The sequence below is a fragment of the Epinephelus lanceolatus genome, chromosome 4, assembly GCF_041903045.1.
Source record: "Epinephelus lanceolatus isolate andai-2023 chromosome 4, ASM4190304v1, whole genome shotgun sequence".
NCBI lineage: Eukaryota > Metazoa > Chordata > Actinopteri > Perciformes > Serranidae > Epinephelus > Epinephelus lanceolatus.
In genome coordinates, this window is record NC_135737.1 from 43,310,188 (window position 1) to 43,454,366 (window position 144,179).

Here is a 144,179-nt window from a genome sequence, read left to right on the forward strand (position 1 = left end):
TGTAAAGAATGAGCTGCACCAAATCGTCAAAAAAAAAGTCCAGATTACTGCATTTTACATCCCCAATATTCATGGCAGCATCACTCTGGACTCTGTACCAGAGTGTACAACCTTTTAAGGTCAGATATGTGTGAAATCTGAAACTTTCTATATATAACTCAAACTATGCTTATGACAATATCTTCAGATATTTGTGAGAGAGTCTGTGAAACAATGTGCTAACACTTTAGGAACATGAAGACCTTGTAATGTACGAACTGTGCACGGCCCCGGGCGCTGGAACCAATAGCTGGGTCTTCCTTTTATGTTGGGATTCCTTAGGACTTGGGAATCCACACAGTATTTTCATCTACACCACACATGTGAACTCTGCCAAACTACATTAAGAGTGTGAGTGTGTTGCATGTGTTCATGTGAGAGGGAGAGAACAAGCATCTGGATCCACTCCAGTGTTATCAACAAATTGCTGATCAAAGCTAGATGATCAAACGGTGACGCTTATGTCACATAGGAATGTGTTATTGGGTTGGATGCTCTCTGCAGACATGGTAGATGAAGCATATTAGAGAGAAGCTTATGTACACAGTGGCAAAGCTCAACACCAAATAGATCTTATGGAGATTTGACGTATTGCAGCTCCATGCAGCACTCATTATTCAAAGACTCAGGGATTTGTGGTCAGGTATTATAGAAGCCACAAAGACAACTTCTAAAGCATCAGGGAACATGAGAGCAAATGGTTCTGGCTCTAAAGAGAGAGGGAACAGTTGGGGATCCAAATCATGCAGACCAATTTTGTGACCACAACAGGACTCAGATTTCATGGGATGGCAAAGCTGCAGAAGCACTTGGAATTATTCTCTTACATGAGTCAGTTGACAAACCACTGATTGGGCTGCTTCTGTGAAAGCTGGCACAATCCAGTTTCTGACACATTTGAAACAAGCAGGGTCAGACGTCAGTTTATCAGCTCTAATGCTGTGATATTAGACATATGCAAACATCGGGTGGATTGTTATAGTTACAGGATTGTCTCTTTATCCAGAGGCATTGTGTTTTCCAGTTGTCCGTCCATCCATCCCTATGTCCTATTCCCATGAACACAATATCTCAAGAACACCTTAAGGGAATTTCTTCAAATTTGGCACAAACGTCCACTTGGACTGAAGAAATTGGTTAGAATTTGGTAGTCATAGGTCAAAGATCAAGGTCAGTGTGACCTCAAAAACAAGTTTTTGGCCATAACTCAAGAATTCTTCTGCTAATTATGGCAAAATTTCGCATAAATGTGTAACAGGATAAAATTAAGAATTGATGACATTTTGAATCCAAAAGGTCAAAGGTCAACTTCACTGTGGCATCATAATGTCTGGCATAAAACCCTTCTCTGGCAATTACTCAGCATCATATCTCAGGTACAGAAGGGGAGACATTTGGTGAGATACTGAATTGGTGACTTTAATCTTGGGTGTCCAACCTGAAACTGTGCTGATTGTATAGAACTTCTGTGTGTGAAGCATCCATGTTTTCAAAGACAAGGATGTCAGCTGTGAGAGAAACTTGACTGATGCACAGAGGCATACACCTCTGCCATAATCGATGGCAGTGGTTTATAGCCAGAGGTCCTTGAGGGACTTCCAGGGGTCTCCAGAAAAATGGGTTATAGTTAATTTCCATAATTTAATTCACTATCTAAGGAGCCCAATATGAGGAAGAGGCATATGAGTGACTATTGTGATCATAGGTTTTACTTTGTCCAGGGTTATCTCCTCAACTATGGCTAACAATTGACCTATGGCTAAGCCACGCCCCCCTCCACTCACTCGGACAAACTATCAACATTCAGTGAGCAGCGCTATGGCAGGTGTCACAGTACACGGCATTTCGCAGGAGGCAATTAATGATTTTTGGGGACATAACAATCAGATGTCATTGAGAAGTAACCAAAAGGGCCTAAACTACGCATTGGAGGGATATATTCATCATTTTATTGTTGAGAAGGTCGATGAAAAGCTTAAATTACAAGCCAAAATTTACAGGTCACAGTGTACGCTTGTGAACCGCATCTTGTTGCCGTCGCCATCAAAGACAACAAGTTAAAGTGCCACTGAAGTTAAGATTTTTGGCTCAGAATATGAGAAAAGGATAACGGCCTTTTTACCATCTTTACCAAGAGTGTCTCTCCGTTAGTTTGGTGCTACAGTATTTACACTGAATCATTCAGCATAACGTTTGCCAACCTTTGTTATCTCTGCCATTACAGATAAGTTAATGAAGCTAAGCTCCAGAAGTTAACGTTAGCTTAACTAGAGCCCTTTGGACAACAGCTAACAATGATGTACGATCACCAAAGTACAAAACTAGAACAAAATAGGCTAATGAACTCCCAGCAAACAAGGTGACATGATGAACAACGCAGCTAGGAGCTAACGTTAGGCTAACTTTAGCTAACGTTAGCTAGAGATGTTAAAGATAACTTTATATTTCTTTCCAGCAAAGTGACAATATGTTGCCTCAAACACGATGTTGACTTACCTTAGAACAGATGTAGACATCATTGTTAATCTTATTCATGTTGAGTTGATGTTGTGGTCTAACGTTACCACACAACTTTATCCAAAGGAGACACTTTTCTCGGTTGAGATGTGGTTTAAAGTGTAAAAAATACACCTGGTCGCCCAGCCTCTCAGGATACCTTGTGTCAGAGTTGCATGTACCCCATGCACACCGTGTGACCATTTTTAAACTTCAAATCTCAGAAAAAGCTCATAAAACCCAACAAAACTGACTTTCTGTAATGCATTTGAATGAACGTCCAGGCAGAGAATGTCCCAGTGTATGGGAATGGCTATACGCACTGTGATTGGCTCATCGCGTTTGAAGGTGGGGCTTAGCCATAGGTCAATTCTGGTCATATCTAACAAACCAGATTTTACAGATGGAGGTTCCTGAAGTTAAATCTTATCACATGGAGGTCCATGATCTTAATTTAGCGGTCTTTGACAGGATGAAGGTTGAAAACCACTGATCTATTGGATGTGATGCCAGAACATACTATTGGGCGTTCTGAACCTGAAAACCTTGAAGAGTCTTGACAGGTAATTGCTTTAGCTGCTTTAACTACAGTATGTTTGCATATAGTAACACGCCTTTCAAAAGACTGAATGGAATATTTGCATCAAACACTGTTTTCTCATCAATACCGTGTCAACTTATTGACACACATATTGTTATATGCAATGTGTCTTTTCAAAATACACTTCCGTTTTCACAGGAAATTTAACGTTTGCATACAGTCTCTTTCAAAATTAACATACTACGTCGGTATGACACATGATAAGGTTTGGGCAACAAAAACACATGATTAGGTTTAGCAGGGAGCATTGATAAATGTCAAAAGAGCTCCAGCAACACTTGTGGTCTGGAAAACAACTTTATTGGCCGACGTGTTTCGGCTTGTGGCCTTCATCAGATGACCCTGATGAAGGCCACAAGCCTGATGAAGGCCATCAAGAAACATGTTTCTTGATGACCCTGATGAAGGCCACAAGCCGAAACGCGTTGGTCAGTAAACTTGTTTTCCAGACCACAAGTCTTGCTGGAGCTCTTTTGACATTTTCCAGTGTTTCCACACTCTCCATGCACCTTGTGAATCGGTGAAGTTGTGCCAGAAACCACTTTCTACTTTAAGGGAACACTGATGAAAGTGAAAGTCTGTAATTGTTGGACCCATCCACCACCCCTACGCTGACCTTTTGCCCCCTTAACTCATGTTGTTGTCTGGCCATGTTTCCCCCTGACGCCATCAAGCACCGTTACACACTGATAGCATCCGGCCACGTGTCATGCTGATGTGAAAGGATGGCTTTTTTCTTCGGTGCCTGACACGGAAGTCACTGCCCAAGAACCAATATTCAAAGATGAAGCAAAGCTGTGCATCTGTTTGCAGTCTGAATACAAATCCATCAACATCCAGCTATTCAGTACTCAGACTGACAAATTAATGTGCACAAATCCATGATTTTAGTCTTAGAGGTGACAGAGGGCGAAAAGGAAGGAGTAAGCTGTGTTCAGGTAAATGACATGGAGATCTGTGTGTGGTTTGCCTCCTGACTGACAGTAATGACAAATAAAGCCTTGTGGTAGTTCGGGCAGGGCACTTAAGTCATTTTGTAGTCACACGGTCCACACAGCCTCCAATCATAACTGTCCGCCATCTGTCCCTTCCATTGGGCGGTCTGTATAAACATCTGTCGCTCATTCAGTCTGCACACAACAACGCTGAGCTCTGCATTCTCACTGCTACGCTGCTGCCTGCCTTCAGAAATGTAACCTCCTCTTGTATTAGCATTTAGCTTTTGAATGTTCAGTAAATGTTGTTTATCTCAGGCTCTGCCATGGAGGATTGTGAGCTCAGATTTTTTCCAGAGAATCACATGAGCACAGCTGCCAAACTGAAATGCGTATAGCGGCAATAAATGGTTGGAACCTTGATGTCAGTGTCCTGACTGAACTCCATTTAGAATAAAAAGGAAAGTCAAACAAGTTGATCTGTAATCGTAGCCTATGCAAGAGTAGCAGAATTTAAATAAACTCAAATTTCCAAACTAGTGTGTGTCATCATCTTTCTGCAAAAGTTAACAATAACCTCAGGCAGCACAAAGCTTCATATAGACTCTTCTTCTCCTCCCTTTTAGCAACTTTGGATGAGCTCCATTCTTTAGGACCTGCAGTGATTTTTTTCCCCTACAAGATGTTTCACACTAGCTGGAGATGTAGTCTGGGCAGCGCTAAAGGATGAAGTCATGGCTGTCAACATGAAACTCCCCTCACTCCCTCCAGCCCCTCGTACAAAGCTCAGCACACAGCTGTCTGCTCTCTGAACTGTAATTGACAATGAGAGGAGGTCACTCCAGCTTCATTTTTTCACTCGCTCTGTCAGGTTGTCAATAAGCCCGCTGTCCGGTATTAATGTGTAAACCTAAATGCAACATCCCCACAGAGGCCTGGCATACAGTTACCCAATCCTTTTTGAATATGGTGGTGGTGTGTGTGTATGTGTAAGAATGGTGCACGTGAATGCATGTCTGTCTTCACGTGTGTGGGAAATCTCAGGTTACCCGTCATCATTCCACCGCATTCTGCAATACATCACTGTCAAAGCAAATGTAGCCTCGTTCCAAAGAGTTTAGTCTGACAGGACCCACTTGAACATGATAGCATGGTCTTGTGTACAGCGCCTCTCAGACGTTCACGCTAAAAGCTGCACTGTTGTAAAAAAAAATGGAGGACATGACTCATACATTTCTATATAGATAACATTATCCATATAAACAGACTTACACTAATGCAGCGTGCAGCTACAGCCAAGAATAACTAATATGGTTTAGATGAGCAGCTGCTGCACATTGTCACAACTCAAACAAACTTGCGTACAGAAATTTGTAATAGATGAGGCTTTTTCAGTTGGCTCGCCCTGTCATCACTTTCACAGTGAACCTGATTCTCTCCAAGGATCCAACTCAGGGCTTGTTGTCCTGACAATGGATCTTTGTCTTCTGATACTTTACTAACAACAATCCCTGTTACAGTCCGTCTCCAGAGGCCTCGTCATAATGTTGTGGGTGTCAACACACAGCCTGACTCTTAAGCTGCTATGGACAATCATAAACTTGTATTCAGAGGAGGTCCTTTAGGATAAAAATTAACCCGAGTCCTAAGTTAACACTTCATCTGACAGCCAAAGTTATTAACGTGTTGTGGAAATACATGTCTGCTTTGTTATGGTTGTGCAATCCAAGAACATTATTTACTAATGAAGATGTAATTGAAGCCTGGCAGTGATTTTATGGCTTCTCTGGGGGCCTCTTTGGGTTATGGAGGTCAACAATCATCCTTGACCCATGAGCTGTCCTGCACGATTGTGATAAATCACCACTGAAACACATTTAGAAATGTTTATAGTGGAAGAAATCCAAACCCTACCATCTGCATAAGGGAGCGTACACATACCTCGTCTTTTACCACCTGGAAAACGTGAGGTCAAGCTACTCTTGTGCCTGCTCTGTGCAGACTTTCAGGAGGGTGGAGGCAGGTTGCATCTGAGGTTGCTAAGTAACCATAACAAGCAGCGCATCATCACCTACTTACGTGAAATCCTGAGTGCAGAGCTGATCTTCTTCCAGGCATAGTGTCTTAGGTGTGTAGACCTAAAATATTGGGACAGCTGTAAAGCTCTGGGTAGCTCTGCTCTAAAATGATAAACTTCTCCTCCTTATTTATCACAGACTAATAATTACAGAAGAGGGGAGATCTATCTTACGGCTGTGATTGGTCCTTGTCACGTGTAACTTGGTCTCCTTCCGAAGTCGTAGAATACCGGCGCTTGGTAAGTGACTTCTGGTGTCAGACACCAATGATAAAAGCTATCCTTTCACGTAAGCATGATATGCGCCAGTCACCGTACCGCGGCATCAGGGACAAACACAGCGGGACAACAACCAAAGTTAAGTTGGTGGAAGTCTGGGTAGGGCAGGCAGAAGGGCTGGTGGATGGGTCCAGTAACCACCGACCTTCACCCAGGAGGCCGGTGTTCGCTTCCCATAAGACTGTAAAGCCAAACCCTGTTCTCTTTCCTAAACCCAACCATGTGTGTATGTCGGTTAAACTTAACCACATGTGTTTGTTGTTGAAGTAAAAAAAAAAAAAGTCAATTAGTAGTGTTGCCTCAGTGCCGTGCCCTTATTTTGAAAGAGACTGTATGTAAACATTAAATTTCCTGTGAAAACAGAAGTATATTTTGAAAGAAGACAATGCATGTAACAGGCTGAAGTTGACGCGGCGTCCCAGAACGTCAACAACCAACTCACCCAGGGTACCTTGCACAACATATCTTAACATGGAAAGTCCATGACCATGCTGCTATGTTCCAAAAGCTGAACTCTACAGAAACAGCCATCATGCTCTGAAAAGTCGGTGCTTACTAACGCTTGCACGTCACAACGGTGTCACAATGGCATTTAAACACGCCTGCTGCATGTCTAGAAAAGAAAATGGATTTGAGGGCTAAAAAAGCACTCCATGTTTACGGTCCCTTTGGCAGCTCTGTCTCCAATCAATTCCATTTATATGTAGCTAATGTGTAACTGCAAATACATGTTGAACGAAATATATATAATATATTTGCCAAGTCGCTAAACATTTATTCATAATGTATTTACAAAATTGAAAGTGGCATTACAGTTTTTCCCCCTCTAGTGTCCACTCTATTGAATAAGATATCCACTTGTAGCAACTAAAGCATGATTAAATTTTTTCTGGTTATGTTTTTGGTGTTAAAAACCATGTTTCAAATCTATATCTAAGGTGATACCACATTCACAATTCATTCCTGTGCTCACTCGGCACATAATGCAAAAACGCTTCCAAGCAGCAACGTCCTGGGCTGAAATATGAAGCCAACACGGAAGTGCCAGAAACTGCAGTTCCTATAATGGCCACTTGAGGCTGGCTCTGGAAGTCAGTCAATCCCCATACTGTAGACTCCCATGTTAAATGCAACTTTAAAGCAGAAATAAACCTGTTTACAGCCTGGTACAAAAACACTTTTGGTCTCTATAGGTAATTTTTCTAACCTGGAAATCCAGATGCTCCGCCCCCAGCAAATTCGAATTTGCACTGCATGGGAATCTGGCCCCGACAAGCAGAGCCCGTTGAATCGCAAATCGGACCAATCAGATCAGTCTATCTGACAGAAGAGGGCTCTGGGCGGGTGTAACATGATGGCGACAGCGCTGCACCATAGGAGTCGAAAAGTAAACAGCCAAGATGGCAGCTGCCGAATGACCATGTCCATTTAATTTAGCTTTGGAAGAAACGCTAAGCCAACTACACTTATCTTTTTCCTTTGTTGCCGTTTTGCCGACGGGATACGGCAAAAGCATGATATATCAGTTAGCCCCACTGGTCGGCAAACAAATGGGGCTTAGTGCAATGAATACGTCACCTTGTTTTTTGCTCTGATTGGCTATCGTGCTATCCAATTACGTGCGGCAGAATTTAATATGCCTCAGTTAGTGCCGCCCCTTGGGTAGGAAGGGTGTATCGGTGAGGGCCTGACTCAAAATCTTTCTAGATTTGAGTCTGGATTTTCCCCTTCATGACAACTGTACAGTAGATGAATGTTTAGACAACTCACACATTTACATTTTATCTAAGATAGTTGTAGAGCGCACACACAAACACACACACACTGACTTATATTTACTTTTGTTAAAAAGTCAAAAATCTGGCCAAAACTTGTGAAAAAAATCAGGGTAACATGACTACAGAATATAAAAGAGCAAATAAAAGGCTGAACCTGCTAAGGACAAAGTTACTGTATATGGTTTGAGTTTGGATCCCGCTCAGTTACTATCCCACTTGAGCTAGGCGGTCCAGTGTTTGGCATGAGACTGCTTTGAAGACGTCAGTGATTAATGGTCTGTGTGAAAGTCTTCTGCTGGGCTGGTTACATCACTCTCTGTTTCTCCCTCTCTCTCCAATATGACACCTGATACCTTGTCAAACCGAAAAGATCATGTCACCGGCATCAAGGTCTAGTGTTTCATATGTTTTAGTACGGTGGTCTTTGATCCAGTGTTGTCACATTGAAAACAGACTCCGTGGACAGCATGAGAACACCCGTCATAAAAAGAGCCTTTTACTGCGTGTGCGTATGCAGGCTTGACTGTATGTTTTCCTCACTCCACTCCACTGTGCTTTTAAAGTGCTACGGCACACACACACTCACACACACACAGAAACACATAGCAGTTTTATGGTATGAGCATGGCTATGCCGTGTGTGCATGGTCCAGAAAAAATGAAAGCATTATGCAATGCAACTCAACCCTGTGATTTAGATAGAGGTGCTCTGCTGAGAAATCAAAACCAGTGATTCATACACAAAAAAATACAGCTGTTGGAGGAGCAGAGAAAAGGAAGTCACTATAAATGTGATTGATACCAAACATAACAGTTCCTAAATCAATGGCCAGGGTTTAGCTGCAGATGATTGTTTGAACTGGAGATAAGCAAAGGTTCAGACCTGGTTTGTCAAAACAAAACACATCTGTTGAGTTATCCTGATAGACGGACCCAGGGGTGGACTAAGACAAAAACTTGGCCTTGGCATTTTGGACCAGCCCACCACAATCGATCACACACAAATATAAGTCATATGTATATAACTATATGATACAAAGATGTTGGTATCTTTCAACATTTGAGGAGACACATATGAAAGAGGGGTTTTTGGGTGCTTCTTGAGTGTCAAGCCCTTTATTTCCTGCATTCTTTCACTTCTTGTTTGGAGGATTTTCACCCATTCTTCCTGCAAAAGGCTTCTAGCTCTGTGAGATTCTTGGGTCGTTTTCATGCTCTGCTCTTTGAGCTCTATCCACACATGTTAATGATGTTTAGGTCGGGGGACTGTGAGGGTATCGACAAAACCTTCAGCTGGCTCCTCTTGAGGTCGTCCACTGTGGATTTGGAGGTGTGTTTAGGATCATTGTCCTGTTGTAGAAGCCGTCCTCTCTTCATCTGCAGCTTTTATACAGATGCTGTGATGTCTGGAATTTAACTGAATCCATTCTTCCCTCTACCTGTGAAATGTTCCCCGTGCCACTGGCTGCAACACAAGCCCAAAGCATCATCCATCCACCCCCGTGTTTAACAGTTTGTTCTCCAAACATACCTTTGCTCATTGTGTCCAGAAAGTCCTGTTTTACCTTCATCAGTCCACAGGACTTGTTTCCAAAAAGCATCAGGCTTGTTCAGATGTTCCTTTGCAAACTCCTGAGGCTGAATTTTGTGGTGAGGGCACAGGAAAGATTTTCCTCTGATGACTCTTCCATGAAGCTCATATTTGTCCAGGTGTGTCTGCACAGTAGAACAGTGCACCACCACTCCAGAGTCTGAGAAATCTTCCTGCAGGTCTTTTGCAGTCAAACGAGGGTTTTGATTTGCCTTTCTAACAATCCTACGAGCAGCTCTCTCAGAGAGTTTTCAGCTTGACCTCCACAGTTCCTGTTAACTGCCATTTCTTAACAACATGATGAACTGAGGAAACAGCTCCCTGAAAACACTTTGCTATCTTCTTCTAGTCTTCATCAGGTCTTTTAGTTTTCAGAGTGCTAGGCAGCTGTTTAGAGGAGCCCATGGCTGCTGTTTGTTGGGTCAAGCTTTCAGGAGTCAGAGTCTTTATAAAGCTTTGAAATTAGCATCACCTGGCCTTTCCTAACGATGACTGTGAACAAGCCAGAGCCCTAACAAGTTCATTAAGGTCTGAGACCCTGGGAAAAGTTGTCTGAGAGCTCAAATCTCTTGGGGTGCCCAAACTTTTACATGGTGCTCCTTTCATTTTTTTCCATTCTAAAATTGTACAAAACAAAAATTCATACAGAAATCTTGTTTAAAAGGTTGAAGGACGTAATGGTGAAATCCACATTCAAAGAGCACATTGGGCAACCTGGCTGCACACGGGGCACAACGACCATACCAGGTCAATAATAGTTCACTTCCAAAACTACATCGTGAAGCAAAAAGTGCTTAAAGCTGCCTGGACAAAGAGGGGGATTCAGGTGATTGGCTGAAGGATATATTTCGGGATGTTTAAGGAGCAGGCAAAATATAGATTTGGGAAAGAAATATCACGTTGCACATGATTTTTTCCTGCACAACTGAAATTGTTTAAGAAGAACAGAAAAATCAAGGTGTCTGACAACCCCTAAGTCACGGCAGAGGGACTACGTGAGTACACGAAAACACAAGCTGTAGCAAACAAACGTTTATGACAGTTACACGTTTTGTTCGGCAAAATAATCTTCACAAATGAACACCACTTGTATCATTTTTTAAGTGGAAATGTAATCGCCAGAAGCAGGGCGTAAAATTAACACCCGCCAATGGCAGATAAAAAATGAGTTTGGCGTGTAAAAAAAAAAAACACACACCCGCCAGTGGCTGATGGAAAATTTTGAATTGCATGTGGGTTTTTTATGTGCTTTGACCATTTCTGCCAGCTGTGTCCAGGGACGGTTTTTGCCATGGGCAATGTGGGCGACTGCCCGAGGGATGGTTTGCCCAGGGCATAAAACTAGCCAGGACCGCCTCTGGCTGTGTCAGACTATTTTGACCCTCACGGCTTATTGTACATGTGCCGGGAACGCATGACGTCATCTACCGAAACTTGTTTCCCGGGCATTCTATGGTAACATCTGAGCAAGATGTGGCGACACATTTCTGCCGTGAAGCCACCGCCAGAAAAGAGGAAAAACGAAGATGAACATGTTGGACTTGGACAAGAAGAACAGACAGTTAAATGGAGTACAAATGTTGCATGGCATTTTATTGAAAAACGGAAACTAGACGAGGCTGGCTAGTCGCGGTCATGGCTGACCTACGACCCGCACACCAACACAATGAGCTGCAGCCTTTGCCGCAAGCACGCCAAAGAAACACAGAGGACAGGGTTGGATTTTCCTAAAGTTGGATTTTCATACTAAAAACGTAAGGTAATTATTTTTCGTCAAATAAGGCACAATTTTTTTTATTTGGCTGATGAAAGATATGTTTGGCCGGTAAATTTTTGGAGGTCACTAGCCAATAGCAGATGAGGTAAAATGTTAATTTTACGCCCTGGCCAGAAGTAAAAAGCTAATTATTGGGCTATAAACAAAGTACACCACAGTCGCATGACTTAACGTTGCCACCACAACAAGGCTGTAAAGCCATGTTCCATGTGATGACGTTCTGTAGTCTCATTTAGCCACTTGGTAGCAACCACCTATTTAACGACATGTAAAGCTTAAAATTTCACGAGTAGGGTATTTACTGACGTAATCTATGTTACAAAGCAAAACGTGAATGTCTCATAAGCTTGTGTTAACCACAGACCTTATTTCAGGCATCAAACCAAAAACCCATTCAAAAAACCCACTGACCTCAAGATGAGGGAACAAGGAGTGCTAAAATGCTAACCCATTTCCAGGTTTTATGACTAATACTGAGGCACTGGATGAGAGGCCTGCTTTTGTCTACCTCTTTTTCAAAATCAATAATTTTGAGGGCTCAACCTGCCACCGTATAAATCATTATAAACTGTGTATGTGCTGTGTGAGAACACAAAACTTGACAGACGTAGCGAGTCCATGGGGCAGGACTTGTCAGATATTGTTAAAGTGTGCTTAACAGAAGGCAAGCGAATACATTTCATTACTTTATTTCTGCCAGTGTTTTTCCGTGTGTGTGTTAGACGTCCTCCAGATTGCTTCTCCTCCGCCTGACCGACTTGCTTTGAGACCGTCCTCTGAAACGCTGCCTCCCTTCAGAGAGGCTCATCAGCGCGGGCCGAGGCGAACTGCTCTAGTGTAAACTTGTTAAGCAAACACAGCGTGTTGTGATGAAAACCATGCTGTCTCACTCCATGCCTTTACAGGATAACACCAGTCAGCGTTATCACAGTTGAAGAACAGCTCCCACTCTGCGTCTTTCTTCCTTTCTTCTCACTCAGTCTTTGGCTAATTTCTCCTACTTTGCTCCTGAGACACGTTTCCCTCCTTGATGCCATTAAACTAAGTCCAGCTCACAGTTTGAACATGCTATGGCTATAAGCCAGAGCAGAGCAGAGGCCGCTCTGCGGGATCAAAACCTATTGGCATCTTCAGCGGATTCCTGCCATCCACCAGTTTCATCTCCTTCAGATAACAAGAGGCATTTTTGCTGTGTGAGACCAAGCAAGCGTTTAAAATGTGGAGTCTCTGCGGGGCAAGTGAATCACTCATTGTTGGCGTCTTCAGCCCCAGAGGTGCTGCTCTCACTTTTTCAGTAACCTGACCTTTGCTCACCAACTGGGAGTCAGTGCAGCATCTCTGCTTAAACAACAATCTGTGCAGCAGCCACATGAAGAAAAGTGTCTTACACACAGGATTCACAACATGTTAAAAGTCTTAACACATTTGTGAAAGTATTATTGCATGCATTAAAACTATAAAACTCAGAGGACTGGACTGTAAAGAGCAGTTTTTTTTTTGTAGCATGCTGCTTTTCATTACAGCCAGGATGATTGCTGAAACATTAGGAGAGCAGTTAAGTAAGCCCGGCCCTTATTTTGCAAAGTCTCCATGGCAACTTAAATCTATGTAGGCGCTGGAAATACCCCAATTTAGTCCTCATTACGTTTTTTTTTTCTTTGTGGGGAGCAAAGAGGAGGAAGAAGTGAGAGGGAAGGATACAGAGGGACTAATGTCTCTTGAGGTTATCATAAGGGTTGAACAGAGTGCACAGGAGTTAAGCTGACACTCCTGACAATTGTATTGTATACATGTTTGTAAGACTGACTGAAGTGTGTGTGTGTGTTCATTGTAGTTCAGCAATCATACACAGCCCTTCACCTTTCTATATTTCCACTTTGTCAGGTTTATGGACAAGCTAAAGATGTGTTTTAAATATATTTCCGAGTACACTTAAAAATGACACTGAAAATATTTTATGTCTTGGACATACTCTGTCAGAACCTTAACTCACTATACATTTACAAGAAAATTTTATTTGTGTTATTGTGTCAGTCCGACTAAAATCAGACTTTTAAAATACATGTAAACATGTTAGTCCGACTGAAAAAGTACAAGATCGGATTTCTTAAAGTTACTACTACTAACACACCCAGATAATGTGACTGGGAGTTGAATTCCTCCTGCATATACAGTCAATCAGACCCAAACTGGCCCAGGCGCTCTCCACATGCTCTACAGTGTCCGCCCTGGGCTTTGACCTAGACGTCGAATAGCACAAAATGTGTAACAGATGAAGAATTCTTGGATGGACGAGGAGACACAGTTCATGCTGTGTCAGCTTAAAGGGTTAAATATCAAACAGCACATACAAAGTACACAGAGCTGTAAAGTTGTCAACCATGGTACCAGTTTGCTGCTAGCTAACCGTAGCTAACTTGTGTGTTGCTTGTTTGGTCTGTGACGTAATAGGTCAACCAGAAAAAGGTCTGATACTAACAAGCAGAAAAGGGGCATGTTGCCACCTATCGGAAACACTTCAGTCAATACATCAGACCGGTTATCGCGTCATCACTGAGGCATCGTGGGAGTTTTGGGGAAAACAACCGCCATTTTTAAACCCCCGACCGATACCGGTATTCAAGATTAGATTAGATTGGATTTTTTTTAGATTGGAAGATAAGATTTGATTAGATTTAGGTAGATAGGTATAGATAGGAATGTCCACTAATTATTTAGATAGTTTACCAGAACCTGAGCGTTCACATTATTTAGAGAAACAGACGTTTCTCTGGGTCGCTTTCCTCTCTGTTTCTGCGTAACATTAGTTCTTGTCACACTACAGGCTTGTTTAACGGCACTCCTAAAACGACCAGAGAGGGTCTGCCTTCGGTGAGAAAATATCATGGGGATGTAATCAGGATGAATCTTGTCATTCACATGGAACCCTGAAATCATGATATCAAAGTTAGTTCTGTTAGCTATAAGGTTAGCACTAGCTAAAGTGTTAGCCTACTTAGGAATTCGGTAGCTAATAAACACGGGTATAGTTAGTAGTTATAATTGTAGCTTTGGCTTTTTCTTTTCTTACAGTATTAATCTAGCCTTAGCAATTGTTAAATCAAACATCGCATTAGCTAGCTAGCTAATTATCTTACCTGATAGGAAATGTTCTCCACAGACATAGACATGTAGAGATGGAGGGTCCCACAGCTTCCCATTTTCCTCTCTTTTTATGGCTTGGAGCCATAAAAGCCTTCTCTCGGGGTGTTTTTTCAGACATGGAAGGGGTGAAAAACAAAGCTCTGGGTTTTTCATTTTATTGTTAGTGCAACCAACTACACAACAACTCTGCTGACGCTAAACTCAATCCAATCCTAACTATTCGGATTTAAAAATGGCTGTTGTTTCCCCCAAAAACTCCCATGGTGCCTCAGTGATGATGCGTAACCAGTCTGAAGTATAAATCGATTCCCCTCCTGTGCTTGTATACTGGGACAAGGACAGTAGGCCAGTTGAACGGCCTAGTCGAGCTGTAACTGTAGCACGACTTACCTGTGCATACAAAGGTACTGATTGTGTGGTTTATGCTGTCTTGATGAAAGATGAATCCTCCAGTGCATCACAGGGCAGGAGTTTGTCAAGGATTTCTTTATATTTCAGCCTATTCACATTTCCATTAACCCTAGCTAATCTTTTAGGTTCCTGTCATCATTCCACCATTATGATTTACCCAAATTTGGAATGAAAATGGCCAATGCGATTGAAAATTCATTCTTATGTAAGGGGCTGGAATATTCTGTTTCTAATTCCGAATGAAAGACGTATACAGCGCGCTAGTCTCGCCAGACAATCAGAGATCTCCGCCTTCTGATAGTCTGGGGACACTCCTTTCTAAAGTGTGTTTACCACACCGGAGAAAACGGCCGGCAACAAAGCAACGCCTCTTGCATTTTTGAAAAGGACACGCCCTCCTGCAAATGTGCGCTCCCCCTTTTCTCGTCCGCAAGGAAACAAACACACAGACAGCTTGAAAATGGATGCCGAGAGATTTAACTCCGTTTTATCAAACATGTGCTCAGTCCACAAGATTGTGGAAATGAAGGACTTACAGCGACATTGTTTAAAACCTTTAACGCAGTCGGACTATGTTTACGAGCACAAGAATTCAGCGAGCCATCAAAGGACCGCCCTGCGGATTTACTATTGGTTCTGCAATGTAGGGAGTTTTTTAAACTCTGAAATTGTATCCGTCCATCTAAACACAAAATCAGGGAGAAAGACATCAGTCTTTAGTTAAGCAAAGCGTCTAAAGACTGACTTGTGAGTCTAACAGCGCGCATAGCAACATGCTGAGATAGAGCAGTTGAACTTGTTGCACTAACCAGTTTCCATTCGCCACAGCACGGTCATCTATCTCCCTTCTTCAGCCTTCTTCCTCCCTTCTCCTCCTCAACAGACGAAGCATTAGCAGAACAAGGTTGCTGTCTTACTGCTGCTTCAAGAATATAAGCAAAACAAGCCCGAAAAAGGCACTAAGAACGGCGTCGTCAAGCATCTTGTTATCCGGAACGAGGACTACAGTGTTTTCTTTCAGTAAACGTAAACACGTAACATCCGCCCGGCCCCCTATCCAATCAGAAACCTTCCCTGCCCCAAACCTTGCACGGACCCGAATAAAGGCGATTGAACTGATCTCCCGTGTAAACTCTCATTCAGAATGAATATTTCCCATGTAAACTACCTGGAAAAACTTTAATTCAGATTTATTTCATTCCTAATGAGAAGCCATCATGTAATCGTAGCCATTGTCAGTTCTCCAGAACCCTTCATTAGGTTTGTTCTCTACAATATCTGAGCATGGAAACTATAGTCAGTAGGGGCGGGAATAACAGACTAACTCATGATCCGATTCCATTGTGATATGTTGCCCATGATAACGATCGTATCACGATAAATCAATTCTTGATACATTGTGAGAGTCAAATTATTCCTAAAAAGGGCTTAGCAGAATTTGCGCGGGTATCTCCTCTGCTGTCCTTTCTTTATTGTGCGTTTCCGCAAACAGATATGTTACATTTGCACATTTCATATGTATCATATCAACATTTCTGAAGTGACGTAGTTCGGATTACATGCATATGAGCTGACTTTGTCATTGGTAGGAGGAGGGGATGGTGGACATGGCTGCCGAGCTGCAGACCACTGAAGACAACTGTTTGAGACCAAAAAAACAACAAAACTGGTTGTGTTGAGCGCAGTTGTGCCAACAAAAGGTAGGTAGGTATTTTATTCCCAAACATGATCTTTTCCAAACTAACCCAGTGGTCTTTGTGCCTAAACATAACCCATGTTAACTCTCTCAGTCAGTACGTTTACATGGACAGTTTAATTCCACTTTTAATCAGAATGAAAGGCCATTCCGATTAAAAGTGGTCATGTAAACGGTCATTCCGATTGAAAATTAAATCCGATTAAAGAAGGTGGTTTATTCCGTTTGTCATTCCGAATGAAATAATTTTGTGTGCATGTATACACTCATTCCTCTTTAAGTTCATTCCGGTCGTTTCCTTGCCCTTCTGGCGCGATGACGTGTATAGCGCGCATAGCGACGGGCTGCATAGCAACATGCTGAGATAGAGCAGTCGGACTCGTTGCACTCACCAGTTTCCATTCGCCACAGCACGGTCTTCTATCTCCCTTCTTCGACCTTCTTCCTCCCTTCTCCTCCTCAACAGATGAAGCATTAGCAGAACAAGGTTGTTGTCGTACTGCTGCTTCAAGAATATAAGCAAAACAAGCCTGAAAAAGGCACTAAGAACGGCACCGTCAAGCATCTTGGTATCCGGAGCGAGGACTACAGTGTTTTCTTCCGGTAAACGTAAACACGTAACATTCGCCCCGCCCCCTATCCAATCAGAAACCTTCCCTGCCCAAAGCCTTGCGCAGACCTGAATAAAGGCGATTGAACTGATCTCCCGCGTAAACCCTCATTTGGAATGAATATTTCCCATGTAAACTACCTGGAAACACTTTAATTCCGAATGATTTCATTCAGATTTATTTCATTCCGAGAGAGAAGCCATCATAACCGTAGCCAGTGACAGCTTACCAGCTCCGAACCAGAGTTGGGAACACGCTGGCTTATTTACATAAATAATTTCAGCTTGGCTCATAGTTGGTGACTAGCTGCGAGCAGTCACTCTGCAGAAGGCAAGATGGCGAGGCGTTCGGGTGGCGTTCACTAACAGTGGCTTTATTGCAGTCTTCACCACAGAACAATAAACATGGCCTTGTCAAGAGGCTGGGGAGGAGTCCTGAGCTTATCTAGACACATAATTCTACTGCTACCATCACTATTTGCTGCATGCCTCTTCACCATGACACCCATGAGAGAACTGCTTCCCTTCACCCACAAGGCCACCGCCCTTAAAGGGGAAAAGGGTGAACTGGTATCACCACACATTAAACACAGTGCTGCTGAAATGTAAAGAAATGCAAAGTATCTATATCTTTGCTACATAATAACGTGCAAATGTTAAATATCTGTGGTCTGCAGAAACGCACAATGCCAACATTTGTTTTGGCGATTGGGTTGGTTGCGCATGTACTTTAGTTTCACAGCACAGTTCTTGCATATCATGTAGTCTTCATCAATTTTGTTTGTCCCATCTGTCTTATAAAAGCTGAAGTTGGCAGACTCTTGTCTTGAAAGATGATGATGCCTCTCTCATTTGTCCCATTAACCCACCCACCCCCCCGGTGTCCGCACTGTCCGCCATTTCCCCTCTGCGAGTTTCTTCCTCTACTTCCTCCTTTTCCTTTTTGTATGATTGTACTTGAAGCAGTCTGCCTTCCTTGACACTAATCTGTGAGCTGAACTGTAGATGGTAAAGGTCTTAGAGGATCTGGGTTAAGGTGATTCTTTGGTTGTGGTGAAGTCCATTAGATGGGTCTGGACATTACAGGGAGTTAACAGGCCATTATTTGTTGTTTTGAACATCAAAAACCAAGTGTGACAGAAGTTTCAGAGGCATATCTCAAACTACGTTCATATAAATCGAAGCCATCTGCGCTGAGAGAAAATGTCTTTTTGTGATTTGGGTGAACTGACCCTTTAAGGCAGTGTCGCACACTAATATGCACAGTGGACAGAATTTGAAAGTATAACTGTAATAAGTCGTAATTAAAACCACACCCTGTTGAAATCACATATCATGCTGTGGTCTGAGTTTATTTTACAGTATCTCATCTCCAGTTGAAGACCATCAATCCTTCACTTTAAAACAGGATTGGTACGGGGACATGACACCGGCAATAAATTCTTGCGGATGAAGTCTTCACTGTTAACCCCACATTCGCAGCCCTGATCCAGATTTATTGATTCAAACCACAGCCGCTCCTCCTCCAGAGGAAGGACTCCTGTGTGACCTGAGCCAAGTTTTAGATATGACGACACAGGCGTCAGTGAAATGAGCTAAAGCTGTTTGTGTTGACTTTGAAGGCCCAGCTGCAGGCCCTGCTGTATCCTGTACGGCTCTAATAAACAAAGAGGTAAATCACAGCAATATATGTCATCACTTCAGGTGGAACATCAAACTCATTTAATCTTCTGAAATACATGAGTGTGCAACTACAAAATGACTGAGAGCTAATTCCAGTCACCATTAGCTGTGAGACCTTGGACCACATTTACATTTGATACATCTAAACTTGTCTGTGATCCTACAAATAGAGGATGTTATGAGGAAGATAACACATAAAACAAGCTGATTGGTTGAGCCCCAGAAGGAACATAGTCTTGTGCTCAAGTAAGTAGCCCAGAGAAGTTTGCGTCAGCCTTTACAACCAGGTCCCACTCTGAAGTCATTGAATAGGGACACTTAGTGAGTGACTTCTGGCGTCAGACACAGACGAAAAAAGCTGTCCTTTCACGTCAGCATGACAAGCAGCTGGTCACTGTTATTGTTTAACCATGCCCGGCAGCGTCAGGTGGAAACATGGCAGGACAACAACGAAAGTTAAAGGCATGAAAGTCCGAGTAGGGAAGCTGGGAGGGGTGGCGCATGGGTTCAACAACCACCGACTTGCACCTGGGAGCCCGGTTCCCACTTGAATGTAAAAGCAGTGTTTCCCATACATTGTTTTATCCGTGGCGGTGCGCCACGAATAAATTATCTCCGCCACATATAGATTTTTCTGCTTTTGGCACTATCTGTTTGACCTCGCTGATAAACACATTATAATGGGACTCACTGTCTGTGAATGTAGCTTGTCGTTAGACTTCCGGTGCAATAGGTGGTCGGAACAACTCTAACTCATCATGTTATATTAGCCTGTGTCTGTATTAACATAGCTGGAAGCTCAACATGTGACATTAACTCACACTGTTAGTAGTGTTAACTGCAGCGCGAGTCCCATAGCAGCTCGCCCCCGTTAATCAATTACAGCGGCTACACCGGCAACGGGAACGGCGCGACAACCTTCTATTTTACACGGCTCTTCTATTTTTGTCGCACTACGCTCCCCTATGCGACCCTCCAGCAGATAAAAACTACATGAAATAGTGTGCTAAACGAGCACAACGTGTTTTTAAATGAATAAACCATTATCAGAGGTGATATGTGATGATTTTTTTTTTCATGCATTTACCCATGTTTATCCGTGACATTGTATAAATGTCCGTGGTGGACATTTGAAAGTGAGTAGATGACAAACAGTACAGTAAACTTGTAGATAACTCAAATATATGTAACTTAGGTGGCAAATGCTATAACATTTCATGCAACCTACATGCAGCCTCTTGGCTCGGCAAATGGTAAACAACCCCGCAGCCGGTGGAGCTCGTTAGTAGTGAACTGTGACGTTGGATGTTCGCTCCTTCACATAGATGAGTATTGAAAAATATTTTCAATACCCCCTCCACATGTGCAGTCTTTACTTCTCATGAAGAAGTAGTCACTTACAGCGTCTGTCCCCTGTGATAATGGCAGCTGAAGACACACTTCCACTCAAACTGAACTGAGCCATGTCAGCGTAATAATGGCTGCAGCTGGGACAGATCCATGCCTTACAGGTTAAAACGGTGACCATGCACTGTGATGTCAGCCTAGGCACCAGTAAAATGTTGTGTGTCTGTTCCACGTTTTTCTCCTCACTGACTTGGTCAATCCATGTGAAATTTGGCACAGTGGTAGAGGGTCATGGGAGGATGCCAATGAAGCAATATTACATCAATTGGCCAAAGGAGGGCGCTATAGCAACCGATTGAAATTGCAAACTTTGAATGGGCATATCTCATGCCCCGTATGTCGTAGAGACATGAAACTTTGCACAGAGATGCCTCTCCTCATGAGGAACACATTTGCCTCAAGAACCCATAACTTCCGCTTATATAGATTTTCTGCCATTTTGAATTTTTTGAAAAACACTTCAAATGGATCTCTTCCTAGGAAGTTTGAGCGATCTGCATGAAACTGGGTGAACATAATCTAGGGACCAATATCTAAAGTTCCCTCTTGGCAAAAGTTGGAAAACTTACTAAAACTGAGCTTCTATAAGGCAATGAATATTGCGGAGGGTGTGGCTCATCACATAAAGGTGTATAACATCTCAAGGGTTTCACCCATCACCACGCAACTTTGTAGGCATATGACCACACATAATCTGAGGGGACCCCTCCATTATTGACCCCATCAAACAAAATGGGGGCGCTAGAGAGCTCATTTCTTATCTAGGCCTAACCGCCATATGGATTTTTACTAAACTTGGTAGATATGTAGAACAGGATGCCTCAAGGTGACTGGAGAAATTTAACTCTAATTGGCAACTGGGTGGCGCTATAACAACAGAAAAATGCTTCAAAATAGCTAAAATGCGACCGATCGCTGTGGCTCCCCCTGTGGACCAATGTTGTTGTTTCTTTCTAATTTTTTGGTATGACTAAGTCATGGTATGGTATGCTGTACATAATCATGGAAACTGTCAGTGTGTCATTCTGTCAGTCAGTCATTCTGTCTGTCCCACGTTTTTCTACTGACTGACGTGGTCAATCTATGTGAAACTGCACATAGGCACTGAGGACTGGCATAGGTAGAAGGTGACAAAGCTACCAATGGGTGTGGACTAGTAAATAACTATTTAAAGTTTCAGTGTGCCTTCTGCATAATAATGTACAAATGTAGTGCACTGTGGTTTGCAGAAATGTACAATGCGAACATTTTACTGGCGAATGTGTACTGGTTCAAATCGAACTGGGGACTGACTCTCAGCAAATTTTCACCAAAGAGATCATACAGATACTTTAGACTGTATATTATTTAGTGTCTGTTTTGAATGCTTCTTTCCATTTTTGGGCATAATTAAGCTCTGCTCTCACTGCAGGCTTTTCAGTCTCTCTGTTACCTTTTCTTCTTTCCTTAATGTGTTCACTCCACAGCTCAATTTACAGAGCATTTACATTACTTACTTAACTAAATACATCAATAAGACATGTTGCTGACACTGAATCTGAGTCTTAGCAGGTACCTATGGACAGTCTCTGTAACTTAACGTGTATACAGCTCAACATTATGAAAGGACGACCCCCTAAAAGCACCAAACGTCAAACAATTCCCACTCCAAGAATGGAAAAATCTGTCTCCCACTGCCTGTAATGGAATAACTTGAAGAAAAGGGGAGTTGCTAACAGGAGCTGTATAGATCTTCTGTAAAAGAATCATTTGTCACCCTGGGGATCCTTTTAGAGACCTCAGCAGACTGTATGGCCTAAAATGGTGTTCATGAAGAGGCTGTGGTCAAGATCAATTTAGGAATTCAAAGAGAAGTTTGAAGATTAGAAAGCACACAGTTCTCAAATCTCAGTTTGAGTGACTGCATAGTGTTTAGGGATCAAAAGTGAGCAATCAAGAATCAGTTACAGAAAAAAAAACATACAAAGTGGTGTTTAATTGTTTATATATTGTTGTATATCACTGAAGAAATGTGTGCACAAAAATATCACACCCTCCATTCGTTTTTATGCAGTGTCAGGGCATTAATATGACGGTATCCAGACAGTGGCATGGAAAAATTTGGGCACCCCTGGTCAAAAATTCATTTACTGTGAAAGGTAAAGTGATTTGCAGATGAACTGATCTCCAAAATGCATGAAGTTAAAGATAAAACATGCTTTTCAACTTTTTAAGCAAGATTACTGTATTAATTTTTGTTTTGTACAACTTTAGAGTGAAAAAAATGAAAGGAGCATCATGTAAAAGTTTGGGCACCCCAAGAGATTTGAGCTCTCAGACAACTTTTCCCAGGGTCTCAGACCTTAATGAACTTGTTAGGGCTCTGGCTTGTTCACAGTCATCGTTAGGAAAGGCTAGGTGATGCTAATTTCAAAGCTTTATAAAGACTGACTCCTGAAAGCTTGACCCAACAATCAGCAGCCATGGGCTCCTCTAAACAGCTGCCTAGCACTCTGAAAACTAAAAGACCTGATGAAGACTAGAAGAAGATAGCAAAGTGTTTTCAGGGAGCTGTTTCCTCAGTTCATCATGTTGTTAAGAAATGGCGGTTAACAGGAACTGTGGAGGTCAAGCTGAAAACTCTCTGAGAGAGCTGCTCGTAGGATTGTTAGAAAGGCAAATCAAAACCCTTGTTTGACTGCAAAAGACCTGCAGGAAGATTTCTCAGACTCTGGAGTGGTGGTGCACTGTTCTACTGTGCAGACACACCTGGACAAATATGAGCTTCATGGAAGAGTCATCAGAGGAAAACCTTTCCTGTGTCCTCACCACAAAATTCAGCCTCAGGAGTTTGCAAAGGAACATGTGAACAAGCCTGATGCTTTTTGGAAACAAGTCCTGTGGATTGATGAAGGTAAAACAGAACTTTCTGGACACAATGAGCAAAGGTATGTTTGGAGAACAAACTGTTAAACACGGAGGTGGATGGATGATGCTTTGGGCTTGTGTTGCAGCCAGTGGCACGGGGAACATTTCACAGGTAGAGGGAAGAATGGATTCAGTTAAATTCCAGACATCACAGCATCTGTATAAAAGCTGCAGATGAAGAGAGGATGGCTTCTACAACAGGACAATGATCCTAAACACACCTCCAAATCCACAATGGATGACCTCAAGAGGAGCCAGCTGAAGGTTTTGCCATGGCCCTCACAGTCCCCCGACCTAAACATCATTAATATGTGTGGATAGAGCTCAAAGAGCAGAGCATGAAGATGACCCAAGAATCTCACAGAGCTAGAAGTGAAAGACTCTGAGCTGGATACAGAAAGTGTTTAGAAGCTGTGATACTTGCCAAAGGGGGCGCTACTAAGTGCTGACCATGCAGGGTGCCCAAACTTTTGCTTCAGGTCCTTTTCCTTTTTTGTAATTTTGAAACTTTAAAAGATTGAAACTTAAATGTAATCTTGCTTAAAAATCTTTAACTTCATGCCTTTTGGAGATCAGTTCATCTCGTACTTGTTAAACTATTTACAGCAAACAAAATTTTGACCAACTTTTGCTGCCACTGTATACTACACAAAACCAATTTAATGGTGAAAGTGAATAACAACAAAATAAGGCAAGAAATTGATAAAATGACATTCTATTGTACAGGAAGTCACTGTAGTTGTTGCCATAGTGCACTAAGACATATCGAAGGACCACTTTATCCCCTGATCACATCATATATACTTTAACATGTTGGAAAAGAACATTTAGCAAAATATCTCTTCAGCGTTACATCAAAAGCAACAGGGTGCAAACAAACATCCAATTTTCTTGTTGTGCACTGGGAAAATTAGTCTCATGGTATGTGGGTAGGACTATAAGTAGAGTCTGAATCTATCACGTCCTATTGTATATTGCATACTTTGGTGAAAGGTAGTTAATTTCAGTTATCTCTTGAATTCAGTATATCCCCCTGACAAAGAGCCTCTGTTAAACAAGCGGTGGTCTTGATGTATTTCCAGACCCCTTAGTAAATGATCCACACAGCCAGTTGTTTACAGCCCTCCACTTGCATTTAATTCTGCAACGCTGGTCATTTTGACTTTGCGGTTCACTCAATGTAAAGAAAGGCCAACTTAAAGCCTCAGCGGTTCCCATGGACTGGGAAACATTAACCCTTCATGCTCATTAGCCACATGAGCGGGGTCTGAATAGGTGGACAGGCCTCTAGTTGGAGAAGAGGCGGGGGGAAGTAAATCAAAATCCACTCAGCTCTTGGCGGAGGCTGTGTCAACTGCTGTGTTGTTGTGTGAAGCAGATAATGTGATTTCCGGACAAGAGTGCTCTTCACACCTCTCTGCAGCAGCAGCAGCAGCCCACTGTGAGGTAAAACTCTTTAAGATGAACTCCAAGAAGCTGATTTTCTAAATACACTGGACCAAAGCTCACATTCAATAGAGCCTTGATCCATTCAGGATGCAGCAGGCACAGTCCAGGTCCATTAAACCAACTAAAGACTCAAACACTGATGACGCAGGAAGACCCTGCAGGTCTATACCTCTTTACTCTCTTAAAGATGAAATGAGTGGAGGAGCTGTGTAGGTCAGTGGAACAGAATCGTAATGGCTGACTTGAGTGAGATGATCTAATTTCCAGACATGTTCAAATCAAACGTTATGATGGAGTGTCACACAAGAAGTCACTCCTCATGCCTAAGGAGTCGAGATCACAGAAGAAATCCTTTAACCTACTTGGTCACTGTGTGAATCATGACTCCATGAACCTCCCCCACCCTGCCACACCCATCATTAAAAGCACGTTACTTTGCCAAGCTTTGTCAGAACTCTTGGAACTTTCTTTAAAGTTTAGCTGACATTGCAGAGTTTACAGAAATATCAGCATGTCAGGAACAGGCCTGGAATTTCTTAATTTTAGGCACAAGGCCACTTGGCCTGCAGCAGGGGGAATTTTTTTGAGGGCCCTTGCACTTGTACAGCACCTTTTTTAGTCCTCTGACCACTCAAAGTGCTTTTCACAACTTGTCACATTCACCCATAGATTTATACACTGGAGGCCAAGGCTACTATACAAAGCAGAGTCCTGAATGGGTCCATTTTTGAAAACCTGCACCTGCCCATGCACTTAAAGGTGCGGACACACCAAACTGACATCAAAGAACTAGCGGCGACAAAAGCCAACTGTTGCGTCGTCTACGTCGCCTCACGTCGCCCTGTGTCAGCTGCATTTGAACACACTACACGGACTACATCCGACGGCCAAGTAGCACATACGTTCTGCGCCTGCGTGAGAGAGAGCGGAGTGAGAGAGTGGTACATCCTGACAGCTGAGGTGTTACCTATCTGTGCAGCCGAGCACCGCAGCACCTCCACGGACTATTACATGCAGACGGTCCCGGTGTTTCCTCCGCAGGCTCCACTTCACTCAGCTGCCCGATAAACCTGCTGCTTCTTCCCACTTTAACCTGAATAACAAACCAGGGCTCGGTGCTCCGGTTGGATCCAAACGGAGAGCAGGGGCTAGCTGGGAAGCTAGCGGAGGCTAACTGGCTGTGCTTCCCTCCGTCATGCTGCGCTAGCCGCTCCCAACTAGCCCCGGCTCACCGTTTGGATTCAAACGGGGAGCCGGAGCTAGCTCAGAGACTAGTGGAGGCTAACTGGCTGTGCTTCTCTCCGGTCATGCTCCCAGCTAGCTCCGGTTTGTTATTCAGGTTAAAGTGGGAAGAAGCAGCGGGTCTCAGGCAGCTGAGTGAAGTGGAGCCTGAGGAGGAAGCACTGGTTAGCCCCAGTTTCACTACAGGCAGATTCACTCGCTACAGGGGCGAGGGAATAAAACCTAAACAGCCAATCAGAGTGATTTCTTTCACTGACTAGCACCGCCGCCGATTCAACATGCTCAATTGGCCGAAAAGCTGCCGACGTCGAAGGGCCGACGGTGCGGGAGACACCGCAAAAACCAGGCCGACAGACGCTCACCGACGGCCCGACTTTGGTCGACGGCCGACCGTCAGCTTGGTGTGTCAGGGCCTTAAAGCTTAGTACCAGAACCAACCCATTACCCATTATTACGTCTAAGTCAAAGCCGCACCCTTCAAACTCCCATGACTGGACCCGCACCTGTGATTAAAAACATACAGGCTACAATCACATTAACCTTGAATTACAAAATCCTCTGTGAAAAGTCTCTTTCACTGGCTGTCCTCGATGGCGGGATGGTGAAAACATTCTGTGCGTCCACTGCCAGGTTAGGAAACATTTTAGCATGCTCCTTCCACCATAAAACCTCCAAAGGATCCTCCTTCGGTGTCTTGAACTCGATATAGGCTGGCACCTCATCCTCTGCTGCAAAGATTCATTGCTGGAGTTCTCCACGTCGGTGATGAATGTGACGACGGGGTCAAACGTTCGATTTATGTCCCTGAACTTCAAAATAAAAAAATAAAAAATGGTTTAGGTGTCAAAATATTACACATATACTGCACATCTGTTTCATTTGCTTTATTCTGAAAAATAAAAAACACATTTTTGTTCTCACCTGATGCCCACCTGCGTGTAGGTCAGACGTAGTGTGAACTACACGCAGGTGTGTAGTTTGTAGGTTACCCGGTACAGGACTCTGATACAAGGTGACACCTGCTACTAAGTTAACCATTCACATTCACAATGTGGGGCTCCGATCTCGCCCAAGAATACTTCTGACTGGAGGATTCAAGGATCAAAGTGCCAATCTCCCAATTATTGATGACCGATTCTTTCTTCTGAGTCACAGTTGCCCCAACAAAGGCCACATGCCATCAAGGCCATAAGTTAAAAAAAACTGCAATTTTGGTCTGCCTTGAATAGACAGATCTTTTTCCAAAAGTGTTAATTCAAAACCATAACCATAGAGTTGACAGATCAGAGTGTGTTTAGGGAAAAGTCATAGGGGTTGTTGGGATGACACTGACAAGCAATGTTCTTTGTCATTTAGATATGAAGAGAGAGACTTCACGCCCATCCGAGTTCTTTCCAGCTTGGGTTCACTGATCTCCATCCATCCATCCCCCCTCCCTGCTGGGTCATCCAGTCCGCCCAGCATGCCATAATGTAACTTCATCTCACCACCATCTTCCAGAGGTGCTCCAACAAATCATTTACCCATCACATGAGGCCTGCTCTTTTACTGGGACCCAGGAGTTATAAAATCTAACTTAATTAAATTACTCATATTTACCAACTGAGCCTGTCTGCACTGCTTTATAGCAGAAGACACCAAAGGGACACCAAAAGAAAAAGATCAAACATAGATGAGTCACCACTGTTTAAGAGTGTTTAAATTAAAAACTTCACTTTCCGTGGGTGGAGAAGCAGACATACCGAAACCACAATTTCATTTGTGCAAATGTACACCATGTCAGTGAGTGGAGAGTGGTTTCCTTTCCTGTTACTTTGTGATTGTAGCTGACAAGTGTGTTTTGGATAATTATCCTATGCAGCTTTATGAGACCGCCGTTAGATGACTGGGACATTGTGTTTGATTTTTAGCAAACTGCCCCCACAGACTGCACTGACAGACAGACTAAACTTTCTCCATCAGATATCGTCTATAAAAGCAAAACACACTGGCTCAGTGATTTAAGCTTCTCAGGTGAGATCTCATTGAATTTATAGGATGTGGATACTTGGTTTAGTTCAACAATTAAAGGGCTGAACATGTTAAGTCTGGGTCTCACTTTCACAATCCTTCATGTCCACTTTAATCTCCTTCAAACTCACATGCTGATGATGTGGTTTTTGGACCCAAAAGCAGCACAACAGAGACCAGTTGGTTATGACGTCAATTGTTATTTCTCAGCAGGTACAGAGCAGTGAAGTCTCTCTACAAAGTCCTCAGCAGCTTGGCTGGTTTGGCAGGCCGAGCTGTGCCAAGAGGCGGATGAGGGAGTGGCAGCATTAGCCCAACAACTAATACAGTTCAGGTCAATAACAGACAAAGGCACCATGGAAGAGCAGGCAGGGGACGAAGATGTGGAGGCAGAAGAACCAGGTAAGCACACAGTCCAAGCAGGCGAACCAGTAGAGAACAGGCAGAAGGTAGATCGAGAAACCAGCAGGTAAGTACTCACAGGATGCACACACAGTGGCGAGTGTGGCAACACGGTGAAAATCTCTCAAACGTGGGAAACCACAGGTAAGCTGACTGGAACACTCGCACTGTAGCGTTGTCGTCTGAAGGTAATGCCAAGCAGAACCAAGGACGTGGAAGCAGGTCTCGTGGTCAGGGAAAGAAGGCTAAGACGTTCACCGTGAGTCAGACATGGTGTGGAACTGACGCCATCCAGCAGCGTATTGTACCGCCGTGAAAGGATGACCTTTTTTTGTTGGTATCTGTAACCAAGCGGTGGTATTTGACGACTTCAGAATGAGAACGGGTTGAGAAATAGCAAACCTGGTTGTGATGTAGTGGGTCATCTCTGTTTCCAGCGTATTTTTAGCCAACAAACGTGGGTGTTTTCCAGTAACCTGTTGCGTCTGTTTTTCCACTGGGCATTGTTTTCCCAAAACTGTGTATTTTAGTGCCATGAAAGCGATTGTTTTTCTTGACTAAGACATCACTGCATTTCCTGCCAGGAAGAGCCACAAAAAGCAATTGTTTTTTAATAGACACCACTGTGTTTCCAGCTGGGATTGTGCACCAACACAGGGTATTTGAAGCCAAAACATGATCTTGTTCTAACCATAACTAAGTGGTTTGTGTGCTTAAACCCAACCACACATTAACCACAAACGTAAAGAAGCATTAAGTCAGCAGAAACATACATTGCAAACATTTTTTTTCTGACAGTTGGGTTAGTTGGTAAAACTCTTTTTTTAGTAAGATCAATTTATATTTGTTTTGTTCTTTTCATGAGATTGTTGGCGATAATAATAAAACCATAAAATGTCACCAGTCTTATCCTCAAAGCCACCCCCCAGAATGAAAATAAATACCAAAAAAAAATGGCAAAAAGACCAAAATAGTAGTCATGGAACATGAATTAGTCTCACATAGCCAGACCTATTGAGTGGTGTTACACCCTGAGGTCCCCATGTTTTCCGTGTTTTCAGTTTTTGTCAGTATTTCCTGTTTTATTTTGATACTCAACCTTGTCTCTCGTTTCAGGTACTTAACTTGCTGCCCCTGTGTGTTTCCCTCCTGTGTGATTGCCCGCCCCGCCCTGATTGGTTTCACCCGTCCCTCATTTCCCCTCCTCCCTTGCGTATTTCGGCCTTGTGCTGCCCTTTGTATGTTGCCAGTTCATTCTCAGTTGTTTGAGTGTGTGTTCTTGCCATTTTCCTGAATGTTCTCTGTGGATTTGACCAGATTTTTTGCATTTTTTGACCCTGCTTAAGCCAACTGCCTTTGGGTACCTTTGTTGTGTTTTTTTGGACTGGTTACCTGTGCGGTGACTCCTTTTTTCACTATAAAGACCTTGTGTATTTGAGTCCAGCATCTGAGTCCTTTCCTTGTGGGCTTCAGTCTGTTTAGTGTTGGTGGAAGGTATGGTTGGACCCACCATAATACCGCTCTAAAGGCCCTGACACACCAAGCCGACGGTCGGCCGTCGACCAAAGTCGGGCTGTTGGTGAGCGTCTGTTGGCCTAGTTTTTGTGGTGTGTCCTGCACCGTTGGCCCTTCAGCGTTGGTGGCTTTTCGGCCGATTGAGCGTGTTGAATCAGCGGCGGAACTAGTCAGTGAGAGAGATCACTCTGATTGGCTGTTTAGGTTTTATTTCCTCCCCCCTGTAGCGAGTGAATCTGCCTGTATTGAAACCAGGGCTAACCAGTGCTTCCTCCTCAGGCTCCACTTCACTCAGCTGCCCGACAGATCCGCTGCTTCTTCCCACTTTAACCTGAATAACAAACCAGGGCTAGCTGGGAGCGGCTAGCGGAGCGTTAGACGCAGCATGACCGGAGGGAAGCACAGCCAGTTAGCCTCCGCTAGCTTCCCATGAATCCAAATGTTAAGTGTCCCTGGCCCCCGTCAAAAAAGACACTTGTCTGCTGGCCCATGCCAAGCACCATCAAAAGACACTTGCCATCTGGCCTCTCAAGTAATTTGCACATTACTTACTTACATGGGCCATTGATGAATTGTTTCCACCTTCGTCTGTCTTGGGCCTTCCTCTTTTTGCACATACTGTAGGTGAAAATGTAGTTAGCTAGCTCACATTAGCTTTGGTACTGTTTCATGTCTAATGTTGATCTTTGATGTTATGATGAAGAAGAGATAGACATAGTGGGAGATTATTCATATCTCTGTTGTATCCACCTTATTTTCAAACACGGAAGTAAATAGTGATCAACTTCCGTTTTTTGTGCGTGACTTCTGGTCAGCCGCTTTCCCTCATGCTTTCCCTTACCGGAGCTAACGGTGCAAGCTAATTTTTTTTCAATTTTCAGTTGTTTATGTTAGTCAATCAGTTAGTTAGTTAGTCTGTGTATTTTGTATAAATAACTGTGCCCATGTTTCCGTTATAACGGAAATTTATTCCCTCTAAACGCGAATAAATCGCACGTCAATCATAAACTATGAACCAAAAAAGCACAATCTATCCCGAGTGAGACCAACTGCTTGATCCCCGTCTCCAGTGTACCAGCAGAGAACCTGCAGAACCGAATCAGCGAAAAAACACACTGGGCTACACAGCCTCTCTACCTGAGCAGCTGAAGCTGCGGCTCGCACCCTCGACACACAGACGGTGCTTCTGCATGCCAGCCAAACGTGTGCGCAACTGTGAGAAATAAATATGTGAGGTGTACGCTGCTTTTCTATCTTTTTTTCCCTTTTCTTTCTTTCTTTCTTTCTGTCAGCGACATACACTCGTAACACAGGACGGGTTGTTTTAATTGACTGAGTTGATCATTAAGCCATAGTGATGCACGGATCGGCTCTGATAGCACCTGAATCAGCATGTACGCATCAACCATCCAGCCGTTACAACATAATTGAGCTAGCAAAGCAGGTTTGTGTTGCTATGTGTGGTATTTATTCCGTTTTGGGAAATCACGATGTATAGAAAGCATCAGTGGCTGCAGCTGACAGGGACAGCTAACGTTAACACTAGCAGCAAAGCTAACATCAGGATCGTTATCTGTTAAAAGCCTCCCGTTGTCGGATACGACATGAAACTACTCCAATTAGCTCAATCATGTTGTAACTAAGACATCCGCTGGAGAAAATATTTTTTTCACGGGCCACTTTGTGAGTTTAGTTAGTTATTACAGACACAGCTAACGGCTAACAGCTAACGGTTAGCCCAGCTAATCTACGATAACCATGTTATTAATTACACACAGAGAAAATACTAATGTTTGTTCAGTCATTGTGTTTATAGACTTTACAAACATCAGATTAATCTAAACGGTGATATAATGAAAAATGTGATATATACATATATATAGCTAAACTCAGCAAGGTAAACAACAAGGGGATTCCCATTTACACAGTGGTAAGAGTGCTGGACCGGAAGTGTCGCACAAAAAAACGGAAGCTGGCTGCATTCTGTTTTGCGTCCGGGTTTCCGTGAAAAATAAGGTGGATAGGCTGTCCTTATTTGTTAATTTGCACAAACCTGTGCAGAAAGTAACTTGTACTTTGAGTAATTCATTCACTTTTTACTCTTACTTGAGTAGGTCTCTTAAATGGTAATTCTAATTTTTACTTGAGTCACTTTTTTGTGGGAGTATAATTGGACTTTTTCCATGAGTACAGAGTTTCAGTTCTCTACCCACCACAGGTAGCCAGGCCTCATGGGGTTTTTAAAGTTTTTAACTCACCCTTCAAATCAAAGGATGCATACAAGCTAATGTTACACCACAAAAATCTGTGTGATTATGTGTATAGTGCAAACCATCCTCATCCATCCAAACATATATCAGTGTGGACCTTTCAACCCGCATGTAGGTCAAACCCTTGGGGGGATGGTGTCCAAGTCTGAGAGACGTCTGTCCAACAATGCATCAGGCTTACGGGGGCAGGCGCAGGCCAAGCTGGGTGTGTTATTACAGGACAGCCGGGACAACGGAGCTTGAATCAGCAGAATACCAAAATGGATGAATGAATGTGTTTTCATGTTTGAGTTGAAGAAGAGCTGAGGTATCAAGACTGTCTCATCTCATGTGATGGAAGAGTGCGTGGCACAGCAAAAAAACTGCTGTAACAGATACTGCCTGAGCAAAGGGAGATGTTCAAGAGACAACAGATATCCATCCAGTCAGTCATTGAACCATGTGGGATAGACCTACAGAGGGAAAGTAATATTTTCCTGTTGTCTTAATGTTAAATATCTGGATGATATCAGACAATCATGATTCAGCATATACTTATATTCATATATATACTTTATTTTATACAGCTAGATGAATGTATACATAGTATACAATACAAAAGACAAGTGATAAAAAATAACATTATCTGTACATGATGCGAAAGAAAACAAAACTAACTGTACAATACCATCTTTTAGATGGTGCAGTTGGTCCTCTGAACCAAATCAGACTGGAAATTAAGAGTGAAGTCAATTTTTTGTTGAAGGATGTGTTGACATTGTAGCCATCCACTTAAAGGACAACAGTTATCCATTACTCTGTGATGATTTATGGGTTCCATGTGTTGTTTTCTGAAGAATGATGGAATTGGAAATGTTGAAGGTTTTAATCTCTTAGATGGTGAAATTCTTTTCTCTCAGTGAATTTCTGTCTGAACATTGTAAACATGTAAAATGAGTGAGTCCAGACAGACGCCCTTTCCCTTCAAATCTAAGGGTGTGACACCAAAACTGGACATTTATCAGGTATTTTTAAGACTGCTGATCCCTTTCTATTTACAGCATGTTCTCATTCTCATAGCTTCAGTTACAGCAGCTTGGTCAGTGGCCATCAGTGTCTGATTCTGATGCACAAGGCTCCCTTTAGGGTGTGTATGAGATGCACCGGGCTTTCATCTAACTCCAGTGTAAACCCACCCAAGGAAATGACCAACGCATTCCTATCCCAAGTCGTCACATATCACCATTTTGTCAGTGGACTTTCACGTCTACATATTACATGCTAGGTATCCTCCTGCATCTGCTGTTGACGTTCTGGAATTCTGCAACCGATGCCGCAACATCAACAAAAGCACGTGGTTAGGTTTAGAAATAAACATCATGGTTAAATTCAACATTCATATAGGATGTGAACACCGGCCTCCTGGGTGAAAGTCCAGGATTTGTTGGACCCATCCACCACCTCTCCTGCCCACCCTGTAGGGACTTCGGAGCTCCTTATATGATGTCGATACTGGCAGGGATTCAAACTGATACCGTCCTGTGACAGGTGCCATCCGGCCACGTTATGAACTGATGTCACAGGTCCGCCTATCATACTGCTGTGAAAGGTTCCATCTGGCCATGTTACAAACTGACGCTGCCCGGAAGCGTATCATACTGCCATGAAAGGTGACTTTTGGCGTCAGTGTCTGATGCTGAAATCACTGACAAAGCAGCAGTATTGATAACTTCTGAATGGGAGTGGACTGCAATGACGGAAGAAGGGGTGGTGGACACAGGACTTTTACCCAGGAGACTGCTGTATGTGTCCTGTATGGAACGTTGAGTTTGTTGTTGACATATATCTCTTACATCACATGATTAACTTACTTAAGTTATATAACAGACATACTTATTTTAACCCAAAACATCATGTATTCATTAAATGAAGCCAAGTGGTTTTGTTGCCTAAATCTAAAGTACTTTTGATGACAAAATCTACGTTATTTTGTGAAAATTGAAGTTTACTTCGAAAAGACAGTGTGTGTAACGAACGGGAATTGGCATGCCGTCCATGGGCACCCAAAGCTGGTGTCTGAGGAGTACCTAGAGCATTAAAGTTGAAAGTGTACGGCCACTGACCAAGCTGTTGAGATTAAGAACATGTTGCTATTTAACCACACATATTTCCAGCTGTGTTGAACATGCAGTTTTATCCAGTGGAATGAAAATAATCCCTTTGAAAAACAAAATAAAATGCCAAGATGCAAAGTACAACAATAGGTGTTTGTGTTTTAGGGTGGATTGTCCCTTTAATTTCACCATGGATGTGTTTCCTATTGAAGATATTTCTTATTCTGAAGCAGTTCACTGATGAGAGTAACTGTAACACCTCAGAAAACGATCACACCTAATACATTATGATGGCTGAGGCAGTATAATGATGGGCTGACATATAGCATTGCGTCTGCACATTAAGAGTTAAAAGTGATGGAGCAGCCACGCAGCAGATAGAAGCCTGTGAATGTTGAGGAAATGCCATCAACCACCAGAGCAACAAAGCAAATGTTCACTTTATTTGGCAGAATACTAAAGAACGCTGACGTTACTGCTGTATGCAAGGATTTGATTGGCTGTATCGAAATAAGATCTTTATCTACATAAATGGATACTGAACAAGACTAAATTAATTGAATTAATGCAAAGCTAGGGGGCACCATTGTGAATATTAAAGGGATAATTCTTTCCCCAATGGAACACAGCACAAGTGATTTTCAGAGCCAACTTCTCGTGCACTGTTCATATATATATATAGAGTAAATTAGGAAGTGGCCCATGAGCAGTCCAATTAGGAGGCAGGTCACAAAATGTAGGACTTTCCCTCAGGAGACCAGCGCTCAGAATCGTGTGAACTTTGAGTCATTTTGAGGGACGTCTTCTTCGTGTTTCTTTTCCTAAACTTAACCACTGTAACTTTACCTGCCTAAGCCTAACCTCCTTAACTTTACGTTAAGTATGTAACGTCATTTGTGGGGTCGTAATTCGTAGGATATCATAAGAACCATCACGTGTGCAGAGCAGATATGCATGCTGAAGACAAAATTTAAAAAAAAAAAAAGTTCAATCAGAGAGGTGTCTCTCACAATATTAAGGCTGCTTTGAAGGTTATAATTCTTTGGCAACAGAGAACAAACAGCTGAGTGTTGGCTTGTTTGGTTTAGACACAGCGGACACAGACGCGTTATGATTGCACCATACAAATAGCCTACATTCACTGCATGAAATATGCTTAGCGCTAAACTAGTTTTACTTTAATAAAAAAATATTTTTACTTTTTTTGGTCATGAGTGACATTAAGGAATTCTTTGATACTGATCAAATTCATGAGGAGTGAATCAAGTGTGTTGGATATATTGTTGACTGTTTTTCATTTTGGAAGGATGAATAACTTGTAAAGCTATGATGTGACTCTAACTGGCAGTGGGATTGGCTGCTGGCTTTGATTATTCTACATTAGCCAACAACAGCCAAAAGCACTGACTCAAGAAAAAAATACAATGACAAACTGCATGGATCAATCAGGTCTTGAATGTTGCATGAATGATACAGTACTGTGTGTTCACATTTTGATTAGTTCTTCAGTAACATGAGAAAAATGTCAATTCACAGGTGAGATATTTGCTTCTGATAACTGCACAGTGTGATCGCCGAGGTTGTACGTCAACGAGCTTTATCTGTTTGTCCTGGACTTCCATTTCTTTCTGCCATGCACATTTACTATACCAAGAAATTATGTTTGTGTGCAGATGTGTGTGATCACTGTCTCTGAATCTTCCTCCTCTGTTGCTCTCTGTATATGCTCAGGCATTGTATCATCTTTCCTGGTAGAGGTAGACTAACCACGAGTCAAACCTGAGGCAGATGGTTTGACAGTTTACGTGAAGACAGCTTTTCTTCTTTTCTCTCATCCAAACAGATGTCTGTCTTTTCAAACAATGGATGGAGACCCTCTCTGTCTCCATTGGCTTTCTTCCGTGTAGCAGACGTCCCTTCAGACGTGGTCAGGCTGCATTTGAGAGTATTTTCACCCAACACAGCCATGGGATCATTATCATGCTGATTTGGGTTCTAGTTCATCTCAAATCTTCACCTGACTGACAAAAAGAAGTCCTCGGGCTGTGTCTCTTCTGCTCTAACATGGCTTCAGATTGCAGAGGTCCAGTTCCTGAGGCTTCCTCCTTCCAGAGCAGTGCTCTCTGGGTAGATTCAGACCAGTTTCGGTCATGCAGCGCACTGGCCGCCTTTTAAAGCCCCTTCCGCAGGACTTGGAGCAGTGAGACCAGCCCCCTACATCCCACATGGGACATGGATCCCCACATGCTCTCACCGCTACAGGCCTGTCAGCACTGTCACAGTCCACTGCAGGACGCCCCTCCATACTCTGGCACTGCACCAGTCTCTTCTGCAGACCATTCCCACAAGTCACCGTGCAAGTATCCCAACTTCCTGTCACCCAATGACTGACTGGCCTCTTACCCATCATCTGCTTCTTGGCCTCTACCCTATTACTGTCCGCCAAGACACTATTATGAGCTGAGTGGCTTCTCTCCTCTTTCCGCAGAGTCTTCTCCTCCTTGCTCTCCTTGGAGATGTAGAAGGAGTAGCGCACCCTGGGAGGGGTCATCTTCCCTACTGAGAGCACCTCCACAGTCAGAGGCTCCTGCAGGGGTCTGGTGGCCTGAAGAATCTCCACAGATGTGGAAGTGCCGCTGTAGCGCAGCAAGCTGCCCTTCACCAGCAAGTCACGCTCCACGGCTGACACCACATAGTTGCCGTTGAGCAGGTACTTGCCTTGCCCATTCTTCACCGCTAAGTAGTTTTCATCGCTGACCATTCCTCGGTAGCCACGTTGACGGACGTCAATGTTGGAAGCTCCAATGGGCAGCATCACCACAAAGTTGTAGCCATGACTGAAAAGAGAGTTTGGAGATGTAGAACATTAATGATGCTGAAAGGCCAGTGGTTATTCTTTTAAGAAAATGGATGTTAATGTATTCTCAAACATCATCAGCGTAAAGGATTCCAGAGAGAGTAGATCACAGCTTGTCACTATATGTCGACACCATCTTGTTGAGTCTTTGTACCCATAATAATGTGACCATGTTGAAAGTGATTTGTTGCATCTATAATCACAAGTGGTCTTTGCGCTAGCTCTGACTATTAAGGCCAAATTCTCCTGAGAAGTACATAATGCAACAAGGATTGGGAAATAGCTGTTTGCTTTCTTACCCAGAGTCAAATGAGAACAATTTAATTTATCTACTTGTAATATGTCCAGAACATGTTTAGCCTAGCTTAGCAGAAGGGATGTAAGCAGAGGGAAACATCTAGCCTCCATCAAAAGAGTGCCATCCAAAAACTCTGAAAACTTCTTACTTACATGTTTTAACTCAAAAGCCTGCCACCAATATATTCAGAAGTGATGCTCCAATGTGCAAAGTAGCTCATTTGACTACGATGTTTTGTATTTGTGCGTTTAATACAGAAGATACATTGTGGAAAAACTAGAATTACTGCCTTGCAATTGTATGCCTTCGTGCACCAGTCAAGTTTCTCTTACAGTTCACATCCATATCTGTGAAATCATGGATGCTTCACACACAGAAGATCTATACAATCAGTACAGTTTCAAGGTGGACACCCAAGATGAGGATCACGGATATTTCCATTAATATATTAGAAGTCATTCCCTACTTATGGGACATGCTGCTAAAGTATGACCCCAAACTCTGACCCCAAGTGCCGTCCATCGAGACCTATCTCAAAGCTATTCCTAATGCTTCATTTATAGCTCTGCATTAAGCCTGTGCATACTTGTGGTGCCTGTGTGTGTTTAGGCTTTTTGGGTGCGACAGTTACAATGATACTTGAGATTACTGTGATTGGTCAGCGTTTGTTGCTTGTTTGTTCTTTTACACCCATCTAACAAAGACATCGTCCCCACAGATCTTATACTAACCGCAATCAAAACTTGACATTGACATTAACCTTGACCTATCCCCGCACTTTTAATAAGAGATGCAGTATGTCCTGACGTGCTGCTTACATAGGTTTGGTGAACATTCCTGAGACCTTCTTGCAGCCCTGGTTGTCGCCGCCACACACGCCGCACTTGTCAAACTTCCTGTTGGAGTCCAGCTTGCCGTCACAGCCTGCCTTGATGCATTTTCCTTGAACACATACAGCTGAGGTGTCAGGAGAGCAGGGCGTCCCATCCACAACCTGCAGGGTTTGAAACATAACATTACACCTATCTTCAGGTGGATAGCAGGAACACAGAGAAAAAGACATAAGTGGTTGCAACATATATGGTCTACCATCCTTTGTCAAACTAAACATAAATTTGAAAGTCAAAAGTAAAACCATAGGGAGAGTACAGTGTCCTTTAATGTAAATGAGACGTTGGCTTGTATTGTGGCTACAAGCTTGTTTCTTTTCTGGTTGCATAAATAGTTGCTGACAAGCCACAGCTGTGAAGTGATACTGTCCCTGCATGTTTCCCTTTCTCACCACTCCATCCATCCTGCAGCAGCAGCAGCAGCAGCCGTTCTCTCTGCTGCCAATAACACATCACCTCTCACTGCTTTGCTGCTGACGAAACAAGCAGGTAGTACTTGCATTGCGGATAAGGGTCGAATCATACCAGGCAGTTAGACACAAAACCTTTGTGAACAGAGTGCTGTTCGATATTTCTACCCAAATGTTTCAACTACGCCTCCCATAAGGTTCTGACTCCTGATGAGGTGTTAAATGACAAGGAGTTCAGACTGCATTAGCAAGTGCACAGTTGTTACCCATTTAGCTCAGAATATTAACAGAATTCCCCGATGTCATGTCTGAGCTTTTTAGACGGATCTAAGTGCGGTTGTTTTTCATTCACAGCCTCATAATGAAAGCTGACAGTTTTGCTCTATGTATCGTTTACGGGCTGCGACCACATATGCGCCGCAGCTAACAATTATCAGTCTCAAGTCAGCCTCCAGATGGTTGGGTAATTATGTTTTGCTGCCGGTAATGTGAAAGCAGTCAATATGTCATTTGGCTAGAAGAAGTTTCTCCACTTTTCTAACACATAGCCCACAAGGGTGTCTAATAAATATAATTTATGGTCTTGAACTAATTCCACTTTTTAAGCGATTAGGAAAAGAGAACAGTTCATTAAAACAGATACAGCTGGATGATGTGTTTGCTATGAGGATAAGACGGTTAAATGAACATAGCAAGTTGGCTACGAACCTTTGGAGCGAGCACATAGAAGTACCCGGTCCCATTGGCACGGCAGATGAGCTTGCATTTGTCCTTGGGAGAGATGCCGGAATATTTGGGGACCCAAACCACAGAGGAACCCAGCCTGTTGGTGTTCAGGTTGAGGCCATTGAACGCCTCACACTGCTCCTCACGGAAACTCTTACCTGAGGATGTAAAAACAATCTTAGATTAGATGGACTGTTCGTTAAGTCCTGACCCAGTCGCTATGAATTTTACGCCTTTTGTTCTCACGCAGCATGTGTGCGTTTCACAATAAAAATTGAGTCTGATCTTCTCAGTGAAATTCTTTTAAACAATAGTTCCTAGATTTCAGACAGAGACAGACAACAGCAGCTGTAATTATACTGAATGAAATAACAACATATGTCATGATCCTGGGTTTGTTTTTACTCTGTTATCATATGGACTTTGTTTTGCTTTGTTATGTGTCCCTTGTTTTATGTTGTTCTCTGTTTTATTTTGTAGGTTATCTCCTCATGTGTCATGTCTGGTTTTACTTCCTGTCTTTGTGTGTTTTCCCGCCTGTTTTCTGTCACACCTGTCTCATTAGTCCTTCCCTGTTCCCAGGGTGCGTCTCAAGTCTCTTATTTTTATAGTGCTACTGCTAGCTCCTCGCTTGAACTGGAAGTCGTTCGAGGTCCGCCATCTTCTAGGCTGTCCCAAGTCTCTTATTTGTGCAGCGAGTAGCTAGCGCTAGGAGCTAGCAGCAAGCTTTAAGCAGCTACGAGCTAGGATGGTCGAGAGCTTCCTATCCGGAAGAGTTTTTCAGCTGAACGCCATGACGTATAAATACCCGCCCCCGCGGAGAAACAGTACAAGAGTTAGTACCCTTTACATGCATTCTTTGCAATGAATTGCTGTAATTCATGTACCTACTTCAAAGAGTAATGATATTTCATGTAAGATTGTTATGTTGCAATTAGGTTTATTTCAGTCACAACCCGTTGCGTTGTTCATCGGACTGCCGGTGATGTGCGGCTGCTACATGCAAAAGTGTGTGACCAGAGTCATGACGGCGGGGGGTGGGGGCTACTGTTTTGGTCAGCGAATATAATGAGACTTGGGATGTACCCATAGTAACGCCAGGCGCTGGCTGCTTTACGGAGCAGATCCAGCGGTGCCGCCGTCATCAGGAATGGACGTCGCTTCACATGACGCTTCAGTGGAAAGGACGTCTCATGTCTCTTAAACCGACAATGCTCGTTCATCGCTCCTAGCGCTAGCTCCTCACATTTTTTCCTAGGTGGGAGGGGCTAAACAGCTAGCAAAGTCAGCTAGGTAAGATAACTAGCAGTAATTTAAGAGACTTGGGACGGACCCCCAGAGTCTTCCCTTCACACCTGTTTTGTGTTAGTCTTGTTTGCTCCACCCTAGTGTTCCCCTCCACACCCTTGTTGTTAGCCAATCTCCATTTTTTTATCGGCTGAATTAAAGCTTGCTTTCTATTAAAACCTCAGTCGCCCTGTTAACCTGCATTTGGGTCCTCCTTGAACTGCTACGTGACAATCTGTTGCTGACAGATTTTATCAGCTGTAGCTACTGAGCTCATTAAACCAATATTAACTCCATGGGTTGGTTATCAACACTGCTCCTGCTGACTCATTTGTAAAGGGGTCTCCTGAGCTTACAGACTTGTTTGCATTTTCAAACAGTATGTTTCACTATTAACTGTGTGAGAAAAGGATGCGTTCATCGAACGTATAGCGCATCTCATCTGGGGTAACTTTGGCTGAGTTTCTCAGAATGTTTACTTTCCCAAAACCACCGAAGAGAAGGACACAGGTGTTAAAAAGTAACCTGATATCATCCAGGCAGAAGGTGATTTGTTAATTTTTAACAAGAGTCTGTCAAGTCTTGATTAAAAGATTTGTTTTTGCTGTTGACTGTTCTTTCTCTAGAACATTAGTTTGGAGAAAGGTATTCGCACATCAAACTGTCTCAGATGCAGCTTCATTGGAAAATATCAATGAGTCTTTGAACAGAGTGTTGAACACTCTTGACGAAGGTCCAGGAGGACTGAAACATTAGTGTAAACTAATAAATTGTGCAGCTGAGCAAGAGCAGTGTGCAGGATTCTCTGTTCAAAGACTCTCTAGAACATACCATGTGAAATTACTTTTCTCTGACTCACTTATTTCCCTGACTGTTGTCTCCCATCTCGTCTCTCCTGTGTGTGCGTATCTCACTCGCTTAAGTCTCAGTGCTTATCCGAATGCACAGATTTGATTGGCACAGATTTGATTGGCAGAGTAGCTGGGGTTGCCAGTGGCAGTTAGCCTTGTACATATTCTCACTCACTCATCCCAGCCATTAGTAATTGTTTTCCTATTCTCTTCTGTAATGTCTTCTTTTTTTGCTGGTGGACTATGCGCATAGGTTGCCATTTTTACATATCACACTACTATCACTCATGTTGCTATGATACTATGATAGCAGCCACTCTTTGGATGTGAGGATATTCTCTGTTTGAGTAGGGGAACATAACATTACAGGTTGAGGGTTGACAGGTCAGGAGGGCTTACTAATATTTCATACAAACCACTGTTAATAGTCTAACCTGTCATATTTCTCTGCCATACTACTGACTTGATTTTCAAAAATACAAAAAAAGTGTCCTTTATCAGCTCATTACAAAACACGTCTTTTAGGGTGCTTTTACACCTGCCTTGTTTGGCTTGGTCCAATCAAACTCAAGTTCATTTGCCCCCTCAGTGCGGTTCCTTTGTGCAGGTGTGAACACAGCAATCACACTCAGGTGTGCACAAAAACAACCGGACCGAGACCTTCTTGAAGAGGTGGTCTCAGTCTGGTTACAAACGAACTCTGGTGCGGTTGGTTTGTGGTGAGAACGTGTTCCGACCTCGATCCGAGCCAACTGCAGTCACATGACACATTGTTTGGGTTAAACATGAGTATATTACAGTCCTGGAGGATTATTAATATGTGCCTCCTCCTGTACTGCCTTAATATGCTCATTCAGCGCATCCAATCAAAACATCAAAACCTTGACCTACTGTGCCTAGAGTTACGGATGCCAAGGTGCGATTGGAAAATTGCTGTTTCGGGCAGAGGTTTAGTGAATGATCAGTTAAAGCCCTTAAGGAGTGTCTCCCTGTGTGAATGTACTCAAACAAAGACAGGTGTACCTGTTTCAGGACAAGGGTTGAGGTTACAGGAGCGATATTTGATGCGAAGGCCGTAGCAGTATTTGCCTCCATTCTCAGGAACAGGGTTGTTACAGTCTCTCTTGGCCAGCTGAACTCCTCCACCACAACTTCGGGAGCAGTCTCCAAACGCACCCCACTTCCCCCATCGCCCATCCACCTGGGACAAAAGAAAAACAATGTCACATCAGTCTGTAATAAAAAAGACCACGGAGGAGAAGGCTTTCTTTCCACACTCTGTTACCTTGATGTGCATGGTGCTGTTCTTATTGGAGCAGACTCCTTGGTAGCAGACCTTGCCGTTGCCACAGCTGGTGCCGTCCGCCCAGGGGAAGTGTCGGGTTTGGCAGACCAGCTGGCCACGGGCCTTCCCCGTGCACCACAGCTTGGAGCAGGGCTGCATGTACGGGCAGGGCTTAGAGCCGGGGCCAAAGGCGAGCTCACACTGGCGGTGCAGGCTGTAGCTGGAACCAGGCAGGTTGTCTGAGAGAGACAGCTGCCTTTGAGGCTGGTCCAGCAGACAGTCGCCTACAGAAGCAAACCAACAGCATTACAAACACTGTAGCTGCATTCTCTCATATGGATATTGAAAATGAGATGACTTGATGCAGCCTATTTAAATTACCCATAGGTCACGGTCTAAAGATCATGGCACATGTGCATTTAGGGTATGTCCAACTCCACTTTGCTAGTTAAACAGATCATAATCTGGGCACTGAGTAGAATGCAAGGGGCAAAGAGGTTGTATTTACTCCCTTAATTAATCATAGGTGTGTTTTTGGCAAAACATGACCCCAACCAATCAGTGTCATCTCGCATTCCCTTTAAAAGCCACGCCACCTAGCACACTGCTACTACTGCTACTGCACAATCACCTTCTGCTGCACTGAAAAAGAAATACGCCTCCAGTGCACCTGACCACATCTGATTTTCAGACCTACATGCCCATGGGCTCACAGATCGGTGCAAGTATATTTGCTACTTACACAACGTGGACGCTGGTCGCGAAAAGGACAACTGTGTCGTTCTGGAACTAGCAACAACAGTTGCACTGCGCCATTTGAGGTGTTGGCGGTGTTAGTTAAGGCCGTATAAAGTCAACCTACTATCAATAATTAAGAACATATCAAGGATTAAAGGACTTATGTCTCAGTAGGATTTTGAAAAACTCGCCCATGCATTTATCTTCAGCAGACCTAACTACTGCAACAGTGGGTTTCATTCATGAAATGCACATGAAAAATCTTGGCACTAAAAACCTACACCGGATTCATGAACGCTGCGGAAAACTTGGATTTGATCGTAGGCATGTGTTCATGAATGCCAATCAGTTGTAAATTGACAGCGCACTCCTGCTAGTCAGCGATTAGCGTACATTCCCGCCCATGAATAGCCAATGATCACCATATATAGAGGTGATAATTACTATGGACAGGTGCATCCTGTCGACTTGTGAACATGGAGGAAACAAAGGAAGGGAAACAGAGAAAAAAAACTTGTCCGGCGCTGAGTATGAAGTAATTTTGGTAGCGATGTGTCAGAGACAGGTAAATCAAACGCCTCTTAGATGAGAGGTGAAACGTCTTCAAGAAACTCAAGCAAGTCCAGGTGCCTACGATATAGGCCTCTGCGGACATTTTGGTCCCCAGATTTTGCTGCTCACTGAGCACTCTTGACTTTCACATTACTCTTTGGTACAGGCAGCTGCAGAGGTGATGCAGCAGCACAGACAGGGAAAGGCTTTTAACCATAAGGCTTCAAGATAAAATTATCTTCTCTCTTCTACTTGGAGCTACTACCTGTCTATATGAGACGATGCAGGCACCGGATGATGTTTAGATTGAGCCAATGACTCACGTAGAAAAAACAGCGGTGTTAGCTTTCAGATTGTTAAACTCAGTAAATGCTCATTTGCTTGTTACAGTCAGTGTGGTGGTCTATTACACAGAATCCACTCACAGTCATTTACAGGAGTTTACACACAGACTGAAAAAGACTTGGCATGAAGGAGCTCCCGAGGAGAAAAAGCCAAATGATATATAAATACACTTCTGAATGTTATAGCGAATGTGGATACTGCATGTCATCATCAGCATATGGTATTACACCCCAATAGAAAAGACTTCCTTGGATACACTTGTGGATAATGATTGTTGCTCTCCAGTGTAATTCAGCCATGAAGTGCTTCACATGTGTGCATTTCTTTTGGATGCATTGCAGTCTATTGAAGCTAGTGAGAATCTGGTGTGTGACACTGATACAATGAATTTCTCCCTTTCTGACTCAGACATCTTACATTGTGAAGTGTGTTTAAAAGTGTTGACCCTACTCTGACTTTGCTATTCCAAGGCCAGTTTCATGAGGATTATATGCACAGATTATGAAAAAAAGACACTCAAGAATAAGACCCTGATCACACAGAAAGCATTTTAGCAGCTGGAGGCGGCTTTTTGTAATTGTTCTTAATGAGAATGAAGTGTTTTGCTCGCTGTTTTTGTGTTGCAACACCCCACATCATCTCTTTTTTCAACAACTTTTTTCCCGTTGTCCAATCGGATGATTTGAGATGCGGCTGGCCTTCTGTGGTGGTCACGACAGCAAGTTTACAGTTAGTTAACAGTGGAGGAGAAACTGGTGGTCGCAGCTGCTGGACACCCAGAGCTATACGGCCGGACGATTACGCCTGGAAACGGTCATCGTGGAGGAGAAGCTCCTGGACCAACGGGTGGTACTCCCCATGACCAACCCTCTTTATTAGGGTCACATATACCCACACATGCTGACGGCCTCTCACCCTCAACCAGAGCTACAGACAGTACCCTCTGCCTCAACATTTTGGGAACTAGATACTAATTACTGTCAAATAACTTTGCCTGGCAACAATAAAAATCGAGGCCTCTATAAGAGTACAACATAAATCAAGTATGTGTGATCACTTCCAAGCTGAAATGGAATTTGCAAACGTGACCATGACAAAATAGAGCCAAGGTCTGTTTTTTGTGGGCACAATTAGATTACATCCAGCTGAGAGCATGAGGCCTGGACAGAATTAGTGGTCTATCTGAGTCCAGAGACATATACAGGAAGTGTTTACTAACCATGACCTCTGTCCAGGAACTCGGTAATGATGGCTGCACTGCACACAGACCAGGGCCTGCTCCTGTCGATCTGAATCAGCGTGGGAGACATCATGTGGTTGTCCTTTAGTTTCCCAAATACCTCCTCACATGCCTTCACATTGTCGTGGGGCATGTTGAAGACGTGGCCTGAGGGGGCGAGGGGAGGGTGGGAAAACAGACAGAAGGTCACGGCTTTGTTAGAATAAAGTATTTTCAGCCGCCCATGGTTTAAAACACAATAAGCGGCTAGTGCTGTGCAGATATGTTTCCAGAGTGATAATTATTAACACACAGAGACGGTTTTCACCAGACATCACAACACACATGTATGTATAGGGCCAGCAGACTCCACTTGGGCTGATTTGAAGCTGATGTCATAGCAGACAGGAATGCAGTTATGCATGGGAATATACAGCGTGGCATATGTCCATGTTCTAAACCAGGCCTGACAGGGGAATTTAGTTCCCAAGGAAATAATTCCATTCCCTAAATATATAGTGCTTTCCAAAAAGGAAAAAAAAGACTTAAAAAAACTGTGTTTGAGCATATTCAATCAAGAGACAGGACCATTTTGAGAGGAAATTATGTAATTACTTAACATATATGAGGACAGCGTAAACCAATGCCTCTCATGGGGCCTTAGGAGTTACTTGTGTATCTGGTTTCAAGCCTGAGTCCTGCATCTTTTAAAGCTTTCTCAGTCACTGATTATTGAAAAATGGGTGGAGAAATGTCACCTGCATTATTAATTGGATTTGTCAGACAGTTTTAGGAGTGTGTTAAACTCAGGTTTCGGCCACGCAGTTTAATACCATGCATTGAAATCTATCAAAAAATGTTCAGTTTTCACCTTTCACTGACTGAAACAGGTCATTTAAAGCTGCAGTAAGATTTTTTTGGGCAAAAACTACAACTAAAATAACCATCTAAATCACTGATACTTGAGGAGTAGAGAAAAATGGCGTTGCAGTCAGGGGTGCATTATCATACAATGGACCCCTGGGCAAAGATATGCTAAAGGCCCCCAATCTCTCCTACATTGGAGCAAGATACACACTTTGTAGTTGATTAGCCTCATTTTGTGTCGTTGTGTTGCATCTGTTAGTTGTCATAACACATCTTTTTGTGGTTTTGTGTCTCTTTGTAGTTGTTTTGTTTCTCTTTGAGTTAATTTTGTGTCTTTATTGGTTGTTTCTTGTTCCTTTGTGGTTGTTTTGCCCCTTTTTGTAGTCATTTTGTGTCTCTCTGGAGTTTTTTTTCATCTCTTTGTGGTCATGTTGAATCTCTTCTTGGTGCTAATTTGATTAGCATTTTGCAGGTGCGACCAGGGGGGCCTCGCTTACATTTTCACTAATCCTTCCATGGTTGTAGTAGACTTGCCCTTTTTGTCCAAACTACACCTGACACTCCTCTACCCACAAAAAAAAATAGAAATCAAAACTTCTACCTCCAGTAAAAAATCCGATTTAAGACATTCTGATTTACACAATATCTTTGTCTGCTAGCTGAGAAACAGCATATTCACTTACATAGAACAGCTAATGTAACATCAATCAATATCTGATTTAGCTAGCTATCAGAAAAGACGTTTTAGGAAATACACTTGGTTGGCTCTTCAAGCATAAGATGACAGATTTGATCAGCCTCTGACTGTGGGTTAAGGAAGAAGCTGGAGCTTGGATGTGCGTTAGCCTAGCTTAGCACAAAGAATAATATGGATGAAAGATGAAGCAGCAGATCATCCCTTCCTTCCAGTCTTTATGCTAATCTAGGCTAACATGCCCTGGCTCCAAGTCTACGCAATGCACAAATATGCAAATCAGTGTATTTACCACAAGGTTAAACTATTTTGGTGCCTTTCCATGGCGACTGCACATGAGTGTGTGCTCAAACACAACAAATGTTATACCTCATAACATACACCTAATGTGGATTGGACATTTTAATGAGATATACAAAGCGTCTCCTAAAGGGCAGTGAATGAGGGCTCTGTCCAGAGAAAACTGGATGTGTCAGAGTCATTTCCTTCGCTTCACTCATCCCTCGTCCTTGCTTCTATTCTCCTTTTCACCAATGCATCACAGACTAGCTGGACTGTTAAAGATAAGTGTGCATTTGTTAGTTTAATGTTATCACATGAAATAATTCACGGTGACTGAACTTCAGATTATTCTAACTCTCACTGGCCATTTGGAGCTGCCAGCGTGCACAGTTATGTTGTGCAGCTGTAATTTCGATCATGTCCAGATCTCCACCTCGACCCAGAGACCTCCTGGTTTTGATTGCGCCCATCTAACGAGGGACTGATTTCCAAACAGAACATCAGGTGAGTGCAGTTAAATAGCTGGTAGGGCTGAAACTTAGCAGCGCTCTGGGACCAGGACTGAGAAGCACCACCATATAGATTATCATGAAAGTTGCAAAGCCCTGCGGCCGGGCCGGTTTCTACACTGATTATGCGTCTGTCAAACCTGACTGCAGAATTCCTTTGACATTTTAAGCTGAGGTTATACGCAGCTGTTGCCCTGAGCGTATCTTGTTCTGAAGCCAAATGTGCATTAGCATAAATCTAAAATACGTAATGTGAGTGTTCAGTCCCTGATGATGAACATGTTCCTCTCATCTTACAAATACCAAATATGAACAACTTTCTTACCAAGTTCGTGAGCAGTTGTGAAAGCAGAAGGCAGACCGTCATCTTCAATGACAGAGCAGCTCCTCTTTGGGTCACACATGGTCCCAACGTCAGCCATGCCCAGCGTGTCGCAGGTCGTGGCCCCACAAAGATCCTGGTAACACAGAGACATTCATTTTAACACATTTAATTTTATTCTTATAGAAATGTTGAACAATCAGATAGGACAGGAGCCATGCTCCAAACATGTTTCGTGTGGCCGTGCCTCGAGCTGCAGAAGGAACAGACCATGAAGAGCATTAACACAAAGCACATGGGACTGGTTTGTTTATTGTTGCTCTGTTCTTAAAATAAGATGAAGCAGAGGGTCAGGGGCGATAACCCATCGCACATTTCCTCTTTGTGTTTAGTTAAAGATGTAAGAAGAGAGTTTGGGAGGACAAGATGAGTCCCACCTGCTGCACACAGCCCAAGGTAAAGTAAAACCTTTTCAACTCTTACTACAGGCTTCACATCTTACCACAAACTCTCTCGTTATCTCCTCTTTTCTCTGTGTTGTGCTCCAATGTCTGCTAATTGGCTATGTCTGGATGGGTCAGTCCACAACTGATCTCTAATCTTTAGGTGACGGGACAAGATTTCAGTATTGGAAGTGTATCCGTAGACAAAATGACTGGCGCACAAAAGAGGAAGTCTCGGCCCAGATATCTTATAGCTGCACCGCATCAGCCTGAAGTACGGGTCCTTGCTCCCAGAGGCTTATCATTGTCAGATGACAGCCGATGGGTTCCTAGATCGGTCCACAGCCAACCTTCCCTCCAGTAAACATGCCTGCCAGTTTCCATGTCATGGGATTATCTCTTTAGCCATGCTAGCAGCGTGGCTCTACAGATGTCAGTTCTGCAGTCCACCACGTTGGTCCTGACTGAAATATCTCAACAACTATAACACAGACAGACCTTCAGTTTTCAAGAGACATTCATGATCCCCAGAGAATGAGTCCAAATAACTTTCTTGATCTCTTGACTTTTCTTTTAGCGCCACTACCAGGTTGACATTTTAGTTTTTTAGTGAAATGCTTTGACAACTGTTTTCATTTCATGTTTCCCTCAGAATCAGCTGTAATAACTTTGGGGAATTCTTGTTTAGCGCCATTATCAGGTCAGAATTTTAATTTGTCCAACACTTTGGTTAATTACCTGCAAAAACAATGACTGTAATCCCTGTGTTTTGCCAGTTGGCAAATGCTAGCATGCTAACACGCTAAAATAAAAAAGATTTGAACAAAGTCAACGACTCCAGGATGTTGTGATCACAACAGTTAACACAAATCCGGTCAGTCCCTGTGAATTCTACGCGACCTTGTAATTTTGTCCAATCACTGCAACCTTAACGCAAATTTAACTATTTAAAATGGCTAAACTATAATTTCATTGTAGAGCTGCGCACAGCGTATTGATTCGGCGCAGTGTTGAGTGGCAGCTGGAGGGACTGAATTGTAAACCTTACCTGCTTCCCATTAGTATTTTCATTTTGAGCATGTTAGCATTTAGCTCAAAGCATCACTGTACCTGTGTACATACAGCCTCACCATCTGCTTGGCTGTGGTCTTTCAGTCTTGTTATTCAACACAACAGGAAAAAGTTACAACCTATTTCCCACAGGGAAAAGTCATTATTATTGAAAATGGCCAGGGGACATTGGTTGTCAGGATGATAGATGCCTCTGTCCCGAGGCTGACTTTTATATCTGACCCTTATTGTGTCTCCATATCTCTGGGCAGGAGTTACACTTTTATGTTGTATCAAAAAGACTTCTCTTTGCTTTTGTAGTGTTCAGAGCAAATACAAACACACAGGGGACGGTGAACTTGTTAACCCAGTGTAACAGTGAGGCCCAGCGATGCCAGAAGCACCCTCTGCCAGCCATGTGTATTCCACACCGCTTGCTCTCAGTAACCTATTACAAGATTTTTTCCATCTCAGCAGCTGCACTCATTGTGCCCTACAAGGACAACACCGGACCTGGACTTTCCTACATATAATTGCCCTCAGTGTAAATAAGGGATCTCTCCTCCGGCACTGGGGCGATTCTTAAGTCGTTTTGACCTTGAAGTGTTTTTGTATGTTGCTATGCAGTGAAGAAGAGCTGCCATGTATCAGAAGGCCAGCCAAACTGGACCTAATGGAAAGCAGGCACCAACGAGCAGGCATCAGAGAAAGTTAGTGACTGTGGAGGAAGATTTACTAGTCAGTGGCAACAGCTCTGGGGGCCACATGGGATTATCTGACAGCTGTGACCAGACTGAACGCTTTAGATAGTGTCAGTGTGCACCAGCTTGAATGAAAGAAGAAGTAATTTGGATTCTTATCCAAATGTTCTGATCATTATGAAGGTGCTTGTTTAGGCAGGTATGACCCAGTTCTTATTCTGTAGCAGCACACGGAGGTGAGGTCTTTCATGGAAAGAACTGGCTCAGTTGCTCTTTTCCAATGACTCATTGAACTAAATGAAAGGGACTAGCAGAACTGCGCAGCTGAGAGGCTGCAGCGACACACGCTCATGGATGGATAACTGAACAAGAGTGGCTTCTGTATGAAGTGACAGTTAATATTTGTCTCTCTCAGTCTGGGATTCTGTCTCTGAGAGGGGATGGGGGCTTTACATGTCTGTGCCCTGGGGCCCATTGTCTCATAATGCACAAGTTGTCTATGAGTGCAGCAGTTCTGTCTATTCTTTGCACCATTATTGTGATGCACCATAGCTGCTGCTCCTGCTTACCTGTTTGGTGAACAGTATGGCAGTGTCCCAGTACTCTGCGTGCTTGTCGTTGTGTTTATTCAACTTCTTCTGCCAGGAGCAGAAGTTGCGCAGAGTCAGGGCTGCGTTACTGGAAACCTTAGGTCCCTTGTCAGCTTCATTTATCACCATGAAGCCCACCACCACTATGTTTATGGAGTTGAGAATGCTGGGGTGCTTGTAAAGCCTGGCTGCTACCGACATCAGGGTCAGGAGGTAATGCTTCAGGTCATCCCCGTGAAATTTAGCCATGGATTCATCTGCCACCACCAACACCTCCACAAACCTGGGGATGGAGGCAAACCTCTTGGACCTCCCTAAAGTTTTTAGCACAGTCTCAGTTAAGCCATCAATCTCCAGTTCGCTCATGTGCTTGTATTTCTCCAGGGAAATGTTGTAGTTGGCGTCAGGTGTAACTCCACACCTGCTGGTGAAGTTGCCGCCTGAGTGCGCAGCGCGTCTCCGGCGGCGGATGACATGCGTCCTGTCGAAAGAGTTTCCATATCCAGACGCGACTGCTGCGTCTTCAGTCCTGGTCTGGCTGATGAAATACTCCATGCCGTCATAGGAGAAACTCCCGTGGAGACCTTTACACAGGCTGAGAGCAGCGAAGGAGTCCGGCTCCGCGTTAACGTTACCGGAGTAGAAGCAGTCCCGTAAGTCAGCGGCTGCAGAGTCGTTGGATGCTGAGGAGCCGCTCTCAGGCGGCAAGCTGCCCGGTGCAATAAAACTAGAATCCGGTGTGAGGTGGAGGTAGAATTCCTGTTTGAATGCACTGAGTCTAAAAACTATCTGTCTTTCATTCATCTGCTCCGCGCGCCGGTTCAAATGCTTGTCATGCTTTTGGTGATCCACACGGACAGGTATGCAGAAATCTACCTCCATGCAATATGTCAGTTTGAAATAAAGTAGGAACTTTGTGAAAATAATCAAAGAACTAATGAGTATAGCCATGTTTGTTCCTGCTCAAGAAAGTCCACTTTGTAATTCGGCTTCGGTGCGTTTGCACGCAGTGGAGAAGTTGCGCGCAATGGCACGGAGCGCCGCTTGTGCGTCCTCAGAAAGCTAAGCATCCGCACTGCCTTGCAGCTTCATTCTCATCCTGCACCGTCTCCACTCTGGCCACCAACTTATCTGAGCTGCTGAGCTTTAAAGTCGCGCGTACAACACCGATGCTCGCTGTCAACTGAAATCTGGGTACGGCGCGCAAGAGAGAGCTCATTGGTCATGCGTCTGGGTTTGTGCTGCAGACCGCAGCCACTTGTAACTCTCCAAATATTATTGTTGCTGTACAGCATGTGTGACAGAAGCTGGAGCATCATCCCCCTCCCACCGGCCAGACTCACTACGAAGCGGGCAGACAGGGAGAAAACATACAAGGAACAAAGCCCACACAGAGTGGTTTCATTTGGAGATTTTAGACTTTCATTTTACCCAACGCACCTGCACCATAACATTTAAACTGTACATTAAATGATAGAGCACGATATTTCTAAAAAATCTCACTTTTTTTCCTTTTCCATGCAAGTAAAAATAATAAGTTGAATCGATAAAGCAAACACCAAATTAACCAGAATAGACCCCATCAAGGAGGTTCAACTAACGCCTTTATTTTTCTGCATATCCTCATCATGCATAAGAAAAAGTTTAAAGACAAATGCAAAGTGAAAAGCAGTCTCAGAGCGACACCTGTTTGCACTTGCAGACCGCAGGAGCTTCAGTGCGCCGCAGCGCCTCAACAAGTGTGTTGTACTCTGGCGCCATCTGACGTCTAAAGCGTCAAACTGCACCGCCCAGGATCACTTTCATTGTTTAAAGAGCTGGCATTCTGCTGGCTCACAGTCTTAATAAAGTGATTTACATGGTGCCTGGCAGGACATGTGTTTAGTCTTGTAATACAGCAGATGCCTTTTTAGAAAAGCCCTCTGTAACACCATGAATAAAATGCTTCTATTCGTTTTGGCGCTGTAAAGAAATATCCAGGAATGTGGTTAATAAAAACAAATCTGGACACACTGGGTTCTTTGTTTTAACATTTTGGATAAAAAAAAAATAGGATTATTCGAGTAATTGCTCATTTTCATTGAAGCATGACATCATTAAATACAAATGATTTAAATTGCTCTTTGGGTAAACGAGCTAGAAGCTGTTCAAATAAAGTTTCTATGATGCAGAAACACATGATTCGATGATAATATTCTTCTCATGGCTTTACTAATGTGGTTAAACATTGCTCAGTGTTCAAGGTGGCTGTCAGCTCCAAGCACACACAGTGCCTTTCTGTGTCCAGCGGTGGCCCTTTGTGCAGGGATAAAGCAGATCGTCCATGGGGGCCCGGACTCTGTGGGGGCCTGCCACTCACACACGGCTCCGAAATAACTCGAGTAGCGGACTTCCAGCTATGCGTAGTATAGATGTCCTGCCGCTGCCATATAGCACGCTGGGTTAATAATAGGAACACGGTTGTCAAGCTATTTCAGAAGGGGGGAGTGTCGGCCTATTCTCATTGGATCCGTTTTATCCGTGAGTATCTCGTGAAGTACGAGTGGGAGGAGAATTTCCAGCAACGGAGGATATCAAAAATAAACCCCCTCGTGTCCAGGGAAGAGCAGAAAGTATAAATACCCCCGATATGTCCAGACTGCAGCGGTGCTGGTGAGTGGTACAACAAGACTTAGCTTGGGTAGGGAATTACAAACGACAACTCAGACAGACTGAAATTAAATACCAGACATACTTTGACCAAGAGTGGCTTCACAGCGCTGGGAAAAATCACTTTTAATTTGAAAAGATTTCCATTTCGAGAAGATTCTCCTCCGATTGGAGAAGACGCGCCACTAACCACAGATAAAGGACATACATTGTAATAAATTCTTTAATTTTTTTTTACCACATTTGATGCAGTTTCCATTGCAGAAGATGTGTTCCACTGTGTGTTTGGTCTTTTTACTCCTGTGCGTAATGAACGCGGCACTTCCCACTCCATTTGAATCAGAGGATATTGTACCTGTGCGGATAAATGGAAGACTCAGCGGTCGGTTTTGGAAAAGAAGCGAGGAACTGCCTCGATTTACCCTGAGTGCATTTGGCAAGGACTTGACTCTAAACCTTATACCAGATACCAGCTTTATCGCGCCTTCCTTCACCATACAGCGCATCAAAGCCAGAGATGTTGGCGCTTTACGCAGCGCTTCAGGTGCCCAGCCTGCCGCGGATCTCCAGCAGTTCATGAACCAGACAGAGGAGAGTGAAGGGCAGCTCAGGAGCTGCTTTTACTCGGGGAATGTAGATGATGATCAGAGCTCGGTTGTGGCTGTCAGTTTGTGCTCAGGCATCTTTGGCTCCTTCATCACGGAGGGGAAAGAGTATTTAATTGAGCCCAAACATCGCGGCGGCCTGGGGCCAGACTCTGTCGAGCAGCTGCATGTCATCAAAAGGAGGACATTCACCCAAAGCCACGGTGTTCCCCTACTGTTTGATCACGCGGCGGCGGAGAGCAGAGCGGAGAAGCACAATGGGGAAAGTTTTACGCATGAAGGCAGTGACGCACAGAGGGAACCTCGCCGGAGACGCTTTGTTTCCGCGCCACGGTTCATAGAGACCCTGGTGGTAGCAGACTCAACCATGACCCACTTCTATGGAGATGAAATAAAGGTCAGACACGATTAACTCATTCTTTCCTGCACGCACTGTTGATAGGAACCTAAACAAACCTCAGTTTAATTCCTCAGATTAGACTGTCCCATAAACAAACTGCTGCAGACGTCATCGGTTTTTTCCTATTCTCCATCCTGCTTGCAAGGATTTTATAGCCTAGACATATAGTGGCAGGGATCTGTTTTTCTGTACTACTTCATAAAACATGTTTTGGCAGTGAGGGAGCTTGGGAGGAAATCGATGGGCTCCCTGTTTTCCACAGGCTGAGAAAGAGGTCAGGCAACAGAAATGCAAGCAATGCTGAACCACATTCCTGAAGACTTGGTCACGATTTGGCAGCAGAGCCTCAGCATCATCCAGGGAAGATTCACAGGGCTTACATTATCTATTCTATCCTGTCTTTACTCTTCATTATAAAGGCATTTATTGGACCCTGTCAGGCTGTACAGCATACAAAAAACACTTGAAATCACCCTCTGTCCTTAATATCAGTCCTGTTTCAATCCAGACCGAAACGAAAGACTTATCTAAAACAAAAGTAGGACAATCCATGATCCTGCTACAATCTGAAGCAGCCAAATTCTAGTCTGTTTGTACTTAACAAGCTTCTCAGCCGCCAAACCCTCTTCCTTATCCCACAGTAAGAGTGTATCTAAAGCCCACTAGGCACCAGGGTCAAGTGATCAAAGGTTAGACTGATAAATCGGGTTTATATTGGATCTTCATCACAGATAGGCTTGTTTCACATATCCTTACCCCTGTTCACCATGAGCAGGGGCGTTTTTAGTGATTCAGAAGTCCCGGGCAAAAATCAACATGTGGCTGTGTGGGAGTGGGAGCGTGCACACGTGGAAAAACTTCTTACACAGGAATATCATCACACCCTAGAAAAAGGGGAATTCAACAAGGCTGATGGAAAAGTTTGATATGCGCGTGAAATTAGAAACTGAAGCGTCTAGACCTGCTGTCTATGGAAAGTGCCATGAGATAACGTTTGTTGTGATCTGGCAACCGCTGTATACATAATACTGACTTGACTTGAGAACACATCATGATTTACCAGCTCTCCACTAAAACACAACAGCACTGTGGAAAACCTTGCCCATCCCTGCCTCCCACGACACAAACATGGATAGTGATAACAGAAACTACTTGGAGGCAGTTGTACAGTTAGCGAATCCAACTGAATGCTGAATAACAGTGCTTCTGTTTTCCTGAAAATGGTTGCAAGCTCATGATGCAGATACACGTGAGTTGCAGTTTTAAACTCTGATGACAAAAACATGTATACTAGTTACTTAAACTAAAGTAAAAGCAGCAACGTTTTTTTCTTTGTGATCTTTAAATGGTCTCTCTATGCATCTCAACCAAAGTCATGAAATTGCTTTTTGCATTTGCTAATAAAGCATAAAGCGTATCAGCTGATTATGGCTTAGAGCAAATACATGGTTTTGTCCAGTAAGTAACAAGAAGCTGCAGCGCCAGTGAGACAAAATATATATTTGCAGGCATTTAGAAACACTGTGTGTGTTACCATCACATATACCCCATTCCCACCAAAATTAGTGTGCGTATGCAGGTTTTTAAGCACGGGTACACCCAATAAAAATAGGCGACAGACTCCTTTCCCATTGCCAGTACACAAGAGCAGTGTACACGGTTCTTTAGCCTTTGCCGTGTCATGTTTAATGTAACAGACAGGCAGGAAAACAGGTTAACAAACATTAGAAAGTAGCATGGAGGCCTGTGAAGTTCTTTTTATATATCTCTCACCTATTCAGTCTCTCTTTCGAACTTGGCGCAGACTCATTTGGATCAATGTGGACGGCATTTTGAGATCTCGTTGGTTAACAGGTTAAAATTAGCACGTTCTCCCCGGTGTTGTGTTTCCATCAACGTCACTTAGAGCCAGAGCCGATAAATACCCGTGATTACTTTGTGAATGCAGATTGTAACCCTTCCTATTACATTAAAAAGACAGATGTTAGTGGGTAGTTTTCTGTGCAGTGGGAAAGGGGTTACAGTTTGTCCAGCTCAGAACATATATTGGAAACAACTTGTTGAGAAACTAATATTGGCCGATGAAGTGTTATCCGTTTTTGTTACTCTCAAATATTATTGAATTGGTTGGGCTCTAGTCTGTGTGGGCAGAAACACAAGCATAATATCCATCCTCCACTTTGTCTTTGCACTGTTTAAAACTCTTGAGCAAAGCAGTTAAAGTATTTAAATGTCCTGTCTCTCCTTCTCCACAGCACTACATTCTGACCCTGATGTCGATGGCGGCCCAGCTTTACAAGCACCCCAGCATAAAGAACTCAGTAAACATGGTGGCGGTGAAGATGTTGGTGGTGGAGGACGAGGAGGTTGGCCCGCAGGTGTCCAGCAACGGAGGTGTGGCGTTGAGGAACTTCTGCTCCTGGCAGCAGATCTTCAACCCGCCGAGCCAGAGGCACCCGGAGCACTATGACACTGCCATGCTCTTCACCAGAAAGGTGAGGGCCGAGTACAAAGCTGGTTTAGCTTCTGTGGCAGCTGTAGAATGGATGTTGAGGTCTCTGCAATAAAACATACCATCATCTACATACATGGTTTTAAACAATTGATGAGAGCCAGTTTCCAGAATTTGAGCATGAAAGTAAATTCTTCCTCTAAAGTCTTAACTCAAGGTCCAATTATCATCTTACCAGAGCTCTCCTCTGCTCAGTCTTCTTTAGTGGATGGAGTTTGCTCAGTTGTGACAGAGAGACCCTGGACAATAGACTGAACGAACATTGGAAACAGATTACATAGTTGTCTGTTCACACCTTTCAAAGAGGGGTCAAAGGTCATCGACCAGAGGTCAGTGGACAGTCAGAGAAAGATCAAGAAGTCCATTGGCATTTGATGTCAGAGACCATCGTTGAACAAAGACAGAGGTTACCACCACCTCCCTTCCACATACAACCAAATGTGGGAAGGAGGATCAAACAGAGTGCTAACTGACAACTGAGCAAACTTCATCCTCTGAGGAGGAAGAGCTAATACACAGAATCACAATGTTTGCTTACACTTACTTCTGGAATGAAACCCCCCGCGTCACATACATAAAATTAAACAGCGCTGCGCAAATGCTGCCATAATTGGTTAGTTTTTAGCCACCTATAAAGTCCCAACTTTAAAAAATTAATATCGGTTCAAGTGTACACTTTATGTAGAATATTTTCATGTTATACTTTGTTGTCAGACAGCTCTTTCAGATGAGGAACTGAGGCCATTACGGCAAAGACTCCATTTACAAGAGAGTCATTTTAACGTTATTTCAGAGAACACCGGAAATGCTGGTCTACCGCTGTCTCCATCAGTTAGTGTGTGAGGTAAAGTGGTGAAAATATTCCAAATATTGCGTACACTTAAAATATAGGCAGCTAAAATATGTGTTGCTGAGGCCCCTCAACAGCAGTACATTGTTTTGCATCCATTTCACACATCTCCGCATTAAGAATCAGTTTATTCAGTGAATGGACTTTGGGTTTGAATGTTTATTTAAATTTAAGACAGCAGTGGCCCAAGAATTCATCCTTGGGGAACACCAAATTTCATATCTAAGGAGTGGTATCATGGGTTTCATGGGAAAGTTTTAGCTATAGGAACGGCTGAATGTTCATAATATTTGGTCATAAATTATAAGTTAAAGCTGCACTTTGTTTATTTTTGTGGGTTAAAAGCCTGTGTGTTATATTAAATGTATCGCTCACAATGAACCCACCAACAATTATCACCCAGTTCTGAAGTTCCCATCACTTTTTTTTTTTTTTTTGGTTTTCTGACCTACAGCGTTACGTTTTTGGATCAGTCTTACCGCTTATCAGCAACAAGAAAACCTCAGATAAACTGACTTGTTTGCTGCCTGCCCAGCACCAAATGACCTGCTGATAAAGTTAACGAACAAGTGGTCAACATACGAAACAGTTCGTAGCTTAAAAAGGCAGATTTATAATTGTGTGTTGGCTCGACGGTGGAGTTTCTGCTAAGTGATATCAGGTTTGATTGATACAAAACATCCCTAAAACACTCAATAAACACTGTGACAGTTTCTCCACAAAACAACATGCTAACATTATTAGCACAAGCCTATGGCATTTTACATTGTATAAATTAGCCTAGCAGCTAGCAGACTTTTCCTCTTCTCATATGAAGCCAGGAACAACAGCAACATTTAACAAAGGTAACGTTACAAAATTCAGCTCCATTACAGCTCACAAGGCTCACTGACAAAACAACTGTCTTATACTAAACACGTTTTCCAAACAAATACAATATGCTAATGTTATTAGCACAAGCTTATAACATTTTACATTGTATAAATTAGCCAAGCTGGTTAAAGGATAAATCACACACAAGACTTCAAATGTCATTTTGTGGAGGCTTTGTTGTCTTTACAATTTATTGAAAATAGAAAATAGCCAGATAATATCCAGCCAATAGCCAGGGCGGTTATAATTCTGGGGTGGTGCACGTCAGGCTACGATGTAAGGTACATGTTTATGCAGAGCCTACACCATAGGAATGGCGTTGATTCAACACAGACGTATAAATCTCACTAAAGCATCAGTATCAGACTCACATTCTTCAGGTTGCCAGACGCAGTTAACAAATTTGCCACAAGAACTTAATAAGACCCACAGTATATTAACCACATGTGATTAATGCAGCTGTAAAACTCCAGTATTAGCAGAGAATATCTGGTATCAGGCTTCACGTCTCTCAGTGGTTTCAGAATACACACAGATCATGATAGATTATGATGTGGAGCCTCCCTTCACAGCACGGTTTGGACTGTTTGGTGCAAGAAACAACTCGAATGTTGCGAGTGCTTTACAGGGTATTATTAGAACGGACAGTCCACTTACCCGTGATAGTGTGGTATATTTTGTTCTCCATTCAGAAGGCAGTTACCCAGCGAGGATGAGTCATGAATTAAGCCCTGGTGGAATTCGGTCCCAGGCCAGCTGCGGTACATAGTGTGGTTTCTGAGCAGCAGACTCAACCACACAGCAATTACTTGAAACCAAAGTATCTTACAGTAACACAGGTGCATTTGACGGCCAGTTGTGTTTATAGTAGGGTGTCCCAGCTTAAATAAAAAGCCCCCTGCTTTGTGACAGTTACTGTCATATCTTGCTCCTGAGGCAGCCCAGGAGCACATGTGTGAGAGCAGAGGAAAACATTGAAACAAAGCGAGGTAAAGGAAAGGAAGCCTCTGTGGCCCTCTGGGTAAATGAAGGATGCTGAAAATGGATCGCTGAGATGGAACAGTTGTAATCTTTTCCAAGCAGGGGGAACAGAGAGCAAACAGACTCTGCTTTATGGATGCTTCGACAGGAAATAAGTCCGTAGGGTTGGAGTTGTGATTGGCTGCTGTATTTGGCTGCCTTCGTCCATCTGGTATGTGCATGTTGACAAGGTGTGAGCAGACAACAGTAGATGAGGAACTTCTTTATGATTACATGTCAATAGCTAAGTGCTTTGGTAACAGACTTGCCATTTATCTGCCTACTGAGTGACGCTAGCATGTAAATCTGACCCTGGATCAGGGAAATGATGGATAGAACATATGGGCTTTTGCAGTCCTGTGTTGGATTTGTTGAGGCGGCTTTCGATCGTGGAAACCATCATTCACGCTAACCCAGTTTGTTTGTTTTTCCATTTCAGCGGAGATATGCTTTGAAATGTAGAGGACGGAAGACTCCTCGTGGATGAACTAACTTTAGTACCGCCACAAATCAGCTCTGACATGATTAGGACACTTGAAATGGTCAGCTTGAGTGTGCGGCCGGGGTCTGGGGTTGAAAATGTGCGCCGTGTATCCCGCAGTCAAAGGGCTGCTGCTGGCTGTTGTGAAACTGAAAACTTGCCCTCTGTTAGATGTAGTGGAAACATTTTTGTCATGCATTTCTGTGGTCTTATACTGTATGTGTGTTTGTTCCTCTGTGTGCACTATCTGCACACAGCCTACGCTCTGACCCACACATCTTCCTCTCTGTCTGTGTGTCTGCATACATGAGTGACAGATGCTATTGTGAAACAAGGTGTACAAATGCATGCTGAGCTGCGTTCAAATGGCAGCTCTGAGTCCAGATGTGTTTTGAATCACAGAAGGTTCTGCCTTGTGGTTTTTAGGGGGTGAGGCCAGGCCGTGGATGCGTCCGTCTGTGTCCTACACAGCCAGGCGTCTTCCTGAGCAGGGAAAAGATTTCTGATACACCACATTGTTAATTTTACCAGATCATAGCTCTGGACAGCTGCATGCTGGGATATTTATTTGCTTTGTTTTATGACGGAAACACTGAGCAAGATGTTTTTGATTTGTTTCTTGAAAAGTCGCAGAAAAACAACTGGACACAAATAGAAATGGTGAAGGCTTGCCATGCTAGTGATTAATATCACTCGGGGCTGCCTGTGCGCTTCATATATTTACTTCTTGACAGAATAATGTCAAATGGTCTCTACTTTTTAAAAGAAACAGGCCTTATATAGGTTTAAGACAATGTAAGGAGCCAGTACTGCTCAATACTTCACCGACTGTCCATGAAAAGACCTCAACCTGGACTGATTTAAGTGAAACAGTTGATTGGATCCAATAGAAGTTTGGATTTTCTTCTGTTTCGTGACACTGAAGCTACGACAAGATCAAAAAGCGCCTCATGGTACGCAGCTCTTGCTCTAGCAGCATATGTCCATGTTGGGTGGCGTGTCACTGCTGGTTTTTGGGATGCCGCTGTGGTTCTACTGGCTCTTGCCGCTTATGAATGGTATGCCACTCATGTTCCACTGGCAGATACCACTCCCCACCAGTACATACTGATTATTATTGACATACTGTATACCACTGGTGATTATGATGTGCTGCTGTGTGTGTGAATTGTTGATGGTGTTATACGCAGATTCTTAGTAGTAAGTATGTCTGTAGTGTATTGCTGCTGTTCGAATGGCGCATGCCTTCCCTACTGGAGGAGTGGATTCTTACTGCCGTATGTCATTGCTGTGGCGACAGTACAACTAAAACATAAATGTCGGCTGTGTGCTATTCCAGGACTTCATGGGATTTTTTTGGGATTGTTGCAGCCTGAAATGTCTGATTTCACAGCAGCTTTTCAAAAAAATTGCTTTGCATGTTGCAACTTTTTTAGGTGATTTTTGGCTACAGAATCGTGGGTGCAAGTCAAATCGGCAACTGTATAATACATTGAAAATCAGGGGCAACCTGTCACAGTGGCTGTGACAACATACCACAGTTCCTAGGCCACTTAGTTTGTGAGTTGTCTCGGTTTTGACTCGTGTTTCTGTTCCACAGTACTCACATGAGACAGAGAAAAAGTTTAATGAGAATCCTAAAAAGAAAAACAAAACGGCGGGCCAAGTCAAAAGTACATCTTGTACGGTCCACTACTGACCCACTATCTTTTCTCTATATATTCCCATCTATTAACTGTTATTATACTGTATGTCTTTTATGCACGATGTTCTCTTTTTGTCATGCACACTAAACTGCCTTACAGCACCACACCTGGCGTTAATAACTTGTGCCTGTACTCTAACACAGAAATAAAGTTAATATGAACATAACCTCAGTATAGTCCACGACCATACACCATTCAAAATACATGGAAACTGCTGTGTAAACTTAAACATCATCAGAAACTAAATGATATGTTATATCAACACAGACATTTTCACTAAATATAAATATGTGTTGAGGTGGCTCTCACACTTGTTTCAGTCAGAATCAAGCCATACTGTTTACACTGCACTGATGTTACCACTACCCAGCATATTTAATCTAACTCACTTAAATTCTTTTAGCACATGCAATGTGGATGCAACAGCCTCTGTCATGGTGATTCATCTTGCCTATTGTCCACATGTTTCATCCCTCTGGTTGTGTTTTGCGGTAGAAAAGTGTTTGTCAGTCGATGACTTTCATCTGTGTTCCATCACAGAGTTGTATGTGGTGTAAAACACAGTCCCTCCAGGATGTTGCAGTGTTGCAATCACATCGCAAATTCACAGCAACAGTTCCTGTGAATTCTGCCTGATCTTGCAGTTTTGTCCAGCCACTGTAACTTTACTGCAAATTTGACCATTTGAATGGGTAAAATCTCATTTCACTGTACAGCTGCGTTCAATGTATTGACAAGCTCAGCGTCTTTCTCTCTGTTTATCATGAGGCTACTGCTGCAGGACCTGAGCTCTGTGACTAGAATCACACACACACACACACACACACACACACACACACACACAGTGACAGGGCTAACTGCTAGCATCACAAAGCTAACGTCATACCCAGTGGTCATTGATATGCTCCAAATCTCCAAAAAACATGCATTGCAATTTTTAAGAAAAGCTGCTTTGAAATCAGACATTTCGGGCTGCAACAATCCCAAAACGCAAAATCCTGGTGGAACTGGAAACAGTCTACCCCCACTTTCGTGCAGAACATCAGGGAATCGCCTTCTATGGTCTTTGGTAATTATTTCTGTGGTTAAATGTGAAACATTTGTGTTGCACAAACCTGCATCTTCACAACCAGAAACAAGTTTTGGGTTTGGTTTGGTTTGGTGGGGTCTGCTATGATTGGTGGGACTCACAGGAAACTACAATGATTGGTCAAATTTGGTGTGGTTATTGGACAAAATTGCAAAATAGTGCAGAATTCATGGGGACTGGTTAAATTTGCATTTATTATTGTGATCACAACATCCAGGAAAGGCCAAATGAGTAAAAAGAAGAAAAAAGAGATTTTGATCTCACTGGTTAATATGTAGTGTAACTGTTCAAACTTTGTTCAAGGCTACGGCTAATATATTATAGCAACACATTGCTGACAGGGGAAAATTATTATAATCTGCAGTGATACACCAAAAGTATATATATACGGATATTTGGTGAAACAAAAATGCTTGTAATTCTTGGAATTTCCTGGCATTGAAGTAGTCACAATTATGATTTTGAAGATCCACTATTGTAAACTAACAAACAAAATATCATCATCATCATCATCATCATCATCATGACCTTAGTACTCTGGTTTCATTGTTTCTGTTTTTGTTTGTATTGCAGGACATCTGCGGACAGAAGAGCTGCGACACACTGGGTGTGGCCGACGTCGGGACGATGTGCGATCCCAAAAGAAGCTGCTCAGTTATCGAGGATAACGGCCTGCAAGCTGCCTTCACAGCTGCACACGAGCTGGGTTAGCTCACATTTGTTGTTGTTGATGTGGGCGTAGGATTTATGAAAAGCATGTTTAAAATGTGAGTTCTGTAATGTGTGGCATTTAAGCCTTTTGTCATTGCATCCTCTCCACACTGCAGGTCATGTGCTGAGTATGCCTCATGACGACTCCAAGACCTGCGAGAGGCTGTTTGGAGATCTGGGAGGACATTACCTGATGGCGCCGCTGTTTGTCAGCCTCAACAAGACTGTGCCCTGGTCTCCCTGCAGCGCTCTCTACATCACCGAGTTCTTTGACAACGGACATGGTAGGAAAAACTTCACGTTGTCGCCCCAGCACGTTAAGAATTACACACTGAGTAGATCAGAAGCTACGCTGCTCTGTAGAGACCTTCTGCCAACATGGACGTCTGCCACGACACTGTGGCTCTGTTATTAGGGCCGGTTCAGAGATGAATAAAACATACTGTTATTCCTCTCGTGCTCTAACTATGGCTTTCCTGCTTAAACATGTCACTGCCTTCAAATTATGGGTTGTAGGGAAAGTTTATCTTGCCCTAGATTTCCACATCTTCTCTTTCCACATCCTCCTCTCCTCACTCTCTCCCTCTCTGGTTCTTTCTCTCTTCGTCCCGCCTCCCCCCTCCTCATCTCAGGTTGTGCATCTTGTGTTGTTTGTATCCTTACTAGACCTAACAGTGAACCCACTTTTCCACTGAGTCATACAATGGACTTCTTCCTGTTCCTTACCTTCCTCAGCCAAAAGCAACAGCTGGTGTCAGCAAAATATGTTCTTTATCAGCGTGAAAAAAAAAAAACGCGCGAGGCTGAGAATGTTCATGCCGAACTGCGGACGTCATTGACAACTCCAGGCAGAGAGCTTATTGAATGTAATAAAGAATCATTAGAGGACAATGAATAAATTCTGATTTGGAGTAGCTGTCAAATGTCCAGATTCAGAGCGCTCGGCTGCCTGTAAAAGCGCACAGCGTTAGTTAAATCTAAATGATTCATTTTTATAGTCAGGACACAACTTGCCCTGAATATTTTCCCACTGTTGTCATGCCACACACAAAGAGCAACACATTTACAGTTGTCGCAGCGTCCACAGTCTCCATAAACCACAGTATAATCACTCTCATACAGTGTTGCTTTGTGTTGTAACCACAGGGGACTGCCTGCTGGATGTCCCAGAGAGCACCATTCCGTTACCCAGAGAGCTGCCAGGCACCAAGTACAGCCTGGACCAGCAGTGCCAGCAGATGTTTGGAGAGGAGTTCGTCCATTGCCCCAACTCCTCCGACACGGATACTTGCAGCCAGCTGTGGTGTCAGGAGGATGGGACGCAGCAGTGCTCCACCAAGAACGGCAGCTTGCCCTGGGCTGACGGCACCCCTTGTAACTTCAACAGGACCTGCCTCCACGGAGAGTGCATGCCGACTCAGGAGGTGATGCAGCCACTGGTAAGACTGCTTCTCTATTTATGTGTCACTAAAGCAAGACTCTGTAACTTTTAAAGACAAATTTCCACATTTTTCTCCTTGAGAAGGGAAAAGTTGAATCATTAATAAGTGATGAAACACATGCTTGCTCAACACACTCGGGTTTCACTGCTACAGTTTTAGTTGGTGTGGTGTGACTAGTAGCTTCGGGTGACTCATGTTAGAAAACTCTACTATGTTACTGACATTACTGAGTCATTTTGCTGATTCTGAAACTCTTTTTCTTTTTACATTTGTCATACTATAGTTTAGCATTTAGCATTATCCCGTAAAGCCCTTTTCCATTGCACAAAAAAAAATACCAGCACCCGCCAACATCCAGCTTTTTAATGTACTGGGAAAGATTACAACTGGCATTCAGACTCGGGTCAAATGACTCTGCAGTAGTCACAGGTATTTATCGGCACCAGCCCCCACAAAATGCCGTCCGTCTCCGTCCAAGTAGTGCTTCGACAGTGATTCAAATTAATCTGTAGGAGTGTGAAAGAGAGACTGAATAGGTAAGAGGTATACAAAAAGAACCATCAGCCCATTTTCCACCAACATTTCCAGGAACTTTTATTCCCAGGAATTTATTTACCTGGGTGAAAGAATTCCTGGTAATCTGTGTGGTTTGCGTTTCCACCGCACCTCAAAGTTCCGGAGAATTTATTCAAATCATGCTGATGACGTAGATGATTCAGCGTGTGTCCTGTATTTGGCTCCGCATGCTTATTGGCTGGTTACATGCTGGTATAAGTTTTAAGTTTATTTACTTTATTAATCCCCCTGAGGAGAAATTCAATGTTTTCACTCTTGCTTGTCAATTACACACAGGTCTGAAAGACACACACATGCACAAACAGGACCTATACATGCACAAAGTGGAGAGATGTCAGAGTGAGGGGGCTGCCAATAGAGATAGGAGGTGTGTTTGTCTCAGCCAGCAGCTAAGTTTAAACGTATTTTAAGATGAGTGTCAAACTAAGTTAGTCTACATACAGACAGCTGTCATTTGAGCTTATTAGGAACAATTCTCTATCAGCCGAACTAGCGTGCTGTCCTTGTGTAAGACATAACGTTAGTGTCGGTGGATGAGAGACTGTGGACGGAGCATAATGAATATCGCTGTCTACATGTTTACACGTTCATGCTGCTGAACACATGTATTGATAAACTACTGGCTTCTTACTCGCCAAGGGTTAATGTCACTTATAGTAATGAGTGTAGGTGCTGTCAAACTCGAGTCATTTTCGAGTTATCTTCACTTTGTTTCGACACAAAAGAACTTAAACCGTTAGCGCTTATCAATACTACAGTATAATTTAGCCCCGGGGCTAATTTAGTACCGGGTTTCGGTGCCCATCCTTGAAGGAATAGTGCACCCAAAAATGAAAATTCAGCCATTATCTACTCACCCATATGCTGAGGGAGGCTCAGGTGAAGTTTTAGAGTCCTCACAACACTTGCGGAGATCCAAGGGGAGAGGAGGTAGCAGCACAACTCCACCTAATGGAGGCTGACGGCGCTATCCCTTTAATCAAAACACAAACGATGTGAAGCTTTTAGAAATGAAATAAGCCACAATGATACAAAAGTGCGGAACACTGCAAGTGTGTGTTCCACCAATCAGCGTTTGTCGGCGCACAGCCCGGCCCCTCAAGAATCCCGGGTAATCTGAAAAGTCCTACCCCCTACTAGGTACTTCTTTCAGGGAAAGTTTGGGGTGAGGGAAAGTTTTTTCCCCGGGTAATTTCGGTGGAAACACGGCGAGGTTTTTCAAAATCCTGGGTAAATGATAAAAGTTCCTGCGGTGGAAAAGGGGCAATCAATACTGATTACTATCCTGTTTTCCAGCCTGTCCGCAATGTCAAACATGACACACCCAAAAAAAAATCACACACACAGAAAGGTCATCTGTTGCAGAGTCGTGCACACAGCTCTGGTTATCTGGCAATGGGAAAGGAGTCGATAGCGTATTTATAGCAGGTTTGTGTTTTAAAAAACTTTGGCGTATGTATCAATTGTGGATACAGTGGCTGCCGCTAAGGAAAAGCTACGTAGTCTTGCTTTAGTACTGCACTTATTAATATGTTCATCATGGCATCTTTCTGAGTAAAAGCTATAAATCTTTCATATGATATTTTGACATGCACCAGTCATATAACATCTCATGTTTGCTTTAAACACAGTTTACACACAAACTATGTGCTTTAACAATATGATTGATAACCGGAAAGTGCCTTGCGCTTCCTCCTTGCTTCATGGCGTGGCTCTACTGCAGTCCACTTGAGATGACAAGGAACACTGTGATTGGCTTGTAGACGTCCCATCAAATAAATCTGTGTTTTGGTGGATTCGGACGACATCAGTGGCTGTCAGCTGTCGGGCATTTTTGTAAAGAGCTGACCTCAAAGACCTCGACAGGATGTAATATGACAGTTAACTGTGTACTTCTTGTTGCTCGTTTCATGCTGACGATGTTGCTGAGAATTGCCCGGAGGTTTCGATGAGTCACTTCCTTTGAAGTGAACTGCTCGTCTACTCAGAGTAATCAAGTCGGTAGTTGTAAAACGTTCGTCTCAGCAACTCTGAAACAATCTGTCTCAGCAGATTTCCATCGTTTTTTATTTTCACTGTGAATAATGTATTCCTGAAAATTTCAGAATGATATTTATATCCCCAGTTAACTTCTCATCCATCAGCTGTGCATGCGCGGATTTGCCTGCCGGGGAACTTTTTTTTTTCTTGATCAAAAATATAAGATTTTGAGTGCTGAAGTTTATTCTTAAAACAGTAGTTGAAGATTGGGTGATTCTGATCAAAAGCTCCACAGCAGGTCCTGCATGACCCTGCAGGTGCGGTTGTTCTGTAAACGGCTGTTTTAAAGGTCAAGAATAAACTTCAGATTGAATTTTTCAGCCAACTTGGACATGAAGTCTAATAAAGGCTCAGCAAAAAATGGAAATTTAAACAACTAAAATTCTACAGCAAGTAGGCAAACTCAGTTGAACATAGTGTGATATAACTGAGAGCTCTAGAACAGCTGCCATTGGATGTTTGATTCAGACCTTTTTATAAACAACCCAACACAAAATTTCCATTTGAAATCTGCTGATATAGGAAAAAGCTTCCACGGTATCCTGCAAAGGGAAGTCGGCGATATTACACTTTGTCAGTGTTGCAGCTGTGGGCAGTTTAACGTAGGAATACATGAATGAATCGTACAGGCTACTGTAAAAGTATGGATTACAGCATTGTTGGAATTTGGTGAGTTTAAATCCAGCTGCTTCATCATGCCTGTTTATATTTCCTTAAAGACCATTTATACATCTCAGTGTTTCATTTTAGCTTGGTTGCCTTGATATCTTCTCCTTGTGTTATGATCACACATCTGTTTATGAAGCCAGACGTGCTGGCAGTTGGGACGTTAGTTGGTCCAAACTCATAAAACTTCTGGAAAAGACACTCACGCTAGCAAACACACACACACACACACACACACACTCTCTCAGCCGTGCCGTACAAAGCTGCAGCATGGCAGGTTCCACTAGTGGTGAGTGACACATGTGGCAGGAATGTGGGTAGAGGCAGACAGCGGGCGCGTGCCGAACTTCAACACAGATTTAGCCTGGAGTATCGGCGCGCCAACACACTGTGCGGCCTCAAACCCAGAGGCCCAGACTGCGGTTTAGGCTACACAGCTGAGATTGCCTTTGGCACTGAGCTCTAACCAGCTACTCTGACTGCTCTTTTTCCTCTCTTTTCTCGCTGTGTTTTACCACAGGTGGTTGTGGACGGCGGCTGGAGCTTGTGGGGGCCGTGGCAGCAGTGCTCCAGAACATGTGGAGGTGGGGTGGAGTTCTCCTACAGGGAGTGCACTAACCCTGTGCCTCAGAATGGAGGGAAGTACTGCGAGGGACAGAGGGTCCAGTACCAGTCCTGCAACACGCAGCCCTGCGACAACAACGACGGTGAGAATGAGCGCTGTGCACGTTTAACAAATCAATAAATAAATAATTTGAATTTAAATAAATCAGTTGTCATGCATTCCTGTGCAGAATCTCACCAGTCATTTCAATCAATTTACGTCCTTCCTGTCGACAGCTGGTGCCATATTAATTACTTAATTATCAATAGTTTATCAGGGCTGAAACCCTGTTGTTTTTGCTTTGACTTCATTTTTTTTTGCTACAGAAATGTTTTTGCAATTTCCCTTGAGACGTTGTGTCATAGACACATGAAATTCTCACCAGTGATTGGAAGCTGTGCGCTAATGCAACTCCAGAAATATGACGCCATTTGGCCAGATGGGGGCACTGTAATAAAGGCGCAAAAATTAAATTTTTTAAAGGCCGCGTCTCTCACACCATAAGTCCGACTGACTTGAAATTTGATACACAAATAAAGTGCGGCTCAGTGTGCTCTACTGAAAACAACAGGAACTATCAAGGCTTTACAGAAAATTTTCCGTCATTTTTAATTTTTTGGAAAACACAGTTTTGACATCCTCTCGTATATCATAGGTTCAGTTTGTCCCAAATTTTCTGCGACTCATTATTGGACAAAGCTAATCAAAAACTTTCAAAGGCTTAATGATATCTCGTTGCATTCTGAAGATAATGACCAATGAACTTTATGGCTCCGCACATAAATCAAACTAACTGCACAACTGTTGAGCAAATCATCGCAAAACTTGCAGGATATGTCTAAAGACGAACCAGCAACATATCCTAAAGTTTCATTACCATCGGCTGCTGGGGGGTACCAAAACTGCAAAAAGCAAAGTGGCACAACACAAATCAGACTATAAATCAGAAATTGTTTATCCAATCATTATAAAACTTGCAGTGTGGGTTAAAATCCAGTGTTGAACCAGGTCTGTAAAATACTTTGGAATCGATCAATAGGGGGCGCTACCAGTTCCAAACAACTGCAATGACCTTTTGCAAAAATTCGGCCATAAATCAGTGACACTTTGTCCAAGCTCTCAATCTCCAGACTTGGCGGATATTTTTAACTGAGCCACTGAAGCATGTCCCCAAAAGCTTTCTGCAGTTCAACAATAGGAAGTGACAGTGTTGCCAAAACCAGTGCGGCCCAGCACAGATTTGGACGTAAATGAATGAGCATCTGTTCGATCATCATAAAAGCTGTTGGTTATTTTTAATGCAGGCGTCCTCAACTGTTAAAGCTCTTGATCCTACCCAGCTTTCAAGTTTTAAAGGTCCGTGCTGGCTTGAACCCCGGAATTGCCACTTGCGGTTATATTTGATTCGTTATTTTTTACACTTAAGCACTTTAATACTTGTGTTGAACAAATATATGTTATATTTTTGAGTCTTTATTTTGTACATTTCTTTTTATCAGTCTCATTTTTGTGGTTGTTCTGCTCTGCTCTTTATTGAGCACTAGCTTTTTTTTTTTTAGTACATGTTGCCTTTAGAGTTTGCCACCCTGCATTTTACTGCATGTATTGCAACAAAATAAACCTCCTGAATTTAAATTGAAATGAATTTCATGATAATTACATAATCAAACTGCTCATTTTTTCTATAAAATCATAGGTGGCACTCTGAGGTAATGTTTGGTGTTTTTTTTCCACATTTTATTTATGATTTTTTTTGTTTTTCTTTTATACAATAGGAAAAAACAAAGATGAACAAATAGACATGACAGAGTGTAATAAAATAAAACAAACTCAAGCTCACAGAAACAGTGCACAAATGTACGTCAGTCCATACCATGACTGAAATGTTTTGGTAGGGCAGCTTCATTTAGTGGATTTACTTTAGGGATGATTAGATTTCCAAGAGTTGACCTGCGTGTATTGCTCACTAAGCTTGACTCCATTTTTTTTTACCTTAGGAAAGAGTTTCAGAGAGGAGCAGTGTGAGAAGTACAACAGCCCCAACTACCTGGACTACAACGGTAACATGAAACAGTGGATCCCAAAGTACGCTGGTGTTTCTCCCAGAGACAGATGTAAGCTGTTCTGCAGGGCCAGGGGCAGCAGTGAATTCAAAGTGTTTGAATCCAAGGTACAGTATTATATACACACAGCTCACACACAGCCATTTGCCAACGTATTGCATTCACATTTCAGCTAACATGTCCCATTATTGATCTGATGTTTTCTGATCAAAGTGAATGTTTCTTCAAACTCTGTCAGAAACAGAAGTTTGTGTTATATTTAAATACAGAACACAATTGTACCCCTACATATTTCATCTTTGAGTATCAGAGTTTGTCAGTATTGCAGTGACAAATAATCTTGCATGACAGATTCAATTAATGTTAGCATGGAGAATAACTTGCATTAATTACTGAGTACCACTGAGTTACTTTCATAGGAATGAACGGGGCCCCGCCTCCAATGCTGTATCGACTTCTCTTTATACATCCATGATTACAACACACACAGAGGTGTCTTAATTTTCTGTTGAGGGTGCCATCACTCCACTATATCTCTGTATAGCAAATAGTGATTTGCTGCTTTATCAGTGCTATGAATGTTGCATACAGAACCTTGCAAAAATCCACAAGATGCAGGTAAATGTGCTGCTTCTGATAAAAGAATCTACAAACCTACTTGTTGTGTCCCAGCAGGTGATCGATGGTACGACCTGTGGCCCTGACACCACATCGGTGTGTGTCCAAGGCCAGTGTGTGAAGGCGGGCTGCGACCAGGTGATTGGATCCAACAAGAGAGTGGACAAGTGTGGAGTGTGTGGAGGAAGTGGGCTCACGTGTAGAAAGATCACAGGCTCCTACAACAAAGCAACGTAAGTGCTCCAAAATAATCCCTGACATATGAAAATGATAAAATAGTAACTACTACATGTAGTTCAGAGTCTTTAATATGTATTTATGCATTTCTCGTATTAAATTTGCAGAGTGAATTCAGCTGTAACACACGTCCAGGGGCATAGTTGGCCCTAAATCTGAACATTCTGTAATCTGATGAGGGATTGTAGCATGGAAAATCCTTGCTTCCTTTCACTTATCTCGATGGCTTGGTTTTGAGGCAATGAAAACAGTTATCTTGACCAGACATGGCAAAACACTGGTTCTAGATAATTCTATTTGTACATGATTTGGAAATGCATGACTAAAGAGGTTTCGTTCAGTCAGTGGACTTTCAGTTGGGATGGATATCTCACTTAGACTCACTAATTAACATTTCCAACTTCAGATAAACCTTGCCCAAGGAATCTTTGACATGTAGCCTGCCAAGGGCAGAGGATTAACCAACAACTTCCAGTTGGTAGACGACTGCTCCATGTCCTAAGCCACAGCGGCCCAAACAGATATTTATATTTGTATGTAATATATATGGATATACATGTGTGTTGGGGTATATATGCTTCTTGACCTGAGTTAGATAACAAGATTGATACCCCTTCATAGCTGTCAGTTCAATCGAAGCCCAGTACAGATCTCTAATTCATCTTCAGCTACTTCCAAGGTGCATGAAAAAAGGAAAAATGTCTTAAGAGCTAAAACCTCAGCAACAAACTCCAACGCGTTAAATATAAACCAGCAACCAGCAGCTGTTTTTTGAGCATTTGAGAGAGCTAGGCTAGCTCCCTTCCTCCAATTTACACAACAGACTGACTTCAGAGAGCTAGCGGTGATGAAGGCCCCCTGTTGCATCACCTGACGTCTCTGGGTCTAGGCCAAAAAGTTGCGCATAAACACCCCGCAAAGACTACAGCCGATGGCCAATCAGCACGTATTTTTTGCGCCTGCCTGAGAGGAAATAACTGTCCATACCAGCAGATGGCAGTAGTCTATCATTTTCATTCAAAAAGGGAAGTTGGAAGACCATTTTAATGCTAGTTAGCCAGTTAGCACATTAACAACACAATCCAGTGTTGAACGAACGGAGCATATTTACTGCGCACCAGTGAACAATAACACAAATCATCAGGAGACATTTCTGCTAAAGGCTCAGTGGCTAAAGAAAAATAATCTTACCTTATGTAACAAGTTTATTTTGGTCTGACTCTCGTTTAATTTTGGCTGTTTGTTTACTTTCCTCACTTCCATTTCTCTTCTTGTGCAATGAGCTGAACTGCCAGTCAGAGTGATTTCACTCACCGACACGCTTATTGTCACCGACACTAATTCAGCATGCTGAATTGGCCAAAAAAAAGCCACCGGGGGCGAAAGAGGGGCAGCGGTGCAGGACACACCGCAGCCACAAGGGCCATGGACGCTCACTGACAGCCCAACATTGACCGATGGCCAACCATTGGCTTGATGTGTCGGAGCCTTCACACTTACTTAACTTGTCATCTGACTCCTGGGAAGAGAGCATATAGGCGTACAACATCCAAATTGTTGAACTATGTCATAAAAAAAGTGTGTTATATATCTAAATCCAGTTCTTTGTTTCCTCTTCCAGCTATGGATACAGCGACATTGTCACAATTCCTGTTGGTGCTACCAACATTGACATCAAACAGCGGAGCCACAAAGGAATCAAACATGATGGGAACTACCTGGCTATAAAGAAGGAGGGTGGCGGCTACATACTCAACGGGAACTTCTCTGTATCCACGGTGGAGCAGGACATTCCTGTGCTGGGTGCGGTGCTAAAGTACAGCGGCTCCTCCACCACACTGGAGAGGATCCAGAGCTTCAGGCAGCTGAAGGAGGCCATCACTATACAACTCCTTGCCACTGCGGGAGACGCCAACCCTCCCAAGGTCAAATATACCTTTTTCATCCCTAGAGATGTGACCTTCAACAAATCCAAGGAAAAGAAGGGCTCGTCATTGTCTTTGCATGTGATCCATCCATTCGGTGTGCCTGACTGGGTGCTTGGGGAGTGGTCTGAGTGCTCCAAGAGCTGCGGCTCCGGATGGTCCAGGAGGAACGTTGAATGCCGAGACGACGCGGGCTTCCTCTCCAGCCAGTGCGACAAAGACCTGAAGCCCGTAGACATCAGGCCTTGTGGGGATCTGCCATGCCCCATATGGCAGATGGGACCTTGGTCCGTCTGCTCGCGAACTTGTGGTCAGGGAGAGCGCCGCCGCAGCGTCTTCTGCATAGACTACACTGGGAAGACTGTTGAGCCAGAGAAGTGCGATCCGAAAAAAATCCCAGAGCCAGTCTCCGGAGAATGCCTCAACCAAGAGTGCTTATGAAGAACATGAGTATAGTGAACTTTCCCTTTTTGGTCTGACTGCACTTAGCAAACATGGATGGATTACAGAACGGGCACATTGGGCACAGGCCTAGGGACCCAACAGGGCAGGGGCAGAGACACAATATAACCACCAAGAGACATATAACCACACTGACATTAAATGACTACAAAGAGACACATAACGAATACAAACGAATGCATAACAACTACAAAGAACATCTCTACTTTATTTTTGTGTCTCTGAGATTCTGAGAGTTCTGGTCCAGCTGTAAAAGTAAAAGTTTTTGTGTCTCTTTCAGTCTGGAGGTCTTGCTTCTATGTAGGAGGGGTGGGGGGACCTTTTACATGTCTGTGCCCAGGGGCCCATTGCCTCATAATCCGTCCATGCTACCAACTGGTCACATCAAGTCACATCAGGGGCATTTGCCTGAATATTGTTTGGTCTTCTTTTGTTGACATTTGACAACCACTATAGAGATTTGTAACGGTGGAAATCTACCTCAGAATGTACATGTGATGCTATGTATAGATACGAGATGAAGGTGCTGTGTGTACGTTTTCTCCAGAAAGAGAAGTTCTCGCCCCACTTAAAGCAGAAACTAACTTTTTGGATGAAGTCTGGTATAATCTGCACTGTGTCTTGCTAAGTTAGGTATCATTTAAAGTGGGGCTGGGACAAAGGCATTAAATCTGCTGTCAGACACCAGCACAGTGTAAATATACCTCCTATTGTCCTCCACAGAACTCAGACCCCTATAAAACTCTGATCGAGCCATTTACTGCTTATTGAGGTAGATACATATGATTGGTGCATTGGAATTGTAAAGGGATGGGTCAGATTTTTTGAAGCAGAGTTGTATGGGGTACTTATCTATAGACAGTATGTTATATACAGTAGATGTGAGTCGACATGCCCCCAGTGTGGAGAAGCAGGCTGGTGTCGAACATGGAAACTAGGCCTACTGCTGTGGATGGGAGGAGCAGCAAAACACACTTTAACCACCTTTAAGAGGCGTACCTAAAGAAATCTACCATTTAGAATAACAAAAAAACAAGTGGTTAATAAGGAACTGATGACGAATGACTGAGTTACTATTAGTTCATGGTCAGTTCTTGACGAACTCCCAGTCAAATGTCAAACACAAGCTAATCATCAGTTAATAATTGGTTAATCGTTTTTTGTGTACCTTATTGTTAAGTGTTACCAAAAAAACAACAGGAAAATGACGCCATTATAACGCTTTCCCTTATGCCAGACTCCACTGAGAAAAACATTGATTTAAGATCACTGAACACACGAGCTGCTGGTCTACTGCCGCCTCACACAGTTTTTGTTTTTTTGTTATTCTGTGACTTGGCATTTTAAGAGGTTAGTTTGAAATCACCAAAGTCACAAAATAACACATATTAACAAACTAATCGAAGCAGCTAAATTTACTGTTTTTGTCAATGGAGTCTGGTGGCTTCGACTGATAATGATTTCATTAGGTGGGACTTTTTTAGGTAGCTAAAATGTGTTTTTTTTTGCTACCCCCACCCACAGCGGTACATTGTTTAGCTTCCATGTCAGACTCAAGCCTGCCTCTCCAAACAGGGGGTGTGCCAACTCACATCTACTGTCTGTAGCACACTGACTATCCATGAGTGCCCCATACAGCCCCACTTCAAAAACTATTCCTTTAAGCCTCTGGGAAATGTGTTCCTGTTTGATTGCTTCTCTTTTCTACACAAAATGTGTTGTGATAAATGATTGTGATGAAGCTGTCGTGTTTTTACCTTGAAAATCTGCATTGTTGAACTGAAGGAAAACCCATTCAGTGACGCTAAATCTGACCTTACAGCCTACATCAGAACAGATTGTTTCAATGCTGAACTAGACTTTAGAATTAACAGATGTCGATAAAGTTTGAGTTTACACGGTGTGTAAAATGAATTAGCATAGATAATGACTGGTCCTTCATGACCAGAGAAACAGAGAGAGAATATTCCTCTGCCCTGTAGTTAAATTTAAGCCTTTCCCCAGGTGCTGTTGAGAGGAACAGTGGTACAAACAACCTGAAATGCAACAAATGTTTATTTGGAGGAATTATTACTAACTTAAGTGATAAGCATACTATCTATCATGTATATGAAAAATAACAATTTTATTATTTTCCAGACTTTTATTTGTTAATGCATCATATGCAAATGCTCACAGTTGTTTTCAGACTCTTGTATGTATATTTGATTTCTTCATTCCTGTTGTTAATTTACATTATGTTATAAAACAAAAGAGATGGAGCATTAGGCCGATATCCCTTCAGTGAAGGACCATACTATTTTATTATTACAGCTTCCTTTTTAAGCTATTTATTTTTGTAAAATTTTTACCTTGGACATGTAATTAACATGGCAGATGCTGCTGTCTTTGAGATTTTTGTCTATAAAATGGTCAAATAAACACATTTATGTCAATACATGATTCTCTTTTTCTGTAATTTATCCTCCATGACAGCCAAAAGGAAACTTTGTGTGCGAACCTTGTTCTCTATTTTGCACAAAAGCTTCATTACTTGAGGATCCTTCTGTTCAGACTGGTAGGTACATACCAACGATCGTGGCAGTTTCAGAAGGAGCCATGCTTCAAAACGACCAATAAATTCCAGCGTTCAAGTTTTCCATGTTTTCCAGAGAGCTCTTTCAGACCACTGTGGGCTACTAAACCCCACCAATGAGGGTCAGACTAATGGAATTCTTTTAGGTGGGCAGGCAGCTTTTAAAAGCAGGGCAAGGCAGGTTTCATTGCTGCTTTTACAAACTGAAAGCCCTTAAGATGTTGAGTAAAATCCTCCCACATTGGAATAACTTCTGTGCTCAGACATCTGAAATAAAGACAGCCATATAAAACGTGCTCAGCAGCAGTGGTTAGGGAGGAACCTCCGTTTAACAGGCAGCAGTAGTGACTTAATATCCTACTCTTAATGTCAGTCTTATTCTAGTCACAGCTGACTGAGCTTAGTGGATGTAAAAAACCCAGTGGGTTACAAATGTCAAAAAGAACGTGATATCATATACAGATTTTGGTTTGGTTTGGGTCACCGACAACATTTATTTATAAAATCTAACATATTAGACTAATGTGAGTGTGAATGGTTGTCTGTCACTGTATGTCAGCCCTGTGATAGTCTGGCAACCTGTCCAGGGAGAACCTGCCTCTCGCCCCTCACAAACTAAAACTAGAATTACCACCTTGCAGTTGTATGCCTCAACGAACCCGCCAAGTTGCACTTACATTACATCCATGAAGGTCAACTTCACTCTGACATTATGATGTCAGAGTAGGGTGACCATATTTTGATTTCCAAAAAAGAGGACACTCGGCCGGCCACGACATAGCCTACTTAAATGATACTCGCAGTTTACTCAAAGATGCCTTATAATTTTAATATATTTAAAATTTATATGTATGGATAGAAAATTCAGTTATATTACAAAATAATATCTCTCAAAGACAGAAATTCAGATAGGCCCCAATAGGGACACATACACACACTAGAGTGTGGCGATCCGAGCCCGACGGTACCCGACAGGTCGGGCCGGGTTCGGTCAAAAATGTAGCTATAAATTGTATTCGGTCGGATTCGGTCAGCTTTCAGTGAAAATGTAGTGTAAAAATACATAAAATCCTATTGTCTGTCCTGTTTATTGCTTGGGCACTGTTATTTACGTGACAACACCTGAACATAACACACACAGACACACATTGGCTGTTTGTTTCTACCTCTCTCCTCGCTGGAAGCGTCGGACCTCCCGCCTCCCGCTCCCGTCTCAAACACGGAGGTCTCCCTCTCTGCTGAGCACGCCCGGCTTGTTAAATAGCCTGTAACCGTAACAACTGTGTGACACAAACTCAGTGCTTTGGTCATTAAATAATGTCGGGCTCAGTTCGGGTTCAGACAGAAATATGCAGTCCGTGCCGCATTCTAACACACACACACAAACACACGGAAAACCGGACATTATCATCAGTTTATAAAACCCCCCCCCAGACGCCCCGTACGGGACGTGAAAAGTGGACATGTCCGGGCAAAAGAGGGCGTTTGGTCAGCCTATGTCAGAGCGAAGTTGACTTTCAGCCTTTTGCATATAAAATGTCATCACTTCATCATTTTATCCTATTGGACGTTTGTGTGAAATTTTGTCATAATTAGCGAATGAATGAATGAACGTTTGTGTCACATTTGAGGAAATTCCCTCAAAGCTTTCTTGAGATACCATGAAATTCACAAAATGAGATGGAGACTGACACAAGCTCATGGTGGCCTTTGACCACCAAATTCAAATCAGTTCATCCTTGACTCAAAGTGAATGTTTGTGCCAAATTTGAAGAACACTTCTCTCAAAGTGTTCTTCAGATATCGCTTCCAAAAGAATGGGATGGATGCAAGGTCATAGTGACTTTGACTTCTGACCTTTGACCACCAAAATCTAACTTGTTCACTCTTGAGTCCTAGTGGACATTTGTGCCAAATTTGAAAAAAAATCTTTCAAGGTGTTCTTGAGATATTGTGTTCATGAGAAAGAGACAGATGAGGTCACAACAACCTTGACCTTTGACATACATGTATGACCCCCAAAATCTAATCAGTTCATCCTTGACTCAAAGTGAATGTTTGTGCCAAATTTGAAGAAAACTTCTCTCAAAGTGTTCTCCAGATATCGCTTCCAAAAGAATGGGATGGATGCAAGGTCATAGTGACTTTGACTTTTGACCTTTAACCACCAAAATCTAACTTGTTCATTCTTGAGTCCTAGTGGACATTTGTGCCAAATTTGAACAAATTTCCTCAGTGTTCTTGAGATATCGTGGTCATGGGAATGGGATAGATGGACATAATGCCTCCAGCCACAGCTACTGCACTAAGGCATAAAAAAAAAGTCGACTTAAAACAGCCTGCTTTATTAATTTTTCCCACTTATGGCAGGACTATCATACAGTTTGTAGATTTGCAACAGGTAAGAACTACGCAGGCAGAACTAGTGTGTTCTCATAAAGACGTGATGACATCGCATTACCCCAGTCCTGGCCTCTCTCCACTGGCTTCCTGTGCATTTTAGAATTGATTTAAAGATTTCACTGATCACTTTTAAAGCTCACGTGGGTCTGGCCCCATGCTAAATAACAGGAACGTCGATACCATATGAGCATGTTGGTAACCTAAGATCCTCAGATGGGGCCCTTCTGGTTGTTCCAAAGTCGAGGCTTAAATATAAAGGTGACCGTTCTCTTGCCATCAGGGCCTCTTCCATTTAAGAGCGACCTTCCTGAAGAGATAAGGCTCGCAGGATCGATGACTTCTTAAAACCCCTTTTTATAGACTTGCTTTCATGCGATGTTATCTTTTTATTTTGTTTTATTTACGTTTTAGTTATTTTATTTTGTTGTTTTATTGCTTTTGGTCATTTTATTCTTATTCATTTTTACTCACATTTTGTGTCCTGCCTGTTGCATTTTTTTTGTCCTCCTGTTTTAACTTTATCTGAACTACTTTTGTCTGGCCTATGTTTGGTAGGACTGTTTGGCTTTCTGTTGTTATATTGCTTGCCTGCTTTTGCTTTGCTCGTCAAAGCCCTTTGTAAACTTTGTTTTTAATTGTGCTATATAAATAAAGTTATTATTATTTCATTTCTACAGCAAAAGGATATAGTTATATCACACAAGATACAAGTCAAGAAACGTTAGACAGTTATAGGGTTGCAAACAGTATGAGGTTTTCACGGTACGTTAACTGACCCAGGTCTCACGATATCACAGTATTACAAAATGTATAATATTATCAGTCACAACACCTAAAAGAGTGAATGGAAGGGATATTGTTGGTTGTACAAATACCTATAATCAAAACAACTTGAAACCATTTTGAAAACATTTTGTTAATAGGACGGTTTGATAATCTTCAACTTTATATCATGGTATACTACCTGGAAACCTATCGCTGCAACCCCAGACAATTACAAAAGGGTTTGGGGCAATATGTACACATGTTCTAATGTGTCAGTTAATTGAAATAGGTGTAAATGACTTTTCCCCAATTTGAGAATAGATTAAAACATTTAAGTTTCCTGTATCAAAATATGAGGAACAGTAATTTACAGGCAAACTCTAATTGTGCATGTTATGATTAGACTAACAGGTGTACAGAAGTTCATACACAGTATATAAATGTATGTAAACAGTGGGAATTAGTGAGCAGTGTGTGAGTTGTGCTGTACATGAAGCTAGATGTGACACTTCCTGTTTCTTACTGTACAGTACCGTGAGATGCGCAGTGCATTCTGGGGATACAAATAGAGCGCAGAAAGGACAGCGGGGAGCACAAAGGAATGAAAACAGCACCTCGGAAACTTTCAACCTCAGCCCGCTGTGATGTGAATTCATGTGAGCGCTAATTAAACTGTGACTTTCGGTGGCTGGCAGGCTGACAACTGCCGGAGAGGCGCAGGGAATGTGAGTGGACGGAGTGAAGCGGCAGGGCGCACCGCTGTCTCCGACGCTGCTTTTTGTCAGCTGAGCTGTTCGCATCCCGAGGCCCAGCCGACATCACGGGCCGCATCCCACAAGGTAAAGCCCCTTCTTACAGTCTGACGGATAACGGTGTCCGCCATGTGTGTACTTTAATACGGCTACACTGTTTTATAAGTGGTGTTAAAGGCAAAGGAACCAGCGACCAGTGATGTGTTGTGTCGGCTAGCGCTAGCTTCGTAGCTAACGGTGCTAATGTGCTGCGTCGACGTTTCCAGGGTTATCCACGGTCAAACCGGAAATGAGGCTGACTCTGCTTCAAAATAAAGCGAGTAACTTTAATTAGAATTATTTTCTACTTAACTTTCATCAGTTTCTTTTCAATTTAAGTTACGTTAAACGTAGGGCATAATGTCACCTCAATGTATCAGCACAAGTGTGTTGAATAACATCAGCTAAAAGGCAATTCAGTGTGGGCTTGTCTTTTGTTTTGAAAGTTAAAACCGGATGTACTTTTAATCTCCCGTTTGACTTCACGTATCAGCGTGACTCTTTTAGCTAGTGTTTGCTGAGCTGTGATTGTTGTTGCAAAGATGTTTGTTCAGCATCTTTTTCACCAGACACTTAACCCCCCATGCCTTGTATACATACAGGCTGTCTGCCGTCTGTTTCCACGCTGTCCACCAGCCGTGGCAGCCTGTCTGAGCCCCAGCGCTCTGTGGCCACTGTCCTACGTGATGTAAACAGAGTAAAAGTACCATGTTGATGGCTACGCCTCCTCTGCTCCATCGCCATCATGGTATTTTGTAGTGAACTGGGATAGTGTATAATTGTTGCTTCTGACTCTTAGTTACACAATCATTGATCAATCTGTTGATCTGTGAGTATATAAAACTATTTATAAGTAAGAACAAGTAGCCCAGTGATGTCTTCATATAGTTTATTTTGTCTGACTCAAAGAAGAAAACAAAGGTGCTCAGTTTAGTGAAGTGAAACAAACAAAAACTGAAATGATCCAGTCATCACATACAAGAAGCTAAATAAAATGTTCTTTTTTCCTCATGAATGTCATTATCAAAAAAGTCATTTGATCAATTCAGGCTATTTATTTATCACAGTATAGTATCAAGATACTTTGCTGGGCATTATTCTATCAAAACATGGTCGCCATGTATTGATTTTTAGTACAAGTTCAACTTTTGGTAGCCTACTAGTCTAATAGAAATAATTTAATTTTCAGTCCACTAGATACATTTTGCTGTAATAAAAGTGATTTTAAGTGAGATGAACAAACTGAAAACTTATCTCAGATATACACAAAGTTTTGCTTTGGGGCATAATTTGCAGTTCATAAAAGGCAATATATTGCAATATATGTTAATGCAATACTCAGCATATTGCATGGCATTTAAAATCGCAGTAATATTGTGTCGTGACTTAAATATCCTGATAATAGAAAATGTTATCGTGGGGCCTGTGATAATTTCCACCCCTTATGTACGTTTAAGCCACCACATGGTCTTTAAGATTTGAGATTGTCTTTAAGGAGGAGAAAAAGATAAAGCAAAATGTATTTGTTTCAATTTTTTTAAAGCAAAGTTTTCAGCATGATTGTACAGGGTTCCCACGGTCATGGAAAACCTGGAAAAGTCGTTGAATTTCCCAGTAACATTTGCCAGGCCTGATGAAAAGTCATGGAAAAGTTTTAAGATTTTGTCCAGGAAAATGTGTGGGAACCCTGTATATATAGTTACATATTTTTAAGCCACCAGATGGTCTGTAATATTTATGTTGTTTATGTTTTTACTTTTTTAAAGCAAAGTTTTCAGCATGATTGTACAGGGTTCCCAGGGTCATGGCACACTAGGAATTTCACATTTCCAGGTGTGGAAAATCATTGAAAGTTTTGGAAAAGTCAGCAAATTTTGTTGTTTGTGTAATGACATTGTCGCGGTAATCTTTAATGAATAACCTTCAATGTAATGTAACAAAAGGTAAATTTATTTTCTGTAGCTGTCGATGTAACGTTGCTCTAATATGCGTCTGTTTAATGTTTTAAAATCCTGTATGATTTATCATTTGTTTTCCCCTGCCTTCAGTTTCTCCCTATCAAATATGCCTGCTTGTTGAAATTCTGTTTGAGCAGATTTTAAGTCTGATATATTTGAAAAACTCCAGGCAAGTGGGTCAAGAAAAAAAAAGATTATTATGGGTCCCTGAAAAGTCGTGGAAAAGTTTGGAAATTTGTCCATGAAAATGTCTGGAAACCCTGATGTAAAATACTCGTGTATGTATGAATGTGTCCTCTCTTAAAGATGTAATTCATGCCAGACGTGTTATTTTTTTTTTATAAAAATCAGGTCGTTTTGTTTATTATGCATCATTGCTCTCTCAAGTTCATGTACTCTAAATTCCTCTTTGTCAGGAAGAACTTAATAGAGATCATGTAGCTGAATAACTGTCCGACAGGAGACATTTCAGCCTTTAGAAAACCCCAGGGTGGAATCTAAGCTCTTTTCTCTCAGCCCTGTTTGCTGGTGCAGACTAGGCACTCTCCTGTTGCACCTCCGCAGCCCTGGTCTATAATTCACTTTGTCTTTACTGGGCCAACATAGCCCAAGAGTATTTTCCTGTGGTCTCTGTGTGTGTGTGTGTGTGTGTGTAAAGGGGAGTGCGCTCTCCCTGCAAGAGCCCCTTTACTTGAGCTTTTGTTTGATGGAAAATCTCATGCCTCAGAGAATCCACATGTCTCGCAGACAGCTGCTGAGCATCCTGTAGTGCACTGGCCTCCGCATGGGTCTGGCTCGCATCGCTGCGCATCTGCTTTGATTGTTGTTACATAACTTGGCATTTTGTCCTTCGTGCTCCCTACCCAGCTTTCACCCCCCCTTACCTTGCCTTCCCCTCAAAGAGAACCTTAGTATTTTTCTCTACCTACACCCACTGCCTTCCACAATGCACTTGCCTTATGCGATCCTGTCCCTACCGTGGGACTGGTGTTTTGCAGAGTGCTATTTGACATCTTATTTGTCTTCTTAGTTTTCTAATGGAGTGGTTCAGTGAGAGTCCACTCTCACATCTGTTATTTCACACCTGATTCTTTAACTGCTGAGGCTGGATTTTGTTTAGTTAATCATTAGACACATTAACATTGCTTTATACAAACACTAATGATATTAAGGATTTGACACATAAGAATAACGATCTTTACGTTTTCTTTTCCTACCAGAAATTGATCTTTGATTCCTGAGATACAGTTCATGTGGTTTAGATTTTGCAAAACTGAAAGTGCTTTGTTTTTTTCCCATCTCTCTGCAGGACCTATTTCCTGTACACAGTCATAAACTGACTCCAACATGGGGGTCAAAACCTTCACCCACAGCTCGACCTCCCACAGCCAGGAGATGCTGGAGAAGCTCAACGCTTTGCGCAACGAGGGTCACTTATGTGATGTCACCATTCGGGTCCAAGACAAGCTCTTCCTGGCCCACAAAGTGGTCCTGGCCTGCTGCAGTGAATTCTTCCGCTCCAAACTGGTGGGCCGGCCAGAGGAGGAGGACAAGTTTGTGTTGGATCTTCATCACGTGACCGTCAGTGGCTTCGCTCCCCTGTTGGAATATGCTTACACGTCCACCCTCTCCATCAGCACGGAGAATATCATCGACGTTCTGGCTGCTGCGAGTTACATGCAGATGTTTGCTGTTGCTAGCACATGTTCAGAGTTCATGAAGTCTAGTATTCTGTGGGGCCCGGGTAACAACAGCAACAATAACAATATATCGGCAGACAAACCGCATGAATCAGCACCAGAGAGCGCCTCATCAAACTGTGCCCTGACGCCGTTGGACGGCAGCGTGTCACCTGTTTCGTCTGACTGCAGCGTGATGGAGAGAAACGTTCCTATATGCCGCGAATCGCGACGGAAACGCAAAAGCTTTGTGACAATGGCATCGCCGGAGAGTCCACTCAAATGCACTACACAGATGGTCACCACCTCCCCTCAGATCCCCAACCCATCCCCTTCTTTCTCAGACAGCACAGCCCAGCCCGTGGAGTCCTCCCTGGCCTTCCCATGGACTTTCCCGTTCGGTATCGACAGGAGGTTCCACTCAGACAAATCAAAGCTCCCGGAGAGCCCTCGTTGTTTAGAGCAGGGCACCCCGGGGACCTCGGAGGTGGTAGTCGGCCGGCGGCTCAGTGACTTCCTAACGTGTGAGAGCTCTAAAGCGGTGTCGTCGCCAGTGCCGGCGGAGGAAGAAGATGTGAGGGTGAAGGTGGAGCGTCTCAGTGATGAGGAGGTCCAAGAGGCGTCCTCGCAGCCGGTCAGTGCCTCCCAGAGCTCGCTGAGTGACCAGCAGACGGTGCCAGGGAGCGAACAGGTCCAGGAGGAGCTCCTCATCAGTCCACAGTCCTCCTCTATAGGTGGGGCTAGACTCCTTTTATATTTCTTTCCATTTAAATGATCCAAAGCATTTCAAATTGACCTCTTAACCTAAAAAACTATTGAGGACTCTATAAGTTGTTTGTCAAAAAAAAAAAAATTGAAAAAAAAAAAACAAAACAGTTGCAGGCAGACTATTCACTCAGCTTATGGAGTTTTAGCATTAGCTTACTAGCTCCAGCTGATGAAATGTGCTCGCAACAATCATTATTTCTGCCACCAAATTCATGTCCGCTCCTTAGACATGAGATCAGCATGTCTTTGTGAAATCAAGGACTCTGTATAAAAGAATGACTAAGAATTTTGATGATAAATGTGCCACCTTTTGTAAACTACACTTCTGTCATGAGAGAGGTAGTTACTAAGGGGAACGGGACGTCTTAAGTAGTTCCATGGATGAAGTTCAATCACACATCAGTGTTACTGTATCTATCACTGTTATGACAGAGGTTGCATCCTGACCCAGTTAGCGCTGTGTTGCTTTGTAAAACGTGCCTCCCTCAGACCTTTTAATGAAAAGAAAAATTAAAACACATGAATTTTTTTCCATCATGGTTAAATTGCACAGTGAGTTTGAATCTAGCGGCGTCCATCCTTAAAGCTGTTTTCAGCCCCCAAAGACCTGCAGGCCACCCCCATCCACCATGCTGTAGACTTTATTCTGTCGTCAGGTGTTCAGCAGACAGCCACACATTAGTAATTTTCTTTCTTCCTCTCTCCAGGGTCGATGGATGAAGGAGTGTCTGAGGGCTTGCCGTCAATGCAGAGCACCTCTAACACTGGAGGCCACGCGGAAGACGATGAAAGGTATCGTGGTCTGTTACAACTTGCAGGGAGGCACGTCGTATGCAGTAAAGAATATATAGACGTAAACCTCATAACTGTGTGTCTGAGCCACACCTGTTTAGATCATAAATTTTGGTGTCATGTTGAAATGTCAGAGACATGATGAACTATAATATGAAGAATGCAGGTTGCTTGAGCCACAAACATGAGTGAAAGATTTTATGTGGAAGGTAACGTGGCATTTAACGGGAAATCCATGAACGTCAACCAATCTGACGCACATCACCATCATTACCAACTTCACAGTGTTAAACAAACATCTTACAGCTTTCTCTGTAATGTCGGGCCTTTCCCAAACCGCCCCCTGCACCCTCTCCTGATCCACTTTCACTCCGTTCACGCAGGGTCCGCCACATTGAGTGCCGTCCCAAACCAACTAGTGAGGAGTGGAAGTGAGTTACAAAACCCTCCAACAGCGAGTCTGCACCGATGTTGTCTTACTGACCATGTGCAGCGCCGTATTGAGTTCGTCATGTAAGACGCTCCGTACAAATAAAGTTCATCGACTACCCTTACAAACGTAACCTGCTCAAACTACCTATTGTCATGCAGACAATTAAATATGAGTGCTACAAATACATCTGAAGAACATAGAACTGGATTAAGCTGTGTTTTTCTGCATGGTTACGAAAAAGTTACGACAGTTCCTCTTCCCCGCCCCAGAGAGGGAAGCTTGTCCTAAAGCTTGCTGCTGTGTTTATGCTCTACACCTATCCTCTCAGCTGTGAAGGTGTCAGAGTGACACTCAAAGACAGAGTGGGAGTGAGTTTTAGAAAGGCCCGCAGTGGTCACTTGACATAATTTATAGTGAACCCTTTGGCCCCTTAAACCTCTCAAGCTATAACCTTTAAGCATGCAAGGAGATTACCCTTGTAGAGTTAGTTTCTTGACATGTCAAAGTAAATGTTTTTATGATTTCAGGTTGTTCGTCCATCTGTATCTGTCTCATTCTCATGAAAGTGATATCTCAAGAAGGCCTTGAAAGAGGTTTCTCAAATCTGGCACAAACATCCACTTGGACTCAAGAATGAACCGAGTCTATGTCCCCTTACTGCTATCTTTGGTGTGTCTCCTCTTGAGGGCAGGCTAACTAAATACCAAGCTGATTTTGTTGCGTTTGCTGCCCTCATAGCCAAATGGTGCATATTGCTAAAGTTGAAGAGCCCTGACCCCCCTGGCACAACTTCTTGGTTAAAGGATTTAATGTCTTTGCTCCACCTAGAAAAAATCACATACACGGTCAGAGGATCTGTGAAAAGATTCCACAAAACTTGGGACCCCTCTCTCCTATATTAACTCTCTAACTCAAATAGACAACTAGGACATTCGGGAAGGTGGGCGGGAGGGTGATTTTGAGGTGATTGGTTCGTAATGTGATGTTTGTTTCTACTTTTGTTCATGGGATAGAAAATTCACACTCTAAAATATATCACACTTCTGTTTTGCAATGAGTACCTGCACAGAATTTGGTGTTCAAAGGTCATTATGCCATCATAATGCTCCATATAATACATTTTTCTGGCCGTTATTCACGAGGTCAGACGTCAGACACTGAATTGGTGATCCTGATCTTGGGTGTCCACCTAGGAACTGTGCTGGTTGCTTAGATCTTCTCCTCTCTCCTATATTAACTCTCGAACTCAAATAGACAACTAGGACATTCGGGAAGGTGGGCGGGAGCGTGATTTTGAGGTGATTGGTTCGTAATGTGATGTTTGTTTCTACTTTTGTTCATGGGATAGAAAATTCACACTCTAAAATATATCACACTTCTGTTTTGCAATGAGTACCTTCACAGAATTTGGTGTTCAAAGGTCATTATGACATCATAATGCTCCATATAATACATTTTTCTGGCTGTTATTCACGAGGTCAGACGTCAGACACTGAATTGGTGATCCTGATCTTGGGTGTCCACCTAGGAACTGTGCTGGTTGCTTAGATCTTCTGTGCTGCTGGGGGGAAGATGTGTGTGAAGCCACCATGTTTTCACAGACATGGATGTAAACTGTAAAAGCAACTTGACTGGTGTGCAGAGGTGGTATTTCTAGTTCTTTCAGTATACCAGTGACTTAACATTCATAGTGGTCCCGTTTCTCCTAAAACGTATGCAAGTAGACAAGCAGATTAATCTTGGACAGTTAATATCTTGTCATGAGAATAAACGTTTTTAAGTATTTAAGTTGTATGTGCTCTTAGTTAATGTTGAAAAATGAATCTGTCCCTGTATGAATATCACTCTGATGTTTGCTCTCTTTGTGTTTCAGGTTAGAAGGTATTCAGTATCCATACCACCTCTATATCAGCCCCTCAGCCAGGCCCGGCACCAATGGCCCCGACAGGCCCTTCCAGTGTCCAACCTGCGGAGTCAGATTCACACGCATTCAAAACCTGAAGCAGCACATGCTGATACACTCCGGTACGTGGAAACTACAAACTGAATCAAGCTTTGAGAAATTACCTTGGGCAACTTCAGAATGTGAATGTCATCTTGTTTAATTTATGTTAGAAACACTATAGATCACAAGCCGTGTCTAAACAAGTATTCATTCACCCACATTCAGCCGCCCCGGGACATTTTCACATTTCATTGTATTACGACAATGTTAAATATAGTTGATGTAATCACCTTATTTGACCCAGATCAACAGAAAGACAGACAAATGTCAGAGATGTTAATACGTTTGGCCAATACCAGACAGCTATTTTGCAGATTCTAAGAACAAATGGACAATAAAAAGATGTTTAGATGAGTACTTTAATTTAGCATTTAGCATTTTGTTCCTTTGACACTGTCTGACTCAAAATGGAGCTTAAATGTCCTGGCACACCAAGCCGGCAATTGGCCGTCAGTCAATGTTGGGCCGTTGGTGAGCATCTGTCGCCCTAGTTGGTGCAGTGTGTCCTGCACTGTTACCCCTTGTTGGCCTCCGTCTGCTTTTTTTGCCCAATTCAGCATGTTTAATGGGCGTCAGGACCGCTGGTGAATGAAATCACTCTGATTGGCAGTTCAGCTCAGTGCACGAGAAGAGAAACGGAAGTGAGGAAGGTAAACAAAGAGCTAACATCAAGAGGGAGTGAGACCAAAACAAACTTGTTATACAAGATAAATTATTTTTCTTTAGTCACTGAGCTCTTTAGAAGAAATGTTTTGTGACATTTTGCGTTGTTGTTCATTGGTGCACGGTAAATATACTCTGTTCTTTCAACATTGGATTGTATTGTTAAAGTACTAACTGGCTAACTAGCATCAAGATGGTCTTTCAGTTTCCCTTTTTGAATGACGATTAGAGACGACCGCCGTCTGCCGGTGTGGAGAGTTATTTCCTCTCACACAGGCACAGAATGTACGTGCTGGTTGGTCGTCAGTCGTAGTCTTTGCGGTGTGTTCTTGTGCCACTTTTTGGCTGAGTCACGGCTACTTCAAGCGAGGCAGCAGGGGGCCTTCATCGCCACTAGTTCTCTGAAGTTAGTTTGGTGTGTCTGGGTCTTAAAAAAGAAAAGTCAAATATATTCCAGGCATTTTAACTTATCAAAACCCAGTACCATAATGCCACTTGTCTACTAACAGTCACATGGGAAATTTGGGTGTATTATGCCTTTTTAGACTTAAAGTTCTCAGCCCCACTCACACTGACTCAATTGACATCACTTGAAGATTTATTAGACTTCCTACAGCTCTCTCTGGAGACACAGAAGGCTTCATACAACTTTTCTGCACATGTATCGGTACTCCCCAAACCTATAACACTCTCTGTATGATATGTATCTTAAGAGTTTCTCCAAGGTGCATTATATTTGTATTTATTTGGATCAGTCTGTATTTATTTGGATCAATTTGTCACATTAAGATTTACGTCTTTTTCAGTGTCTATTAGGGAAGAAAAAAAAACGCCAATTTACATCCACTGTGAGTCGATGTTCAAAAAAAGTAAAGAATTTATCTTAGGGGGAGAAACCCATTCACAGGCTGTGCATCTTGCGTATTAGGAAATTTCGAGGGAACTTTTGAAAGCATGCCATTATAAGATGTTTTGGATGTTCTGTCCTCAGTTATTTTTAGCTCATGAAGACACTGTACAAACTATCGTGCTGGCACTCTTCACTCATATTACAACACATCTTGCATTTCAAATATTTTGTTACATCATAAGTTAAGTGAAATTGGAAAACAGGTTTGGAAGCTCAGCAGATGTCCTGAGATTGAAAGGGTACTAAATCACAACCACTGCTTCTCCACCGAGTTATATCTACAGAACATTAAACACACTGGTGTTTCTGGTGGTTTAAATCACCTGGTCTGTTTGTTTTGGAGAGGAAGAGACCTCTGTGGATAATTTGGCTGGTGATGAAAACCTCCTGAATGTATGGATCTTATGTTATTAGAGAAAAAAGGTGACCACACATCAGCATGTGTTGGTTTACATTTTTGAGGAACTGCAGTTTGAGCCCCAGATGTTGCTTCTTGGTGATGCTAATGCGCAGATCAACTGAACTCAGTATTTTTCTTTTCTCCCCCCAGGCATTAAGCCTTTCCAGTGTGACCGCTGTGGGAAAAAGTTCACACGGGCCTACTCCCTAAAGATGCATCGGCTGAAGCACGAAGGTAAACGCTGTTTCCGGTGCCAGATTTGTAGCGCCACATTCACGTCCTTCGGTGAATATAAGCACCACATGAGGGTCTCCCGACACATAATCCGCAAGCCGCGGATTTACGAGTGCAAAACGTGCGGGGCCATGTTCACCAACTCTGGCAATTTAATTGTACACCTGAGGAGTCTGAACCATGAGGCATCCGAACTAGCAAACTACTTCCAGAGCAGGTGAGGAGTCTGGGGACGCTGACCCCCATCATTTACTCAGATCTCACCTGGATCAGACAATTCAGTTCAGATTCTAATACCTGAGGTTCATTTGATCGTTTTTCCTTTGATGACTTTGGTTGTGTAGAATTGTTTTGAGATGATTGCAATTGATTCGAATGCTCTGATCAAGTGTACCTGAAGTATTTGACTGCATTTATTGGGGAGTTTTAATTTCACTGATTTAAAGGAATAGTTTGACGCCTTCGGAAATAGGCTTATTCATTTTCTTCCCAAGAGTTAAATAAGAGGATAATACCACTCAGAGAGAGTGTTATCAGTCATCTCATGTGACTCTCAGGAAGAAAGCGAATAAGTGTATTCCCCAAAATGTTGAATCATTCCTTTAACATTGCAAAGAGATGGTAAATACTATGAATTTCCATGAGATGTGAGGATGAAGTCAAGCACACAATATGAAATGAGTTAGGTTTTCTGAATACACTGCCCAGTTGGAAACAAAAACACCTTAGCTTTACCTTACCTTACCTTTAGTGTTGTTTAAATCACTCACTGTGTAGTCCTGCTCTTTGCTCATGAGGGAAACACCTTCACCTTTCAAACACTCTCAAACGTTGGACCTTACAATAGCTGCAAAACACTTAAATCATTTTTGTTTCAACCAAACGAGTGGGTTGTTTGTTTTTATCAGCAGCTCTGCCCGCACAGCCTCGTGAAAGTCAGAACACAGTGTCTTTATAAAGTGGAAGAGTGTTTTTATTTCCCAGACTTTTCCACTTCTTAATCAACTCAAGCCCTCACAGGTCGGCAGGACTCAAATGGGCCATTGACTCCTCAAGAGTTTTATAGTAGAAAGTCTACGCCTGAGATCATAACGGTGTGGAAAATTCTCTGGCAAACCAGTCAGACTCTTAACTGCCATCCTCAGTCTTCACATAAAAAGATATGTTAACTATGCTGTATTCTTTTTCCGGGGAGTTGCTGATTTGCAGAACAGTATGTCACATTCAGCTGTCGTCTGTGCTTCAGAGGACAGTTACACTTGACCTTAACTATTTACTCTGGATTCTGCTCCGTGTCCTGCTGTGTTTCATAGTCTGTACATTAGGGATGCACCGATATGGATTTTCTTTCAACTGATCATGATAACCGATATCTACCTGCTTCTCATGTCTTATAACTGATAGGATAACCAATAACTTCACATTTTTGTACTTTAAAGAGAAGTGTATAACCTGTAGTTCAAGTTCACCTGAGGGCAAGAAAGGCTACGATGTAGTGAGAAAATATTCCATAGCTCTGACCTAACCAAACCTGACTGACATCACTAGTGTGAACAAATACAAAGAACAGTGGTGGCTTTTCCATACCTGCCAATAATCAGGCCTACCCTCACTATGCCTGCACCCATATAACCCTACACTACAGATGAACATAATGAATACAAAGATGTGAAAGTAAAATGACTTTTAATCAGTATTAAATTTATAGTTAATGGTAAGACAGAGGGAGATTATGGAGCCTACTGTTTAATTCTCTGTTTCTGTAAGGAGAGACCAGGGGCCTCATGTACAAAGACTTACGTGGATTTCCTACTGAAACATGGCGTACGCTTAAATCCAGAAAACGTCGTACGCACAAAAATATCCAGATGTATGAATCTGTGCGTACACATGAATCCAAGCACATTTCCTTTGTACATCCCAATCAACATGGAATTGAGCGCACATGTTGGAGTACCTGGCCCCTCCCTGTCCACGCCTCCATTTAAATATGCAAATCATATTTAAATGAACCCTGCACCTGAGATTCCCCTGTCTGCACGATCAGAAAACTAAAACAAAAGAATGAGTAAGACGGGAAAAAAGAAAAACTTCACAGAATGCGAAATGGAGATGCTACTCACTGAAGTGGAAGCGTGCAAAAATGTACTTTTTGGCACGCTGTCCTCCGGCATCAATACTAAACATAAGCGGAGTGAGTGGGAGTGTGTGTGTGAGGCTGTCAATGCTGTGGGGACAGAAAAGCGTACACACGCAGAATTAAAAAAGAAGTGGTCCGACATTAAGGTGGATGTGAAGTGGAGGACGACTGCCCACCGCCAAAGTGTGGCCAAAACAGGCGGGACGACAGGAGAGGAGGAGCTCACCCCGTTTGAACAGAGAGTCGCCTGGGGTCAATTGAAAGCAGACAAATAATTATGTGAACTGGATTTACAGTTTCCATTTGTTAATTTTATACACCACTTACACGGATCACACACTATTGTTGTAAACGAATGCAGAAGTGCACCAGGGAAAAGGTGTGACTGATTAAGAAATGTCACACTTTACACACGGGTTTATTGATATGAGTACTTTACACACAGAGACAATCAGGGGCTTGTTAGAAAGCTCTGAAGCTGTAGTTTAACCAGCAAAAAACAGAAAGTCACTAACTTTAACCACTGACTAGTACTGATGCTGTGAAGACAGGATAATATTTGGGGGCGCACATGCTCAGTGCGCATCAGGGGGATTAATATTAGGACAATTAAACAAATAAATTATTTACTCACAAGAAGCCACCCATCGCGCGCAGTTCCAGCTAGTAGTCTGTTCCCAACCATGCTGTTACTCAGAATGTAGGCTATGAATCGTGCGTTGAACCAGGCCACCTCACCACAATGTTGATCAACTGCATTTGCGCATCACATATGATCTGTACATTGATCGAATGAAAATGCTTCCTGTCGACATAAACACATTCATCCTGTGATGGTGCTTTTGTACTATAGCCATGTGTGTGCAGTCAATAGCTCCGATAACGTTAGGAAAACCGGCTGTCACTGCAAATTGCGCTTTAATGTTGGCCTGTTCAGCTGCATTGTATGGGAATTTGATATACCTGGCTGACATGCGGATAATTCCGTCCCACACAGCTGGCATGGCTCGGCTCAGGGTCGACTGGCACAGTCCCGATCGGTCAGCCAGCTCCCTCTGGAATGCCCCTGTTGCTAGGAAACCCCAGTGTGGTCAGCACCTGTATGGATACAGGCAGCGCATGGCTCCTCGCCGTGTCGCTCTGCCGGCTGCAGCTCTGCGCACAGTTCCAGGAGGATTGGCCTCGGGAGCCATCTGTCTCTGAACACATGCTCTCTTCGTATTCCGCCATTTACAAATCTTCTAATACTGCTAAAGCAGCCGTTGTTGTTAACGGTATTTTCGGCACCACTTTGCGCATGCTTTTATATCGGCTCATCTAATTAAAGACACATGGGTGTGTTAATTGTTCATCAGTGTTAATTGTTCATGTTTCTCTGATGTGCACATCACTCTGAGGACTAATTGTTTTCACATTTATTTATTATAACAGTTTCCCAGCATCACCTCTAAGTGTCGCCAAAGGATCAACAGCTGTAGAAACGTGCGTACGCCAGCCATGGAGTTGGCGTGAGGCACCGCACATTTCCACGGTCATTTCACTCTTGATACATCTGAACTTTGCCGTGGAAAAGGGCGTACGCCACGTTTTTGTGCGTATGCACCCTTTGTACATGAGGCCCCAGGGGTGTATCATATCATCTCGTTCACGATATTAATGGTGTAATTTTTTAACGTAATTTTTCTAACGTCATACTGTTACCCACGACAACAACAAACATGGCTGAATGTGTAATTATTATTACTCGCGGTGGTTCCAAAAAGAGGAGCAGCTTCAGTAGTGTGGAATAAACTGTGGCGTCCTGAATGTTTTATGAACAGCCCCGGACTTCTCAGACTCTTTTAGTGACTTGATTTTGTCATTAAGCTTCAGTAATGTAAACCTACATGACGCTTGCAGCTCGATTAAAAAAAAACTCCATATATGTGACTGTGTGATAGTTGTGGTATCATAACAGCCTGTCACAGGTTACAGCGTGATGATTAGAGGAGAAATGGCAGAGCATAAAGGTCCAGACACAGATACAGATAATTGCTAACTGTAGCATCTCGTGGCTAGTGGTTATTAATAAATTTAACAACAGAGTCGAGCCTTTTAAAATCTTGGTGTTGGATAGTATCCGCTGCTGCTAATTAGCTCGTGTTAACACTGGTCCTTCAGCGCTGTGTCTAACCTGTGTCAGGAGGTCAGAGATCAGACCCTCGGCGCAATCCTGTTGTCTTCCTCTCACAAACCAAGTTTAAAGGTACGTGCACCGCCACCCACCATGTCAGGTGTGTAGATGCTGCCCTTGTTAAAGCTCCAGTAGGCAACATTGTTTTGGTATAATTGCGGGCTGCTGCGTGGTGAGGGAGAGCGAGGCTCGGGAGTATGTGCGGGGCTGCGAGGGAAGGATGGGGCGGGCTGCTGCGCGGTGAGGGAGAGCTGAGGCTCCCAGAGAGGGAGAAATAGAACCAAGTAGGATAAAATACTCCCGTGCTCGTCTGGTAGGAGGGGCTCAGGGCGGAGACGAACGAAACCTAACTTAGATGAGACTCAAAAATCAACCGTTTTCAGGCTTTCTGCCTACTGCAGCTTTAAGTCAATGAAAGCAGTCTGGCTTCATATTATCGGCGCTATTTACTGGCTATGATTTTAGTTATCGGAATAATGCATTAGTATGAAAATGTCCCCATATCGGCCAATAATTTAAGGGACAGATATATATCGTGCATCCCTACTGTACATGTTAAGTTGCAGGACAGGGGACTCTGATACATACAGCCATGGTCACACTGTGCAGTCACACATTTTAAAGGACCTAGGAGTTAAAATGTAATTGTGTAGAGTATTGTCACATGAAGAGCAGGAGGGACTGAGCCAGGCTGGGAATACATAAGCGTATATATTCAAAATTCATCTAAGAGTTAAGGCAACACTCATCTCAGTGTTAGTGGATGTTAGATGGTTGTTTATCCATGTGCGTTTGTCTAATTGGGTGTTATATGAGGCATTTGTATTGACACATAATCCTCTGGTCCACTAAACATGTTGGCAACATTTAATGTAAACAACCACCCTAATCCACTAATTACACTTAAGCCATCACAAAAAGTTGTTGCCAGTGCATCTTAGATTCCTCAGTTAGGCCTGTTGTGGCCATTTGCACTAATTGGTACCACCCAAGATGGCAGATTCTGGTTTGGTATTTTGAAAAAGTCTGTGTCTGTAGGTGATATTCAAACATGATAACCCTTCACTAGAGGCAGCTTAGTCTCAGGTATCAACCTTCAGTGACACCAGCTGTTAAACCAAAGAGTGACAAATTCTTTTTACTTTAATCAGACAAAAAATGAATTAAATTTTATACATTTTAGGCCTTAAAAGTCATTAAATTGTCTTAAATTTGAATTTGTGAACCTCTAATTCCCGCAAATATTTATCTAATTTCATTTATCTTTATTTTGATTTCTTTTTGTCACAATGATTGGAGCTCTTCTCCCTCAAGATCTCCACATTTCTGATGTTACAAATCTTTAAACCTACCACTGAATATAACACTGTATTTCTACCATCAGTCTTACATTTGGTTCAGTTATCTTGAAAATTTAAATGTCTGATTCATTTAGACAGTCTGTAATATCCATTCTCCAGAACTCTGTTTAATGATCATCTTCTTTGCCATATTCCTCCGTCTCCCACTGATCCCTGCAGTTTATAACTTGCACCTTTCTGTGTACTTTAGTTTGTTGGTAAGGTCTAGCAGTCTGGAAGTGTGCAGGTCCACACACATTTGCAGACCATAAATTCCAGGATGTACATATTTATACTATTTTGTTATTAGAGCAAGATGGTGAACATTTATTTGTTGTATTGCACCATCATCTGCACAAAAGCATGCTTATAAATGCACGCTAATATGCTAATAAATGCTCACCATCTTGCTCTAATGAAATAGTATAAATATATATTTCTAGATATTTGGGCTCCTCACTGAAATGGATGAGAAATGTACTGCAATGTTTCCTTCATCATTTTGACCCTGATAAAGGGCTCAAGCCAAAACCTGTTGATCCTACAATGAAGTTGTTCTGTGTACTCTAAGTGTTGCTGGAGTTTTGAATTCTTAAAAAAAAATGTATTATTATCTTCCAGACAGTTGAATTGAGAAACAAAAGACAATAACTAAGAGACACAAAACTCAACCAAACCAAAAGACATAACAGAAAAGGGGGAGTTACGTTGTAGGGATGGAGAGGGGGGATTGGGATTGGGATTGGAAAGGAGTAGCAGTTTATTTAAATCCTGGTCTAGATTGAAATGATATGCTACGCTTGATGTTGCAGTCATTATTATTAACATTAATTCAATGAAATTAGTTTTGGTCCTTCAGATAAGCCATATTTTATTTGGAACAAAGTCTCTTTGTCTCGATGGTAACCCCAGATTTGCAAAAACTCTGGCAAGATTTCATGTTTCAAGCGATCACTTAAATCCTTTCTATTCAAACCCTAACCAAGTGCTTTTTGTACCTGTACAAAATAAAAATTAAATTGTCTTACTAAATGTGGAAGATCTACATCTTAAACTGTGTTCAATATAATGTTCTCAGTGCCACTGTGCTCAACAAGGCAGCACACAACAGGCAACATCCTGTCTGCCCCTCCTCTCCCCAAACCAAAACATTATACTACAGTAAGACACACTGGGAGGCAGCTACGCTAAGCTAGCTCGCTGCAAGATGGTTAATAACGCCACTGCCAGACCAGAAACAGAAGATCTTCCGATAACCACAGGTCTGGCGTTTAGAGCCTCTTCGGTTTCACTGTTTGCTTCAGGCTGAGAGAGTGAAAGGTACATCAGTGACGTCTGTTTGACTTGTGTTTATATGATTGTGTCATTTAACGGAGATGTTTATTGACTTATTTATTAGATTAAAAGAACTCTGAGAGCTTGTGGCACGTAGCAAACTCACTGCTGACGCACGGTGGGCGCAAGAACCGACACTGATACTATGTGCTCTTATATCAGTAGTGACGTAGTATTTATATAGTAGGGAAGAGGTTATGTTAAGGATGACTCCGGTGCGTCACCAGGCATGCTGTTACGCCCACACAAAAATCCTGGACACAGAAATGGTGAAAAACAGTTTAATGATGTGCTGCACAATTTTCAGACTTTTCATGTTTTCAACAAGTAGTTTAAATGTTTAAAGGTTTGCAGCACAGGACACTAAACTATAACATGATTATAAATGTATCAAGCAGGGTTGAAACAATTAAAAATCTTTGTGGAGGGAGTTAAAGTTGTTTTCTGTGGCCTCTCAAATTAATCAAGGGCTGGAAAATGATTTAAATCATTTTATTTATTTAGGCTGTTAATCTTATTTATGCACAGAGCATCAACAGAGTGGCTGAAGGAGGGAAGGAGCGAGAGACACTTTGCGTTATACACGTCTTGTATATGAAACGTCTTGTCGCTGAATGTTTTAAACCGATCTGTCGCCTGCAAACAGGCGCTGACTCAGTGTCACGCAATAGACTACAACCACCAGGAAGAAACTAGTAGTGCAGCGCTGTCGTGTACGTGTACTATTGCAGTAACTTCATTCATCTCACAGACTGATTTAGCGTAGCACATGTAACTTATAGACCGAAGTCACACTGAGGACAAATGAAGAGACAGATTAAACAGAGGAGCGGCTCTGTGTCTCTGAGTGTTGATGAAGAACTTGTGAGAGAGGAGAGATGCTCACTGGTATGTGTTGTGTAAGGCAACTTGACACTGAGTGTGTTTACATGGACAGTTTAATTCCCTTTTCATTCGGAATGAAAGTTCATTCCTATTAAAAGTGATCTTGTAAATACCTAATTCGGAATGAAAATGGCCAATGCGATTGAAAATTCAATCCGATATAAGGGGCTGGAATATTCCGTTTCTAATTCAGAATGAAAGAATTTCTCGCACTTGTATACACTCATTTCTCTTTAAGTTCATTCCGGTCTTTGTGCGCATGCTCGTTTCCTTGCCCTTCTGGCGCGGTGACGTATATAGCGCGCATAGCAACGGGCTGAGATAGAGCAGTCAGACTCGTTGCACTCACCGGTTTCCATTCACCACAGCACGGTCTTCTATCTCCCTTCAACCTTCTACCTCCCTTCTCCTCCTCAACAGACGAAGCATTAGCAGAACAAGGTTGTTGTCGTACTGCTGCTTCAAGAATATAAGCACAGCAAGCCTGAAAAAGGCTCTAAGAACGCCGTCGTCAAGCATCTTGTTATCCGGAGCGAGGACTACAGTGTTTTCTTTTGGTAAACGTAAACACACAATTTCAGCCCCGTCCCCTATCCAATCAGAAACCTTCCCTGCCCCAAACCTCGCGTGGACCCGAATGAAGGCGATTAAACTGATCTCTCATGTAAACCATCATTCGGAATGAATATTTCCCATGTAAACTACCTGGAAAGACTTTAATTCCGAATGATTTTATTCCGATTTATTTAATTCCGAATGAGAAGCCATCATGTAACTGCACCCACTATCTTGATATAAACGGTGTTGTCTAAATTTATATCTTGCTCTAAAATAGATCGATATATCATACATTTATCGTACATTATATCGCCCAGCCCTAGTCACACTCCTACCATAAAATGAGACAAAAAAATTATGAAGCTGCTCACAAGAGTTTTGCAAATCTTGGGTTGCCATCCAGCCATCACCATCTCCTTCTGTCTTCTCTGCTTCTCTGGTTAGAGTTAAAATTTAAACTGTCCGAACCCAGCTGTATCCCATCTTGGCATCATCACACTTGTTCTTATATTTTGAGGCATTCTGTTAAAAGACAGCCAAACAACGGGGACAACAATATAACTTACTTAGATAATGATTCCTGAAGACATTAAACATCACAGTTTGACAGTGTTTTTACTGATCAGGTTCTAGTTATCAGTTCTCTCTGATATAGAAATCTGTGTCTCTGTCTCATGTATGTTTGTGAAAATGTTTTAAGTTGTCAACGTGCAGTTTAAAGCAAACATGAGGTAGTAAACGACAGGACATTGAACTCCTCTCATTGTCTTCGTCACTGCAGTGATTTCCTCGTGCCCGACTACCTGAGCCAGGTACAGGAAGAGGAGGAGGCGCTGGGAGTCCAGTATGAGCTAGAGGAGTCCCAACATCACCCCGTCTACCCGGGCAGCACCTCCACCTCCACCACCACTGCAGCCTCGTCCTCCTCCTCAGTCCAGATGCCCGTCATCTCCCAGGTCTCCTCCTCTACCCAGAATTGCGAGAGTTCCTCCGGCTTCCTTTCACCCGAGCCCCTGGACCCCCTGGAAGCCCCAGCCTCCCTCAAGATGGATGCCGACGAGAGGGCCGCCATGACAGAGGAGACCAAGATGGACACAAGTGTAGGAGGCAGTTCCCCGGAGGTGTTTGAAGAAGAGCAGCAGCATGCCCAGGCCAAGGAGCTGGCTTCCATTACCATCGAGTGATTCAAGCCTTCTACTTGCCCATCATGTCTTATTTTGCAGTCATGTCATATGGGAATATGTGTTGAGTCGCCCCAGCGGCTGTAAGGGACAACTCGGACGCGTGGACATGTTGAAACCTCATGTGAAGCCATCAAGACGCCAAGTTTTCTGAAGACTTCAGTTGCCTTGATGATGATTTTCCACATGCAACACAGATTGCACTTATTGATTTCTTGTTTTAGAACAAACCAAATCCAGCAAAGTAAATGATACGTTTCTTTGTTTTCTCTGAAATCATTTCCCCCGAAACTTGACTGAAGCAGTCTCTCTGTTGGTGCCGTGAGATTTCAGTAGGTTCACTCCAACACCAGACCTGAGTTTCAACGTGGTATTTTTCAAGTGAAGCTAGTGAACAGTATTTTTCAAGAGTCATTTTTAGGAAGGTTGTTATTTTTCCCATATGACGTGAACGCAGCACTATCTAAAGTCATTTCTGTCTTAGCCAATTTGAGGTCTGTTAAATCCAAGCCTTGCCCAACTTATGGAAAGTGCCTGAGAGTTCCCATTGTAACAAAGCAACGTGTAGAGGAAAAAGAGGTCTTGACTTTGCCAACAGTGACAAATCAAGTCTTTGCAAACTGAGCTAAATATAAAAAAAACAAACATTGTATTTCATTTGTAGTGATAATGCTAGTTTGTATGGGCAGAGACTGTGTTATTCCTTCAGTGCCGTCGCTATAGGCAAACTGTTAAATGTCAATATTATCTATATTGCAATAGCTTGTACTGTAGTTTTACTATTTGAATGCTGTGTATGTTGGGTGTTGTGAAATATGATATGTCTGGTGTGTGTATGTGCATTTCTTTTTATCTACATGAACACAGTACATTTCATTTTTTAAATGTTTAAAACTTGAAATTATATTGACAGAGTATTCCCTTAAGACGTTTGTGCAGTATATCATTTTTCTGACCTATTACAAGTGATTTTTTTTTTCTTCTAACTTTTTAAATGAACACTGTTGTTAAATCAAACCTCACATCTCCAAAAAAAACTAAACGCAAGGAGTTTAGTAAAACTTGGATCAGCACTGATGCAGCTTTGGTTTCAAAATCCAACCCAGTAGATTAGAAAATAAGACTGAAATTTATGTGACACACAAATTTGGAGCGTGGTGGTTTATTCAGGGTTCCCACGGTCATGGAAAACCATTTCACAATCTTACGTTCAAGGCCTGGAAAAGTCGGAATTCGTACAAAAGTCATTTAAAGTTTTGGAAAAAACTTTTGGAATTCAATTGTTTGTAATGAAATTAATTGTTACAATAGACAGGTGGATATTCTCATTTATCCAGGTCATAGGATAACATAGGTCATGTTTGTCTGACCAGGCTGGAATTAGTCTGACAAACTGGTGTGGAAACAACCCAGGTATGTAACCTCTGGGGAGGTCTTCACAAGGCCAATGATGTCATTGGTTCGTTAGTGCTCCAATGGTGTGTCAGCGACGGTCGTTGAAACTCCTGCTGCAACAGTGGTCGTTGGAGTCGTTAGAGTCACATGAGGCTATTTGTGAACGACATGGTTGTTCACAAATGGCCTCATGTGGCTCTGACAACTCCAACGACCGTCGTTGACACACCATTGGAGCACTAACGAACCAATGACATTCCAGCCTAGTCAGACAAGCATGAACTGATGAAGAGGTGAAACGTCTTCTAAGATAAAACTAAGTTCAGTTGCATTCGATTCAGTTGCCTTGAGATAACTGTTACAATAGGTTTCTGGGGATAACCTTCCACATTATGTAATATAATGGTGAATTTATTACATGTAAGTTAGCCGTGGGCATGACGTAGCTCTCGTTTCAGCATCAGCATTGCGATGTGGAATAGTCACATCGAAGGACATGTAACGTCAAGTAAGGCAAATTAACTTAAACAACTTAATTGATGCTTTATACAAATTGAAAACTAACAAGGTTCTCATTCTCCCTGACTCCAAACCTTCTGCTTTTAGACGTTACTTGTATATGTGACGTAGTGTGGTGGTGTTTGTCATGGGAAGTCCTTGAAAAGTCATGGAAAAGTCCTGAAATTGTGTCCATGAAAGCGTGTGTGAACCCTGAACATTCCCAAATGGGCTCTAAGATAATAATAATGTAGCATTTCATCCCAGTTGAACTTCGGCCTGTTTGTCAAACGGCTTTTATTTTCAGTTTTAACATCTGTTTGTGTTCTGAGTATTAATATGTGACATGGCTTTCAATTTTTTCAGTCGTCCTGGTTTACCAACAGGTACACTGCTTATACTCTAGGATATTGCATGACTGTTGAAGTGATGTTTTCACTTAGGTACAACATGATTGTCTTTTGAAAGTTTCATCCTCGTGTGACTTTGTGAGTGAAAAACCACGACGATTACGTTCTAGGTGTGGATTAAACCACCAGCATTCTGTTTGTTTTTTTGTTTTTAAACCTAAGTTGTCACAAAGGGGGAAAACTACATTGTGAAAAATTCCCTGATGAAAATGTAGAAAAAAAAGTAACTACGTCTGCGGCCGGGGAAGCAGGAAGTGATGCAAACAGATAATGATGGCTGTCTGTGATGGCCGGTTTACAGTCAGCACAGATGGTATGTGATAATGTTGCTTTAAAAGTAATAGGAGCGTGCTCGTGAGTGAATGCAAATACTGTGAGTTGAATCATTGTAAATGATAAATATATTGCGTTAGGCGAGAGCTTATCGTTCACCTTAACTGAGAGCACGGTTTGGTAGTTGACGTTATTAATTTAATTTCTTTTTTATGGGTCAAACTTCCAACTCCTGTTACCTGTGTTGTGCCAACATGGTTGTAATTGTCTACTTGGACATTGTCGTGCCTGTATTTTAGAAGATAATGACACCCATGGTCGTAACCCATGAGTTGAATGCTACTGACTGTGACTGGGTTTGTTGTTTTTTGATTTCCTGTCGCCCCCTGAAAGTCGTACAAAGAGCCAACATTGAGGACTATCCCAGCAGGATGTAGGACCTCACATACAGGGTTGATTGTAAATGTAACGATGAATACTGTTGTGACGAGGGTGTCCCGATCATTGAAATTCACTGAGAGCTGTCTTAATAAGAGCTTCGTCACCCTGCGCCATCCTATCAGTCACTTTTTCAAAGTTGTGCCATCTGCCCTTTTTATCTGGGTACAAATCATGCTTTTTCCTACAGGACCAAATGTTCTCTATCTCATTGGGGATTTGCCATGGCAATCAGTAATTGCACATAATAAAAGAAAGAGATAATCATTCTAAGTGGTCCATGCTATTTAGCAAAGGGGTCCTGCTGTTTTCGCCCCTTAAAACACTGTATGATGTTGTGCATTTAAGAGGCTAGCCTTAGTAAACGGACCTATTAACTCTAGTTGCACAATATCACAAATTTAAAAAAAACGTTTTTCTATTCTCCATTTGTACGTCATGCTTTTCATCTGTTGTGTTTGGTGTCTGTATTCAAACGACTTTTTTATAATGAAATGCTGCTGTTTGTCGAAACGCAAAAGTGCCCAAAATATTTTTGTGAACCAATGGTGTGCAATAAATGGACAGGTGTTGTTTTAAAAAAAGATTTCATTTTGTCTTTGGAATGGTGAATTATATATATATATATATATATATATATTAAAAAAAAAATAAAAACAAGAAATAAAGAATGTATAATTTTGTTTTACTCAAATGTGACTGAAGGTGAATCAAATAGGCAAGGACCCCATTTGATCTGTGAAACAAGGAACAAAGCTTTGATATCAAACGACTGGTTCTATTCAGCTCCTTTCTGTTTGTTTTCGGAAGTTGCATGTTCATATCGTTCTGTGAAGTGGAGAGCATGTCTTCAGTTTCTGATGCATTCTGTCAAGGCCTTATTTGTCGATGACTCTTCATCCAGCGTAGCTTTGATCTGTTGTTCAGCATGCCCTCTTCTGTTCTGTACGTTCTCCCTTTTATGTGCAATGTTTTAAGATATCTTGATTATATACAAGACATGCCTTCTCAGTGTACACTTGATGTTGTATATGTTTTCCAGTCCTTATGGTTTATTTAAAAGTAGGAAAATGTAAGAAAAAAACACGGTAGCTCTTCATAATAGCATATATATTTTTGGTGACTTTTGTATTATGGTTGCTGTTTCATGGCATCTTTGGATATTCTTGTTAAATGTGAATAGAACAGCTTAGTTTGGGAGTTTGGGGGGCCTTGGTAGTCTTCACTTTGTGACTGTCTGCAGTGTGTGTACATATATAAATATACAGTATATACACTCATACTATGTTGCATATTCTTTATACTGTAGGCTACTTGATTACAACCTGCTTTGAGACAGATGTTGTATTTTGTGTCTTTGATACTGTATTTAAACTGTAGTTTGGAGAAACTGTACAAAAACATCCCAGATAGTAATGCAACCTGCACATTGTATAGGGAGAACTGACGTTTGTGGTGTTGAGTGTTTTAACTGGATCATATTCCACAGTTGGCTGTTCAAAACTGACAAGACCACTCTGTATTTTAGAGTTTATGGTTGTTCTGAATCTTTGCTAGTGTTCTGGCTTTGCAGTCCTGTTATTAAAGAGTCGTTTTTGTAAAAGTATAAAATGTAAATAAAAAAATTATGTCAGAATAAGTATAAAACCTGTCTGAAGCTGTTTTTTGTCACTGAAATATCAGTTAAGTTGAAGTACAAACACTCTGCGTTATCACAAAGCAAATGCTGTTTTTAAATGTGTACAAGTAAGTAAGTAAATCTTTATTTATGTAGCACCTTTCACAGCTGGAAGTCACAAAGTGCTTCACAATAAAAATACAGTTAAATAAACAAACGGCAAAAGATACAGTGCAACAGAAAAAACAATCTATATACATTCTATATAATTATTCACAATTGTCCAAATGCCTGCCTAAAAAGGTATGTCTTTAAGTGCACCTTAAACATATGGACAGAGGCTAAGGATCTCAGGTCCAAGGGCAGGGAATTCCAAAGCTTTGGGGCCACAGATTGAAAAGCTCGGTCACCTTGAGTTTTCAGCCTCGTCTGAGGTGCAACCAGGAGCCCCTGGTTAGAAGACCTCAGTGACCGGCTGGTGACATAAGGGTTGAGGAACTCGCAAATGTAAGCGGGGGCTACTCTGTGGAGGGCTCTGTATGTCAGGACCAGGACCTTGAATTGGAATCTAAAGTGAACAGGAAGCCAGTGCAGGGATGCCAGGATGGGGGTGATATGGCAAGACTTATGTGACCGAGTGAACAACCTGGCAGCAGCATTTTGGACAAGTTGTAAACGGTCCAGAGATGTTTTACTGAGGCAGGTGAACAGTGAATTGCAATAGTCAAGCTGGGATGAGAGAGGCAAACAAGAGGCAAACAAGGAAAAAGCTTGAGTTGCTGCAGTTTAATTATTTTATTAATATCCACTCATTGAAGTAGCTTAGTGCTTTATTAAAGCCCCTACAAGGAACTTTCATTCTGAGTTGATTTTGGTGACCCTGTGGACAAAAGCAGTAGTGTTTTGCCGGAATGAAGCCTACATTTCCCATGAGCTCTAACGCGTATTGTCGTAAAGACGCTTACCTGGCTCGCGCGCGTGTTTGTTTTGGGGATGAATGAAACAACAAGACAGGAAAACTTTGCCCCCTCTCCTATCGGGGATCCCAGCTCACCTCTACAGCGCCCCAGCTCCACCTCTCCAGCGTAAGTGCCACTGCCGCCTTCTCGGCACTCGCTGGACCCTGTCGACGCCTGGCTGGTACCTGTCGTCGGCCCTAATGAGGTGTTCCAGCCTGCTCTCCTCGTCCCCGCTGCCGCAGGGTGAATCTGCGCAACCTGCGGCCTCTGTGTGTGGCTCCCCGGACAGCTAATGCCATGGACCCGCCGGCTCCTGCCAGGATTGGGCTAGTAAACGCTAGATCGCTAGCGAACAAAACGTTTATCCTGAAGGATTTCCTGACTTCCCGAGGATTGGATTTTCTCTGTGTGACTGAGACGTGGCTGACTGTTGGTGAGTCCAGTGCTTTCACAGAACTTTTACCCGATGATTGCTGCTATTGTAACTCCCGCCGGACTTCGGGTCGAGGAGGAGGAATAGCGACTATTTATAAGAGTCACTATAAATGTAAGCAGCTAGGTAAGATGACGTGTGCCGTCTGAGTGCCATAAATCGTTTCGTCCTGGAAGTGACCTGGGGCGGACCCGGAGACAGTTTCCTAAAGGTATGGATATACACTATATAGAAATAGCTTATCTTCACACCAATGGTCTCATTTGCTGTTGTAGGTCACGCACAGACATCAGCAGAAACAAGAGACTTTTGCATATCCAGTTAAAAGTTCCTTGTAGCGGCTTAAAAAAAGAGCTGCTGAGCTACTTATAACTCCTGCTAACAGGACTCTGTTACAGTTTTTCTATGTTGGTATATGACCGGGATTTGCCGTTTGGCCATTTGATTCAAGACACTTTCTGTTGTGTTTCTCAAAGTCAAGGGTCCCTCCTTAGTAGGATGCGTCCTTCCAGGGAAGGAGCCTGCAGAGGCAAGGCAAGAGTCCTCCCTATCATTCAGTGAACACACATTAGAACAGGCTAACGAGTGTCCCCAGGTGTGTGTCATTAACCCTCAGTGGACTGAGGAGGTTTCAGGGTAATGTTGTCTCTAATGTTGTACAATTTGAACAAATGTAAGTAGTATTTTTTCAGGGAGAATATTTCTGGATTATACTTAAAAACAAACAAACAGGTAGGCTAATTAAACTTTGTGGCATTTAGCACTCCGTCCCTCCTGTAAATTATTAATTTAAACACTTTTATGTTTTATCTAAATTGACTTTGAGAAATACCCATTAACTGAAACTTTGCGTTAGTTCATGCAGGACACAGACATCATATGTCTCAGCTGTAATCAGCTGACAGCTAGCTAACTTACAGTGTGAGGGGCGTGGTCTTTCAAAAAATTTTGGAAGTCAGTTCTGGCCATATCTTATACATGGCACCTTAAAGACTGATAAAGGATTTCAAGGGTATTCTAGCTGTCACGCTGTGATAACAACATCTTAGCCCCAGAAGCTACGTAATGTGGAGTGAATTACATTTTAACAATGAGGAAAGTTGCTGATTAACGTACCTCACAAGTTGCAAAAATCTTGATACTGAACGTATACGAAAAATATTCACTGACAATGTTTTTGTTTGTTTTCTGCCAAAAATAGGCAATCTTGCAGTTCACTATCCACTTGTAATGATTACAACATTATTTTTTTATTCTCAACATTTAACTGAAGTACACAATCTTTCCCTTACCTTAACTAAAGTGCTTTTGTGGCCTAAACCTAACCACAGAGAGAGACAGAGTCAGGACATGAACCTGGGATTCTGGTGTCACGTCTGCCAACCACCCGAACCACCTCTGTGTGTTTCAGTAACCCAAAGAAAGGTTGTCTCTGAACATAATCCAGCCAGTGATTAGGTTGTCACCGCAACGTTATTATGAATCAATTTAGTAATACACAAATGTGATTTCTGGGAGACAGGATTGCCAGGACGTTCCTAGAATCCATATATCTGACCATTCTTTGCTGGAGTTTGGCTCAACCTGCGCTCTCACAGATGTTCTGAGGATGTGTTCTGGCTCCTACAAGGAGTTAAAGTGCTAAAAACATCATTGTTTTGCTTTCGAGCATTCAGTGTTTTAAAGTTCTGCACTCCATGCAGGCGCCGGCCCAAGGCACTCAGAGTACATAGTGTAGCAGGGAGTCACATCTTGATTGCTCCTCATCATTATTTCTCATCTTGGAGTGTTTGTCATTTTGGAAGGTCAACACTAATATTCATTTTGGTTTTGGCTCAGAGATGGTTGTCTTCCTTTTTAAGTCCCAAGCACACGATGAGCAGTCTGATCTGCACTCATGCTCAGGTTGAATCCAGAGCTGCAGCAAAGCTTACCTTCAAATAAAGCTATGTTGCATTGTGCTGACAATGCCTCAGATGTCTATCTGCAATTCTATCCATGACAGACACAAGCTACAGCGTCATTCACATTCAGGCTGAAACCTAATAGACCTTTGATCATTGATTACTTTGATACTGGCAGAAAAGGTCAAGAATAAACCTCCACACTCACATTGTTGACATTGTCTCCACTGATCTGAGGTGTTCTGCTGCCAGGTCAGTCTTAGTCATTCATGTTAGTGACGCTGACGGTGAATGTGAGTGACGAAGATGCTTGGAATTTTGAGGAGTCAGGAGTTTGTAATTTCTACATTCATGCACTGTGCTCCAGTGGACACTCTTCAGCACATCAGTGTGTCAAAGCAGCTCAGACAACACGTTCTTACTCTCAGTGCAGGCCGTGGCACAGGCAGTATAGGCGAATGCCAAGTGCGCCGTCATCCACAGGGGGCGCCACAAATGGGGGAGGGAAAAAAATCAAATGTTAATAATCAAAATTATTACTTAAATTATTTTGAAGTAGTCTGGCTGAATCCAAATGTCTGTACTTCATGACACTTGTGGACTTGCAGACTTTCGGGGTATGTTCCCGAGACGTCTGGGAGTGCCGAGGGCTCCAAATCCACAATTCATCCAGTCCAAAGTGGACTTCTGGCAGATTCTCAGAGAGTCTGCAGACTTCAGCAGACTTCACTGATTTAATAACCCGCAATACAGATGTGACGCTGTGGGTTTTAAACGTATGACTGTGTGAAATAGTTACTGATAGTCAGGCCTATTAAAATGCTACCTGAATTGTGTGGGCCAGAAATAATATTCAACCACAGCATGATACAGAAATGTGGAGAAGTCTAGGCTGTAGAGGGACTAAAAAAGCATTTAGTGTAACAGATTGTTACTTGTCTGAAAAACAACACAACAAGGTCTTCTAATGTCTGTAATTTCTGTTTTTGAACGCATGATGACAGTAAATACGTCACACTACGTACAACTGAAGTCCACAAGGGCTCAGTCTGCAAGTCCAGAGGGTGGACATTTGATTCAGCCTCTGTCTCTGTGTGTTGCTGGGTGTTGACTGTTGATTCCCTCCTCCTGCCAATCCACCTGATCCTCTGCAGCTGATGTTCCCACTCACCTGCACCTCATCCACCAATCAATCCACCGCAGTATAAAACCCCTGCTCAGACCTCCAGACTCTGCCAGATTGTTCAGTCTCCTACGTGGTACAGATGTCAAAGCCTTCTTTCTGTGAATTTTGTTTTTTGGTTGCTTGCATTTTTGGGCATCAGCTAATTTGTTTTCTCTGTCTCAGATTCTCCACGCCAGCTCAAACCTGCCAGCACTATTAAGCATGTACAGCACTGTTTAGCCATCAATCCCTCTGCCTGCCCTGCTCTGCCCTACCTCACCCTCCTCAGCCAGACTCCTGATTGCCTCAGCCAAGCCTTCAGCCATCCAGCAACATTTCACAATAAACTGTCCTGAACCTCTCTCTGTGTCCAGGCTGTGCTTGCTTTTGGGTCCTAAATCGAACTGCCATAACAAGAGAGGCCTTTTTTTCCCTGCGTTCAAGTATTCAAACTCTATTGAGTAAAAATGAGTATTGGGTGAAGGTAATTTATAACGTTCTCGTGATGTGTTCAGTGTAATCTTGTAAAATGGTGCCAGGGAGAGGCTCACCTGGCAGCAAATGTGCCAGGGCCGCCACTGCTTGCTCCCAACTTGTCAAATTTGGCAGCTCAGTCAGCAGCTCTACGCTTCAAACTGTGAAGCTTTGGCATCAATTTTGGAGGCTCGTCAATTTCCGTTTGTTGGACATTTGTTTGACCGATCTACCACCATTCCCTCCCTCGTCTCGGTCTTTATACATCATTGTTATGGATGTGTTTACATTTGAGTTAACTGAAAGCCCAGTGCCTCTCATGGAGATGTTAAAGGGTGCCTTGGAAGTCTCTGCAGTCCACAGCAGCCGAGGATGCCAATATGTTAAATTGCACTGCTGTCTCCCTAAGAAAACAAAAGTATTGACAGCACCAAATGTTTTTACCGCTAATCATGTGCTGTCACAGTGAACAGCCTCTGAGCCATTCATCTGGTTCTTCTTCATCTGCATTTTTGTTGATGAAATCTGAGTTCTGTCTTTGTCTGATGAGATGACAGCCGCTGCCAGAGCTAACTACTGTGTTTTTCTTTCTTTTATAACAAAAAACCACAGTTATTGTCTCCGTAAACATTAAGGCATCACTCCCTGTGTGGCTCAGGATTTTCCTGACAAAGACATATGTGTACCATTTAGAATAAGTTTAGAACACAAAAGGCTGTCTGAGACTGGCTGCATCGATGTGACCAATATTTATAAATCAGCGGTCAAAAGTAGAAAAATAGATGTTACATAATTATGTATAAACTAGAATTACCACCCTGCACTTGTATGCCTCCATGCACCAGTCAGGTTTGTCTCACAGTTTACATTCATGTTTGTGAAAACATGGTTGCTTCACACACATTTTCCCCCTGGCAGCACAGAGGATCTACACAATCAGCACAGTTTCAATATCAGTGTCACAAATTCAGTATCTGACCAAATGTCTTCTGTTCCTAAGATATGGCCAGAAAAATGTTTTATGCAGAACATTATGATGTCACAGTGAAGTTGACCTTTGACCTTTTGGATATAAAATGTCATCACTTCACTGTTTTATCCTGTGAGACAGTTGTGTGAAATTTTGTCACAATTAGCATATGAATTCTTGAGTTATGGCAGAAAATATGTTTTGTGAGGTCACAGTGACCTCTGACCACCAAATTCTAATCAGTTCATTACTGACTCCAAGTGGATGTTTGTGCCAAATTTGAGGAAACTCCCTTGAGGCCTTCTAGAGATATTGTGTTCACAAGAATAAGACAGGCATAAGGTCACAGTTACCTTGACCTTCAAAGACCATGTTCTACTCAGTTTATCGTTGAATCCAAGTGAGCTTTTACGCCAAATGAGGAAATTTTCTCAAGGTGTTTGTGAGGTAGCTCGTTTATGAGAATGAGACGGATGCAAGGTCACAGTGACCTTGACCTTTGACCACAAAAATCTTGTCACTTGAGTCCAAGTGGAAGTTTGTACCAAATTTGAAGAAATTCCCTCAAGCTGTTTGTGAGATAGCTCGTTAACAAGAAAGAGATGAATGCATGGTCACAGTGACCTTTGACCACAGTTTCTTACCATGTCATTGTTGAGTCCAAGTGGACGTTTGTGCCAAATTTGAAGAACTTCAATCATGGTGTTCTTGAGATATCACGTTCACGAGAATGGGACAGACAACCTGAAAACATAATTCCCCTGGCGGCAGCTATAACCAGGGGGAACTGGAGGGTGAACGCCATGCTTCCGTGATGCTGCAGTCCCAGTATTTGCAGTAACTGCCACATGAATGCAGTGCAAAGCGGCAGCGATGAGCTAGGCAGTGGGATACACACATGCACTTACATGCACGCGCAGCCGGACCGGCATACCACAACAAACCACAGAGAAGCTCGGAGTATAGCACAGACAGAGGTAGTGTGACTTCATCCTCTGCTCAGGGCACCATTACTCCTCTATATCTTTGCAGAGCAAATAATGGTTTGCTGCTATATTAATGCTCTAATGTCACAAACAGAACCTTTAAACATAGCAGCGGGGCCCGTGGACATACTGTTGGAATTTTAAGAGCTGAAGTCACTGTAACTTGGTTTCATCCACATCCTTTAACCTCACCAACACTCTCTCCTGAAGTCACTTCTCCAGTCTTTTAGTTGTAATGTCTTCTGTCCTCTCTGTGCTGCTGTTACTAGAGATATGTGTGAACTAACCCCGACCCCTCAACTCACTCTTTTTTTTTTCACTAAAAACTACTGTTCTTTTCAAGACATATAAAGTGAGCCACATGATATAATATTGAGGCTCTTTTCCAAAGCTGTATTTGTAGTTCTGCTTTCACCTTGGCTTTCTATACATATTCCACGATTATGCAACTTAACTTCCAACGCCAACACATGAAGTAGTGTACTCTGTATATAGCAAAGCATAAACTAAGGCTACAGAGAACAGGCTGGATGGACGTGTAGCGTGACTTTAATGCTGGAGAGCAAGGGTTCACACTTTGTCATTAACCTTTAATTAATGCCAGTAAACAATATGTTTTTATTATTCACCATGATCTTAAATATATACTCTGCATGATTTTCCTAAAACAATGTTTAGACTCATACAGAAGTAATTTACCCACTACAAGTGTGTGGCGGTGTGTTTATCTGCAGAGACTGTCTGTATTTTCTTTTTTTCTTCTTATTTTCTGCCTTTGGAACATTTATGGGCGTGTACCCCCGCAGTGCTCAGGTAAGGTCGCAGCTTTGTAAAAAGGTAGCAGTCATGTGCTGGACCATAAACAACGGGCATCCAAAGCCATTTTTACATCGAAATCACGCTGGAAGTCTCTTCTTTATGCCTCATTTGCATTTTTACACAGGAACAAACAACAGTGGCATCATTCTACTTCATTGTGTGATTATACACTGCATCGCAGCTTTGCGGAATCAACAGAGGTGTGGCAGGCATGACATGTAACACTACGGCATCAGCCTCTAGTGTGCCATTAAAACATATGTGTTGGCAGCACTTAATAATAATAAAATAAAAACAATAACAATGGCAAAACATGTCAGTAACAATCATTTACCATCTCTGTTATATGGCTGATCTCGTCCTCTGGTCAGAGGGCAAGAAGTTCCTGAATCTAAATTTTCTCCCAATTTGTAGACATTCACGGCTGCTGTTCTTCTTGTTTGAGTTAGCTCCTAACTGCTAACGGCTACTTTTTAAATCTCCACCAGTGGGTCACACGCATAACACAGCATCAAAATATCACACCCGTCCTGCCCATGATCCTGTCCTGCAGACTGTCCTGTTTATACAGACACCATTTTGCCACTGTTACTACCTTAAAGGCTTGGCTTAAAGCCAAGACTACTCTGTCCCCCCATTCCGCAATCGTACCTTATACACAGAATGGCAAAGTGGAATATTGGAGCAATATTTCTTCCCTGAATAGGCAGTGGAAAGGTGCTCAAGAGACACAGCACTGAAAAATGCAAATATAACATCTTGCATAGTTTACCTTTAACCATGTGTTGCAGCCTAACCTTAACCGTTTCATAGATGTCGTGCAGATATTGTAAGCGAGAATTTCTAAAACCTTCACATCAGACATTAAAAAAACTTAGTTACTGAAGGCAATTATCTAATATCAATATTCTTATTTGTTGATGTGGTTGGGAAGTCATTATTAAGGAAGATCCCATTTTAATCGCACTCTTCCTGTCTCTGAAAGCACACTTCCATCGTTGTGTCCAACTTGGACAGGAAAGTTGCAAAATCAAGAATATGTGGAATGTGGATAAAAGAGTGTTTCCTCTATTTTAACTCCTGTGTACACCCGTCCAATCATTCCAATCTAAAAAAAGACGACAGTCGGATTTTTGGTTTGGAAAATATACAAAATCTGGGCAATCCAGCTCATCCCTCATCTGAACATTGGAGCTTCTCATCACTTTGAAGGGTGTTAGAGCAATTTCTAGCAAGTCCTAGATTCCTAGTGTTTCTGCACCACATGACCTGGCATCGCAGGAACCTTTAATTAAAGGCAGGTGTGCTGAAGTGAGTGCTGAGTGTGTAAGACGCCACAGGGTTACAGTCTTTAACCGCCGTGTTTTTGGTTAATCTTAGTTTTTATTGTTTGATGAAGTCGTTTATTACCCCGTTGATTTGAACTTTGTTTTTGTAAAGGCTTATTTATTTGGGGAATGTTAGTTTGTGGATTTTTGTTTCCATTTTTTTAAATGCGACAGTCAAGACAATCAGTTCATAGCGTCACCTTGCAACTCTCCATACATCCTGTAAAACAGTCAACTCTAAAACCAACTGAAGCACCTGGATCATCAAACAGTGAGTACAGTTAAACCAAAGACAGTGAGTTCATCATATCTCCCGTTATAGCATCTGTGGGCAGCTATTTTTTAACTTATTTGGAATAAAGGGGTTTGAACAAAATTCTTAAGTAATAATTGGTCTTAAATTCTTAAAATTAACCGTTACATATTGCTCCTCCAGTGAAACCTTGAAAAAAAAACAACTGAAAATGTATCATTGTTGCTTCAATAGTCTCCTGCAATAACTGCACCATTAATCCAAATATTCCATAAAATATTGCTGTTTTGAAGTGACATTTATCTCACAAAGCACCACGAGGGAACCTTCAGTTGAAAGAGCATGATTGATATAACAAGGTCTGGTATAAATCTGTGTTTCGTAATCAACTTCTTTGTATTACTGGAAAGCCTCGGTGAAGAAGACACAGAGATTGGTGGATGACACTGTGTTTTTGGGTTGATGATGGGTAAGATGAAGCTGATCTGTTCCATTTTGCAGAGCCAGATTTTTGTTGATTTTGGCCTCTGGTAGACTGAAGACCATCAGAGAGAGTTCTCAACCCTGACTTTTCAAAGATGAAGGCGATTGCTTAAAAGTTAGAGAACAAAAACGTACTTATGTGCCCGTATTGTTGATAAAAGAACTTTGCAGATTTTTTTAACAGCTGCAGGCTAATCATTCATTATTAAGGCTAAAACTAAGCTAGAGTTGATCTGCTGCGAAAAGACAGGTGGATGAATATGAATTACTAGGTGATGGAAGCCATCATTCACCCTCCTTCACCCTGCATGCATTGCCTCCATTACAACCCCATTGCGTAAGGCTGGGCTCTTACTTTGTTCCTTGTAAACTTTTACTGCAGAGCCAAAAATGTGTTTGCAGATGCATTTATGACTTGTTTACATTTTGGGCTTATCTGTTGGACGTGCATGGCCAGAGGGGGATTTAAGACAAACTGGATACAGCAGTTTGTGAGGAGAGTGATAATGCTGCGGTGAGCCTTGCTGCCAGGAAAAATAAAACACACTGCATGACTAATACACATGTCATACATTCCCAATCAATGGAGGGGTTGGATTCAATGGAATATTCCACAAATCACATCCTTGCCAGATTCATTAGGCTTTTGTATCCACAGAAAATAATAGTTTGTGCTCTGTATTTCATGGAGTGACCCCAGGACCTGGGTAATGTGACTGGCCATTCTTGTGGCTGACGTCGTGCAGTTATGCAAAGAGTGAATACATTTGTTCCGTTATTTTCCAAGATTCAGGGACAGCGATGACAGGCGTCTGAAAAGTACTGACCGTGCTGATTTCTCCCTTTTCCACAGCTCGGCTCATGCCTGTCCACCAGTAGCTCTACTGTACCAAATACCTGCTAATAGAAGCAGTAAGAAAGTCTATCTGTCCACCTACAGTATTATGTCAATTTCCATTCATTTCTAACGAGCTTCTCAGACCTTTATTTGCTGTTTGATTCTTTCCACTACAGCTCAGAATTTAATCTGTTCTCTCGTTTTGGAAAAGTCTCACTTTAGCCAGACATGGAACATCCAGCCTTCATTCCAGTGTAAATTCTTTGGAGTCACGTGATGTCCTGCAGTGTGTGGATGGAGGAAGGAAGAGGAGGTAAACATGTGAGAGGGCTGTTCAGAGGGCCTGTAGCAGTTAACCAACAACTCATACCTGCTGCTCTGCCGTGTATTTATGGCCTCTTAGGACTGATAACCTCACACTTTGCTGATTCAGCATCCAATTATTGTGATGCCAGGGGATTATCCATCCCTGGGGGCAAAGCTGCATGTCACAGCAGCGGTCCACGGATGCAAAGAATGTGCAAAAACAAATCTCAAACACAAGCACTGACATTTACACAGTGTGTCCTTTTGAGTGAAGGTGCAAATTGCAGCGAGACGTGCAAAATGAATGTAATTATAACGTATAACAAGCTCAAAAGTTAAACTGAAATGAGTTATAAAGTTTTATGGCAACCAGCAGGACTGATCCTCTGTGCTGCTGGTAGAACACCTTGGTTGCCCAATGAGTCCTAAAACCTGGAAATGAGTTTGCATTTTAGCTTTCCCGGTTCCCTCGTTTCAAAGTCAGTGGGTTTTTTGAAAAGGGTTGTTGGTTAGATGCCTGAGATAAGGAATGTTGAAGCCTTTATGTGTCTTTAACAAGGCGGTTGCTAACAAGCGGCTAATCGAGACTACAGAACGTCACCACGCTGACCATGACTTTATAGCCTCATTGTGGTGGTGACATTCAGACATGCAACTGTAGTGTAGTTTATTGATAGCCTAATGATAGCGTTTTACTTCTGGCAATTGCATTTAGGCTTCAGAAATCATAAAAATTATGTTAATTTGTGAAGATTATCTTGCTAAACAAAATGTGTAAGTATTTAACAGTTTATTTGCCACAGAGTTTATCTTCTGCAATAATCCAAAATCCAATGGAAAGTCCTATGGGCTTTTTGACAAGGGAATAAGGTGATGCTAACTTCTGCATTGGCCTACAAAAAAACATCATCCCCGGAGTCCTCTATAAGTCTTTGGCTGAGGACACTTCTAAACCAGCAGGTGGAGGGGGTCGGAGATGTTATTCAGGTTATACAGTCCGTCCCCAGCATACAAAAGCATGAAAGATAGAGCTGGCTCTGGTCCCTCCGACACATTCTCATCCCAGGTCATCAAATACCGACGCCTTCTTACAACTCCTCGAATGTGATACCGACGCTGAAGGCACCCTGTGGTGTTTCCAAGAGACACACCCTTTAACGCCAGTATGTGATGCACAGCTGTCTCCTGGGTAAAAATGTGGTCAAAGTTGTCCAATGGTTACTGTTAGGTTTAGGCTAGGTTTAGAAAAAACATCACGTAACACACTGTAGATATGTCATGTGAGTGACATGAGTACATCAATGTAGAACGCAAGTTACATAACGTTACAGTAAAACAGCACTGACTTCTGGTTTTACATGAACACCGGTCTCCTGGCTGAAAGACAGTAGCCCCTTTTACACTGCCAGATTTTCCGTGAATGTTGGGCCGTTTTGCCGGCAAGCTGAAAGGGTTTAGACACACAGGGCCGGATTGGCGAGTTGATCTGAGGTGCCCAATTTTCCGCCTCGTAGGGTAGTCATATTGGCGGAACCCTTTTAGTTTAAACAGACCGAGGCAGCCTTCTGCAACAGGGGGGGGCTGTTGAAGACTTGTGAGAGGAGCTGTTGATGACGCCGCACATGCGCCCCATTGGCAGTGCAGGAATTAGCGAGCAGCTAGTAGCAAGAGGGAAACACAAACCTGACAGACACTGTAAAGATGAGCAACTGAGGAGACAAGGAATTGCACGCCCTCCTTGTCCTCGCAAACAAAGAGGCCATTAACTGTCAGATGACGGGGACGGTGAAGAACGGGCCGACTTACAACAGAATCACTGAAGGACTGACTAGCCGTGGCTTCCCTCCCACGTCACTGTTTACGTCACACGCTGAGCTACAAGTTTTGTTACTTGCTCACGCCCCCCATTGCCCCGAAAAAGGTGCATCCTGGCATTTTGCCGCACTCCCCAATTTTGTTTTTATACTGCCAATGCTGAAAGAAGACTGATTGGGCTTTCCTGCAAATTTGCACAATTCCTGTTTAAATAGGGCTATTGTTTGTTCAACACGTTCTCATCCCAAGTTGCCACATGTTGCCTCTTTGTCGGTAGGCTTTCATGACTACATATTGCGTGGTAAGTGTCTTGCATCTGCTGTTGACTTTCTGGGATGTCACAACCAACAACGGAATGTCAACACATGGTTAGGTTTAGAACAAACAACACGGTTTGGCTCTACATTAATATCAGGCTCCGGGGTGAAAGCCTGGGGTTTGTTGGACCCATCCACCGTCTCTGTCACCTGCCCTATAGGGACTTTCCAGCTCCTTATATTCCATCAGGCATTATCGGCAGCACTTCAACCTGACATTGTCCAGTGATCAGTGATCATATTGCCACGACGTGATGATGATGCTGAAATCACTGATGAAGTGGTGGTATTTGATTATGTTGGAATGCAAATGGGCTGGTTTGTTTGACCCATCCACCACCCCTCCCCCCCTCCCAGGCTACATGGACTGTCTTGCCCTTGATACTACATCAGTTTCTCTGGACGTCAAATATTGCAGCGGATGTGTTTACATTAGAAATAGTTAAAAGCCTGGGGCATCTCATAGAGACGTCAAAGGGTGCCTGCGGCGTACCACATACTAAGGGGTGTGACAAAGCGTTGTTTTTTGGCCCCTGTGTTTCCAGCCCACACTGTCTAGATACACTCTGTGAGGTGTTTATAGGTGTAAACCATCTCTACACCTTCCCACGGAAGGATAAAGGGGTCAGATAGACCAGTCCTGCGGAAGTCCACAATCAGATCCTTCATCTTGCTAATGTCCAGAGTAAACAGGAAGGGGGAGGGGACAGTCCCCTGGGGGCCCAGTGTTGCTTATCATAGTTCCTGATATGCAGTTCCTCAGTCTTACAAACTGTGGCCTGCTGGTCAGGTAATCTGTTCTCCAGGATACACGTGGTGTTTTTACCTGCTTGGCCCTGAGCTTGTTCCTAACAGCAGAGGCTGCATGGTGTTAAAAGCACTGGAGGCCATGTGATCACTGTTAGGAGAGCTATCTGATTAACCAAATTGTCCCCTAGCCCACATTAACATTACAGCGGCCAAACCAAAGCTTGTGTTATATAATTTTCCATCAGACAGGACCTTGCATCAAAGTAAATTGCTTTGTCTTTTGAATTTCTGCACCTCAAATGTCAGAATGATATTGACAGAAACGCCAAACAATATATTCTCTGAGGATCGTGACCCTAATTAAAAGTACGGTCATGCTTTCCCTGCAGGACTCCTCTTATTGTGCTTTGTCTGTGCGGTGTGTCTGATCATGGTGTTCCAGACACTTCCCTTTGCCATTTTAAATAATTTCTCAGTTTTTAGACCAATGTGTCTGCAATTAGGTCATTACTGTGATGTTTTTGTTCTGCACATCCCATCAGTCAGGCCGTGGGTTGGTTCTGTGATGCCTTTTAGTAGCAGAGTGTGCCGAGGAAATATCTTCATTTTTAATAGGACCTCAGGATTTACGGTCAATGCCAAGACAGAAAACAGTGCGCCATTTATGTAGAAATTTTCAGTGCATCCGATTTTCATGCCCAAGTCTTTCACATACATGCAATAGGATCTGTGTGCAAGTACGGTGATGCAGCGCTAAACTGGAAGTAGCCAGATTGGCCAGTGGAAGTCTCTAGTGCGCCTGCTCTATGGGCCGCACAGTGAGGACACCATGACGATCATCTCTGGATCGTACAGGTAATTTTATAACCTGCAGGTTGAACCATTTTGGTTCATGCGCCACTGAGAAACTCTCATAGGAATGAACAGGGTCTCACCTTCAAGCTGTAACCAGGTGTCTTAACACATTCATGATTAGCATGCTGACATTAGCATTTAGCTCAAAGCTCTGTTGTGCCTGAGCACAACCTCACAATGCAACCAGCATCTTGCCTTGTTTGACAGCAGCTACAATCTTCCTAACCTTAACCAAGCATTTTAGTTGCCAGGCCCTGACCATGCATTCTTCATAGTCTGTCTGCTATAACAAATATTGTAGCTGTCATGTCACGTCGTTTCAAAAACACTGTCACTGAATGTACTTTGGGTTTTTCCAGAACTGTCAGCGTTATATCAGCATTCCTGTCTGGTGGTACGGTCAATTATTGGATGGATGTTTGCCACTTGTAACTTGTGTCTCTGCAGGCAGCAATCTTTCCCATAAGCTGTAATAACTGCTCACGCAAACTAGACAGTTTTTCGTCTGTTTGTCCCAAACAGAAGCATGCAGTGTGACAAAACACTTACTCCATGCAAGGGAGGACAAGATGGCTTGCATTTGCAACACTCGATGTAAAAGCTTTTGATTACTGCTGAATGATGGTAAGTACTAAAACATATTTATTTATACAAAAATGTTTTGACTTGAAAAATCTATTTCAGATACTGTTCCCAAATGTACCCACCTACCTGTCTATTCGTCAGCCAGGGGCACATTTTTTCACGGTATCAGCAAGCCATCCAGCACATAATGAAATCAACCTTAAATGCACGTCTTGGTCATTGTACAACATGGTTGCAACCTTGACTTCCTGTTTAAGTCCCTAGAAGGTGGCTTCCTGCCCTGAGACTCATATGATTTCTATGAAAGGAGAACTGTCTCGCAGACAGAAGCAAGAGCTGTCAAAGTAGAGGTCCTGCTGTGTGATTCAGTGGCTGCTGCCTGCAGACAAGCCACATATTTCTGCTTGAACTTATGGACACAGATTTATTGTTTATAAAAGAATCAATTTGAAGCCGCTCTGCATGGACCCTTTGTTGTAATTGACCCGTACAATCCGGCTGTAACTCTTTTTGTGGCTCTCAGGGTTTGAACATTGTTTTTTGGGGAAAATAGTTCCATGTGTTTCAGTGTTTTCACATAAGTCTTTGAAGAGAGGAGCAGTTAGTCTGCAGCATTAATCGTGCAGTGTTGAGTCCCAGCAGATGATTTGTGTCACTGCATGATTGCAATGGTCTCCTGTGATCAAACAACAGAATGTACCCTGTAGCTTTCATACTGACCATTGTTTTCCATCTCCTGTCTCTTTTGTCATCTTTTTTTTCTCATTTTATGCCTCTCCATTTATTTTGTTTTTTGCTCATTAGTGAACTGTACAGGACTGCCAAGTTATGAACCATAAATATTCTCCATTGTTCTCTGTTTCAGTTTACTTTCTTTAAAATGAATGATGACACCCATCAAGTGAAAATCCATGGAATTTGTTGTGTGTAATGAAATTAATTGTTACAGTAATCTTCTGGGGATAAGCCTCCACACAATGAAACATAACAGCAAATTTATTTTCTGCAAGTTGGCTGTTGACATAACCTAGCTCTAATATGTGGCTAACTTAGGGTGCATGACACATTGTGTCAGCATTGACATTGCAATGCACAATCGCTGCATTGAGGGACGTGCAATGTCAAGTAGGACAATAAACTCAAAGAACTGATTTGATCCTCGATACAAATGGAAAACTTGCACAGTTCTCATTTTCCATTACTTATACCGACCAAGTCTTATGCCTTTGTACATTACACGTAGGGCTGCCCCCCCAACAGTCGACCAGAAAGGTCATTTGTTCATTGGTCACTTAGTCGCAGAAAAAAAAAAAAAAGTTAAACTCTATTAGGACACCTTCTTAAAGTAAATCAACAAAGTAAACTGATTTGAATCAAAATAAATCAAACCTATATGACTGGACTGTGTGTGACTTTAATTTGAAAGGACAGACACAGGAAGTGTCCACACTCAGCAGTCAGACAGGAGTCAGGTTAATTTCCAGGGCTGGTACCTGCGGTTATTCCACAGGCTAGTTAATAACATGTCGGGCAGGAAATCCAAAGTGTGGGATCATTTTGAGAAGGTGAAGGACAAACCCAAGGTGATATGTAAACTCATCTTCATTGGTCGACTACAAACATGACGTATCATCTGAAACATGGAAGTAGTTCTCATTTTCCATGACTTATACCGGCCGAGCCTTCTGCTTTTAGACGTCACGTGTATATATGACGTACTTTAGCAGCGTTTATTATGGCAAGCGAGAATCTCATGCATGTGTGTGTCTGTGTAGAAAAGTACCGTAACCAGGCCGGCAAGTGCAGCAGACACAGTGAAGTGAATGTTTTTCTGGAATGAAAATTGTGTTATGGGTCCCTGTCATGGAAAAGTTCTGAAATGTTTTTGTCCATGAAAATGTGTGAGAACCCTGGTTAAATCATTACACTCACCATGCTCATTCCTGAGAGCTGGTGAGACAACAACAATGCTGAAATAAAACGTTATCATAATCGAGAGACAGGATAAGATCAAAGTTGTAATTAACCAGAATGATTTTTACCTATGTAAAAACTGCTTGATTTCCAGTTAAGAAAACCTGTGTTGTCATATCAGAGAAATGAGCCAGGTGGTTACCTATCCAGTATCCAGTTATCCAGAGTCCACTTCTCTTTGTACAGAGCACAGATTTGCTGCTTCTTACTTCTAAATGGTCACTTCCTGTTTGTTGAGATGATGCCTTACCATACGCTCTACCTACCACATTTCATTTGGACAAACGAGGGAAATCTCTGACGTCTTAGGTTGGATAGGGTGTTCTTTTCCATTTCAACTCCATTTTGTCATTTAGGCTGATAGAAATATTGTCTAGTGTAATACCAAACTTTGCCAAGAAACTTGAAAACAGACATTAATGGTGTTATAAATGCCAAGCCTGGTGACTTATCAAGTACAGTGACAGCATGGCTGTGGTGCTAGAGAGCACATCAGCCTCAGATGATACACTGTACTTCACTGCTTCTGCATCTTGTCTTTGTTCTGCAGCTGTTTGGCAATTTAGGCATCTTAAATGTCAGATATCTTTGGAACATTACAGTGATGTTCTTGCATCGTAGAGTAAGGCATGCTTTATGAGGCTGTCTAATAGCACTCCTAGGTGCTTACGTAAGCTTGATTTATTAAAGAGGCATTTGGCTCACATGGACTTTCGGTTGGTGTTAAGTGTTGCTGTCATACTGTACACTGCGGTTAGCAGGACTACGTCTTTAAAACAGTGGCATCAACCTTATAGGAAAAGTGTGTATGGCACGTGTGAGTGTTTGGGTAACGTGTAGGGGCTCTCCTTACTAACCTGCAGGATTTCACTGCAGAGCATTCCTTCAGACTGCTGCCTTATATGGTCTGTCATCACCAGGTTACGGGCCCATTGTCTGCCTGCCTGGTTATTCGCTTCACAGTCGACACAGAGGAGGTTCACACAGTGAAAAGCATCAACATTAGAGCACTTCAAAACTTGGACTGGCTGCGTACTGCAGCATAACGTCACTATCTGTCAGTTATTGTTCCAGAAGCCTGCACATAGTCATCTAAGTAACGCTGAACTGGAAGTGACGCTCTGTTTTGACGACTCTGGGTGTTCATTTGCAAAAGTGTCATCAGGCATATGCCAGATCTTCTCCTCATATGGATGGTCAAATGATTCAACAGGCATGAGTAAACTCTGGCAAAAGCTTAAGTAGGTCTTGTGTGTGTATTTGTATGTGTGCTTACTGTATTTCATTAAGTCTGAGACTGTCTCATCTAAATGAAATGTACCCATAGAGGATCACTGTAGAGACACTTGAGACAATATGTAGATTAATCTCACTTATTCAGATTTAAAGCTGCAAAGTTGTAGCTGTAGAGTTTGAGGCATGTCATCACTCACCCCACAAGCTTCATCAGTTCAACTTAATGGTCATGATGTCACAGTTCTGAATTTCTAGTCATCTAGTTCACATTCAGTATTTTTCCATTCACCCTGGTTTTCCCACGCCTCACCCAACTCATCAAGGCAACTCAGTTCACCTGTTCCTCATTACTCACAGCCCAGCCTTACAATCTTTGCCAGATTGTTCTTTACCACTCATGTAAGACTCTCCAGGACTTTATTCCGCACTGATTCCCCGTTGCCGACCCTGCCTGCCTCTGACCTATCTGTCTCGTTGGAATCCCGGTAAACGTACCAGCCTTCTGTCCCTGACCTTGAGATCTGCTTCTGCATCCTTGGTTCTGGTTTGCCTGGAGCTGTTTGGCATTACAGTCCGATGACAACACCACAGTGTGAGTGTTTCCATCCACCTACCTGTGGTTTCCTGTCATCCAGAGGAAGCACGCAGAATGCTCAGCTTCTGAAATGCTCCCAGTGTGGCAGGACGAAACAAAATTGTGTAGTAGCCAGAGCACAATGTATCTGCACCCAGTGGAATCCAGGGCTGAGTCTTCTAGTGGTTCTGTGAGGCTGCTATTAGGCACAGTGGTGCTTTGAGTTAAACATCTAACATCAAATAGCATGCTGATTTTCAGCAGTTAGTACAGACTACATTAGCACTAAACAGAGGGTGATGGAAATGTCATTAGGTTTGTAGGCATTTGTTTATAAATCAGAGTTTTGATAAAGTTGAAAGTTTCTGACAATCCATCCAAAGGTTATTTTACTCAAATACACACATGTCGGCTTGCTGGTGACATTAGATGGAAACTCAGGGGATCACTAAAGGAATGAATTCCCTGGAGACCATGACTGTTTGTATAAAATCTCATGGCAAATCCATATACTAGTTGTTGAGATATTTCCTGGACCAACATGGCGGACTAACCTACCAACTGACCAACATCCCCAGAGCCACGACTAATAACCTGTTAGTGCTCCCTGGTGGACAAGCCATTTCTCAAAGATCACAAACATATCTTTATGACTTGTCTGTTTATTTTGCGGCCCTCCTGAAACGAAATAGTCATTTCACTGAGAATGGTTGCTCTCGCTCACCCTCCTGTCTAGCTTTCTTTATCTACATGAATCTCAGTTAGTATGACTATGAAAATAGTTGTTAAATTTATGCAAGATAGGTATGAAGCGTTAGGCCCACTACCCAGCCAACATTTCTGAGTGGCTCCCATGTGGGTAGTAAATGGGCTGAAAATGGGCCCCCAATGGAAATGTCCACGGGGTCCATATTGACCTCATGCCATTTGCCCAAATGGGTGGGTTATCCAAGTGGTCCTAGATAAGATGTTCATTTTGGACCTGTTCTCTCTTGATACGCAGGTAGCACTAGAATAACCCATGTAGGGCCAACTTGGGTAAACCCACCCATGTGGGCTATTGGCTTAGGGCCAAAAGGGAACCCGTGGACAGTCCCATAGGGGACCATTTTTCAGCCCATTTACTACCAACATGGGACCTGCATCCAAATGTTGGCTGGGTTCTATACATATCATTATTCTCACCTTTCAGACATAATAAAATATGATGACTAAATGAGCATATAAAAAGTAATGCAAATATAGATTTTTAAAAAAAAAAAAATATATATATATATATGTATATATATATATATAGGCTACATTTAGCCTCGCATCACCAGGCTCTTCACGTACGGGGAAGAGCCTGGTTTCCATTCACTCTGAATTTTGTCTGGATTCTGGTTCCAGTCTAGAGAGTGGATCCGGAATTCACCAAATTCACCAAAGTAAAACTTTAAATTCTGGCGCACCATCGATTTACAATAAAAGAAAAAGGTTAACTTAATGGCTTTCTTGTAAATTATATTCTTTAAATTCTAAAGTTTCACCGCATTTTTATTAGCTTGGTGCTTTTATTTTGATGGAAAGGCGTATCCATCGAATTCCGGATCCTGTCTCTCTCGCCCTGGTTCCGGTTCCTTACCAGAGCGGCCACTAAACAGCCCCAGACTAGGCTACATTATCTGATTATTAGCTGATAGACCTGCATAGCTTAAGAACCACCACACGACTCAGTAAATATGTCACAATCCAGGGTTTTTTGTTTGTAGTCTTATCTCTAGGATTTTGTTTGTAAGTTCTTCCTCCATTCATATTTAAGCTGTTTCCTGTTTTATTTTGTAGATTCACATTTATGTGTTATGTCTGCTTTTATTTCCTGTCTTTGTGTGTTTTCCCGCCTTAGTCTTACTCAGCCCCGCTCTGATTAGTTTCACCCACCTGTTCTTACTCCCCCAGTCAGTGCCTTTCCCTCATTTACCCAGCTACACACCTGCCCTGCATTAGCTTCATTAGTCCGTCCCTGCTCCAGTCAGCTCCCTGCCTGTTCTTCTGCCTCATCACTTCATTCCCCTCACCTGAGCTTCTCTGCACTTTTTCTCTACCTGCTCTTCATCCCCTCGTCAGGCTGGTTTGTATTTAAGTCCTGGTTTTCAGTTCAGTCTTTGTTGGATCCTTGATTTGGTTGTGTGATCTTCTTTATTTAACTCCTGTGGTCTGCTGTCTCCTGCGTTGAGGTCCACCTTCTCCACACCACATAACAAAGCACCTGTCATGGGGACGTAAATGTTCTCTGAAGTCATTAGGGCTCATACAGGTTGTGGATGTGTAATGTAACAAAATAGTCGATTCCTCAAAGAACAGCTGATGTGGTGCGTCACTTTTAACGTTGTTGCCACATGGATCCGGTCGAGCACACCCAATACTTAAAGGGATAGTGCACCCAAAAATGAAAATTCAGCCATTGTTTACTCACCCATATGCCGACGGAGGCCCTGGTGAAGTTTTAGAGTCCTCACATCCCTTGCGGAGATCAGTGGGTGGAGCGGCTAGCACACCTCATGGTAGAGGGCGCCCCAGACTAACATCGAAGAACACAAAATTGAATCCACAAAGTATCTCCATACTGCTCATCCATAGTGATCCAAGTGTGCTGCAGCCACGACATAAAAAGTTGTTTGGAAAAACGTCATATGAACTCTGTTTTTAGCCTCATTGTAGCCTGTAGCTCTGACTGCTTCTCTGTGCTCTGCGCTCACGTGTGCGCGCCTGTGCGAGACCAGCGAAAGCATGAGCTTTGCTCACCCGTGTTTACATCACATGACATGTGCACTGCAGGGAGAGACAACGTAACCACAGAGCTAAAAGATAATTTGCACTACAGTCTTTTAGCAAAGGACAGCCAAACATGTCTGAAGACTTTGAAACTGAGGAGGAACAGCATTTCTTTGTTGAGCCGTATTTGTTTGAGCCTGAGTATATGGACGGAACTCAGGCTACTGGACGAAGCTCCAGTAGCCTGAAGCTCATGAGCCTCAGCCAGCCGCAGAATACCGGAGTCGAGCACTGGAAACCTGGTGGTGTAGTTGTTTCAAATGCAAAGCATTCCTCGGATGAGGAAAGTCTTTGCTGCTCAGACTGGGAATTGGTGATGCCTGCACTTGAGAATCTGGACATCAGTACTGACGAGAGTGCTGCTCTTCAGAGACCGTGCATCACCGATCACCCTGAGCACGCACATGTGAGTGCAGAGCACAGAGAAGCAGCCAGAGCTACAGGCTACAGTGAGGCTAAAAACAGAGTTCATATGACGTTTTTCCAAACAACTTTTTATGTCGCGGCTGCAGCACACTTGGATCACTACGGATGAGCAGTATGGAGATACTTTGTGGATTCAATTTTGTGTTCTTCGACGTTAGTCTGGGGCGCCGGTATTAGGTATGCTAGCCGCTCCACCCGCTGATCTCCACAAGGGATGTGAGGACTCTAAAACTTCACCAGGGCCTCCGTCGGCATATGGGTGAGTAGATAATGGCTGCATTTTCATTTTTGGGTGCACTATCCCTTTAAGGAGATCATTAAGGAAGCATTGACACAACCTTTCCTTAATTTTAAGGGTTTAAACAGCTTTTATAACGGCGGCCATTTAGATACTTCAAGGTCATTTCATGCACGTAGGAACCATCCTAAATCCCAGTTCAAGACTGATGATTTGTGACAAAACAAAACTGTTTTTAGAACGTAGCAGAGAAAAGTTGCAGCGGTGTCAACTGGCCATGTGACTCAATTCAAGCTGGCTGATGGTGTCACCTGCAACTCAGCTGATCAAATCACCAATGGCTGGTTTTAGAACGTAAAGCACATCACCTGTTTCAACGGGAACTGCCCATTGTTCCGACATCCCATTGTTCCGACCATATTAAACCCATTGTTCCGAAGTCTGTTTCGAAATCATCATGATGCCCTGTGGTTAAGGTCTGGTTAGGTTTAGGCACAAAAACCACTTGGTTAGGGTCAGGAAAAGATCATGGTGTGGGTTAAAATGAAAAAGAAAGTGACAAACACATAAGCCGTGAGCCTGCTTCGCCTCAAGCCTTTCCCAGCTGACCCAGAGCCGGTCGCGGCGCAACATCAAGGCAGAAATACACCCGCCATGAGCCGTTCAGCACCGCGGATGGCGTGTTCGCTTGCTGCGGCAAGTGTCAGCCGAGCCCTCTGGTTGCTGCTGCTGCTTGCCGTATGTGCTTATGCCCCCCCACACACATTCTCATTAATTAATTAATTGGCGCTGGTTATTTATGTTATTGTGGCGTTTATTATGAATACAGTCCATCTTATATTCGTTTTGTTTTTCACTGTTTCATCACTACTACAAATGCAGCTGTAGCCAGTATCTCACTATCACTATCCTCATTCATATTTTAAGAAGCTACAAATTATATTCAGCCACAAAATAAGCCTGAAAAGCTGAAAATCAGAATGGAGTAGTAGTTGCCTGTTTCAACTCATCTTGTCGCAAATCTTTTGGTCTGTATGGAGCTTAAGCAAAAACGACAGTTCGACTGCAGCCCATCTGTTCAGAAGGCACTAAAGAGCAGGTCTCTTCCCCAGGTGACGCCATGTACCCAGAGGACATGAACAGGTGTCTTTAATCACTTATCAGCTGCTAAATACCATGTTATCACCTCCTCTCGGGCAGTTTCACATCATGTAGCTTTAACTGGAAAAGCACAGGTGCAACTAATAACATTAGGCTGCTAATAAGATTGAGATGTCCCATTAAACCCAGTCATTGAGCATCCATACACATGCCCATGGCACATGTGTGTGCAATTCAGCTGTTCATTATATTACTAACTCAACCTGTGCTGTTCTTTTCTCTGTCTCCTCTCTTCTCGAACCCGAATATATTTTGTGTGACAGCCTTAATCCAGACTGCGGGAGTTTGTTTCTTGAACAGTGAGCTCCAGCTGTGATCACAATCATCTGCACTGATGCATAAGGGCAAACCCCATTTTCCCAGTATGGTACCTGTTATCTGCAGTGTGAGGGGAGCCTTGTCCAGTAAAGCCACCCCAACCTGCTCTGGAGTATCACTTACATTAAAGAACAGAGTTGACATTTATAAAGAGTCATTTTATGGCCCGGCGCTCTGTATCCCAGCAGTGTATCCCATTAGTGCTAATGCTCCTGAGCTGAACGGTGCGCTATAAGATGGATCTCTGAAAGTGGGAGTGATGGGAGCAAGGCTGGGGTCTAAGATACAGGGTTCCCAAGGTCATGGAAAACCTGGAGAAGTCATGGAATTTTTAGAAAATCATTGAAAGTTTTTTGTGTGTAATGAAATTAATTGTTACAGTAATCTTCTGGGGATAACTTCAATGTAATGTGACGTAACAGTAAATTTATTTTTTGCAAGTTAGATGTTGATATATTGTAGCTCTATAAGAGTCAACTTAGGGCTGCATGATATATCGTTTCAGCATCGACATGGTGATGTGCAATACTCACACTGAAAGACATGCAATGTCAAGGAAGGCAAATTACCTCAAACAACTTATCTGATGCTTGATACAAATGGAAAACTTTCCAGTTCTCATTCTTCTTCGACTTATAGCAGCCAAGCCTTCTGCTTTTAGATGTTACGTGTATATGTGACGTAGTGTTGTGGTGTTTGTTATGGGAAGTGAGACTCTCCTGCATGTGTGTGTGTAGAAAGGTACTGTAACCAGGCCGGTGAGTGCAGCAGGCACAGTGAAGTGGATGCTTTTCCAAAATGAAAAATTTTATTGTCCTCATATGTGTATTTATACAAGGACATTACATTTTGGGTTTATTTGACCTTACACTTCTTTCTTCTTAACTCAGAACTGTTGTACTTATTCGTGCACACTTCTTTGTGCCATCCATGTAAAAATAAGATGGCAGCCATCTCTGCCAAGTCAGTCTGCAGCCGATCCCAACACAAAAGTGGACAAGGTCAGCAACACTATTAATTAGAAAGTAGTCGTTTGAAGACATTAGGACTTTATTATCTTCTCCTTTGGGGACACTGAGGCATAATTATTGTCGACAGTGTTTAGTTTCCTATACTTATTGGATCCTATTGATCCCAGAAAGCTAGGAGAAAAACTGGGGTCTCAGGAGGTTATGAGTCCTTGAAAAGTCATGGAAAAGTTTTGAAATTTTGTTCATAAAAATGTGGTGTGGCAGGGCTCAGCCTTAGAAATAGAGTGAGGAGCTCAGACATCCAGAGGGAACTTGGTGTAGAGCCGCTGCTCCTTCGCGTCAAAAGGGGTCAGTTGAGGTGGTTCAGGCATCTGATCAGGATCCTCCTGGGCCCCTTCTGTTAAGGTGTGGACACACCAAACCGACATCAAAGAACTAGCAGCGACGAAAGCCAACTGTTGCGTCGTCTACGTCGCCTCACGTTGCCCTGTGTCAGTTGCATTTGAACACACTACACGGACTACATCCGACGGCCAAGTAGCACGTACATTCTGTGCCTGCGTGAGAGAGAGCGGAGTGAGAGAGTGGTACATCCTGTCAGCCGAGGGGTTTCCTATCTGTGCAGCCGAGCACCGCAGCACCTCCACGGACTATTACATCCAGACGGTCCTGGTGTTTCCTCCTCAGGCTCCACTTCACTCAGCTGCCCGATAAACCTGCTGTTTCTTCCCACTTTAACCTGAATAACAAACCAGGGCTCGGTGCTCCGGTTGGATCCAAACGGAGAGCCGGGGCTAGCTCAGAGACTAGCGGAGGCTAACTGGCTGTGCTTCCCTCCGGTCATGCTGCGGCTAACGCTCTGCTAGCCGCTCCCAGCTAGCTTCGGTTTGTTATTCAGGTTAAAGTGGGAAGAAGCAGCAGGTCTGTGGGGCAGCTGAGTGAAGTGGAGCCTGAGGAGGAAGCACCGGTTAGCCCCGGTTTCACTACAGGCAGATTCACTTGCTACAGGGGCGAGGAAGTAAAACCTGAACAGCCCATCAGAGTGATCTCTCTCACCGACAAGCTCCGCCGCCAATTTAACATGCTCAATCGGCCGAAAAGCCGCCGCCACCAAAGGGCCGACGGTGTGGGACACACCACAAAAACTAGGCCGACAGACGCTCACCAACGGTCCGACTTTGGTTGACGGCCGACCGTCGGCTTGGTGTGTCAGGGCCTTTAGAGGTGTTCCGCACATGTCCAACTAGTAGGAGGCCCTGCTGCAAAATCCAGAACACGTTGGAGGGATTACCTCATCTGGCCTGAGGACACCTTAGGGTCCTCCAGGAGTAGCTGGTCGGCGTTGCTGGGGAGAGGGATGTCTGGGGTGCTTTCCTCAGCATGCTGCCCCTGCAACCCAGCCCTGGATAAGTGGATAAAAATGGATGGATGGATGGAACCCCTAAAGAAACCCTGGGCAACAGCTCGCTGTGTCCGACAAGTGCACTGGATTTTGATTTAAAGTCTTTTTTAACAGCCCCCAGGAAACTAAATGACATGATGACATATGGCAGGCCTGTACTGCATGAAGTCACTGCACACTCTGAATGGTCACATTTCCATTATTTCTATCTATAGTTTGTGTAATGTAGTGTGAGGCTGCCTATTTTCCACATCACTGTTAACGACATTGGGGATCCTGTATAGAGAGAACAGATATTGAAACTCATTTGTCCCGGTCCCCTAAATAGAATGTAAAGTTTCTCTATATCTCATTTACACATGAAAGTGTACTGCAAAGTTTTCAGTCTCTGCAGGACAAACATGACCTAGAGCAGAATGACTTTTTCAGACACCTGGGGTATTTGCAGTTTTCAGTGGTCCTAAACTACCTCCACAGATTGGAGAGAACAGTGTTGGAAACATATTATGAGATATCTTCAGAGCCCACACCAGGGAAAAAACAAAAATACAAGTCTGACATGTTGGAGACACTGTGGCTCAATGTAAGCAAACTAATTTCACATATGTTGTGACTGTCCCAGACTGACATTATACCAGAGGGACCTTCACAAAACATTAAGCACAGTGTTTAAGACTTAAATGCTCCTGAACTTGGAGACTCTTTATCTGGGTCACGTTCTGTTTGTGAAACAGATGATGGATACAAAGCTGCTGCAGGCCGTCTTGGCAGCAAGTAAAAAATCAATCACTAGAAAGCAGCTAAATCCAGTATTACCTACTCTGGAAGATTGGTATGGTATAATTTTAGAAATATTCAAGATGGAAAAAGCTGACCTTTTCATTGAGGATCCAAAAGAACAAATACTATCAAATCTGGAATAAATGGATTGAATTTTTAACCCTGTTACGTGCAGACTGTGTATGACTCCACTACTGTGTCACCTTCCTCTCCTCTTCTCAGTAAGACCTGTAGAAGTGTAAAGTTCCATTGTTCCAGTTAAGATTACATACAGAGTTTTACTTGTAACTTCAACAGCAAGTAAAGAAAGCAGAGAGTGGGAGTAGGGATGTGACACTTTACTAACTGTAAATGATTTCACACCGAGGTTCTTGAGAAAGTTACGCGAGGGGGAAATCCAAGTAGGGTGAGTGGGAGAGGTGGTGGATGGGTCCAACAACCACCAACTTTCATCCAGGATACCAGTGTTCACTTCCTGTAAGATTGTAAAGCCAACCCTGATCTGTCTTCCTAAACCCAACCATGTGGTTTTGTTGTTTACCGCAAGCGATCCACAAGCGTTGGGGCAGCACACGTGTATTCACACCAAAACCGAACAGAGGCGTTGTGCAGCGGCCGCTGCTGTCCCGTCAAAATACAAACCACACCCGAACAGTTGGTGGCGGTAGTGCACCGTGTTTGCAAATCTCTAATAAACCCCAAAGAAGGAGTTTGGACCCAAAGCCTGGGGTGGACAGGTTCACGCACCAGTGATTATTCCAAGGCTTGGAGAATTAATATTTAGCACTACAAATGGGTAAATACATGAAACATGTGCCTGTCAGGTCTCGCTTGGTCAAGTGGGAGATGTCTACGGTGGCCGAGAGACATCACACCACACACAAACCCGTGTTTTCTGTTGAATACCGCGACCATTCCCTCACGACTCGCGCAAAAAATCAGCATCTCTTCTAACCTGTTAACATGCTCACCGAAAAGAAAACGCAAGTAAACAGCGACTGTTTGCGAGCGCTATGCGAACGCACCGCTTGCGGTGTAAATGAGGCCTAACCCTCTCCACACACAACTCCTACTACCGGACTTTTCAACAAGCTGAGGTGTTGTGTAAAAGCCATTGTTTCTAGCAAAGACGATGGAGAACAGGCGCTCGTCCTTGGCGCCGAATGACGTGCATATACCGCCCCTGTCAGTTCTGACAAGAATCGACACGGCCCGCTGAGGGCAAAGTTGTATCCGGTACTTACGGTACCAAAAAAAAACACAAGTACCGACATATTTTTTGCATGTTGGCATCGACTTGGTACCAGTGTATCAGTTCTCATGACAACCCTAGTTGCCATAGCTGTAAATGCAGGGTGCTAACTAAACTAGCAGCTACTGTAGGGTTATGTCCAACCTCTCGTCCAAATATGGTCACAACAAGATGATGACTGCCAAAACGCCGACCTTGAAGCCAGAGTCAACAAACCAATGGGCGACATTGCACACATTCTGTGTGTCCATTATTTATACAGTCTATGGTTTTAGTGGACTATAATGGGGACAGTTGTTTTCCCCAAAACTGAAACAGACCAGAGAAGGAGTTTAGAGAGCTGGCAATCTGGCCAAGCAATCACTGAGGTACTGGTATTGATCAGTGCCCCTCCACTGACAGAGCAGGGTCTTCATGTTACACAGCAGGAACATCTGACTCACTGCCACTTAAAGAGCATCCCTACAGGGCGATCTGTGATGCATATCCAGGTGTGTTCCAGTGCATTGTTAGTGCGGCGGCGAGGCTGCTGAAAGAGGCTCTCTATTCACACCGAGCCGCCTGATCACTGAGATGAGGCAGGAATTTAATGGTGTTTCCACATGAGCAGATGGCTTGAAAGGCCATGAAATGAAACAGTGAAACTTTTATACTCCTCTATAGCCTACAGCTTTTCCTCTGTAGCTTATGTATGTTATTTGCTACCTACTCACACCCTCGGAAACTTGCGTCTCCTCACCGGTTACAGCAGGATCCAGGCTCGGATGGAAGTTTTCGTTTCCTTTATATTTGACTTTTTTATTTTAGCTCCTTGATTTAATTTTGTATCTGGAGACACAGCTTCTGGCAAACTCACAAAAATTATCAACGCCGTCCTCTAGTTACTGAATTACTTATTTGAATGCTGAGTATCTCCAAAACTTTGATGTTTTTAGGAGAGGGGGAGCCAGGAGGAGAAAATAAATTTCATTGCAGATTTCTCTTGCAAAGCAGGGACGTGACTGAATACATGAGATTTAAGCTCACATGTGGAGACACATGCCAGCTATCTCTTGTAGCGAAAACAAGTGATTCATACTCTCCAAAATAGTGTAACATTACCTGTTTTAACTTACTGTGAATGTTTTTTAGTCGTCGAAGTCAAATAAAAGTGATGCCTCTGTGTGTGTGTGTGTGTGTGTGTGTCTGTCTGTTCTCACTTGCTCCTTATCTATTAATACAACATGTATTTTCAAAAATGGAAAAGTCTTTTGTCATTGCAGTGCTTTTACACACTTTTTTTTTAAATTAAAGATGTTTTTCATTTACCAAAAATGCTTCAATAAAAGCTTCGTAATAAATATTGATTGTACGATTTATTGTTTTCTTTCTCCAGAACTTTAGTGTGAAATCATTTACAGTCAGTGAAATGTCACACCCCTCCTCCCACTCTCTCCTTCCTTTACTTGCTGTTCAAACTACAAGTAAAACATTTATTTTACTTTTAATCATTCCAAGGCAGCGATGAATCTGGGTCACAAGGTGATTGAAGCGATAAGAAACATAAATCGTATCATTTCTGTTTTTATTAGAATTACACAAAACTGTAGACTTGCATTTTCTACAACTCCTTGAAATGAAACTCAGTGTTTGGCATAACTGCTTACAGTCTATGTCAACATGTAAAGACAACACATTCTCCCTCTGACCTCGTCACATACCGACGTTTGGTCACATCGAGATATGATGTGCAAGGTACCCTGGGGGTTCCGCTGGTTGTTGCTGCTGCTGCTGGAGGATCATCTTGAGCAGAAGATAGACCCTAATGTGGAGCTGTTGAGTACAGGAAGTGGCCAATCAGACTAAACTATGGTCAAATTACTACCCAAACTGTCTATTGTGGACTTCCTGGTTCAACTTTGACCTAACATACATACCATTGCTTTTGTGCACCAGCGGAGATATCCTGTGCAATGAGAGATTGTGATCATCATTTACGTTTTTTTTTCTACAACACAATCATTTAGACACTTTTGTCCAAATTCTATTCACAATTCTTCTCCTCACACATCAGCCTTTGGTGGTGTCTTGCTCAAGGCCACTTTAACACACGCACACACAGAGGAGGAGTTGGGGATCCTACAACAGATACCCACTCTACCACCTCAGCTTTGTGTGCCCAGCATTAATCATTTCACCATATTCCCACATGTCAACAGTGGTGCAGTTATTTTAACTGATAGAAAAGATAGCTACAACCATAAATATAAGTGTTGTAATGAACAACAGTTTTCCTTTAACATGCACAGATGGCCGCAGGAGATTGTTGTTTGCATGATCCTGTTCAAATAGGTTTAAAATAAGAACCACAATAACAGCTGGAACAGTCGTTATTTTTGCAGCAGAGGGCTAAGATCATCACGTCATGACCTTGTGTTACTATAGCTTCTGCTGCGGTGCAAATGTGCTGCTATACCTTAAATGTCTTTTTCAACCTGGGCCCTATTTTCCGATCTACTTTTGTCTAAATGAGTGATAGGATGTTCAATATGTGACATTTCTCCAGTACGAAGCTAGGGCTGACCTGCCTGCAGCCCGTGAGCGCGCACTATATTAAATAATAGGGCACTCAGACAGCGTCAAATAACGTCAAAATATGTCAAAATACATCCACTAAAAGTGCATTTTTTCACACAGATAGGCTCTGTTAGTATAATTATCTGACAACATAATGGAAAGGAGAAATGAACGTCTGTGTTTACCTTTAGCTGGATTCAGACATGTTCCTCTGCCTGTTGCTGCTCCCTCTCTCTCTCTCTTTGTCTGCTCTTCAATTTCAATGAGCTCTGCCTCCGTGTACATCCGTGTGTTCAAATAAATACGGGCGGTCATCAAATTCAAATGGCTCATCCAGATCCAGTTGGTCAAAATCGGGTAAAAATTCAGCCATGACTACTCCAAACAGAGTAACTCCTCGCGTTTGTAAGGTCGCTCCAGCAGTAACTTCCTGCAACAATTCAAGTCTCGTGAGACGTGAGATTTCAGAGCCAGACTTTTACTCTCTGGATCTGGATGAGCCATTTGAATTTGATGACCGCCCGTATTTATTTGAACATGGAGTACACGGACGTACACGGACGCAGAGCTCATTGAAACTGAAGAGCGGACGAGGAGAGAGAGGGAGCAGCAACAGGCAGAGGAACATGTCTGAATCCAGCTAAAGGTAAACACAGACGTTCATTTCTCCTTTCCGTTATGTTGTCAGATAAGTATACTAACAATCCGAGCCTATCTGTGTGAAAAAATGCACTTTTTAGTGGACGTATTTTGACGTTGTTTGATGCTGTCTGAGTGCCCTATTATTTAATATAGCGCACGTTCACGGGCTGCAGGCAGGTCAGCCCTAGCTTCATACTGGAGAAATGTCACATATTGAACATCCTATCACTCATTTAGACAAAAGTAGATCGGAAAATAGGGCCCAGGTTGAAAAAAATATTAGTTCCCCTTTAATTAATTCAACTTTATAATTATACAGCACCTTTCATACAAACATGCAGCCCAAAGTGCTTCACATGGCAAAATTAGAATGATGCAGGCACAATTTAAAGGATAAAACAAACAACTATACATAAAGTTTTGCAAGACTGGAAAATTACAAGAATAAGACAATAAAATATCTAAAAAGCAAACCAAACAAAACTTAACAAACTAACAAAAAAAGATGATTAAACACCCATACAATTAAAAGAATGTAAATAAATGAAATAGAATGAAAATAAACAGGAGGGATAAAATAAGGTAAAAACCAGTGGTTAAAACGTGAAAATCAAGACTGCAATGTTACTCTCCAATATTTTAACCTTAAATCAAGAACAAGTTGGAAAAAGTGGTCAAGTTGTGCTTTAAGATCATAACCTGCAGCATCTGTATGAAGAGAGGGTCACCTCTAAAGCTCAGATTATTTTCTCAGACTCTCAGCATCCCCTCCATGTTGAGTTTCAGATGCTTCCATCAGGGCCGAGGTTTTGCCTCCTTAAATGTAGCATGTAGCGTTGAAGCGTTGTAAATTATGCATTGCAGATCGTCCTTTGTTCCGTCAGCTGTTGGTGATCTTAACCAGCACTGACCACAAATGTCCATGATTTATCCTTGACAGTGTGTGATACTGGATTTTGTGTGTTATTTATTGTCCTGTCTGTTTTGTTGTACTCATGACCTCTGTTGGTATCTCAAATTATCCCCCGGGGACATTTGAGATACCTCCACCTTTTAAAAAGTTGGTATTTCAGGAGATCATTGTTTGCATAATCATGTATATATATCATGTGTATACATATTGATCTAAACAACATAACAGCACAAACATTTATTCTTTTTGCAGCAGAAAGCTAAGGCTTCTGTCCTCTGTTAACACATTGTATGGTTGTGACGTGACGTCATTGTGCTACTTCACGTGTAGTGCAAAACCCCGACGGTGGCACCAAAGGAATGAATGATGAAACGATCAAAAAGTTTTTGCACTGTGCTCATAAAAATGAGCACATCTCAAAAACTTAATAATATTCATTCATTCATTCATTCATCTTCTAACCACTTCATCCTCTTGAGGGCTGCGGGGGGGTTGGAGCCTATCCCAGGCAGGGTTCACCCTGGACAGGTCACCAGACTATCACAGGGCTGACACATAGAGACAGACAACCATTCACACTCACATTCACACCTACAGACAATTTAGAGTCACCAATTAACCTGCATGTCTTTGGACTGTGGGAGGAAGCTGGAGTGCCCAGAGAGAACCCACGCTGACACGGAGAGAACATGCAAACTCCGCACAGAAGGACTCTCATGCCCGGGATCGAACCGGCAACCCTCTTGCTGTGAGGTGAGAGTGCTAACCACCACACCACCGTGCCGCCCACTTTATAATATACATAGACCAAATAACTTATGGAGTGTTAAGAAATGTTTTCTTTATGTTTCTACATTTAAGAATCTTTTGGATCAGTGTGATTTGTTTTTATTTTGTAAAATTTGATGAAAAATGGCGGCACAGTGGTTCAGTGGTTAGCATTGTCGCCTCACAGCAAAAGGGTTCCTGATTCAAGCACTAGAGGGAGTTTGCATGTTCTCCCCGTGTCAGCATGGGTTTTCTCCAGGTGCTCCAGCTTCCTCCCACAGTCCAAAGACATGCAGGTTAATTGGTCCCTCTTAAGCCTAGTTCACATTACACGATTTCCACTGCGATTTTGACGTCACAGAGGAGCCACATTGGGTCAGAGGTGAGTCGGCAGATAGTCTGCCACGACGAGTCCTCGTGTGTGAACAAGCCTACGAGCAAGTCGCCCCCTCGTCTGTGACTGGGACTGGATATCTGGCATGCTAGAAAACTGGAGAAGTCTGACTCGACTGACAAAGAGCATCAGCCAATGAGAGGCGGGATACGTCCCACGTCAGCACGCAGGAGGACGGAAGAAATGTGAGGAGGACAAGCCGCAGGGTTGCCAGGTCCAGTCGCTTCTTTTGGGCTTGTTTCCATAGCCCTGGTTGCTTGTTTCTCTCCCAAGATCTGGCAACACTGACAACCTGGCAAGCAACAACAACAATGGCGGCGTCCACAGGATCACGGGGAGCACGTTGTGTTTGGACCCAGGATAATAAAGAATATCCATGCCTTTACGATGCGTCGTCTCCAAGTTTGGTGACATCACCGCGTCATCTGGAGCTCTGTCGGCGAGGGCTCAGTGGAGAAATCTTGTGGTGTGCACACACAGGTCGTAACGCAGTTGGCGAGACTCCCGCTGACAGAAACACACGTCACCAGGTATGAACACTGAAAAGATTCTACAGTCTCTGCGACGCAAAATCAGGGTGAAAATCTTGGATTGTGAACTAGGCTTAAATTGTCCGTAGGTGTGAATGTGAGTGTGAATGGTTGTCTGTCTCTATGTGTCAGCCCTGGTCATCGTCTGGTGACCTGTCCAGGGTGTACCCTGCCTCTCACCCAATGTCAGCTGGGATAGGCTCCACCCCCCTGCGACCCTCAACAGGATAAGTGGTTAGAAAAAACAAAATGGAATGATTAAATGATGAAAATGTCTGATTTTTGTATTTCTTTAATGACACAGTTTCAATACTTTTATGAGTTACTGTGGTTTATTGACCTACAAAGTCTTTTAGATTTGGTTGTAAAGATTTTAGGGATTTGAAGTCAAAGAAATGACATCACAATAAGCAAAAATACCAATGTAGGCACTGGCGGACCGTTTCTAGAGACTTCTGCGGAGTTCAAAGGGTTAAAAGAATATAGAAAGTAAAAAGAATTACACATTTTCTCGCTGTGTTGCACATATGGGTCTGTCATGTGTACTTCCTGTCCTCTGGAGAAGGTCTTCTGTCTCTTATGTGTCATGATCCTTCCTCTCCGGGGATCAACAGGCGAGAATGTCACAGGCTTTTATTAAATTTACTGTAAATGGCATCACAACAAGCTTCCAGAGAAAGACAATAAAATCCATAATAGCCTGTTTCAGTAGAGTGGAACCTGTTAGCATTTTTCTCTGATCAGCAGAGGTTTCCAGTGCTCGGGGGGAGCAGGGATGAAATTAATGACTCACAACTGAGCTATTCAAAGTAATTTCCAAGAATGTGTTATTCTTGTAACAATACTGGAATGAGCTTCTTGGCTGCACCGCTCTCAAAATCGTATTTGTGATCCACTGTTTTCCACCGTTGCTAAGGACACTATCTCTGCTTGACACATGAATCTGACATCAAACAATGGTCTCATCTTCCCAAATAATCCTCCCAGAGATCTCAGGGCACTGCCTGGATAGTTTATGCAACGCAGGCGAAGCATATGTCAAAGCGGGGGCCTGTTTTTTCACTCTGTAGCATCATCGTTTCATTCACATTCTGTGACGTGTTTTCTTGCACAAGCTGTGAGTGATTCAACCTGTTCACATACGTGTTGAAAGGAGGCTCTTAAGATGACAGATTTGTGACATTAGGCACGTGCTGCAGATATTAAAAGCATGCTTTCACTTTTTCCCTCATTAGTTCGCGGCCATTGTCTGCGACGGCTGCGTTTCATTTGGAGACAAGGTTGAAATTTATATCAGACAAATAGGACCAATATTTGGAGCACATGAGGGATTTCTTTAAGTGATGCGGTGTTTTCCAACCCACCAACCAACCATCAGAAAAGGGTCTGGAGCAGTTTTTTCCATTCTTTCATGGCAAAGTCTTTCCATTGCATTTCTGGGAAGTCATGGAAAAGCCGACCTGACAGCAGTGACAGTAAAACGCCTATGACACCTGTGACATTTTCCAGTAGTCCTGGTGTCAGCCAGCACATGTGGCCAATTTGTGGAGGCCAGAACCTGCATATGAGCTTCAGGGAACATGGAGGGATATTTTTCATCATGATAACCCTCGAAGAATGTGTAAGGGATCGTTATGCATTCTGAAGACATGCCAGTAAATGTGCGGATTTTATAACCTTATTATTTGGGTGATTTTCAAGACTAACTTAATTCATTTTATTAAGCTTTAAAGATCAAGTGGAATTTTCTTGAGTAACAACTCCATGAGAAATTAAGTAGGTCAATAAATTCATATTCATGTCTTTATTATTATTATTGCTGTTGTTTCTTATACGTTTCTTATATTGCTTTTCTTTTGTCTCTACCTCTGCATGTCAGACAAATGACAAGGTTTTAGTCAAACTTTAAAGGGATAGTTCGGATTTTTTGAAGTGGGGTTGTATGAGACGTCAGTCGGCACACCCCCACTTTGGAGAAGCAGGCTGGCGTCGAAGCAATGCAATCTACTGCTGTGGATGGAGGTCAGCAGCAAAATTCCTTTTAGCCACCTAAAAAAAAGTCAATATCAGTTTAAGTGTTACAATATATTGGGAGTATATTCACTGCTTTACCTTTCTGTCAGACAGTGATTTCCAGTAGGACAATAAAGCCCTTCTTTCGCCCTCTTTAGAGCCAGAATCCATTTAGAAAAACAGTGATTTAACTGACCCTTCGCTAAGTCCCGCCCCTGGACGCAGACTGGCCAATCATAATGTAGCATTGGGCCGGCTCAGACCAGGGGCCGACAACAACACAGCTGTTTTGTTTCAGATTTCCTTCATTTCCAGGCTGGTTTTGTGGATTTGGAGCTAAATGTTGTGCCTGGGGCACGTCGTGTATTAATGATACTCGTTACCTGGAGAGGTTGGAGAAAGATATACGTTTCTTCCCTGTTCCAAAACCAAAATCAGACCCTGTAAAGTGTAGGGTTAGCTAGCTAGCTACTGAAGATATAGCCTACTGAATGTATACACATGCTGCTTTTGCTTTTTGATGATAATTGTAATACTGAATGTTGTTCGAATTCCCCCGGAGATCCCTGCCCGTCCAGCTGCAGTAGTCCGGGAGACACGCTGTGATGCCACACAGCTGGATCAATATCAGTGAAGTTTCCCTTTATATACATTGTCTTGTGTGGATATATCCTTCAAACACAGACTGTAGACCCCTCTGTCTGCTTCCCTCTGGAATCACTCTTTCTTCTTTCTTTCTTCAGGGAGTGAAGTCACACAATACCACAAACAAAAGGCCTTTTTAAATAGGAATTGTGCAAATTTGCAGGAAAGCCCAATCAGTCTTTTTTCAGCATTGGCAGTATAAAAACAAAATCGGGGAGTGCAGCAAAATGCCGCCTACCTACTTTTGTTTATACAGAATGTGCCTTTTTCGGGGCAATGGGGGGCGTGAGCAAGTAACAAAACATGTAGCTCAGCGTGTGACGCAAACAGTGACGTGGGAGGGAAGCTGCGGCTGGTCAGTCCTTGGGCGATTCTCTCGTAAATCGGGGCCGTTCTTCACCGTCCCCGTCATCTGACGGTTAATGGCCTCTTCGTTTGCGAGGACAAGGAGGGCACGCAATTCCTTGTCTCCCCAGTTGCTCATCTTTACAGTGTCTGTCAGGTTTGTGTTTCCCTCTTGCTACTAGCTGCTCGCTAATTCCTGCTATCAGCTGTTTCCTGTTTATCCACCGCCAGTGGGTCGCACGTGCGGCGTCATCAACAGCTCCTCTCACAAGTTTTCAACAACCCCTCCCGTTGCGGAAGGCCACCTCGGTCTGTTTAAACTTAAAGGGTTCTGCCAATATGTCTACCCTACGAGGCGGAAAATTGGGCACCTCAGATCAACTCGCCAATCCAGCTCTGTGTGTCTAAACGCTTGCAGCTTGCGGGCAAAACGGCCCAACATTCACGGAAAATCTGGCAGTGTAAAAGGGGCTAAAGAAACTGAGTCAGTGACAAAACGAGCTCTCCTCTTTCAGATTCATCTTTGTTAAGATAAATCTAAAGATGTTTCAGATTGTTTCCAGAGTCTGGTTTTCAAACTAAACTTTGAGCAAAACAGACTCACGAAGAGGTGATTTTAATGCTTATTTCACATCTTTTCCTATGTGTAATCCTAAAACTCTTAAATAATTTACCCAAATTATCCGACAACTTCACATTTCTGATGAGCCCAGCATCTGAATCGTGTTTCCCAGCTCACATAGATAGCGGAGGTGTGTCGAAGGGGCTCTCTGAAAGTATTTACTAGCAGATTTACAGGTCCTGTAATGAGCACAATTAAAGTTTATGTTCCTAAAAGCAGTGTGGAACATGTTCAAGAGCGACGCAGTCGAGTAAGGAGGTATTTTAATGTAAGCAATTTTGTGTTTTTGAGCTGTGGTTTCCCTCGCTGTAAACGCAGCACCTCCCAATGATTTGTGGGAGAAAGGTGGAAGAAACAGAGAACAGTAAAAATGGTTGAGCTACAGCCACGATATATCACGAGTAAAAAACTGTTAGAAAAGAATGGAAGGAGGAGTTTTCTGTGGAAGAAAGGCCCGTTCCTGCCAAGACAGCTGTCTTATAAGTACACTCAGTGCAAATGTTTTAATATGAGCCATTTTGAAAGTTTTCCACATCGCGAATAATTCACTGTCCACGCTAGTCTGACATTTTATCATGTTTGTACCTGGATTTGTGAGTTAGCAGATGTAGCTCATAAATAATCAACGTCTTTTCTCTTCACATCACAAGTTAGGTCAGTTTGCCTTGGCTGTCCAGCAATAAACTCACATAGCTGTGTTGCAGAAAATGCACGACTGTGTCATTATTTGGCAGCCTGGAGTCAAAGAAAAGACTTGTAACTTTGCTCAAATTGATCTATCAATCAGCCTGTCTGCAGAGAGCTCTGCTTGTTGTCCTGGCTGATAAGTGCAGGGGGGAGGAGGAGGAGGAGGAGGACTGAGTCTGGGTCTGGATCCCTCCTCATCTC

The 144,179-nt window shown here is 42.8% G+C and overlaps 3 protein-coding genes across 4 annotated transcripts; 2 read left to right on the forward strand and 1 right to left on the reverse strand.

Annotated features, from left to right (window-relative positions):
• Positions 1-32,849: 32,849 nt before the first annotated feature.
• LOC117259672 (A disintegrin and metalloproteinase with thrombospondin motifs 15-like) lies at positions 32,850-52,622 on the reverse strand. The gene is made up of 8 exons (XM_033631265.2): positions 51,307-52,622; positions 48,547-48,679; positions 45,870-46,037; positions 43,016-43,299; positions 42,754-42,931; positions 39,575-39,750; positions 38,385-38,560; positions 32,850-37,248 (listed from the first exon to the last, which is right to left on the reverse strand). The coding sequence occupies exons 1-8, from the start codon at positions 52,276-52,278 to the stop codon at positions 36,471-36,473; spliced, it is 2,865 nt and encodes a 954-aa protein (XP_033487156.2). The 5' UTR covers positions 52,279-52,622; the 3' UTR covers positions 32,850-36,470.
• Positions 52,623-53,812: 1,190 nt separating this feature from the next.
• LOC117259671 (A disintegrin and metalloproteinase with thrombospondin motifs 8-like) lies at positions 53,813-77,296 on the forward strand. Its single transcript, XM_033631264.2, has 9 exons — positions 53,813-54,978; positions 57,237-57,476; positions 64,087-64,219; positions 64,341-64,508; positions 65,371-65,663; positions 69,469-69,655; positions 71,550-71,722; positions 72,291-72,466; positions 74,092-77,296. The coding sequence occupies exons 1-9, from the start codon at positions 54,223-54,225 to the stop codon at positions 74,834-74,836; spliced, it is 2,871 nt and encodes a 956-aa protein (XP_033487155.1). The 5' UTR covers positions 53,813-54,222; the 3' UTR covers positions 74,837-77,296.
• A 3,855-nt stretch (positions 77,297-81,151) lies between these two features.
• zbtb44 (zinc finger and BTB domain containing 44) lies at positions 81,152-101,490 on the forward strand. Of its 2 annotated transcripts, none has more exons than XM_033631425.2 (6): positions 81,152-81,439; positions 84,659-85,762; positions 86,504-86,588; positions 88,895-89,046; positions 91,150-91,450; positions 100,446-101,490. In XM_033631425.2, the coding sequence occupies exons 2-6, from the start codon at positions 84,697-84,699 to the stop codon at positions 100,846-100,848; spliced, it is 2,007 nt and encodes a 668-aa protein (XP_033487316.1). In that variant the 5' UTR covers positions 81,152-81,439; positions 84,659-84,696; the 3' UTR covers positions 100,849-101,490. The 2 variants fall into 2 exon arrangements, with proteins under 2 accessions (XP_033487316.1, XP_033487318.1); XM_033631427.2 differs by having other exon boundaries at positions 81,156-81,439; positions 91,150-91,233.
• The last annotated feature ends 42,689 nt before the right edge of the window (positions 101,491-144,179 follow it).

Coding starts and splice junctions, on each gene's coding strand:
- LOC117259672 (XM_033631265.2), bottom strand. CDS start 52,278: ATGGCTATACTCATTAGTTCTTTGATTATTTTCACAAAGTTCCTACTT. Junction 42,932..43,015: donor ACAGCACCATGCACATCAAG/GTAACAGAGTGT, acceptor CTTTTGTCCCAG/GTGGATGGGCGATGGGGGAA. Junction 37,249..38,384: donor GGAATGTTCACCAAACCTAT/GTAAGCAGCACG, acceptor CTCTCTTTTCAG/TCATGGCTACAACTTTGTGG.
- LOC117259671 (XM_033631264.2), top strand. CDS start 54,223: ATGCAGTTTCCATTGCAGAAGATGTGTTCCACTGTGTGTTTGGTCTTT. Junction 65,664..69,468: donor AGGAGGTGATGCAGCCACTG/GTAAGACTGCTT, acceptor GTTTTACCACAG/GTGGTTGTGGACGGCGGCTG. Junction 72,467..74,091: donor GGCTCCTACAACAAAGCAAC/GTAAGTGCTCCA, acceptor TTCCTCTTCCAG/CTATGGATACAGCGACATTG.
- zbtb44 (XM_033631425.2), top strand. CDS start 84,697: ATGGGGGTCAAAACCTTCACCCACAGCTCGACCTCCCACAGCCAGGAG. Junction 86,589..88,894: donor CACGCGGAAGACGATGAAAG/GTATCGTGGTCT, acceptor TTTGTGTTTCAG/GTTAGAAGGTATTCAGTATC. Junction 91,451..100,445: donor GCAAACTACTTCCAGAGCAG/GTGAGGAGTCTG, acceptor TCGTCACTGCAG/TGATTTCCTCGTGCCCGACT.